The sequence below is a fragment of the Oryctolagus cuniculus genome, chromosome 15, assembly GCF_051225735.1.
Source record: "Oryctolagus cuniculus isolate XC-2025 breed Fujian yellow rabbit chromosome 15, ASM5122573v1, whole genome shotgun sequence".
NCBI lineage: Eukaryota > Metazoa > Chordata > Mammalia > Lagomorpha > Leporidae > Oryctolagus > Oryctolagus cuniculus.
In genome coordinates, this window is record NC_142881.1 from 74,663,219 (window position 1) to 74,807,397 (window position 144,179).

General features: G+C 42.7%; 1 long non-coding RNA gene and 1 pseudogene across 4 annotated transcripts; one reads left to right on the plus strand and one right to left on the minus strand.

The window, feature by feature from the left end:
* Positions 1 to 775: 775 nt before the first annotated feature.
* Positions 776 to 93,003, plus strand: LOC127487441 (uncharacterized). 4 transcript variants are annotated; one of them, XR_016221721.1, is made up of 6 exons: positions 776 to 1,249; positions 5,748 to 5,844; positions 6,766 to 6,830; positions 24,734 to 24,861; positions 53,288 to 53,389; positions 92,836 to 93,003. It is a non-coding gene; the product is annotated as an uncharacterized LOC127487441 (long non-coding RNA). The 4 variants fall into 4 exon arrangements; XR_016221719.1 differs by lacking the exon at positions 24,734 to 24,861 and having other exon boundaries at positions 785 to 1,249; positions 92,836 to 92,999; XR_016221722.1 differs by lacking the exons at positions 24,734 to 24,861; positions 53,288 to 53,389; positions 92,836 to 93,003 and adding an exon at positions 8,495 to 8,704 and having other exon boundaries at positions 789 to 1,249.
* Positions 21,766 to 23,526, minus strand: LOC103352284 (putative E3 ubiquitin-protein ligase DTX2 pseudogene; annotated as a pseudogene).
* Positions 93,004 to 144,179: the final 51,176 nt, after the last annotated feature.

Genomic DNA, 144,179 nt, shown 5'->3' on the forward strand with positions numbered 1-144,179 from the left:
CAGCCTCTCGGAGGTCACCAGACCGTTTTTCTGGCTGAGAAGAGTGGACTCCTGCCTTAGGTAGCACCTCTGCTTGCCTTGGGAAATATCTGAGGTGCCGGTGGGGGTCTCCCCAAGGGTGACCAAGGCATCCGTTTCTGTCTGCAACAATTGGGTCTGCCAGAGGCAGGAGCTGAGGCGGCTCAGTCCGTCTTTGCCATTGTCTAACCGGAAGGAAAGTTTCTTTCCCTCCCCACTGCACTCTGAGCACTCTGCAAGGGCCCGAAGAGCTTCCTTTAACAACTCACACTGAAAGGCAGTCCTGAGCTGGAATTTCACTGAGGGCAGCCCTGGGGGTGGGAGTGGGAGCCAAGAGGTCAGGCTTCCTGACAGGCAGGCGGGCACACCTCGGCCAGTCAGCCCAGTGGTCCCTGGTTCCGGCCCAGTTTCAGCCTGGGGGAGAGCAGCCCTCCAGGTTTTCCCTGAGAGCAGCCTTCCACGTCCACCGGGAGTCCTGGAGGCCTTGGGATGGGCAGGGCAGCCACTGCCTTTGTGCCTGGGCCTGGTGACTGTCCCTTCCGTGCTGCAGCTTGCCCATGCCTCACCCTGACCTGGCCATTCTCTGCAGGACTCTGGTCTCTCGGCACCTGCACTCCACTGTGTCAAATTCTGCAACCCACCATTTTCCCACCTAAGCCAAGGCCCGGGCAGGTGCTGAGGCCGGCAGTCTATGGGGCTCCATTTTGCTTCTCCTTTGGGCTGAAGACTTTTTTTCTTCATCATTTCTTCCCCCAGCCATGGACAGGGTCTCTGGGTCCAGGGACAACAACCACAAGAGAACTCTGGGGCAGCTGTGTCGGTTGCAGCATTCAAGTCGCAAGTACTTGATCCGGCACCTGCAACCTCCCTGGATCCCAAGGGCCGAGCAGCCGGAAGCGCACCTGCACACAGATGTGGGAGGCGGGCAGTGCCCTGCAAGACAATGGCTGCTCCTGGACGCCCACCCCATGGGCAGCGCTCCCCGGCAAGACGCTATGACCCGGAAGTGCTGCTGGCGCGTGACCTCCTGCTCCACCGCGCGCATCGCCTGGGTTCCAGCCTGAGCGTTGAAGATACTGCCAGGAGCCGCCAGGAGCTGGTGTCCGAGGCTGGGAAAGACCCCGCCCAGCCAAGGGTCAGGCCCGTGGCGGCCACGCCGTTTTCGGGGACGTGCTGGTACTCTCTTCATGATTTTCTGCGGGGGCCCTAGCGGTTCTCCACGGCGGCTTCCGTAAGTTTTCACCTCAGGACTTTTAGTTTTGTTCCTGAGAAACGAGTATTTTCCCCCTCCTACAGGGAAGGTTGATGGAGGAAGGAAGGTGTGGACGAGAGGGAAAGAGAGTAGGAGACGGGAGAAGAGAGAGGAAGGAGGAAGGGAGGGAGAGTGAGAAAGAACTTTCCCCGCGGACCCTGTGAACATTTTGTGGCATTTCCTCTTCCCCGAGCCAAAAGTACCCGTGGCGCCTCAGTGAGAAGAGGCCATCACCTTCTCTCTTTTCTGAATCGTACTGAAGTGTGACGTGTGCTGCAGTGTGCTTGCGGAATTCATAGGTGTACAAGCTGATGGACTGTTACAGACCCAGCACACGTGGCACGAGTGTTACGATGAAAGTAAAAACAGAACCGTACTGAAACCCAGGACTCCCTCTTGGGCTGTGTTCCACCACCGCTCTGGTCTACTGATGCTAAGTTTTATTTTTCCCAGATATGTGTGCCTTGCTTTTGTAGGGCAGTGTTATCTTTGTGAGGGTCGTCTGCATTCTTCCGGTGGGTCATGGAAGGCTCGTTCCCGCGGCTCTAGCGTTCCTGCGTCCATGGCCATTGGAGTAGTTCTATCCGCGTTCTATGCAGACCCTCTGTGAATGTCTGCAGCAGATCGCTGATGGCAGCACCGTGTGTCCGCGCAGGCACACGTGTTCCTGTAGGAACTGGAGGGGCTGTGTCACTGAGTGCGCGTGTTCAGCCTTGAGCCTGCTGTCTCAGGTGTGGATGCACCTTCCCGCCAGCAGTGTGTGAGTCCTGATTGCTTCCTGTCCACAACACCTGGCATTTGGCATGTCTTTGCCTTTCAGCCGTTACAGGGAGTTATGATAGGGCCCTGTAGGTATGGTGTGTGTGTGTGTGTGTATGTGTGTGTGTGTGTGTGTGTTTCTTTTTCAAATCTTGTAGTGTCGGCCGGTGCTGTGGCTCACTAGGGTAATCCTCTGCCTGCAGCGCTGACACCACACGTTCTAGTCCCGGTTGGGGTGCCGGATTCTGTTCCGGTTGCCCCTCTTCCAGTCCAGCTCTCTGCTATGGCTGGGGAAGGCAGTGGAGGATGGCCCAAGTGCTTGGGCCCTTCACCTGCATGGGAGACCAGGAGGAAGCTCCTCACTCCTGGCTTCAGATCGGCGCAGTGCGCTGGCTGTAGCAGCCATTTGGGGGATGAAGGAAGACCTTTCTCTTTGTCACTCTCTCTCTAATTGTCTAACTCCGCCTGTCAAAAAAAGTTTCTAGGAAAACTGGAATTGAAATGTAATCTTACTTTGATGCAAAACAGTTTTGAAATCCATGCATCATTTCTTCCTTCTAAATGCTTTACCTGATCTTTTAGAAGCCTCCTTGTACACATGGCTTTCAAAAAGTCTTGCACCAACATAAATTGAGCTTTTATCCCAGTTTCCTGCCAATTTTTGCAGCCCCCTCAGACTTTCTTGCTACTCCTGATGTCTTTCACCAGCCGTGGGTTTTGTCTGTTCTGGAGCATCCTGTTAATGGAACAATACGTCATGTTGCTTCCAGAGCCTGTGGCTCAGCCATGCTTGCTGCTGCACAGAACCCTCGTGTGTTCCCTGTGATGGCTGAGCACCCTGCAGGACGTGAGCAGACCTGTGTTGGCAGCTGACAACCCCTTGCTACTCTGATGGCCATTTGCTTGGTTTCCCGTGTTTGGCTGTGATGAGCAAAGGTGCTGTTATATGTGTTCTTGTCCCAGTCTGCCTGTGAATGCACATTTTCATTGTTCTGGGGGAAATGCACCTACCAGTAAAATAGCTGGGTTCTAGAGTAGGTGTAAGGTTTTTGAAGAACTTGCTAAACTGGTTTACAATGTGGTTGTACCATTTTATACTCTCTAAGATGATGTTTTGGAATTCTGTTTTCTCTCCATCCTTGCCCACATTCAGGGCCATCAGTTGTTTTACAATAGCCATTGTATTGTGTAAGAGTACCCCATGTGGTCTTTTTTTAAAAATTAATTTATTTATTTGAAAGAGTTTACAGAGAGAGGAGAGGTAGAGGTAGAGGTAGAGAGAGAGAGAGAGGTCTTCCATCTGATGGTTCACTCCCCAGTTGGCTGCAATGGACGGAGCTGCACCGATCCAAAGCCAGGAGCCAGGAGCCAGGAGCTTCTTCCTGGTCTCCCACACTGGTGCAGGGGCCCAAGGACTTGGGCCATCCTCCACTGCTTTCCCAGGCCATAACAGAGAGCTGGATTGGAAGTGGAGCTGCTGGGTCTCAAACCGGCTCCCATGTGGGATGCCGGTGCTTCAGGCCAGGGCCTTAACCCACTGTGTCACAGGGTCCCCCTCCATGTGGTCTTAATGTGCATTTCTCTAATGACTAATGATGCCCAGCACTTTTATTGTGGCCTGCAAGGAGGGGCTTCTTGTCTATTTGCAGCATTCCATCACGAAGTGTCCAAGACTTCTGCTCATATTTTATTTTTAAAATGTTGATTTTAATGGACATACAATATTTATCTTTAATTGTGGGATACAGTATTCTAATTCAATACTTGTATACAGTATGTAATGACCAAATTGGAGTAACAAGCATTTCCACATCCTTATATTTTTTGTTTAGAGCCTAGAGCTCCTGTCTTCTGGTTCTTTTCAGAACAGGGGGTTACTCTGAATTGTACCTTCTTTGTTGTGGTGTAGAACACTGGAACTTATTCTAACTGTATTCTGATACCTGTTACTCAATCTATCCCTGCCCTCCTCCTCCCTGCTCTTCCTAGCCTCTAATATTCACTATTTTCCTATTGAAGAACTTTGGACATTTCCTGGCTTGTATGAATATGAATATAGCCACTGTAAACACTTAATACTAGTTTTCTGCAAATATATATTTTCATTTCTCTTGAGTAAATATCTAGAGATGAATTTCTAGGTTGTATACTAAATGTATGTTTCACTTGGAAAGAAATGGTTAAACCACTTTCCTAGAATGGCTGCTTGGAGTGGGCATTTGGCTTAGTAGGTAAAATACTATGTGGGACACCCATGTCCCTAATCGGAGTACCTGGGATTGAGTCCCAGCTCCATTTCTAATTCCAACTTGCTGCTAATGCACACCTTTAGAGGCAGCAAGCTAATGGCTCAGGTAGTTGAATTTCCGTCACCTGGGTGGGAGATTCAGCTTTAGTTCCCAGTTTAGACTTCAACCTGGCCCTGCATCTGCTGTTGGGTAATGAACCAGCAGATAGGAGGTCTGTTTCTTTGTCTTTCAAATAAATAAATAATAAACATAAAGTCACTGTTGCATTTTGGGTTTGTGGGTGTTTTAGTTGCTTTATATTCTCCCCAAGAATCTTATTTTTTTCCTGGTAAATGTTTACTATAATGGTTAGTTGTTATTGCTTAGTTTGACCAAGGTCTAGTGTTGCTGAGAAGCATCTCAAAATGGAGCCTAGCATTAAGACATTAACTGTGGAGGTGATAATTGAATTCTGCATGTTGCGATTTGGTCTTTGGGCCTATCTGACCTATGCTTGTCTTCCTTAATTTAAGGAGTTGATTTTTAATGAAGAATTGACTCATAATCATTATAGTGAATACAGAGGGACTATAATCTAAGGGAGTGAGACCAAGGCCTGATAAAGTCTACAACAGAGGCATTAGGGAATTGGAACTCAGTTTCAGTTCTGTTTCTAATTTTCCTCCATTCCCTAGTGTCTGCATTGTTTTGTGTTACTTGAGCATTTTTTGGTGTCCTATTTGACTTACTGACTGAGTTTTTGATTTGCAAAGTTTTTTAGTGACTTCTCTCTGTAATTACTTAACTTTACCAAGTCTAATTAGAATTGATATTTTATCAATTTCAAATGGAATATAGAAATCTGACCACTATGTTGTCTCTTTGCTCTCCTCCCTGAAGTTATAATTGCCATACTTGATTACAGTATGCATTGAAAATTCTGTAACACAATGTTTTTTTTTTTGACAGATAGAGTTATACAGTGAGAGAGAGTGACAGAGAGAAAGGTCTTCCTTCTGTTGGTTCACCCCCAACATGGCTGCCAGAGTCGGTGCACTGTGCCGATCCAAAGCCAGGAGCCAGAGGCTTTCTCCTGGTCTCCCCTGCGGGTGCAGGGCCCAAGCACTTGGGCCATCCTCCACTGCCCTCCTGGCCACAGCAGAGAGCTGTAGTGGAAGAGGAGCAACTGGTGCCCATATGGGATGTCAGTGCTGTAGGTGGAGGATTAACCAAGTGAGCCATGGTGCCAGCCCCTAATGCAATGTTGTAATTATAATTTTCAACCATGAAACACATTCTAAGGATCTTGAGAGTAAATGGTCTCTGTGATATTTGCCTTAAAAACCTGGGACACTTCCTCAAAACCAGTGTCCTGTTTGGGCACTCAGCCTGGTCTCCTCTCAAACCAGACACTTTTTCTGTCACTTGCCAATCAAATAAAAGTTTTTCTGTCTAATAAAATTTTCTGCCTCTTTGCAAATTGTTTCCAGGATTTTCATTTCTATACTAAGCTGAGGAAAAGAACTCAGGAAACTTGTTCCAGCAAGTTCTACCCTTCCCTCTGCAACCAGTAACAATAGTTACCAGGTATTTACCATTTTGTTTTCTTCCTTCATTCTTTATGTTCTAAGTTTCTTCTGTTTTACTCTCTTCTGAAGAATTTGTTAACCATCTCTCTCTCTCTCTCTCTTTTTTTTTTTTTTTTGACAGGCAGAGTGGACAGTGAGAGAGAGAGACAGAGAGAAAGGTCTTCCTTTGCCATTGGTTCACCCTCCAATGGCCGCCACGGCCAGCGCACTGCACCGAAGGTAGGAGCCAGGTGCTTCTCCTGGTCTCCCAGGGGATGCAGGGCCCAAGCACTTGGGCCATCCTCCACTGCACTCCCGGGCCACAGCAGAGAGCTGGCCTGGAAGAGGGGCAACTGGGACAGAATCTGGCACCCCGACCAGGACTAGAACCTGGTGTGCTGGCGCAGCAGGTGGAGGATTAGCCTATTGAGCCGTGGTGCTGGCCATTAACCATCTCTTAAAAAGCAGGTCTGTTGCAGGGCGGTGCTGTGGCGCAGAGGGTTAATGCCCTGACCTGAAGTGCTGGCATCCCATATGGGCGTTAGTTTGAGACCCAGCTGCTCCACTTCTGAGCCAGCTCTCTGCTATGGCCTGGGAAAGCAGTAGAAGATGGCCTGAGTCCTTGGACCCCTGTATCTGCATGGGAGACCTGGAAGAAGCTGCTGGCTCCTGGCTTCGGATTGATGCAGCTCCAGCTGTTGCAGCCATTTGTGGGAGTGTACCATCAGATGGAAGACCTCTTTCTCTCTCTGTCTCTCCTCTCTCTGTGTAACTCTGACTTTCAAATAAATAAATCTTAAAAAAAAAAGAAAAGCAAGTCTGTTGGCAAAGGATTCTCCTAGGTTTCCTTTAATTTAAAAGCAGTTTAAATTTCATGGTTCTTTCTGAAGTATATTTCCAATGTTTGTAGAGTTCTAAATTGATTCTCTTCTCCTTCTAGTGCCTGAAGAATGAATGCCATCTAATGAGGAGTTCCACAGTCATTTGGATCATTGTGCCCTACAGGTAACATGTTGCTTATCTCTGTTCAATTCATTGCCTTTACTCCTTTGCAGTTTCAGTTACGCATTTGAAAACATGAATCCTCTCTGAGTTTTGTTAAAGTTTTGAATCTGTAAGTTGTGTCTTTACCTAAACAGGAAATTTCAGACATTATTATTTTTCCATGTTTATATTCTTTCTTCTCTGGACTTTGTTGACATTGTGTTAAACTTTTTGTGATTATCCAACATGTTCCTAAGATCTTATTTTTTTTTTTCAGTCTCTTTTCTCCCTATTCAGAAAGTATATATATTTTTAATTGGGTTATCTTTTCTCTGCCATCTCCATTCTGGTATAATTTTTTTCTTTTGTAGTCATTGTATTTTTGTTTTAATGTTCCATTCAATCTTTATATTTTCTGTTATTGGTGTGACTTTCTGTTCATTTGTTTCTGAGTTATTTCACAATTACATTCTGGAACATTTTAATGTCAACTGTTCTAAGTTCTTTGTTAGATAATTTTAAGAGTTTGTATCTTGGCATTAGCATCTGTTGCTTTTTTTCTCCCATGTGAATTGATATGTTTCTGGCTCTTCATATATTAATTTTGGATTGCACCCTGGGTATTTTGAATATTGTGTTATAAAATTCTGAGTTTTAAAGCAAATCTTATGGAGAAGGCAGTTTTTGTTTTGTTAGGTAATCAGTCCTGGTTTAGGGCACATGTTCCAATCTATCTTCTTGGGACTGTGGGTTCAAAGTTAACCCAGTTTTCAAGGCTTTTGTAGTGCTCTTTGGAGCCTGTGTGTGTGTGTGTGTGTGTGTATAAATGAAATCGGGGTAATGACATATTGTTTAGTTTATTATCAAATTTATTATGTTTACTTGATCAGATCTACTTGTGTCCAGCTGTGGGTAAGCCCAGCTTTTAATTCTTGGGGCTTTAGTTGCTCCTCTCCCCAATGTGATTCTTTTATTTATTTATTTGACAGGTAGAGTTATAGACTGAGAGAGAGAGACAGAGAGAAAGGTCTTCCTTCCATTGGTTCACTCCCCAAATTGCCACTATGGCTGGCGCTGTGCCGATTTGAAGCCAGGAGCCAGGTGCTTCTTCCCAGTCTCCCATGTGGGTGTAGGGGCCCAAGCACTTGGGCCATCCTCCACAGAGAGCTGGACTGGAAGAGGAACAACTGGGACTAGAACCCGGCACCCATATGGGATGCAGGTGCTGCAGGCAGAGGATTAACCAAGTGAGCCACGGCACTGACCTCCCCCCACAATGTGATTCTGTGACTGCTTCTGCATCCAGAGACTAGTAGCACCAAGACAGAGGGTGCAAAACACCAATAAAGGTTTGAATTGCACTTAGGGCCCAAGGCTCTGGGCGCTGTGGAGGAGGGCTCCCTTGCCCCAGGGTCTGGGTTCTTCTGTCCTGGAGTCTGGGATTCAAAAAGATGGAGAAAGAAAGAAAACCAAGATTTCTGTTTTCTCTCTAAGCCCTAGAAACTCCTTTTTCTGTTTATTGTGCCAAAGCCCTTGGGCTCTTTATGTACCCTGGTGCCTGGCTATGGGTTTCAGCTGGCTTTGCAGGCTGACAGATACTACCAGAGAAACTGGTAGACTTCCATCCATTAGTGATATTTTGATTCTGTTCTTCCTCCCTAATCTGCCTCTTATTTACTTTTCAGGTCCCTGAAATTACTGCTCGATGCATTTTGTCCAGGTCTTACAGTTACATTTAGTATTAGAAAAAGGGTGGATTGTATTTAGCCTATTGTATCCAAAATTGCAACTCCTTTATTGATCTCTATTACAGCGATTTCGTATTTTGTGGTTTCAAGATGTCATTTTCTCAGATGTTTCCTTTTCTTTCTTCTTTAATAGTTTCATAATATTAATAAAACATGCAACCAGGATATGAAGAGAGATGCTTTTTATTAAAAAATGATTTTTCCAAATGATTTTCTTTTTTTCTTCATTAGATTTGCTGTTGTCCCTTTTATTTGTGTTTTAGTGTTTCCTGTGTCTTTGTTTTCCAGTAGTTCACTAATCACCTCCGCTCCTAATGGCACTGAAGTACTCTTTGAAATGGTGAAAATGTTGAAAGCACATGTCTTTCTCTTTTTGTATAGCTGTGCTTATCCCATGCATTGTGATATAGGTTCTCCCTAAAATAGGAGATGAATGTTCTTATTTCCAGATTTTTTGATGTACTAATTGTGTGCTCTGAGAATAAAGCCTGCACATTTCCTTCTTTTTAAAATATAGAATATTCTTAATGTGTCCTTTTTTTTTCTTTCTTTTTGTATACTATCTGCGGATACTACAAAAGAAATTGTATTTTTGTGATTCTGGGGTAGTGTGTTATCATTTAATGACATCTATATTATTATTTGTCTGTTCTTCTTTCCTTACTGAGCTATGACCACCCTGGGGGCAGGTGTAAATGTTTTTTTTCATATTTGTGTTCCCAGCAGCCAAGACAGCCAGGCAGAATGTGGATGCTGGAAACATTTATTCATATTCTTTCTGACTGTGTAAATTTCTTTGACATTCTGTATGTTTCTGAAGCCCATTTTCTCTTTTACTAATTGATTTTTCTACAGCATCAATTGCATTGACCACTTCCAATCCTCATTTAAATTGTTCTATAGTGTGATTTAAGTGTATTGTCTTCCTTTTTCAAAGATGTCAAAGGAATAAGTTCTTGTGGTCTGAAGTTTTTTTCATGTTTGCTCAGATTTTGTTTCCTGGGAGTCTGTCTTGAAGTTTTATTTTTGTTGCTCATCCTTGTCCAAGCCTTGGATTTGGGGTTAGAGCATTCTTGATCCTTAGGTCCAACTAATTCCGGAATATGGAGTGCCATATGATATCACCATGTGCTTATTAATAAATTCCCAATACTAATAAGCCTGTGTGGCTTCTTGCCTAATATTCAGATAAGAATTCTGAACACCGCCATAAATGAACGAGGCAGCATGATAAGTTTTTAAGCTTTTTATTCAGTGGGAGAAATGCATAGGAGAGTGTGGACCCTATGTAAAAGAGAAAGAAATCTGGATTCATACCAAGTACCAGGAGCCAGCCATGTGGAGGAGCATGGAGGCCAGGAAGCATGGGGCAGGTGGCCCTGGATGTGCAGGGGCAGCAAGCTTCCCCCCACCACTGGAAAAAGAGGCAAACAGCCAAAAAACGGGCAGACCCACAGTGTCCCAGGCCTTTAATCCACTTCCAGAGGGGAGTGGTTAGTTAATCTGATTGACTGGTAGGCCCACAGGTGTGTCTAGGTAGGGGGGTGAGGTCACACAGGGGCATGGTAAAGGCATGTCCTTCCAGCTCACAAACCTGATCAATTTTATCCTCTATGCCTGCCTACAACACAACCAGAGCTGTTGGCTTCTGTGTTTTTCAGATTTCTAGCTTCAGTTTTCCCCTTATTCAGAATGAAAGGATCATCAATATTGCTTCTAAAATTGGGATTTGTTGTCTGTGCTAAATTTAAGTAGTTTTATTGTTCTATCATTCCACTTTTGAGAATATCAGATGTTTCCAAAGATGGAATAAAACTCATGAGGGAGGTTCCTTTCCATTTGCAGCAAGGGTCAAGCATCTGTCTTCTTGTAGTCATATTGTCAGTACTACTTCAGCATCAGGGTGTGGCTGGGGCTTGGGCGATTGCTGCATACACCTCTTGGATGAGAGGAATGGCACTCACTGAATCTGGGGCTCAAGTCTGAACTTAGCACTGTGAGGTCCCTCATGCCTAGCCTAGTTGTGCATCTACGGGTGCAGTGTCAGCACTTAGCTGGCCACCAGTGTTTGGGCCATGCTGCTCTCTCTCTTGACTCGATGTCCCCTGGGAGGCAGAGTTCTGGGACTGGGTTGGCAGCTGGTACCAACTTGTAATTTTCTCTAACTTTTTAAGACAGAGTATACATTTGCTGCAGAATATGAAATATGCTCAACATTCTTGTCAAACACTTTGGGTGTTAATGTGAATTTTTTTTACCCTTTGACAGAAAATGTCATGGATATTTTAAGAGGAAAAAGGGAGAAGGGGTATGAATTCCCTCGTGGTGCCATCCTTCTGGAATGACAATATATTCTCATCTTAACTTCCTTACCTGTAACTTTTATCTGAGAATCTTTCCTGTGTCATGTCTGGTAGCTTCTTAGTTTCCAGTAGCATATATTTTAGATGAGATTTTCATCTTCTTGATGACACTGACTGTCATATATTCAGTCTTGACTTTGACTTTGCTTGTCCTAATAAAATCTCCTCTGTCTGTTGCCATGGCTCGGCCATCTCTTAAAGTCATGAGTCGGGAAGCTGAGTCTTGCATTGGCTTCTGCTTTGTTGATAGTTCATACCCATTTCTCTTCCAAAGATGTGATCTTTGGGTGAAAGAAAAATTAAAATATAACCACAATCTCTATCTATGTTCTTCAGTTTTCCTCTAGGTATCTGAAATCTTTATATGTGCAAATCATTTGCTTTTTATTTTATTTGCTTTGAGTAATAGGGGAGAGATTAATGATCTGTGAGCTGCTTGCATCTCATAAGACTCCTATGGTGTATCAGGTTCATGTTTCAATGGAGCATACGTCTATCACAGCAATGCTTGGTCACCTAAGCCTGTCACGTTGGTTACTATTTCCTCAAACACAATCTATCACATTAAAGCATCGAAGGTAAAGTTTTATAAGGATTGGTGAGAAGGTCACAGGAACAATTTATTAGTCTGCTTTTGGTTCCTTTAACTAAAATACCTTCAATTAAAATGTCCTTCTTGGAAAGGCTTGATTTCAGTGTATAATTTGGAGGTCACAATTAGGTGGCCCCGTAGTCTAGGATCTGATGGAGGCTGGTCATGGTGGGTATGGAGGAATAATTATGTGGTGAGCCAGGCAGGTAAAAGAAGAGCTGGCTAGAACTTTAATAATTATTTCTTTGAGAACCACCTCCAAGTGCACACTTCCATGGCCTAAAACCTCCCACCTGACACACCTCCCAGGTGCCATAATTAGATCAAGTCTGTGTCTTTAATCCATCGACCTTCAATGTTAAGATAGTAGAGTTTATTTTATTTTATTTTTTAAGATTTATTTATTTATTTGAAAGTCAGAGTTATACAGAGAGAGAAGGAGAGTCAGAGAGAGAGAGAGACAGAGAGAGAGAGAGAGAGAGAGAGAGAGGTCTTCCATCTGCTGGTTCACTCCCCAATTGGCCACAACATCTGGTGCTGAGCTGATCCAAAGCCAGGAGGAGCCAGGAGCTCCCTCCAGGTCTCCCATGTGGGTGCAGAGGCCCAAGGACTTGGGCCATCTTCTGCTTTCCCAGGCCATAGCAGAAAGCTATGTAGCTGAGACTAGAACTGGCACCCATATGGGATGCTAGCCCTGCAGGAGGCAACTTTACCCACTACACCACATCACTGGCCCTGGTAGTAGAGTTTAGTGCTGTGGTGTAATGGGTAAAGCAGATGCCTGTGGCACCAGTGTCCCACATGGGTGCAGGTTCAAGTACCTGCTGCTCCTCTTCAGATCCAGTTCTCTGTTATGCCCTGAGAAAGCAGTGGAAGATGGCCCAAATCCTTTGGCCCCTGAACCCACATGGGGGACCCAGAGGAAGCTCCTGGCTTTGGATCAGCCCAGCTCTGGATGTTGCAGCCATCTGGGGAGTGAACCGGTGGATGGAAGACCTCTCATGCACTTTCCCACTCTCACTCACTTACTCTCTGTCTGTCTCTCTCTCTTTCCCTCTGCCTCTCTGTAATTCTACTTTTCAAATAAAATAAATTAAAAAAAAAAAAAAACCAGTAGAAGCCGGCGCCGCAGCTCACTAGGCTAATCCTCCACCTTGCGGCGCCGGCATACCGGGTTCAAGTCCTGGTCGGGGCACCGGATTCTGTCCCGGTTGCCCCTCTTCCAGGCCAGCTCTCTGCTGTGGCCAGGGAGTGCAGTGGAGGATGGCCCAAGTGCTTGGGCCCTGCACCCCATGGGAGACCAGGATAAGTACCTGGCTCCTGCCATCAGATCAGCGTGGTGCGCCGGCCACAGCGCGCTGGCCGCGGTGGCCATTAGAGGGTGAACCAACGGCAAAGGAAGACCTTTCTCTCTGTCTCTCTCTCTCACTGTCCACTCTGCCTTAAAAACAAAAAACAAAAAACAAAAAACAAAAACAGTAGAGTTTAACCATCTTGTATGAGTTTGCGGAAGACAGGTCTTACTCAACCCATGACAAACATTCAGGAGCCAGTAATTACCTATCTAACTATGTATCTATGTATCTGCTTGAATCAATCAATCTTTCTATCAATTGTCTGTGTATCTATCTCCTTAGGAGACTAGAGTCAAACCCTGAAAGAACATCTGGGGCCAGGGTGAATTTCTCTGCTCATTCAGGGCTTTCTGGTCACACCTCCATGCTTCTCTGTCCTTCATATGTTGTTCTTCCCCTTTGTGTGCATATGGTTAAGATCAAAATGGGCCTTCAGCTGTTCCTCAGCACTTTCTAGTCCAAGTGCACAACAGAGATAATTGACATCTTCACATCTCGGACTCCTGGGAGAGAAGATTCCTTGATCCAGATTGGGTCCACTCAGCTGCATCAAGCAGGAGTGAAAATGTGTACCTCTGAGTAGGTCAGTAGTTCTCAGCAAAAGGAGCGTGTTGGCTGGAAAGAAACCACAAAACAGTTCTGCCACAGCATCCCCTCCACACAGCATCGCTGGCTGCTGAGCTCTCATGGACATGGCAGGTGTTGTTTTCTCTCCAGTTTGTTCAGATTCCTCCGTAGAGTCTGGGATGTTTCTATTTATCCAGAATGCCTGGTGCTCATGCTCCACAGGCAGAATTGAGAACATACAATTTTAGCTCTGAAACAGGCCAGAGATTCTTCCTACTTTAAACCTTCTGTTTGTATGCCTGTTCTCTCATCTGAAAAGTGGACATAAATGAATCCAATAGGATCATGTATGGAGCGGTACCCAGGATAGATAGTATGTGGCATGTGGCATGCGCACAAATGACTTTGAGCCATAGTCTGTCACATTCTTGCACTGGACACTGATTTATCCTTTCACTTCGAGAATCCTTTTCTTTCTGGCTTCCTTCTCTCTTGCTTTATGACAGCTCTCTGTCTTTGCGAAGCCCCAGGCTGTGGTTTATAGAATTCTCCTTGGAAACCACAATAGCATTTGCCCATTTCCATCCTATCACAAACTTTCCATTTTTGCATTAGTTTCACAAAGAGCACTGACAGAAGCTTGTGAATTCCATTTGAAAATTCTCTTTTAACTAGGAGTAGAGCTCAAGTTATACAGACTTGAAAGCACTAAGAGACTGTGGGTGCTCTTAAGTTTTCTGAATGAATTTAAGGCTCTAATTGCTTCATTGTTGTCCAGTCATTTTATTCTCAGTCTGTATACCAGGTTCTTGAAGGAGTGGTTAAAACATCCATAGCCCCTATCTCAATACTTGTATTTGATCTCCAGCTCTTACTGCTGGCTCCAGTTTCCTGCCGATGTAGACCTGGGAGGCAGTGGTCTCTCTGTTGGGTTTGGGCCCCATTTTCATTCTTTTTCTCTTTTTTTAAAGATTTATTTATGTGAAAGGCAGAGTTAGGGAGAGAGAGAAATATTCTGTTGGTTCATGGCCCAATAGCTGGGGCTGGGCTAGGGTGGACTGGGCTGAAACCAGGAGCTTCATCTGGTTCTCCCACATAGGTGGCAGGGGTTCAAGCACTTGGACCATCTTCCACTGATTTCCCAGGGGCATTAGCAGGGAATTGGATTGGAAGTAGAACAGCTGGGATTTGAACTGGTGCCCATCCATATGGGATGCTGACATCACAGACAGTGGCTTAACCTACTGTACCACACCAGCCCTTGAGTGATTCTTTCACACTTTGAATTCATTACTGTATGATTATTTTACAATCTGAATTCTCAATAGGCAGATCCAGTGTTTTCTGTAGATAACAGTTTTATTAGCTGAGACAACATGAGTAACTTATTCCACATCTGATTCGCAAGAAGGTTTGGGGTAGCTGTAACTATATCCTAATCACTTCTCATTGTATTTTAGTTATTTACAATAGCGGGCAATTGCTTGAGGGCAGGGATCAAGCTTCATCCTTAAATTTTCTTTGCCTAGAATGCAGCCTCATAATAAAGATAACAATAGCCACTATCTGTTGAGCTTCTATTAGGAGCCGACTGCATTATCTTATTTAATCACCACAGCAACTACTGGGATACATGCAGTTACATCTCTTTCTTTATGGATCAGACAATGGCATTGTAGAGAGGTTAGTTAATAGGCTCACATTTCCTACTGTAAAGTGGTAAGGCTGTGGTTCAAATGCCATAGGTCAAACTCCAGGGCCAGGCTCTGAGATGCTGCACTGTTTTATTTTGTGTTTGGGGGCATCAAGCACAACTGAACTGAATGCCTGACTTCTTTCTCACCAGAGTGCTTAGGTAAGATGGGATCAGATGTTTTTTAGAATTATCTTCCTTCTCAAAGCCTACTCTTTCTCTTAAATTTCTGAAATCCAACTTCTAACATCCAATATTTATTTTAAGCTTTACCCAACTGTTTCATCTTTTACTACCATGGATTGATATGGCAGCAGAATGAACCAGTGGATGGAAGACCTCTTTCTCTCTCTGCCCCTCTTTCTCTATGTAACTCTGACTTTCAAATAAATAAATAAATATTTTAAAAAGATTTATTTAAAAAAGAAAAGTCTAGGGTGACATTTGGGTTACTTTCTTCACTGTCTGCCATCCTTCTGTCCAGTTCTTGTTTTGAATAGGTCATATTCTCTCAATCTCTCTCTCTCTCTCTCTTTTTTTTTTTTTTTTTTTTGGACAGGCAGAGTTAGACAGTGAGAGAGAGAGACAGAGAAAAAGGTCTTCCTTTTCTGTTGGTTCACCCCCAAAATGGCCACTATGGCTGGCTTGCTGCGCTGATCCGAAGCCAGGAGCCAGTTTCTTCCTCCTGGTCTTCCATGTGGGTGCAGGGCCCAAGCACTTGGGCCATCCTCCACTGCCTTTCCAGGCCACAGCAGAGAGCTGGACTGGAAGAGGAGCAACCAGGACAGAACCAGCACCCCAACTGTTAGGTAGGAAGTTAGATATGAGCTTACATGTGTATGACAGGCCTAAAGAGGAGACATCTATATCCAGCATATGCATCTACATCTCAAAGTCATCCCAATAATGTTTCAGGGGCAGCCCAGTATTTGCATCCTGCCCTGCCCCCTTCTACCTGATAACCTGCCAGGTGGAGGTCCCCGCCCCTTCTGCCTGACAATCTTCCACAATCTCCCAGATGCAGCCCAGTATCTGCATTTCAAAACCCTGCCCCACATCCCAATTCTCTAGGGGTCCTGCTCACCCTTCCTCTGAACCCAGGATGGCACCAGCTAGGCTTCCTCCTGTCTGATACCTTCAAGGGAAAACTCAGATAGGAGCTTCTTAATATTTACAGCCAAAAATCCTTTGTTTCAGGAGGAAATGTGTGAAGACAGAGACCCATCTCCTTAAAAACCCCTGGCCTCAACCGGAATGCGCGCTCAGCCCTCTGCCTCTCTGCTGAGCCACCCGCCTTCCTGGCCAGGTGTGATGTCTCCACTCAACCATGTAACCTCGTTCCTTTCCCCCACCCCAGTCAGAGCAATGACACTCTCCCCCAGGTCCTGTCTAGAGAGGTGCCCATCCGTTTGTACAGATGTCCCTTCCCTAATAAACTTTGCTACTTTTACTTTCCACTACTCTGTCTCTCACCTGAATTCTTTCTTGTGCGAAGACAAGAACTCTACATTCTCCGGTAACACAACCAGGACTAGAACCCGGGGTGCCAGCACCACAGGCAGAGGATTAGCCAAGTGATCTGAGGCACTGGCCACCAGCCCTTCTTTTTAAGGCAGGCATTAATGAGATTGTTTGGTAAGGTGCAGGCTGAAGTCCTACACACTTCTAGGAATGAAACATATTTTAATTATGTTTTCTACAATGCTTGAAGGCAGTTGTACTTTGGAAAGAGACGGTCTCCCCCGAACACCTGCAGGGTACAGCTATGGGATTCAGAAGACAGGGGAGACCAGGATCACTGCCTCCCATCCATGTCCCTAAAGATGCAGTGTTTATGGAAAGGAGCTGGTTTAAAGGGGGATGCTGAAGTGAAAAATTGAGAAAATAGGCTGTTTTCAGCTTTGCTGTGCTTGTAAAGCTTGGAAAATCAAGAGCCACATGGAGGATTAACCCAGTCTGTTTCCTGCTGTGCTTCTGCAAGGACAGACTCCCTGTAGGCCTTTCTGCCAGACTTTCATTAACAGAGTCCCCATCATTGGTTCAAATCAGGCCCTGACTCTGGTTGGATTGCTTTGCAGGGATTTGTTCTGAGCGGGTTGGTGGCAAACACTTCACTTTAGACACGGCAAAGAAGGAGAATGTGGTTTTGTTTGGGGATAAAATGCAATTGCAGCTATTGGGGAAAAAATAGGAAAGTAGAGAGTTTCTGATGTGTGTTTTTAGCATGGTGTTAGGACCTGTGGAGCTATAGCCTAGAAGTGACTAATTGGTTCCAGTGTAGAAGTCAGGACATGCCTGTGTTAAGCTCTAAATAATGTGTAGGGAGAAATGACTTAGTTTGGCAGCCCACAGCAGACTCACTGCAATTTGCCCATAGGGAAGTAATTCAAAATTTATTAGTTTCCTATTCAGGTTCTTGATCAGGTAATTATGTTATGTTAGTTACCTTCAGAAAAACTCCTTTGAAAATAACTTTTTTCTTTTAATCACTCCAATTTTATAAATTAAGACACAGAAGCTCAGAAAGACTTAGCACTAGGTCACACATTTGGTCATGACGGGATCCAGATCTGATATCAGTGCCCATGATTTAGAAGTGTCAGATCAGTGTTTTTTATATGTGGCTTTATCTCAATATGGGATCTACTTTGTTATAAACACACACACACACACACACTCACGTACACGTGTACATGCACACAGTGAAAGAAATCAATGGCTCACAAGCATCTATGGAGGAAGTGTGATTATAAGGAAGACATCCTTGAGTTTACTGGGAATAAACCTTTCCTGATCAACCTTCATTGATAGTTACTGGATATAAAAAGTTGTGAGGAAAGACCTTAATAATGATCTTCTTGAGGGGTCGGCACTGTGGCATAGTGGGTAAGGCTGCCTACTTGTGACGCTAACATCCCATATGGGCACTGGTTCAGGTCCTGGCTGCCCTCCATGGGCAGCTCCCTGTTAATGGCCTGGGAAAGTAATGGAAGATGGCCCAAGTGTTTGGGATCCTGTTACCCATGTGGGAGACCTGGGTGAAGCTCCTGGCTTTAGTATGGTCCAGTGCTGGCCATTGTGGCCATCTAGGGAGTGAACCAGCAGATGGACAATCTTTCTGTCTTTCCCTCCCTGTAACTCTTTAAATAAAAAGTCCTAAAACATGACTGGACTAGTAGTTGTGACAGTGGGCCATTTCTCTTGTACTCTTGCCAGCTATGACCCCTTCCCTTTGCAGGCATTTCTTTCCTTCCTCCTGTGACCCTGCTTAGATGTACACACTGGGACTCCATGTAAAGCTCCTGGCTCTGGGAGCACTCCTGAAGGCTGACTGTGTCACAGCTTGTTTCTGTGTTCATGCTACTGACAGAGCCCTTTACATTTTGGAGATCTCTCTCTTCTAGCCACTGGAAGGCTGACGATGGCACCAGTTTTAAGTCCTGATACAACCCTGACAGGTGCCTTGAATCTTTGTGGAGGGTCAAGTGTGGGCTTCTGAGAAGGGTGGGGAGCTAGTGGTGGGTGTGAAGCAGTGCAGGGCAGAAGTGGAGATGAGCAGGTGGCCAAGCTAACTTTAGGCACTGAAGTCCAAATAACAATGACCTGGGGTAAGATGAGAAGACCCAAACATTCCTTGACTTGGTTGGAAGAGAGTGACCATCTCATCCAAGTGACAAGGAGACTAGGCCAACAGCTGTTTTTGTTTCCATCCATTGTGGATCAGAGCAGCCCACCTCAGTGGTTCAAAACAATAAGGATTCAGTTAGCTTGAGAATCTTCAGTAGCTGCTGGGTATAGCTGGGAGTGCAGCTGGGCTGAGGGTGGACACCTTGGTTCCTTTCTACATAGGCCTCTCTACATGCACACCCCACTCCGCAACAGCTGTGTGGGGTTCCCTCACAGCCTGCTGGTGGGGCTCTCAGAGTGAGCATTCCAGAGAACCAGGCAGGGCTGCAGGCCTTTGATGGTCTCCCCTTATACAGCATCATTTTGTACATTCTATTTGTGGAGTCAGCGCAAAGGGCTGTCCCCATTCAAGGGGAGGGAACATGAGCCTTGGTTCAGAATCACATGGTAAGGGAGCAGGTGAGATGAAAGAGGCTCCTGTGGTCATTTTGGGAAAGTCACCGAGGCTAACAGGAAGGCTGCAAAGAAGAGAAAGGGAACAAAATGTGTTGTGGGCTTTCGTTTAAGGATTTGTGGTCTCACTCTCCCAATGGCTTTTTAATTCCATCCACAAGTGATGGATGGGCGCTGAGGAAGTTCACAGAGAGTGTTTTGTTCTGAGAATATTGAAACTTTTTCTGATAGAAGTAGCTCCATTGTTGTCTTATTTTACCCTGGTTACAGCTTTGGTGCAATGAGTGGAATTTATATTCTGTTACAGACTAGGGAAGTGGAGGTCTCTTCTAGTTGGAGAGACAGCAGAGGAAGGCCTGAAGAATTTGTTCAGAACATTGTGTGTGTGTATGTGTGTGTGCACCTGTACCTTTCAGAAGGTATGTAGTTACACAAATGAACTGCAGTGCAAAAAGGGTGATGCACTGTAAACTAGCCCTGGAGGCCAACTCAACAAAGTGAGAGGCTTTTTGACTTTTTCTAGTCTCTGGGATGGAGATACAGGCCCTGGAGCCCACAAGACAAGAAGAGTGTTTTAGGTAAAGCAGTCCAAGGCTTCACCCATGCTTTTGACCCTGATGGGCAGAAGAGGCATCAGGTAACAATTGCTTCCCCTGTGTCATGGGAGCTGTGGCTCCAGTGGAGACAGGGTGAGGCTAAGACTTTTTAAAATTGCTAACTGGTATTTGGTTTTTTAGAAAAATATTTTTGCTGGTGCTGTGGCTCACTAGGCTAATCCTCCACCTGCGGCACCAGCACCCAGGGTTCTAGTCCCGGTTGGGGCACCGGATTCTTTCCCAGTTGCTCCTTTTCCAGTCCAGCTCTCTGCTGTAGCCCAGGAGGTCAGTGGAGGATGGCCCAGGTCCTTGGGCCCTGCACCCACAAGGGAGACCAAAAGGAAGCACCTGGCTCCTGGCTTCAGATTGGTGCAGTGCACCAGCCGCAGCATGCTGGCTGTAGCAGCCACTTGGGGGGTGAACCAATGGAAAAAGGAAGACCTTTCACTCTGTCTCTCTCTCACTGTCTAACTCTGCCTGTCAAAAAAATATTTTTAACTTTGAAGATGGATGTGTGTGTACAAACACACAACAAGAGCCCCCAAATGCTGAATGACTCCCCAAATGCCAGCAACAGTTAGAGCTGGGCCAGGCTGAAGCCAGGAGCTAGGAACTCATGCTGGGTCTCCCAGGTGGGTTCAGGGACCCAAATACTTAAACCATCACCTTCTGCCTACCAGGTTCACATTAGCAGGAATCTTGAATCAGTAGTGGACCTGGGACTTGAACCCCGGTACTCGGATACGGGATGTGAATGTCCTAAGTGGCTTAACTGCTAGGCCATATGTCAGCCCTTTAGCTGTCATCTCTATAATGTCACTTCTGTTTTTCCTGTTAGATGCAGGAGATAAAGATGATATAGAAAGGAATCTTTCTAGAGAACCCACTGCCATGGGGATGATAAGCATTCATTGGATGAGTGGTCATCCAGCCTACTTTAGGGACCAGTACATTTTCAACAGATGCCATGGTGCAGTGCGCAATGTGAGCTTTCATGGCTGCTGAATGTATCTGAATAGGGAAGGCTGGCACTTGGTCGGGATGAACATGTATGTGTTTGGGGGTAAATCTCACTTTTTAAGATGTAACTTTCTTTCTGGATCATAACTACCTGAGAAAGTAGGGTTCTGTGCTTCTCCAAGGATGCAATATTTCTGTCAATGGCCCAACATTACAAAATCCAAGTATCATTTGAATATAAAATAGTGTTCTAAATTGTAACTGCCTTAGGAGTAGGTGCTAATTTATGGACTTTGTTTTATTTAGTTACATTTGTCAGTCAATCAGACAACTGTTTTATATTAAAAGTGTTTCTGGTACTGGTGGTGGAAGAATGACCAAGTTTTTGCTCGCAAGTAATGAGTTTAATTTGGTGAGAAAATATTTATCAAAATAAATGAAAGCATTTATATGCAGATAATTTGAAGAATTGATAAGTGCTGTGAGGGAAACAAAGATTAGTAAAATAATAGAAAGTAATCTATGTGGTCATCTGGTCATCAGGAGGGTCTTTCTGAAGGGAAGCATTTGAAAAGGAAATAGCCATCAGAAGATCATCAGAGCGATACAAGAGTGAAAGGACATAGCAACTGAGCTATATATATATATATATATCTCATACACACACACTCTATATATTTATATACAGTAAGGAGTTTGGTTTCACTGTAAGGAACAATGAGGAGTTACTGGAGGGTTTCCACATGCAGGTAGTGGGATGTGGTTTAGCGTTTAGGAATATCACTCTAGCAGTGTGAAGAATGGACTGTAGAAGAACAAGATGGAGGCAGTAGGCTGCCCCGGTGGCTTAGTTTAGGATGTAGCAGTGGAGATGGTGAAAGTGATTGGATGTCTGCTGTGTTGTGAAAGCTGAACCAGTGAGATTCATGTGTGGTTTGGGTGTGAACTGGAACTAAATGAGGAAAATTGTTAGCTTTTTGGCCCAAGGAGTTGAATGAATCATCAGACCATTTTCTGAAAATGGAGAAGGTGAAGTTAATGCTTGATTAGGCCAAGTTCAGAATGGTAAATAGATGTCTTAAGTGAAGGTGTTGATTTGACTGCTAGATGTCTAGTTCAAGGTGGAAATCAAGCCTTGAGTTATAGATTTGGGACTTAGCAGCCTAGAGATGGCATTTAAATTATGAGAATGGATAGGATCACCCAGAGGGAGAGGCGAGAGGAATGAAAAAATGGGAAGGCTACACAAGCTCTGTGGTTTGCTGACATTTAGAGATCTAGCAACTGCAGAAAGGTTGTGATGATTGGAGGAAATCCAGGCAGATGTGGAGTTCCGGGAATGAGGAGAAGCAAGTCCTTCAAGAAGGACTTCCTGATCAGCCCCCTCCAGTGCTGCTGGTAAGACTTGCAGAGTGGGAACTGAGCACAAACTCTGGGCTTAGAGGATCCTGATAAAAGCCATCTCAGTGGAGTGATGGGGACAGAATGAGATATAGAAAGTAGGTAACATTGGGTGTGGAAATTTTATAGGAAAGTAAACAAAAGAAATAGAGAAGAGCTGGAGGGGGATGCATGATCAAATGAAGCTTTCCTTTTTTTTTTCTAAACAGGAAATATTAATACATGACTTTCCAAGGGGGGACCAGAAAGGAGAGAGGGAAAGAGGGCATTTATTGCCTCCATTGGCTATCGGGCTATATGCATTATTGGCTATCTGGCATTTATTGCAAACAAAATCTGAGGTAAAAGAAACTGACCTGGAACCCACACCCATCCCCAGCTGGGCTGGGTGGTCTCTCTCCCCAACCACGGCACCAGGCCCCAGACCCCATGGGCCCAGCACAGCCTCCGGAGGACAGAAGGACCCAGTGCATTGAGGTGGCTGTGGCGTAAGCCCCACCAGCACAGCCTTGGGGCTGCCTGCTCCCCACATAGACCCCCACCCAGAGGGGAGTGAAGATGAGGCACCTCTTCCAGGTCACTTTCAGGAGCTCCAGGACCTTGCGGCCCTGGGTGTTTTCTGGAAGGTAGCACTGGCGGGGGAAGCCTCTGGTAGTGAATGGCTTTCCAGGGTTGGGATGCTCAGTGCCCTGGATGCTGTGAGCAATGCTGTAGACAATGAGTATTGTCCCACAGTCCTTGTGGCCTGGGAGTGACATCTAGAACTTGAACACCTCCATCTTCCCCTGGGACTGGGTCCCGGTCTTCTCTCCATAGATAGCCTTGCAGGAGGGGCACTGCAAGCTCCCATCCTTGTTCCCATTGCAGTACATGGCCAGCAGGCACAGCAGGTGGAAGGCATGGCTGCACTTGGCGAGGCGGCCAACGGCCACGGGCCCCATGGTCTTGCTGTTGGTCACATCACTGTACCCAGATGCCATGGACAGCTTCTCCATGCAGATGATGCAGTCTTCATTGGGGGTGACTTCAGCTCCTTGGTGTACTTTCTGATCACCTGCTCTGGCTCTGGCTTCAGAGTCCCCCTGCAATTGCTTGCTGGACCTGGCTGGGCTTCGGCATCTGCACGGACACAACGGCAGGGACGCTCCCAGGGTTGTTCAAGGGGCCACTGGGGAGGGGGGCACTGGCTACTCTGGATGTGGAGGCTCCTGGGGGCAGCAGCTGTGGTTCCAGGTGGGCAAGGCTGGAGCAGAAGAAGAGGGACTGGCTCCCCACGGCAGGAGCTGCTCCAGCCCAGGGGTTGTTGGTGTTCAGCCTGGGCGCAGACCTGCTGCTCCAGGTAGTCACAGACACTGGCCTCATAGGCAATCCAGGAGCTGTCATCACTCAGCCACTCCCAGAGAACACCTTGGCCAGGGACTGAGTGCTGGGGAAACAGGTGCCTCCTGACAAAGGCACATAGCCAAGGCAGTGTATTAGATGATATAAGATGAAATTATCTTATTTTTATTTATTTGAATTTTATTTATATATATTCTTACTCTTTTTGGAAATGAGGTTGTTAGTTAAGAGTGGGAAGGAATCTATTTTACTAAGGTCGGTAGTAGTCATGATTGTTAAAGTTGGATGTTGACGTGAGTGTTGAGGACATAAAACAAAATTAAGACCGGTTAGCATGATTATGGATTTTCTTATGGAATGATTTAGCTCTTAAGGTTAGGCAAATGTATCTTTAAAGTGACAGATAAGCTATTTTTGTCTTTGTGGGCCATAGCCTCTGTCTCAATATTTGACTCTGCCATTATTGCATAGAAGTAGCCATGGATAATGTAGAAGTGAATGAATGCAGTTGTATTACAATGAAAGTTACTCAAAAACTGGCAATCCATTTGGTGTGAGATGATTAATTTCTTCTGATTTATCTGATTGAGTGTGCAGGTAAAGGCAGAAGATATAGGGGTGTCAGTAGTCTCTTCTGCCAACAAGTATGATGGAATAAGAAAAGGTGCTAGAAGATCAAGCGTGTCTTCAAGAGTTCTAGGTAAATGTGTTGTGCCATGGACTGTGAGTGGATTAAGAGAGAAATGAGGATATGGGGGCAATGATGGAAAATGCAAAGAGGCCAGATCAAGAATTCCAGGTCTCTGTAAGATCAGAGAATGGCAGAGATTGAAGTTCTAGGCTCAGTTTGCTGAAAGTTGGAAGGTGGGGGATGGATAAAGGGAAGTATATGTAATAGAGACTGCTCAGAAGTAGAGTAGTTACTGGTGGTCTGGAAGGCAGGGGAATGGAATGGAACAGGAGGAAAGATTAATGAAATGAAGAAGAGAAGTTGTTGAGTTGAATCAGTAGTGTATTTTCCAAGAATGGTGATGTATGAGGATACTTCAAAAAGTTTGTGGAAAATGGAATTAAAAGATAAATTTATCTTGGTGCCAAAATTTTTAAAATTGGAAAAATGAGGTATCTTCACAAACTTTGTAGAAAATGTGTATTGTGAAAAACACTAGGTATAGACTGCAATTTTTTTCCCTCCAAAATAGATGTCTTCTGGTATCATCTTCCACAGACTTTTTGAAGTGCCCTTGTGAGTGTTGCTGAAAAGGAAGACAGTGACCTGGACTCTACTGTATTCAGTGAGTGAGGAAGAGTGACTGTGTGGTTGGCAGGTGATCACAACAATGAAGGCAACAAGGGGTAAATTTGCATTTAGACTTCAAAAGTACAGGGCTTTATGAGGGAGGGATAGGGGTGCTTCACTGGGGAAAATGAGGCTCCTGAGCCCAGCTGCAGGCACGGTGGACAAGGCCACCACGGGGAGGGCTGCAGGATGTTTGCTGTGCACAGTGATAAGCTGGTGTCCTCTCAAGAAAAGGAAAAGGAAATTCAGTTCAAGATCACACCCTAGGAGAATTTACTGACAGTCGAGTATGAGTTTCAGTGATGGTACAGGCTGTCCTGTCAGCTGGAGAGGAGGTGGCCCCCGAGTGTACGTGACAGACAGCTTGGGATGGTGGCTCTTTCTTGGAGGGCCCGGGAATGGGTGGGTAGTGTGGTAGTTGGGAGAACAGGGCAATGAAACCTCTGGTCAACTGCCTTCCCCTCCCCCCCCCTTTTTGTTTTGAAGTGCTTTTAAAGTTCATTTTAAATAGACTTTTTAATTCACAAATAGTTGCACATATATATATATATATATGGTGAACAATAGAATGTTTTAAAAATCAAGCTAATGCATATTAATTAATCTGCATATGCTAATGCATATATCCATAATTTCACTGATGTATTCTCTTTCTGTGGTGAGAATGATAATCCACTGTTTCAGAAATTTTTAATCGCACAGTGTATTATTATGAACTGTGGTCATTGTGCAGGGCAGATGCTCACTGAAGCTGATTCCACAGTCTCACTGAAACTTTGAACCCTGCCATCAGTATCGCCTTTTGCCTCATACCCCTTCCCTCCCACCTCTGAGAACCACCTTCTTGCTCTGTTTCTATGAGATCAGCTTTTTAAGATTTCACATATGAGGATACTATAAAAAGATCATGGGAAAAGCTTGTTATGAAAAAACCATACATGGATTTCAAAATTATTTTGTCTAAAAATAGACTTACCTTTTAATTCTGTTTTTCTGTGAGCTCTTTGAAGTATACCCTCTCATGAGTGAGATCATACAGTATCTGTCCTTTTGTGCTTGGCTTATTTCACTGGGCATGATGTCTGATTCCTTTTATTATGTGAAATACAATGACCAAATTAAGCTTGTTCAGAAATTTAAATTGGGGTGACTGGAACCATGTTTGAATAATTATAAAGAAATTTTTTAGGAGTTATGGTTAATTAAAATTAGCTTATGTCTTACTGAAATTCAGGAAAATTGTGTCCTCACTGCATTTTGTGATGGGGTTGAAAGTTTTCCAACCTGCAGTGGATTCCTCAGCTTTGGTGTGCGGTAAGTCACACGAGATGTGCTGTGACAGTGCCACCTGACCAAAGGGAGAAAAGTTTGTGGAGTTGCTCCTAACTGTGGCTCCTTGGAACTCCTCTGGGGGAAACCAAACTATGTAGTAGAACATATTCTAGAAATGTCTTCGCACTAAGGTTGAGAGACACGGGTTGGGACCTGGCCTCCTGAGGCTCTTTTCTCTTAGAAGAAGAAGCGTCTGATAAATGCAGCAGGGAAAGACCCCACATGGGGAGGGGTGTCCAGTGACAGGCTGTGGCTGACGGCAGTGAAAAGTGAAGGCTGTGTTTTGTGTCCCTGTGCTAGTGGGTATATTTTAACTTGATGTTTCCTTTGCCAGCAATATGGAAAAGAAAATAATATCATATGATAATGTGATATAGGACAATTGGGTAAATTAGGCCACACAAATAAAATTTTAATTGTATAATTACATTGATAAGTTGGATGATTGCCTTACTTGCTCTTAATCTGCACAGGAAAATATTTTTAAAAAAAATTGTGGCCGGCGTTGCGGCTCAATAGGCTAATCCTCCGCCTTGCGGCGCTGGCACCCCTCTTCCAGTCCAGCTCTCTGTTGTGGCCCGGGAGTGCAGTGGAGGATGGCCCAAGTGCTTGGGCCCTGCACCCCATGGGAGACCAGGATAAGCACCTGGCTCCTGCCATCAGATCAGCATAGTGCGCCGGCCATGGCGGCCATTGGAGGGTGAAACAATGGCAAAAGGAAGACCTTTCTCTCTGTCTCTCTCACTGTCCACTCTGCCTGTCCAAAAAAAAAAAAAAATTGTTTACTTGAAAGGCAGAAACAGAGAAGGAGACAGAGGGAGGGAGAGGGGAGAGGGAAAGATCTTCAGTCCACTGATTCAATGATCAGTGGCTGTAATGATCAGGGCTGGGCCAGGCAGGAGCCAGGAGCTTCTTCCAGGTCTCCCACATGGGTGCAGGGGCCCAAGTACTTGGGCCATCTTCTGCTGCTTTCTCAAGTGTATCTTCAGGGAGCTGGAACAGAAGTGGAGCAGCTGGGATTCAAACCAGCACCCATATGGGATGCTGACACAGTGTGCAAAGGCTTAACATTCTATGCCACAGTGCTGAGTCAGGCAAACTTTTATGAGCCATTTTTGTGAACTTTTATATACTCTTTGTGGGATGTGGCTGAGACACAGTGGAACTTAAAACTGGATGGAAAGCCACATGTTCCACTCAGACACCTGCTACTAGACTCTGATAGAATTTACTGAGAGGTACTAAATCACTTTGACTTTGTAGTTCTCTCTCTCTCTTTCTCTCCCTCTCTGTGTGTGTGTGTGTGTGTGTATCATTGTTGTATGAGGAAAAGATTTCAGAATACTGCCCAAAATAACTTGGAACAGATTTAAGTCTCTTGGGGGATTCCTGAAGGCAGTAGAATGTGAGGATGATTCTGGAATTGGGGAGGGTAGCAGGCTCTTCTGTTAGGACTAGAACTGGTGCCCACATGGGATGGCAGCACCACAGGTGGAGGCTTAATCTACTATGCTACAGTGCCAGCCCTAGCCCTTCCTTGATTTCTATAATGATCTACTTTCAATTTACTTTATACTCGTAAGATTAACCCTACACCCTACACTAAGTAAAGAGTTCAACAAATAGAAGAAGGCAATGTTCCTCAATGGTAGCGAAAAGGGCTATAAACAGTCATTGAATCTCAAAATGTCAGTTTCACTGCTATACATTACATTTTTGGTACTGTGTTACCACAGATCATGGAAAACAGGATGTTTGTCTTTTTTGGGACTGGCTTGTTTCAATAAGTATAATGGTTTCCAGTTGCATCCATTTTGTTGAAGACAGGATCTCATTCTTTTTTTGTAGTTGAGTAGTATTCCATACTACTTTTATATCTAGATCTATCTATACCACAATTTCTTTATCCAGTCATCAGTTGATGGACATCTGGGTTCCATATCTTAGCTATTGTGAACTGAGCTGCAATAAACATGGGGGTACAGATAATTCAAATGCTGATTTCATTTCCTTTGGGTAAATTCCCAGAAGTGAGATGGCTGGATCATATGGTAGGCCTATATTCAGATTTTTGAGGTCTATCTCCATACTGTCTTCCATTGTGGCTGCACCAGTTTATGTTCTTGCCAACAGTGGATTAAGGTACCTTTTCCCACACATCCTCACAAGCATTTATTGCTTGTTGATTTCTGTATGAGAGCCATTCTAACTGGGGTGAAGTAAAAACTAACTGTGGTTTTGATTTGTGTTTCCCTGATGGCTAGTGATCCTAAGCATTTTTTCATGTGTCATTTGAATTTCATGCCATTTGAATTTCCTCTTTTGAAAAATGTCTGTTCAAGTCTTTTGCCCATTTCTTAACTGGATTGTTTAGTTGTTGTTGAGTTTCTTGAGCCCTTTATAGATTCTGGATCTTAACCCTTTATCAGTTTCATAGTTCACAAATATTTTCTCACATTCTGTTGGTTGTCTCTTCACTTTGCTCAGTATTTCCTTTGCAGTGAAGAAACTTCTTAGCTTGATATAATCCCATTTGTCTATTTGCCTTTGATTGCCTGTGCTTCTGTGGTCATTTCCAAGAAGTCTTTGCCTATACCAATATCTTACAGAGTTTTCCCAATGTTCTTCTCTAGTAATTTGATGGTATCAGGTTGTAGATTTAGATCCTTGCTCCATTTTGAGTTGATGACAATCAATCAACCATAAATGTATGTATTTATTATGGACACTAAATTCCATTTCATATATATATATGGTATATATATGAAATATATATATATATATTCATGTCCTTATGGTAGTACCAGTGTTTTGATGTTAGAAAATGTGTCTTTCAACATTATTCTTCACTTTCTTTTTTTTTTTTAAGATTTATTTATTTATTTGGAAGTCAGAGTTACACAGAGAGAGAAGAAGAGGCAGAGAGAGGTCTTCCATCCTCTGGTTCACTCCCCAACTGGCTGCAATGGCCAGAGCTGCACTGATCCAAAGCCAGGAGCCAGGAGCTTCTTCCTCTGGGTCTTCCCACATGGGTGCAGGAGCCCAAGGACTTGTGCCATCCTCCACTGCTTTCCTAGGCCATAGCAGAGAGCTGATTATCCTTCATTTTCAAAAATTTTTTTTCTATACTGGGTCCCTTACATTCCCTCATGAATTTTACAGTCACTATGTCAACTTCTGAAGAAGAGGCAGCAAGAATTTTTATAGCACTTAAAATGTTAATCTTTCTAAAAATTTGGGGAGCATTATATTAACCATATTAAGTTTTCCAACCCAGGAACACAATGTGTTTCTCCATTTATGTAGATATTTAATTTTTTACAATTATGTTTTGCAGATTTTAGGTTTCTATGTGGAAATCCTTTTGAAAATTTTACTCTTATATTTTGATAGTAATTATAAATGGAATTGTTTTCTTCATTATTTGTTCACTGATAACATATAGAAATATAGTTTATTTTGGTCTATTGATATTTTATCTTGCAGCCTTGTTGAACATGTTTATTAGCTTCTTGTGGATTGCCTAAGATTTTTCTCTACTTAAGATCATGCTATGTGAGAATACAGATAATTTTACTTCTTTTCCAAAGAAGTAGCCTTTTATTTCCTTCATATTGTGTTTTCAATTACCCTGTCTAAAGCCTACAATATAATGTTGAATAGAAGTGGTGAGAGCAAAAATATTTGTATGTTTCCTGGTCTTGGAAGGAAAGCTTTCAGTTTTTACTACTTTTATATCATGTTAACTGTGGGTTTTTCATATTTATCCATTGTCAAACTTGAGTTTATCTTCCATTCCTAGTTTGTTGAATTTTTTTTAATCACAAAGGGCATTAAGTGTTCTCAAATACTTTTTTCTTTCTATAAAGATGATCTGTGGATTTTTTTCTTATTTTATTAACATGATTTACTACATTAATCAATTTTTTCATGCTAACCACCCTTTCATTCCTGATCTGTTGCTCATGGCACATAATCCTTTTATTATGCTTCTATATTCTGTCTGGTAGTGTTTTTTGAGGATTTTTACATTCTCTATATATTTTTAAAGACTTATTTATTTAAGAGGTAGGCTTATAGACAGAGAGGAAAAGACAGAGAGAAAGATCTTCCATCTGCTGATTCACTCCCCAAATGGCTGCAACATCTGGTGCTGGACCAATCCAAAGCCAGGAGTCAGGGGCTTCTTCTAAGCTTCCCACATGAGTGCAGGAGTCCAAGCACCTGGGCCATCTTCCACTGCCTTCCCAGACCATAGAAGAGAGCTGGGTTAGAAGAGGAGCAGCTGGGACTTGAACTGGCACCCACATGGGACGCTGACACCATAGGCAGTGGCTCTACCCACTGTGCCACAGTGCCAGCCCCTTTTACATATATATTTATGGGTGATATTCATTTGTAGTTTTATTTGTGATATATTTTATTTTGGCATCAGTGTAATACTGGTATCCTGGAATAAGATGGAATATTTTCCCTTCATCTACATTTTGCAGGGGTTAGTGAATTAATTATCCTATAAATGTTTGGGGGCATTTACCAATAAAGACATCTAGTCCTGGACTTTTCTTCATGGTACTTTTAATTTGATTATTAATATAGTTTTTGTTATAGGTATATTAAGATTTTATGTTTCTATTTGAATAAGTTTTTAGTAGTTGTATATTTCTATGAATTTATCCACTTTATCTAAGTTGTCTAACTTATTGGCATGTGATATTTCCATAGTGTTCTGTAATGTTTTGAATTTTTGTAAGGGTGGTAATGTCCCTTTCATTTCTGATCTTTACTAATTTAAGTTTTTTTCTGTTTTCTTTTTATAATTAAGTTTATATGGTTCACTGATTTCTTTTAAGTAATCAACTTTTGATTTCCTTGGATATCTGAATTTTTTCTATTCTGTTTATTTCAGTTTTAATTTTTATTTTTCCTCCTTTTGCTTTAGATTTAATTTGCTCTCCTAGTTTTTTAAGGTGAAAGTTTAGTTTTATTGATATGATATCTTTATGCTTTAATATAAACATTTACAGCTATAAAATTTCCTGTGGAAAACAGTAGAGATGTGGAGTTGGCATTGTGATATAGTGGGTAGAGCCAATGCCTGTGATGCCAGCATCCTATATGGGTGCCGGTTCATGTCCCAGCTGTCCCACTGCTGATCTAGTCCCTGGTAATGGCAACAGAACATGGCCTGAGTACTTGGGCCTGTCACCCATGGGGGAGACCCAGAAACTCTTTGCTTTGGCCTGGCTCTGCCCTGGTTGTTGCAGATACCTGGGAGGTGGACCAGTGGATGGAAGATCTTTCTCTCTCTGTTTCTCCCTCTCTAACTCTTTCAACTAAATAAGTAAATCTTAGAAAAACAAAAACAAAAACAGTATAGATGTTCCTCGGCAAACTGAATGTATAACCACCAAATATTCCAGCAAGAAACAACATTATATCAACATTCTATCAAAGGAGATGGGGTGATTATATATCAGAGATAACCAAAGCCCTGTGTTTATTGAAGCACTGTTTACAATAACCAAGATGCCCATTGATGGTTGAATGAATAAAAACACATGGTACATAAACACAATGGAATCTTGTTTAGCCAGAAAAAAAGATTTAAGTTGTGTCACGTGAGGCAACAGATAGGCCTGTGTTAAGTGAAATAAACCAGACAGAGAAAGACAAATACCATGTGCCCTTCACTCACTGAGGGAAGTTGGTCACATACATGTGAAGAGTAGAGTAGGAGTCGTTAGAGTTTAGAAAGAGTAGGGGAAGGCAAGGACAGAAAGAAGGTGGATAAGAGGTACCACAATACAGCTCGGGTGGTAGGAAAGTAGTTCTCACATTCAGTAGCACAATAGGATAATCATAGTCTATGACAATTAATTTTACATTTCAAAATAGGGGTTGAAAGATCCCCAGCACATAGAAATCATAGTATTTGAGGAGATGGAGATGATACTTACCTTAATTTTATTATCATTCCATATTATATACATTGTACCTGTGTCAAAATATAACACTGTGCTCCATAAGTGCAAATATTATGTGTGTTACAGATAATAAATAAAATGTCTTCAGAGCACTTGTTTTGCTTTTGCTGAATCCTCTAAATTTTAGTATATTGTTTCTTCATTTCCATCCATCTCACAACATTTTCTAATTTCCCTACTGACTTTCTCCTTTGATCCATTGATTTTTTAAGAGTGTTTGCTTTAATGTCTATATATTTACAAATATCCTACATTTCCCTATGTATTGATTCCTCACTTCATCCCGTTCTTAACTCATTCCATTCCATTCTGTATGATTACCATCCTTCTACATTTACTAAGACTTGTCTTATTGCCTGACATACACTGTATCCTTGAGACTGTTTCATGTTCACTCAGGAAGTACATGCACTCTAAGATTGATGTAGGTCTCTAAGAGGTCTGTTAAGTCTACCTGGTGGACAGCATTGTTCAAGTCTTCTACATGCTTATTAATTTTCTTCTAATTCTATTCAGTATTGAAAGTGGAGGTCTTTGTCTTCATCCATCATTGTTGATATTTATTATTACTTAGAATTGCCTAGGAATCTATAATTATCTCAAAATAAAAGTTTAATTTATTCATTTTTAAAATACTTTATTTATTTGAGAGGCAGATTTACAGAGAGAGAGGGAGAGAGAAGTCTTCAATCACTGATTCACTCGCCAAGTGGCCACAATGACTGGAGCTGGGCCTATCCAAAATCAGGAACCAGGAGCTTCTTCCAGGTCTCCCAGGTGGGTGCAGGGACCCAAGCACTCGGGCTGTCTTCTACTGCATTCCCAGGGCATAGCAGAGAGCTGGATCAGAAGAAGATCAGCTGGACCAGGAACTGGTGCCCATAATGGATGCTGGCACCACAGGCAGAGGCTTAGCCCACTGTGCTACAGCCCTGACCCCTAAATTTTAAACCATCTGTACAGGGACTGGTGCTGTGGCACAGCAGGTTAAAGCCCTGGCCCGCAGCACCAGCATCCCATATGGGCACAGTTTTGAGTCCCTGCTGCCCCACTTCCAATCCAGCTCCCTGCACCTGAGAAAGCAGTGGAGGATGGCCCAAGAACCTGGGTCCCTGCACCCATGAGGAGACCCAGAAGAAGCTTCTGGCTTCAGATTGACTCAGCTCCAGCCGTTCTGGCCATTTGGGGAGTGAACTAATGGATGGAAGACCTCTCTATCTCTGTCTCTACCTCTCTCTATAATCCTGTCTTTCATTTAAATAAAATAAATCTTTAAGTAATAAAACATCTGTACAAACTTCTAAGTGTAATGGAGCTCTGTTATTGGTCCCTTGTTTGGCTTTAGTTATTGGAGACCTCTCCCCACTTCATTCCTCTCAAATCGAAAGCCTTAGCTTTGCTGGTAAATCTAAAAAAAAGTTGGATTTAACATCCTGTTCTTGAAGTGTCAAGATGAATCAGAATATAGCAGTACACAGCAGGTGGCAGAGCCTGAGCCCTGGGCATGACCGAGTTGATTTGGAGGGATTGTCCAAAGGTAGGGATGCTTAAGTCTCTGTCCGCAGAGTGGAGTTTCAATTATAAGTCAGTAATAAAGTTAGAAAGCAAACCGGTTGAAGTCAATGTGGTTAATGTAGCACGGGTGCAGTTGAAAGTCAAAAGCTAAGAGGGGGCAAACAATGAATGAGAGTCACTGTGTCAGAGAGAGAGCAAGCAGGTGCCAAGGTACAGATCAGGGATCCCACCAAGTCAAAGCAAACGTTCTCTCTGGGAACGTCTGCCAGGCCTGGTGGGGTTCTTCTCCACACCTTATTTCTGGCTGCTTTTATTCGTGCTCCTCTAGAGGATTTTCCTACCTCTTTAAAGGTGCCCAGGACTTCTGGTGGTCAGTGGACTCCTTATGTGCCTCCAGTAAGAGGACTCCTGCATTTGGTCACACAGGTGTTGGGTCTACGATAGGTTGAGTATTGCACCATGGGGAGTGTCTGGTGCAGCCTCTGGCCCATAGCAGAGACTCAACAGATGTGATTTTCTGTTTGCTGCTCTTAAGTTGTGCTGTGTCTTGTATGCCATTGAAATTGCACTGAAATTGCTTACTTATGCACTTATTTATGTGTTTATTGACTGGCTCTGGCAATCCTTGAGATTCCCTTGGGGAAAAAACATGGTGTAATGAAAAGAAGCTACCACTGTGCTCTGAAAACTACAATGATTGAGTCAAGTTATGGAACATCTTTGTGTACATACGGTACACACACATAGCCATGCAAACATGTGCACCTGCACATAGATGCATACACTGGCACTGCACACACCAGAGCATGGCTATTGTAATTATTAAGTTTGACATTTGTAAAGCACCAGCACTGGGCCTGGTGATCAAAGAGTGGAAGTTCCTTAATATTTTCTCGCATTTCTCCTTCCATTCCTCTGCCTCAGCTTTTGCACCCTCCCCTCTGTGTGTGTGTGTGTGTGTGTGTGTGTGTGTGAGAGAGAGAGAGAGAGAGAGAGAGAGACACTGAGACTGGCTTTTACTCATTTGGAAAAATAAGCTCAAACATTCTGGAATCCGTTGTCCAGAATGAGATTCTGGCTTTAAGCAAGTTAGCCACCAGATTTGATAATTTTGTTCTTGAAGCTAACCATTTCTTGTAGCTAAATTCACCAGATGGAGCAGAGGTATAAGGATAGGTACAAGAGTGCTCCTGCTGGCAAGAGGCTTATTTTGCTCCTTAAGTACGCGTGAGTGTTCCTGGTCTCTGCTGCACAGGAGTCTCAGGCTCCTGTGACCCTGTCATTCCTTCTGCTTTCCCTCCATCCTCATAGAGATATGGTGGTTGTGCTGCTGCACCTGGATTTTGTTACCGTGGTTACAGCTACAGTCACTGATGGAGAAGGGGCAGGGAGCTGTATATTTATCAGGGCAAATTATACTGACATTTAAATTGGAAGCATCATCATGGAGTACAGCTGCTGAGGAGTGGGAGTGCATGTGCCCCCTTTGCAACTGGGATGTGAGGAAGACTCTTGTCTCCTTCCGTGTGTGTGTGTGTGTGTGTGTGTGTGTATGTTCATGTGCATGAATTCCTTAGCCTGTAACATGTTTGGAGGTCTGAGATTCTGATTGGGAATAGGAAAGAGCCTTTTTATTGTTTATTTTTAAATTTATTTTCATCTACTTGAAAGGCAGAATGACAGGGAGATGGCGAGAGAAAAATCATTCATTCTCTGGTTCACTCTCTAAATGCCTGTAACAGCCAAGGGTGACCACTGCTGAATCCAGGAGCCTGGAACTCCATCAGATTTGCTGTGTGGGGGCCAGGGCCCAAATATTTGGGCCCTCATCTTCTACCTCCCAGATTTGCATTAGCAGGAAGCTGGATGGGAAGCCAAGCAGCAGGGCTTGAACCTGCACTTCAGTATGGGATGCAAGTGTTCCATGCCATGGCTTAGCCTGCTGTGCTCACATGCCTGCTTGAAAGCCTTTTCAATGAGTTGAGGGGTCAGTGCTGAATCAGAAGTTTCTCTTCAGATGCTATAAATGATGACAAGCCAGTCAGATGTGAGCAGAGAGTGATACCTCTGAAGCTTCAAGGAGTTGAGATGGAGAGTCAGATGGAAGAGCTTGGGAGGGAGGCAGCAGTCTGAGGAGGGGGGAGATGGGACAGAGCCTTGGCTAGGTGGGTGCTGGTATCTACAGTCTGCTGCTGGGCCCTGGGGCCTGGCAGGCTCATGGGAGTTAGCAGGTGGACTAGCTCAAGGATGCCCATGCTGTCTGGAAAGTGGCAGAACCAACTATACTACTGAGTTGTGTCTTCCCCTCCTTTGGGAAGAAGATGAGTTTAAGGACAGACTGGTTGCAAATGTTGTCTTTGTGCAGTAGCAGGCTTGAAATATATAAAACATATCCACACAGAAGTGAATTTGCCACTGGAGTTCTTCCTTGTTAGTCAATTAACAAATATCTACTGAGTTCCTACTCCATGCCAGGGCTGAAGGAGCCTCAGGCCTGCAGTGCTCTTCTTTGTTCTTAACCTCAGTGTCCTCACCTTAATTCAGCACCTGCACTCAGATCAAGTGCACCCTCCTGAGACAGGCATTAGGACATTGGAGAGGCTAAGAAGCTCTAGGCAGAGCTCTAGGAAAAACCTCTAACTGGCTGTAGATTTAGACTCTACTTTCCAGTAGGTAGATGGAAAAAAGCTCCTTGAAACCTCTGAGCCAGTTCCTAGCTTAGTGCCAAGAGTCCAGGATGGTGCTGATGGAGGGATGCCTTGCCCACTTTACCTCATTTTTCTGGTATTGAGTAATCTAAATGGAACCACTTCCATGAATACTTTGGGAGATGAAGAGCTTAAACATTCTGTGTTCTCATTGGTTAGTCTGGAGAGGATGTGTATGTGGCCAGCCATGTATACATAAAACTCCATCCATTTGTGCTTTTAATTCTGTGTACATCCAAGTGGGTGCCTACATGTGTTCAGGTATGCAAATGTGGGTGTGTGTGTTTGTGTGTGCATTACATACAAGGGGACTTCAAATAAGTCCATGGAAAGTGTGTATTATGAAAAAAAACTATGAATTTTAGCAGTTTTTTTGCACCAAAATAAACTTATCTTTTAATTCTCTTCTTTTCAAGAACTTTCTGAAGTCTCCTCATATGTAAAAGACCTCTCAGTGTAGGCATTTGGAAATCAGAACTTGATTTGAGGGTTGCTGCTGCTTCTCCTAAGCTCTGTGATCTTGAGCAGGCAACAGTAGCTCCTTGAGCCACATTTTTTCATATGGAAAAATTTCATATGGAAAAATTCATATGGAAATAATTAATCCTATATCACAGGCATCTTTGGGAGGATTATGTGCAATAATTAATATAAAGCATCTGTCAGGTGCCTGGTACCAAAGGGGTGATTAACAAATATTTCAGCTCTCTTTCCTGCCTTCCCATCTCCCAACTGTGGAAAGGCATGCCTCAGATTTTGTTGTTATTCTCAGCTGGAACAAACAGCTCTAACTTAGGCATATCAGTAGCTTGAATCATAGGCAATTTATAGAGTTTTGTAAAAGCATATTCACCTATTTGTTCTCATATCCATTGGCCACAGCAAAGCAGTCAAAATCATTCTTAAAGAAATTTTTTTTAAAGATTTGTTTATGTATTTGAAAGGCAGAGTTACAGAGCGAAAGGGAGACACAGAAATCTTCCATCCCCTGGTTCACTCCCCAGCTGGCCACAAAAAGCCAGGGCTGGGCCAGGCTGAAGTCAGGAGCTAGGATCTTCTTTCAGGTCTCCAACATGGGTGGCAGGGATCAATGTACTTGGACCATCTTCTGCTTTTCCAGAAGCATTAGCAGCTGGATTGGAAGTAGAGAAGCTGGGGTTCAAACTGGTGCCCGTATGGGATGCCATCTTGGCAGGTGAAGGCTTAACTTCCCAAAATCATTTTAGTTGGTGACATGTGGAAGAAAGAACGAGAAGGCCCAATCAGAGTAGTTGTTATCTATGATAGCAATGCCTAGGCTCCAGCTCCCAAGCTCTTGACTTGAACAGAGGAGAATAGGACTGCTCCATATAGAATGACATTCAGATGCAGATAAAGTACCCTCCTTATCATTTCTTCTTTGTGTTTGGCCACAATTGGTCCCCAAGTCTTGGAATGCCATCCCAAAGAGGAGTAGGGAAATTGCCTCCAGATTTAACAGTCCTTGTTTGTGGTTTCATATTTGAAAGGTCAGGGGCTTTGTGTCAGGTGTGAGAGGCTCTGGGGATACCTTCCTGCTTGGTCTAGAAGAGAGGATAAGACCTTTTATTACAGCCCTGCCACTGGCAGGTGATGGCTCCACTTGGGCAGGAACCTTGAGCTGGTTCCCTCTGAGAAGTGGCTGACACTACTCTTGCGTTGGTGGCTCCCTGTGTTTGGGACTCCCAGTCCACCTAGGATAGGTGTTCATGGCCTGTGTATTTGTCTTCATCCATGTTGAGCAAGAGCCATGCTGGGATCTGTAGCCATTCTGACTAGGTTCAAGAATGGTTTAGTTGAATCTAGGGGACAGGGTTAAAGAGAAGAGCTGCAGTTAGACTGTGGAGGGTAGGATTTAGGGGAGACCAAGACTAATGTGCAGTCTCTGGGATTTCTTATAGCTGTGCAGCTTGGCCAGTGTTAAGGTGGGCCAGGGAAGAATGTAGAAGAAGTAATGACCTTGAACATCGATATTACTGAACTGCTGAGATATTTACTGCAAAGGAGCTATATTCATTCCTTATTTATCTGTTGCCACAGGATCACATTGATTCATAAATGCAAGAAGCCAAAGGCTTTTATTTATTCCCACTTTACCCAACTGAAACAGGCAGCAGCAACCCTGCCCCTACTCCATCCTTAATGTCCTCCAGGCATGGGCTGTAGAGAAGTTTCTGTGTCTGTCTGTGGGTGTGCAATCCTTAGTCAAACTCAAGTGTCACCTTTTAAAAATTTTTCTTTCCACTTAATGTATGCTAAACTGATCTTCTGCATATAAAGAGAATTGAAAATGAATCTTGATATGAATGGAAGGGGAGAGGGAGTGGATAAGGGGAGGGTTGCGGGTTGGAGGGACGTTATGGGGGGGAAGCCATTGTAATCAATATTCTGTACTTTGGAAATTTATATTCATTAAATAAAAGTTAAAAAAAAATTTTTTTCTTTCCAAGATCAGTTCTTTAAAATCACTTACAGTTCTTTTTTCTGTGGGCCAGCTTGGTTTCCCAGAGGGCTAAGCTGGCATCCCATATTTGGAGTGCTGATTTGAGTCTTGGCTGTTCCACTTCTGATCCAGCTCTCTGTTAATGTGCCTGGGAAAGCATTCAGAAGATGGCCCAAGGAACTGAGTCCTTGCACCAATGTGGGAAACCTGGAGGGAGTCCCAGGCTTCTGGCATTGGCCTGGCACAGTCCCTGCTGGTGTCAAAGTCTGAGTGTTGAAGTCCAGTCAACTGCACTTGAGTTCCATCAGTAAGAACACTAACCAAATCTTTCTCTTCATTGAATGCAACTTAGTATCTGTCATTGTGGGTAATGATTTTTTTAAGGTTTATTTTTATTTGAAAGAATTTCAGAGAGAGATCATTAGATCTTCCATCCACTAGTTCATTCCCCAGTTGGTTGCAACCCTATGGGTTATGATTTTTTTCTCTAGTTTGTTGAGAAGCTGAAATGAAAATTTATTAAAAAGCTTCTATCTGCTGGCTCATTCACAAATGGCTGTAATAGCCAGGGCAGGGCCTGACTGACCAGAGCTAAGAATCCATCTGATTTTTCCAATGAAGCTCTCAGGGACCACAGTACTTAAGCTACCTTTCAGTGTCTTCCCAAGCGCATTAGCAGAGAGCTAGATCAGAAGCACAGCAGCTGGAACTCGAACTTGTCCTCTCATATGGGATGATGGTATTTCAAGCAATGGTTTAACCCACTGTGCCATAATATCAGCCCCTAACTGAAAATTTAAATATTTTCTGCTCAACTTCTTACATACACATGCACACACACACACACACACACAAAGACACTTGAAAATGTGGACAACAGAATTAAAAGGTAAGTGTATTTTGATGTAAAAACATCTTAAATCTATGTATAGGTGTGGAGGACATGTAAATCTATATGTGGTTGTGCATACACACATGTGCTTGTACAAAGTTTGTGATACACAAGAGCTTAACTGTGCAATTTCTTCTCTGTTGTCTTCTTTCTCTATACTTCCTATATTAGGCAGGAATATAGTTTAGGTTAAAACAAATTGGGATGGGATTTAGTGGTTTCTGTAAGGTGGAATTCAAGGAATAGAATTGACTCAGAAATAGATTCAAAAGATCAAAATATTATCAGTAAATAACTCAAAGCTCAAAAACATCATGAGGACACTGACATTTCTTTTCATACCTCTCTGCTGTGTTGCCTCTGGGTTTTTTTATTGAGAAGACTTTTTCCCACTGTGACACAGATGTCCCTCAGGCACTAACTGGCCTGACCCACAGGCAGCAGAAGTTCTGTCCCAAAAACTCCAACAGGAGTTCTGAAGCTTGATCTAGAAAGCTGATTCCCTGACCAGCCCTGACCTCCAACTCTGGTTATCAGGCCTGATTCAGGGTCTGCATTCCCATGGTTCCCCTCCAAATCCCTATAATAACCTGGCTTGGACCAAGGTGAAGCCAGGAGCCAGGAACTGCATCCAGGTCTCTTTCAGGGTTGGCAGGACCCCATCATGTGAGCTATTCCCCAAGATCTGCTGTGGCAGGAAGCTGGAGTTGGGAGCCGAAGCTGAGAACTGAACCTAGGCACATGGATGTTTCTTAACCATTAGGCTAAACAGCTGTCCCCAAACAAGGCTCTTTAGACTAAGAGAGAAGGAACTTAGTGCTTGGCAGACAACACAGTCCATGTGATGATTCTGTCTGGTTTTGGCTACAGTAGTCTGCATTACTTTCAGCTTCGCTGTTTGTGCTTTCCATTACTTAGGGCAACTATGATCTGAAAATATTACTGAAGTGCAATGCAGAATTAAAGCATTTTGAGAGAGAGAATATGCACATAACTTTTATTGCAGTTTATTGTGATAATTATTATATTTTCTTACTAGCCATTATTAATCTCTTAATTGTGCATAAATTATCAATTTAACTTTATTAGAGGCATATATATATATATGTGAAAAAACCAGTCTTGCATATGTAAGTTTGGTATTATCCATGCTTTCAGGTATCCATTGGGGGTCTTGGGCATTTCCCCTGTAGATCAAGGGAGGCTAACTGTAATCTGTCATTGTCTGCAACATTTGGGCTCTGGACAATGCCTCACGTCTTTGTTTTCTGTCCTGTCATTCCTTAGCCCTTTCTTTCCAGACTGGAAGCTTTAGTAGGAATGTGCTTCCTCTGGAAGAATACAATGCATCCAGAATGAACAATGCTTGTTTGAAACCAAACATGTGGGTTTAAGTGTTCCTGCTGCAACCCCACCATCACTACCACCACCATCATCAAGAATATCCATTTTTTTAATATTCAACATGTGCCAGACCCTGGCTAAATGCCTTGAAACAGAATCTCATTGTATCTTTACAATAAAGTATTATCACCCTTAGTCTTCACAATGGGACAGATGTCTTTGTTTGCTCTATTTTACAATAAAAAAAAGCTAAGGCTGAAGTCACAGTACACAGAGCCAAGATTTGAATTGGATTTTCTGGACTCCAGGTCCTAGGCTTTTAACTAAGCTCTATGCCATTCCCCCAAAGCATTGTAATACTAATGATTTACCTAATGTTAACATAATTTTTCTGCTTTCTGAGCACTGTTTCTCAACATACAGCCCATGGACCACTTACATCAAAATCACTTGGGATTGCATGCTAAAAATTCAGATTCCTGGGCCTTATCCAGAAATCCTGTCAGAATCTGTGGGTAGAGTGTAATGATGATACCTCTCATGTGATTGTTTCCAAAGTGTGAGAGCAGTTGTTGAGGGAATTGTAGGATGACCCCTCTTCATGCTTATTTCAATCATTTGGTTACTTCCTCATGACTGTTCTCTCAGCAGCAATAACTTTTGAATTCACTGAGAATGGGGAACCAGGAGCAGCAGTTGGCCAAGGTCAGGATTCTCAATCTGACCTTAAGGTTCAAAGTTTTGTTTATAGGGAATGAGAAATTTTAGCTTAGCTAGAATAGTTCCAAGTCAGAGCTACTAGCATGATTCGCTCATTCCCATCCTCCAGTTCAGATGAATTTCTCCTGTTGTATTTATCAGCCTTCTTAATTTCTTCATGTTATTTACCCACATCTGTAATTATTATTTACTGTAGTCCCTCCTTACCTGTGGTTTAGCTTTCTGAGGTTTCAGTTACTTATACTCAACAGCAGTCCAAAAATATTAAAGGAAGAATTGTGCAAAGAACCAATTTGTAAGTTTTAAATTGTACACTGCCATGAGTAGTACAATAGGATCTCACACCATCATCCTCTGTCTTGCCTAGGAAGTGAATCATCCCTTTGTCTAGTATATCCACATTGTATAAACTACCCTCCTGTTAGTCACTGCATAGCCATATTAGTCTCAGTTATGAAAACCTATACAGGTTATTAAACTATCTGAAGTTTCAGGCATCCACTGGGGAAGTCTTGGAACATATCCCCTGGGGATAATTGTGTTAATCCTCTCCTTATCTGATTGGAATGCAGCTTCCCTGAGGGCATGGGCTTTGACTTTGCTGAGGAGAGTCACCACAGAATCCAGAGACTAGCACACGCCTGACACCTTCTGGATGCAGGGATACTTAGAAGAATGCATCAGTGATTTAGTGGAAGAAGCATGGCAGTGGCAGTCTCTTGGTAGTGACCTAAAGGCTGGCACCAGTGTTGTGGACTGAAATGCTTTCTATCATTTGAAGTCAAGCCTCAGCAGCTTCTTGGGAGCATGAGAGCAGGTGCCAGTATCAGTTAGAATAAGCAAGTGCATAGGATCCCCAGCAGCACTCTGATCCAAGCAGCTGTTTGAAACAAGTCAGAGGCCACATGGAAGACATGTATTGGAGATTATGGGAAAAATACACCTGACTGGCCTGTGGCAGGCCAGACCCTGGATTTGGGCAGGATTTCCTGGTGCCCATGAGTAGTGTAGGCTATTGATTCTGTTTGGCTATTCGTATTCTGTTTAGCTGGGTTAGGCCCAATGGGAGGAGTGGGCAGAGATGAGCCTGAGATGTACGGTTGTCATAGGGCACAGGCAATAGTAATATCTTTTGTTCTTGATGACACAGGCTCTTTGCTCTCTTCCTTTGGAGGTTTCCGTGCCTGTGGTTCCTGTTCTCTGTGAGGTGGTGGAAAAGAATTACCTTGGCCCAGATCCTGAACCGTCTCCCTCAAATGCTGAAATGCCACATGAGGTGTTTCAGTGTCTTCGTGTCTCAGCAACAAAATGTTGAGAGGTTTGAATTCTGCCTCTAATTTCTGACTATTCTCTGCTTCTAGAAATTTATTGGTGGAGACTCCAGTATAAAATGAATACATGCTCATTAAAATATTTAGAAAATATAGTAAATTAGAGAGACAAAAATAGAATTAGTAACACTACATCCCCAAAGAACTGCTGCTAATATTTTAGCTTATTACTATCCTACAAACTTATTTTGAATAGCTTTTAAAAGTTTGCATTTGCTTTACATAGTAGTAATAATGCTGTATACATAATTTCGTATCCCCAAGTATAAAATTATAATGGTAACATAGCAGCTTTTCCTTGTTATTATAAGCTATTCATAAATATCAATTGTGTATACACAGTTGCTTTAATCATTTCCTTACTCTTGGACATTTAGGTTGTTTGCAATTATTGAATAATGCTGTGATGAACATCTTTGCATATAAAACATTTCCCACATCAGGAAATTTTTTTTCTTAGTGTGAATTTCATGGAAATGGAGCCACAGTGTTCATGTTTGTAAATTACCCTTACCAGCAGCTGAAAAGTAACTTGTGCAAATTATAATAAGGTGCCATTTCCACCAGGAACTTGACTGCCATCTACAGGAAAATTGTCTCAATAACTACATCTATAATTCTTGCAAGGAGAGTAGCACCCCTTGGAGATGTTCAAAACTCAGCCTGTACAACCATAAGTGGCAGACCTGATGTAAATATTTATAAGATTCCAAACTCCTTTCCATATTTTCTTTATATATTTGACAGGCAGAGAGCTCCCATCTGCTGGTTCACTACCTAAATGTCTACAACAGCTGAGGTTGGGCCAGGGCTGAAGCCAGGGGCTAAGACACAACCCAGGTCTTCCACATGAGTGCCAGGAATGCAGTTACTTGAGCCATCGCTGCTGCCTCCCAAAGTGCACATTAGCAGAAAGATGGAATCAAGAGCCAGAACGGGGAATAGAACTCAGGTATCCCTATGTGAAATACAGGCATCTTTTCCCCACCAAAGGTTTATTTTATTTTTTGAAAGGAAGAGTTAGAGGAACACACACACACAAACACACACACACAAAGAGAGGGAGGGAGGAGGGGGGAGGAGAGAGAGAGAGAGAATGAGAGAGATCTTCCATCTGCTGGTTCACTCCCCAGATGGTTGCAGCTGCCAGAGCTGGATCAGACTGAAGCCAGGAGCTTCTTCCTGGTCTCCCATTGGGTGCAGGGGCCCAAGCACTTTGGCCATCCTCAGCTGCTTTCCCCAGGCCATTAGCAGGAAGCTGAATCAGAAGTAGAGGAACTGGAGCATGAACTGGTGCCCATATGAGATGCTGGCATCACAGATGGTGGTTTTACTTGGTACCCCATGATGCTGGCTCTGGATGCAGGAATCTTAACTTCCAGGCAAAACACTCTCCCCAGTTCTCTTAATGGTAGTGTATAAGTATGGCATTTAACCATGCTTTAGTATGGAAACTTATTTTAATTGTTCTAATTTTTGAGGGACATGGTACTTTATTGATTTAGATTACTAATGAGGTTTAAAAATCATGATTTTCAGTTTTCTCTAAGGAACAAAAACTCTTTTATCAAAGATAGATTTTTCTTTCTTTTCCATCAAAGAAATGTTAAGAGGAAGTTGATAACTGAGGCTAGGTCTGGCGCCCAACTAGACAGAAGGTGTCTGCGGCATATGCCCAAGTCTAGGTCTCTGGCTGGGAACACAGAGTTGGCTCTCAGAGTTTCCAATTCTGCCTTCTAAGAGGATTCCTCCTGCTCTTCCCTGTCACTCTGGATTTATCCAGGGATCTCTTGGCTGTCCTGTGAGGGGTACGGAGTGGGAGTGTGCTCTGCATGAACCCACTGGGTGGTGGCTTCTCGGCTTGCTCAGCTGTGTCCCAGAAGCCTGAGTCATGGCGGCGGCACACCAGCACCAAAGTGAGTTCTGTGCTCAGGAGCTCTCCCCTGAGTGGTGGGCTGCCTGCTGAGCTGGCCGGCCACAGCATGCTCGGGAGGCCTTCCTAAGGCCCTCACCCACACTTCTCTACACACTGTGAGGTCTTCTCAGCTAGAGCCCGTGCTTAGGCCTCATCCATCCAAGAAAAGTGTATGAGCTCCACCGTTTCTAAGCAACAGCTCCAGTCCCTGTGCACAGTGGCCAACAAGGACAACCTTCCTGTCCTTGTAGAGTTCTTTGCGGCTGGCAAGGCAAAGAACAGATGAGTGGTCAGATAGATGAGTAAGGCAGCGATGTGCTCCTGAGTGAGGAGGTTGGTGGCTGGGGACACAGGAGGCTCTTTTGAGGAGATGGCAGTTGAGCTGAGACCTGAATGACCTTGTAAGTGAAGAAAGAGGCAGCTCATATCTATTGAGACATTACCAGGTGTTTTTGGAGGGTATAATTTTTTTTTAATTTTTTATTTTATTTTTATTTTTTGACAGGCAGTTAGTGAGAGAGACAGAGAAAAAGGTCTTCCTTTTCCATTGGTTCACCCCCCCAAGATGGCCACCATGGCTGGTATGCTGTGGCTGGTGTGTTGCGCCGATCCAAAGCCAGGAGCCAGTGCTTCCTCCTGGTCTCCCATGTGGGTGCAGGGCCCAAGCACTTGGGCCATCCTCCACTGCAGTCCTGGGCCACAGCAGAGAGCTGGACTGGAAGAGGAGCCACTGGGACAGAATCTGGCACCCCAACCGAAACTAAAACCCGGGGTGCCAGCGCCACAAGCAGAGGATTAGCCAAGTGAGCCATGGTCTGGCCTGGAGGGTATAATTTGATTAGTGCATGCTTCAAGGTGTAGGATTGCATCCAATGGTCATAGAGATGAAGGTCCTGCAGCTCATAAGCTTTAGAGCCAAATTTGTGGTCTGTGTGTATGAGTGAAACCCTTGTGCCCTTTGCACCAAACCAGATCTGTATAAAAGGGGGCTGATAGGCCCTGGGGCTGAGTAGTCGCAGTCCCTGGGTAGTTTGGGCAGTGATGAGAACAAGGGTGAGACCAAGAAAAAGAATTATTCTCTTCCCCTGATTTCCCCCACCGGTTTTGTTTTGTTTTGTTTTGTTTGCATCTGAAGTTCTCTGTGATTATAATTGGAATGTTCCTTGGTGGGCAAGACTAGCAGAATAGATAGAAAAACAAAATATGCTGCCTCAGAAAATCTCACATATACCCTTCTCTATCTCCAGAGAAGCCAGCCTCTACTGAGGAGATACAAGTATGTATTTTTTTAACATTTCTTTTTTTTAACTTTTATTTAATAAATATAAATTTCAAAAGTAAAACTTCTGGATTATAGTGGCTTCTCCTCCCATAACCTCCCTCCCCACCCACAAACCATCCCATCTCCCACTCCCTCTCCCATCCCATTCTTCATCAAGATTAATTTTTAATTATCTTTATATACAGAAGATCAACTTAGTATGTACTAAGCAAAGATTTCAACAGTTTGCACCCACACAGATACACAAAGTATAAAGTACTGTTTGAGTACTTGTTTTACCATTAATTCTCATAGTACAACACATTAAGGACCGAGATCCTACATGGGGAGCAAGTGCACAGTGACTCCCATTGTTGATTTAACAATTGACACTCTTATTTATGATGTCAGTGATCACCTGAAGCTCTTGTCTTGAGCTGCCAAGGCTATGGAAGCCTCTTGAGTTCACAAACTCAGACCTTATTTAGACAAGCCATAATCAAAGTGGAAGTTCTCTCTTCCCTTCAGAGAAAGGTACCTCCTTCTTTGATGGCCCATTCTTTTCGCTGGGATCTCACTCACAGAGATCTTTCATTTAGGTCATTTTTTTTTTTTTTTTGCCACAGGTAACACATTTCTTTTTATCATTTTTAAAATTCTTTTTATTTTAACTTTAGTTTTTTTTTTAAGTGAGTTGTACCATGCTTATCATCTTGCCTATCAATAGACAAATGGCTCTTTCCCAGATGAACCCAAATTGGAGCAAGTGTGGGCCCTTTGGAAGCCCTGATCAGTTCTAGCTGTGTTGAATCTTCTGGGAGCTGTTTTAGCTACAGCCTGACTCTAGGCTGTGTTGGGTTAGAACTCTTCTGGATGGGGCCTATGCTGTAGTGTAGCAAGTAAAGCTGCTGCCTGCAGTGCCAGCATCCCATATGGACACTGGTTCAAGTCCTGGCTGCCCACTTCCATTCCAGCTTTCTGCTATGGCCTGTGAAAGCAGTGGAAAATGGCCCAAGTCCTTGGGTCCCTGCACCACATGGGAGATCCAGAAGAAGCTCCTGGCTTTGGATCAGTGCAGCTCTGGCCATTGTTGCAGCCATTTGGGGAGTAAACCAGTGGATGGAAGACTTCTTTGTCTTTCTCTGACTCTGTCTCCCTATAACTCTGCCTTTCAAATAAATAAATAAATAAATCTTTTAAAAAAAAAGACAAAAAACTTCTGGAGAGGATCAAGGATGAAGTCATCAGCTCAGAGCTGTCAATGGGACTGTCAGCTTGTTTTTTTTTTTTTTTCCTAGTGATCTGTGACATTATTGACATTTTCCAACAGTAAATGTAAGAAGGAACTAGGCCCCTTTGGACAGGCATTGTGGCCCACACAGGAGACAGACAACCCTGAGATTTAGTGTGTGCAGGCCCAGTGGGAACTTTGACATCTTAATCATGTTCTTACTCAGTCATCCACAGCTAATATATCTTCCTGGCAAAACAGGTGTCTTCCATAAGGAACACAACGGGGGCAGATTGTTATCATAAGAGGCTGCCAAAGTCTGCTCTAAATTGTCCCTGAACCACTGATAATAAACCAAATTGCTACAAATAGACATCAGTTTGCAGAAATGTTAGCTGTCCAAGGGATGCCTTTGGCTTGGGGAGCAGAGGCAAATGTGTTACAAGTATCAGGTGTGTAGGAAGGGAACTTGAAGTTACCTTTGAGGACAGCTATTGGGTCAATTGTGATAGTGAGTTGTGCTGTTCTTTGAGTGTTCCCAAGAGTTTGTCCTCAGCCTCCTCAAATCACAGTTGGTATTTTCAACAGTATGCTCCATTGGTCTGGACAGGTTTACTGCTTTGGAATCCTAGGCCATTTGTGAGACTGTTTGAGTTCTTGTATGAAAAAGACTGATGAGTGAGAAATTTTCATCCTTTTTTGCATCAGGGTTATACAGTTGTGACTGAAGGAATAGAGTGGAATTGGGCCAGTATCATTTGGTTTTACTCTGTTTAGTCCAGGGTTCCTTGAGTGTTTGGAGAGCTAGGGCTAGAAAAGAGTAGAACCCTTTCCCAACTGTCCAGATGCAAGAGTGTAGTGAGCTAGATGTGGAGCACTGGGCCTCAGGGGCAGCAACACACACTCGCTTTCCCCAGGAGGAAGTTTCGGTGGGGACTTTGAAGGGTCAAGACGGAGAGGAGAAAGTACATACTCTGCCCTTTCTCTTTTCTCCTCGACTGCCTGCACTTTGATCTCTTTCCTTTTTAAAGCACAGGCTACTGTTTCAGAGAAGTCTTTATTTTATAAAATTTGGAATGTAAACAGAAAGGGAAGAACCAAAGTGTTATTCATAGCCTCACCACCCAAAGATGAGCAGTAACACACATTTAAGACCATTTTCTTTCTTTCACTCGGCCTTGTTACTTTTACCTAATTATGACTTTTTTACTCACATTTTATTTCACTTTATGTGTTATTACTGATTCTTTATAAACCACTTTAATGGCTACATAATATTCTAACAGGTGGGAATAGTATAAATTACTTAGCAGTTGTTGAATGTTCAGATTTTTTTCAGTGCTCATTTTTATAAATGAGAGTACACTAAATATCTCTGAAAATAACTCTTTCTCTGAATTTAAAAATATTTCCTGAGGATGGAGTGCTAGAAGCACAATTACTATGTTAAAGTAGGTAAGTATACCCAATACTTTTTTATGTGTTTTCTTTCCCTCCCTCCCTCCTTCTCTCTTTCTCTCTCTCTCTCCCCCTTTCATCATGCTATATGTTAGGTCTCTAAACTTACTGATCTTACATAGCTGCAACTTTGTACACTGTCAACTAATGTTCTCAGTATAATGCATGGGGTATGTATGGGTGTGTGTGTAACCAAGTTTGTTTCCTGAAAGTCATACAAATTGACAAACCCAGTCCCATTTTCCTAAATTTTGTGTTCCATTAAATGACACTCACCACTGTAACCACAATAACAAGGCTTACTAAATTATAATAAATATGATTGTTATGTTGGAAGATAACTGAAATATTTTTCAAGTGCATTTGAGATCAAAATATACCTAGAAGGGAGTGGGCATTTAGCTTAACACTTAAGTTCAATTCCTGGGCCCAACTCCAGATTCCAGCTTCCCACCAGTGTAGACCTTGGGAGGCTATGCTGGTGGCTCAAGGAATCAGGTTTCTATCAACCACATAGGAAATGTGCATTGAGTTCCTGCTCCTGGCATGGCCCTGCCCCAGCACCAGCCATTGTGGGCATTTAGGGAGTGAATCAGAGGTGGGAATTCTCTCCACCTCTGTCTCTAAACTAAAAAGGAAAAGTCACATGGGAGCTGGATGTGGAGTCCCTGCTTGCAGAAACAGGCCTGTTGCCCACAGATGTCTGGGACCTGATGATCAGAGACAGAGCAATGCTTTAGATGGGACACCAGGTGAGGTGAACAGACCCCATCCATGTGAGTTCTCAGCCTCACAGAAGTTTACATGAAACGTCAGTTTAAAGAAAACAGAAATTACCCCTCGTTCCATCCTCAGATAATTACATGAATCTAAAGCTTATAAATAAGGTGCCAAAGTAGCAATTTTGGCAACCTTAAATTCCAGGACACTAGAACTTAGGGAGGCTGTGCTAGAAAAAGACAAATAAGTGCTGTATTTATTTATATGACATTTATATCTCATTAGCACTTTGCTAACATATTTAGTTGCATTAAAATTAGAAGTGTATATATACTCATGTTAGAGACTTTTTATATATTATAAATTATTCATTAATTATGTTGTAATTAAAGTTATATTTTTATGTTTTATAAATACACCATTTACACACATATATAAGGAGAGAGCACACATGCATGCACGCTCACTGAGATCATGAGAGAGCTGTCCTTTCCTTTCCCTCCAGGCTCACTTAAGGCTTTCCATTTTCTATTGCATTCTGCTTGTGTCTTGGGACTGTTACAAATGCTTGGTATCTGAGAGTGCACTAAAGAGGGTCTAAGTACCTCACTGAGTCTAATCATGGCCTCTACACTAACAAGAACATTGACAGCTGAATGTCTTGCTTAGGCTGTTCCAGCAGCTGTGCTGAGCATCTCCATGGATTCTCCGATTTTATCAGCACAGCAATTCCGGGGTTTGGTGTCGTACCCATTTTATAGGCAGGCTGACTGAGATCTTGAGGGCTTAAATGACTTACCCAAGCTCATTCATCTAATTGTCAGTGCTCAGGGGTGGGTGTGGCCCATGGCTGAGGTATGCAGAAAAGAATAACTTGTTTCACATTAAGAAATGAAATACTCATTTGTTTCACAATAGAAATGAAATACTCATTTGCATGGATTTCAAAACATTTCTGTGCTCCAGTGAATTGATCTTCTGCTTCCATTTCCATGAACTTTTGAAGTACCCATGTGTGACATTCTTGTATTTGTTAACGATTTATTTATTTATTTATTTATTTGACAGGTAGAGTTACAGACAGTGAGAGAGACAGACAGAGAGAAAGGTCTTTCATCCATTGGTTCACTCCCCAAATGGCTGCTACAGCCTGAGCTATGCTGATCCGAAGCCAGGAGCCAGGTGCTTCCTCCTGGTCTCCCATGCAGGTGCAGGTGCTGAAGCACTTGGGCCATCTTCTACTGCCTTCCCAGGCCACAGAAGAGAGCTGGACTGGAAGAGGAGCAACTGGGACTAGAACCCGGTGCCCATATGGGATGCTGGCACTGCAGGTGGATGATTAACCCAGTGCACCACGGCACTGGCCCTGCATTCTTGTATTTTAAAAGGGAAAGGATAGAGTAGGAAAACTGTAAGTTTAGGATGCTCTTTAGTTGTAGTGAGAGTGGACTGTCATAGCTAGTGACAAGTTGTGTTCTCTGCAAATACTAACAGATGCACCATAATGAGTTGGAGAGGTCCCTTCAGCACCAGAGTTGGGGTCACATCCAGCGCAGGGAAGCTCTGGACAGAGGCTCTGAGCCTGGTTTCTGTGTGGCTGAGGAAAGGGCCATGGAAGAGGCTGCCACCTTGAATGGCCAGCCTTACCCCTGGCATTCCAGGACACAGACCCAGAGCCTGTGCTTTCAAATGTTGCACAGCTCATTTTTTAAATAAGGCTTTTATTTAATAAGTATAAATTTCATAGAAACAGCTTTTTGGATTATAGCGGTTCTTACCCCCATAGCTGCCCTCCCACTCCCACTCATGTACCACCTCCTACTCCCTGTCCCATCCCATTCTTCACTAAGATTCATTTTTTTAATTATCTTTATATACATAAGATCAACTCTAAGTTAAGATTTCAACAGATTGCACCCAAACAGACACAAAAAGTATAAAGTACTGTTTGAAGACTAGTTTTAACATTAATTCTCATAGTACAACTCATTAAGGACAGAGGTCCTACATGGGGAGCAGGTGCACAGTGACTCTGGCACAGTTCATTTTTTAAAACTGAATTTTGAGGCTTTAGATTTCATAAGGCTGACATTTTTTGGCTTGGAAAGCCAATACTTTCTAATGCATTATTGTTGAGGAATGTGGATGTTTTGTTCAAATCCTAAGCAAAAGGCAATTACAGAGTAAAAGGGAAGATAAATTATATACAGTTACAAGCCAGAACGTAATGACAGTCATATCACGTGATGGCAGACCTGTAACACTGCTAAGGCTGCATGTTGAGGACATTCTCTAGCCTCAAACACCTACATTTTTTTAAAAAAGTAAGCTGAGGGACCTGGTGCTGTGGCGTAGTAGGCTTATCCTCCACCTGTGGTGCTGGCATCCCATATGGGTGCCAGTTTTTGTCCTGGCTGCTCCTCTTTCAATCCAACTCTCTGCTGATGGCCTGGGAAAGCAATGGAGATGGCCCAGGGGCATGAGCCCCTACACCCACATGGAAGACCTTAAAGAAGCTCCTGGCTTCCGATCAGCTCAGCTCCAGCCATTGCTGCCATTTGGGGAGTGAACCAGCAGATGGAAGATCTTTTCTCTGTCTCTCCCTCTCTAAATCTACCTCTCAAATAAATTTAAAACATTTTTTTAAAAAATGGGAAGCTGAAAATAACTTATGCATCTTAAAAATTCAGAGAAGAGTAGAGTGAATCAAATGGGGGGAGCAATAGATGTCAGAGGAAATGAAGGTGATAAAAAGTAAAGAGGAACTGTTCACAGCACAGCCTGAGGAGGGATGGAGTCTGTGTTGCACTGGGGTTTTGCACTTGCATTATTGGGCTACTGGTGCTCCAGCTCTGCTAAAAGCTCAGGTGCAGGCCCTGAGGGGCACAAATGCTTTGCTCTGGTCAGAGTTTGGTTGCCATGGTAACAGTTCTCTGTGATGGTGGTGGGGCTTTAATCCGTGATTGCACCAGAAGGGCTCTGTCCTCCTGAAGGGGCTGATCCCAGTATCACAGGAGTGGCTCAGTCCTTGAAAGAGTGCATTCTTGACAAAAGAGTGACTTTGCCTGACTCTTCCTCACAGGCCCTCTACCCTGTGTAACACCCTGCCAGAGATGGCCCTTCACTGGGAATTCCAGCCTACAGAACCCAAATGAGTGCCTGTTGTTGATAAACTGCACAGTCTGTGGTGGTCTGTTACAGCAGCAGAACATGCGCTGGGACATGGGCTTCTGCCAGTGTCTGATCCTGCTATCTGTTGAGCTTGGTAGCAGTCCTAACAGTAATTGCTGTGTTTACTGAGCACTTACTCCATGCCCATGGCCTTGCTGCATTAGCTTATTAATCCTTACAGCTTCCTACAAGGTAGATACATTTTCCACACCTCCAACGCTAGGGAATGAGCCCTAGTTTAGAGGTTTCATTTATCCAGTGGTGATTTCCTGAGTGTTTACTTTGTGCTAGGCAGCCTTCTCAGTGAAGGTGCAGTGCTGAACAAAACGTGCCAGTATGGATTTCTATCCTAGTACCAACTGCCCGAAGTTACAAGAGGGGAGTTGTGAAGCTGGCTCATGTCATTAGTCACTTCCTATCTGCTTTCCTTTTTCAGCACCACACCCTGACCACATGGCTGCTGACCACTGCACCTGCTTCACAGGGGGCTGGCACCTCAGCATGGAGATGAGCAATGGCGAACACACAGAAGGGCCTGGTGAGTGCCAGCCAGTGTGGCTCACATTCACTTTGTTCTCACATGGCCCTGACCTCTTTCAGCTCTCATACACATGTCCCGAGCAGAAAGTCCAGTGCCTTTGTGTGCTCAAGGATTTAACTTTACCCAGAAGGAAGTCTTTCCTGTGTCCTTGGCTTCTGGGAGGTTATCTCTGCGTCCTTGGAGCATGACTCATGACAGGATGGTCTTTGTCCACCTAGGAGCACTAGGTCCTGCCACAGAGTCTACAATACAATTTGGGGATGGGGCTAGCAGTGTGAGACAGTCTCTCAGTGGGCAATGGCCATGCTAGAATGAACAGTGATGTGAATGGCGGCTGTCTATCACATAGTGTCCGGTGACCCCAGAGGCACTGAAGACTGAGATCGAGCACATAGATAGTTAGTCATGCCTGTGGGTGGAGCCCTGGTGAAATCCCTGAACACCAGAGGCCAAGTGAGCTTCCCTGGTTGATAGTACTCTGCATCGTCACACACAATCACCAGGAGAGTGACAGTGTCCTGGCTCCACAGGGGGCAGACAACAGGAAGCTGTGTCCTGGGTGCTTCATCCATTGGCTGAGCCAGTCTCTATCCTTTCCCTGCATTAAACCCTAACTGTGAGTCTTACTCTGAGTCCTTCTGATTCATTATCAAAACTGAGTGGTTTGGGGGAGCCCTTGAGCTTGCAGTAGGGGTCAAACTTCACACCAAACTTCAAACTTCATGCAGTACACTTCCCAGGTCTCTTTTGGGGATATGTTAGATTGAGAAAAAGTGAAACCAGTCTGCATAATAGCAGAATGCCCCAGCTTCATGCTGGATTCATTGCTCCAGCAGTGGCCAAGGCAGCCTGTGCCCTGAGAACAGCAATAGCAGGGCAGGGACAAGTTCTGAAACCAGGCCCCAGGGCTTGGGGATCTGCCTCCATCAAGGGTGAACGTGCACCTTAGGGTGTGCAGCTCACACCTCGGGTGATAGCTACTTCTTCCATGGCCTCAGAACATTTTCCCTCCTTTATGTGATTACTTATTTACATCCTCTGTCATCCTAAAGGGATTGGAAGTAACTTGAATAGATATATATGTGCTCCAGTGAACTCACTTTCCAAAAAAAAAAAAAAAAAAAAAGGAGGGAAGTGGCAGAAGAAGGAGGAGGGGAGCAAATGGGAAAGGAGTGAGAAGAAGGAGTCGACTTGAAATTAACATCCAAAGTGCACACCATAAACATCACTTGCATCTATTCATTATGTTGTTTAAAGCCTCCATGTCCTTATTTATGTGTGTGTTTGTTTATTTACTTCCTTATTTATTTATTTCTGGCCTAGTTACTCTGTCTCTGACATTTCATTGCACTAAGAGCCTTCTACTGTAATAGCTGCTTGTCAGTTTTCTCCTGCATTCCTAATGGTTTTTGCCTTATGCTATGATGCTGTGTGATTCATTTCCAGTGGTTCATGATTGTTAGGTCTTCATTATGGGCTACACTTTCTAGCTAGTAAAGTAAACCATTTCTCTACTTAATGCATTTTGCCATGGATTCTATCTTGATACTAAAATGAGTACTCCTAAGCTATTATTTGTGAACAGCCACTATACCCTTGAGTAACTTTTTAATTGCAAGGCTTCAGTGTCATTTGGTTTTGTTTGTTTCTGATAAAAGCAGTATATATTTGTATTTGTTTTCAACGCAGTCCTGCACACAAATCTTGAGTTTGACAGAAGAGTTTAAAGTGATTACATATTATCAGAGTTGATGTTTGGTATTTCTCATTCCCACACTAACAGGTCTATCTTGAAGTTCCAGATTTCTATCATCCATCTCCCCAAGTCTCCACCATCCCCCTCAAATTAACACTCACCTCATCTTCCTTACTTCCATAAATTGTATCACCAGACACCCAAATTATTGCACAGTTATGAGTAAAACAGGGGTCTGTGTTTCCAATGAGCTTCTCCTCAAGGAGGCACTCATGGTGGCTTGGGTGCAGATGGGAGAAGCATTTTAGGTCAGTTACACTGTTGGTTTATGGGGATGGAGCAGGCTGGCAGACTGGGGACCCCCATCACCACCAAAATGATATAAAGAGCTTTGCTTGGGACACAGAGTTTCTTCCATGTGGCTGTTCCAATCCATTTTGTTTCACTATTGCCCTTCTAGTTGCCTACTAGGGAGCTCTGGAGTTGCTTTGTTCTGCTCATCTTCTCTTTCCAAGGTCAGCACACTTGTCTGGGACATGTCCACTTGCACATTGATTTTTAGAACGTGCCTTACTTCTTTGGTGTTGGACTGAGGTTAAAGGCCTCTGCTTCTAGAAGCTGTGGTTCATTTTGGTGGGGTGTTGGGAGAGAATTATTATCTCCATAGCTGTGTGAGACCCAGGTTTTAAATCAGTTACTTTCAAGATGTCCTGGCCTACTCAGGCTTATGTGTTTTTTGTTTGTTTGTTTAATCTTCAGCTTAGAGCTTCCCCTGGGTTATCTTAGAACATATTTTGTTTATCCCTGTTGTTTTGGGCAGTTTATTATCACTCTTACTATTCTGACTTCTGTTTCAATCCAATTTTATCTCATTTCCATATTCTTGACAATTCAAAAATAATTTTTGGGCCATTGAAAACAATTTCTTATTTCCAAGGCTGCTTCTGGTTTTATTACACTAATGAATCTCTTGGGAAAAAGGTAAATTTATGTTTCTCTTTATGGATGCTTCTTATTTCTTTGATATCAGTCTATTTCTTTCTTATCAGATTGTATTTTTTGATTCTGCTGATAACATAAAAGAGATAGTTTAATTCTGTTTTCCCCCATAGAGTATGATTTTAGAGAGTTGCTTTATCTCTTTTTCTCTTAATGATTCACAAAGTCTGCAGGGGCCTCTGTATCCCTCCCTGCCCCCTAGTTTTTCCTTTTTCTATTTACTCATTCTTCACTGCAGAGCCATTTATCCAGGCACAGTATTTTGCCAAGAAAACTTTCAATTCACTTCTGACCAGGTACAGGTTATAAAAAGAACATCCCTTGCCAAGAAAGGTTGCACATTGAATTTCCTGAATCAGTCACTTTCATTGGCATTTTTTATTCATCCTGTGCTGCCAGAGACCACCAAGTGCCTTTTCAAAGTATTCCAGGAGTGGTGGTCTTCAAATGGTAGCTCTTGAGTCTACAGGAAATGGAAATATAACTACTAAATCATTTTTCTGTACTATTGACAAATGAATAAATGATGTAAGTAATGAGCAAAATGTAATTTTGCTCCTAAGTTGTCTCTTTCTCATGCTGTTTATGGGATGAATTGGAAGAGGGTCAATTCTACAAGGTCATGGGGTTTAGTTAAACATATTACTAGGGAGGGTTATAAAGTGAAAATCAGCAAGGCAGAGTTCTGGGTTTCTGATCTCCAGGCATCCTTCCGGGATACCCCTGCACCAGAGCCTTTGGGATTTGTTTTGTCTGTTCTCTGTAGGAGGGGCTTCAGCAGAGTCAGCACCTCCCTTGCTAACCCTTTTAATCTATGCTGCCTTGGTGGTGACAGAAGAGGTCAGATGCAGTTTGTTTAGGGAGGTGTTGGAATATGTATCAGGAGATGCTGGGAGGCTCTGAGAAACTGTAGATCTTCTACTACTAGGATGGGGGCAGAGCTCCCCATGGATGACTGGGCTCAGGCCAGTCACCTACCACTGGGTGTTGGAGTAGTCCTTGGTCTTGGTCTCAACCACAATGCAAACTACTTTCCAGAGAAGTATCTAGGGATCATTTTTCTGATGACCCCACCCAGTTTTCCACAGATTATAATTCATAAAGATGTCTATAATTTGGTCAATAAAAAGAATATCTTTAATTTCCCATTCAATCTTGAGAGTCTATGAATCTGTGGGATTTTTTAAATTTATTTATTTGAAAGGCAGAATGACAGAGAGTTGGAGAGAGAGAGAGAGAAATGTTTGGTTGATTGATTTATTTCATCTGCTAATTTTCTCTCCAAACTGCCTGCAACAGCTAGGGCTGGGCCCGGCTGGGGCTGTGAACTAGGAGCTCCATCTGGGTTTCCCATGTGGATGTTACAGGCACAAGTATGTGAATCATCATCTGTTGCCTCTGCAGTGTTCTTGAGCAGGAAGATGGATTGGAGGTAGAGGCAAGACTTGACCTCAGGCACTCTGATGCGGGATATGTGTCCTAGGCAGCAGCCTACCCTCTATCACAACACTCATCCCACAAATCTGTGATTGTAATGCAATCTGTTTTTAAAGTTGTCACATACATATTTATCTTTTTACTATTTTACTTTGAAATAATTTCATATTTCTGGAAAAGTTGCAAAGATAACAGAATTCCTGTTTAGCTGTGAAAGAAGAAGGACCTCATCTAATATGTCCATATCCATATGTCCATATCCTAACCTCTAGAACCTGTCACTGTGTCACCTTAAAAGGCAAAAGGGACTTTGTTTCTGTGATTTGATTATGGTTCTAGAGAAGGGGATGCTACTGTGGTTGAATTTGATGACCCACAGTAAGCAAAGGGGTCCTGATAAGGGAAAGGGGAGGCTGGGGAGTGCAGGAGGGATTTGGAGATGCTGTGCTGCTGTCTTTGAAGAGGGGACAGGGATATGAGCCAAGCTGGAAGCTGGAGAGGCAAGGAAACAACTTGCTGAATAGGCTGAGAGTTTTACTCTGGGAACAGGAGAGTGTTCTGGAGACAGATGGTGAGTGGTGATAATTGCACAGTAATGTAAACGTGCTGAATGCCACTGGTAAATTTTATGTTATGCACATTTCACCAGTTTTCTAAAAAGGAAAGGAAGGGGCCAGTGCTGTGGTGTAGTGAGGAAAGCCACTGCCTGCAGTGCCAGCATCCCATATGGGTGCTGGTTCGAGTCCTGACTGCTCCACTTCCAATCCAGCTCTCTGCTGTGGCCTGGGAAAGCAGTGGAAGATGGCCCAAGACATTGGGCCCCTGCATCCATGTGGGAAACCAGGAAGAAGTTCTGGCTCCTGGCTTCGGATCAGCCCAGTTTTTTCTGTTTTGGCCATTTGGGGAGTGAGCCAGCTGATGGGAGACTGACTCTCTCTCTCTCTTTGTACCTCTGCCTTTCTGTAACTCTGCCTTTCAAATAAAGTAATAAGTCTTAAAAAAAAAAAAAACTGGGGGGGGGAGGAGGAAACAGATTCTGCCCTAGAGCCTCCAGAGGGAAGATCTTGATTTTAGCCTAGTGATGCTTCTGCCCTGTAGAATGATAATGTGCTTGTGCTATTTAGGTCAAAAAGTTGTGGTTCTTTGTTATAGCACCAATAGCAAACCAGGCCAGTTCCCTTCACTTAGTTTTCCTTAGTGTTAAATCTTTTGTAAACATGGTCTGTGAATTAAAACTAGGAAATTAACATTGGAACAATCTTGTTAACTAAACTTCAGTTTTATCCAGTTTCCCCAGATTTTCCACTGGTGTTCTTTTCCTGACCCCTCACCCAATCCAGGATGCTGCCTTGCATCTAGCTTCCATTTACTTTCATTAGTCTGGTCTAAACTGTGACAGTTTCTCCATCTTTTGGTTTTATGAGCTTGGAACTTTTGAAGAGTCCTGGTCTGATGCTTGTGGCATATAAATCAATCTAAGTTTTATTATTTTCCTCACAATTAGAGTGAAGTGTGGGTTTGGATGAGAAAACCACAGAAGTGATATGCTCTTCTCATCATATCACACCAGAGGGTGTCATGTGATATCAATACATTCTATTATCAGTGGTGACAGTGGCTGAGAGAGTGATGGCACATTTCTCCACCATGAAGTTCCTGTTCTCCATTTCCAGACTTCTCTTCATAAAGTCGCTGCAGTTTTATTTCAGTCTCTATTGGTAAAGGTATACAAGATCTTTCAGAGTCACCCAAATTGGGTGTGAATGCCAGATGTGCCACTTCACAGTTTTACAAAGTTGGAAAATCAATCTCATGTCCGCGAGCCTCATGCCTTTTTTCTGTAAAACTGAAAGAGTGAAAGCTATGGCTGTTGTGAGGATGACATGAGATGGCACAGCTAGTTACTGAGGAAATACTCCTTCATCCTCTACAACTTGGCAAGAGTCAGGTTGAGGGGAAAGGGTGCCAGTGGTGGGTATCAGTGATGGACAAGTGATGATAAGGACTATGTCTGCTGAGAGCTCACCATGTGACAGGAAGGGTGGCCATGTGCATATCACAGCTCGGGCCTGCACAGCACTGTGAGAGTGCACAGTGTGAGCCTCTTCCCAGGATGTCAGGAAGGTCGCTGGGAACAGTGCTCAGGAGGTATGCAGAACTCTCTGCTCTTGAGGCACAGAAGTGTGCTCTCCTTGCTCCACCTTGGAGCACTTCCTAGTCTCCCACACTAGATCACAAAAAGATGTTTTTCATTTTGAGCCCCATGGATTCAGCAGAGCCTTTGAAATGCCAGTGTAGGTGATGATGCTCCGAGTGGGAGCCGTGTGTGCAGTGGTTTCCTCGTGTCGCTGACCATAGTCTCTTGCCTGGCCTGTGTCACTAGCCCAGTGTTGGGCAGACATGCTCCATGGAAACCTCACGTTTGTGCATGGGGTCCTTCAGCACATGCTAATTGCCTGGGATGAAATCTATCTTGAAAACTTCCATGCATTCAGCCTGTTTAACTTTGCACAAGCATTTCACAATGGTATTCTGCTTACATGCATTCCTGATCTCTTCAGTTCTAAAGGAGAGATGAACCTTCCCAAGCCTTGTTGCATACACAGGCAGTCACTGAAAGAAAACTTGTATATTTAAAAAGTGAAAAGTAAATGAACTCCTGCATACCCATTACTGAAGTCCAACAATTAACAAGATTTGGGCACCTCTGCTTACTGTGTCCTCCCTCCTGGTTAAGAGCTTTCTGGCTGATATATTTAAGTAAATGCCAGATATCCTGTCACTTTATACCTATTTTCTCTGGTGTATATCTTTAAAAATATACAGCTTTTCAAGCAGAATGACAAATGGGTATCAAGCCTACTAAAAACAAATAGTGAACAGGATGAGTGTGTGGTGTAGTGGTTAAACTGCTCTTTAGAATGCCCACCTCTCATATTAGACAGCCTGGGTTTGAGTCCAGGCTCTGCTCTCCATAGCAGCTACCTGTTAATGCATATCTGAGGGGGCAGCAGGTGATGGCTCAAGTACTTGAGTCCCTGCTACCCACATGGGAGACCTGAATGGACTTCTAGGCTCCTAGATTTGACCTGGCTCAGCAGCTCAGCTGTTGCAGGAGTTTGGGGAGTGAAGCAGCAGGTGAGAGATCTCTGTCTCTGCTTTTCAAATAAGAAAGCCAGTTAACAAAGCAACAGTAACTTGTTCTCTACTAAGAATGAAGGGTTTGGGAAGGCCCAGTGATTGCTGTTTTAGAATAGGCCTGAGTAGGGATTTGAATTGTAACTTTATCACTTATCTTCTGCCCATGGAAAATCACTCTTCAAATCCTGAAGATGTCTCAGTATCCCCTGCATTCATCACAGCTTTGGCAAGAGGAGGTATTCTAGCCAACAATTGTGAGGCAAACTCAGGCAGTTTGGGGAGGTATATTCTTAGTCCACAGGAAGATAGGTTCCAGATTGTGAGAGGCCATTCTATAATCTGAATCACAGGAGGCTCTGAGGAGGACAAGGTGCTGGTCTCACTACTCCAGTCTACTGTTCTTCAGGGACTGACCCATCAAGTCATTGATCTAAACAAGCACAGTGCAGTTGAGCAATACAAGGTTAGGCTGATTACATCACAATGAACAGAAACCAGCTAGTAACATTGCTTTCTGAAATTCCATGTGTGTTCCAGATATGATGCTAGTGAAATAAAATGGCCAACAAATTTTTTGGTGGGCTGCATAGTATCGCTAGTTTTTGACCTCTGTATAAAGTTTGGAAAAGCTTAAACTATGCTCCTCTCTTCTTATCCAGACAATTGGACAGACAAATGGAGTCCTCAAACAGGTTGTGGGGTCTACTCAATGATGCAGTGAAGAGAGCTGTTGCCTGCCCGGGTACCTCAACCTGCACAATCTGTCTCTTCACATTTCACTGTTGGCTTTGTGATTCTGTGATACCTTGTGATCCATGGCTCAAAAGAGGCTGGGGAACCACTGATCTGGTGCGTGGTCACTGGGCATCTAGGAGGAGAGGGCTGTGCCAGGCAGTTCTTCTGTTGTTTCCTCCATGCAACAGCTGAGGGATGAGGACAGAGGTCCTTTCCTTTTCTGTGAATCTGGGTAGTCTCGATGTGTGGTAGCGCTGTGACCATCTGAGCAGTGTCCTACTGCATAGCTTCATCACCAGAGGAACAAATGGCTATGTTCCTGACTTGAAATTTATGTACCAAGAATCCCAGCTCATGTCTCAGCAGCAGGTGAGTATATGATTGGATGTTGCCCAGCTGTGGGCTTCTCATCAGAGCAGGACAGCTAAATGGGCCTACCAGACAATGCCAAGAGTGCTGGCTGTCTGGGGCAAACAAGGAAATCATGGCTTTTGTACACATACACTGATAGTTTCTTTCCTGTACCTTAACAAAGCAACTCAACCCAATTAGTGCAAACTACCAAAGGCTTTTGGTTATATTTAGCTAATGGATTCCATTTAAGGAGTAGGTAGATAATGATGTGAAGCACAGGCTGTAAGCCAGAAATCCCGAGGAGCTGCACTGCACATTTGCCTGGTGGGGGAGTGAGTGCACCTGGAAAGGCACCAGTGTACTAGAGCCGTGGTGTCCTCCCTAGTGTTACACAGAGATGCCCTGGAACTAGGAGGACCAGAACTTTGTCCCTTTCATGTTTTAAGCCATTCTTCTCTTCTTATTCTTTTTTTTTTTTCATTGTCACTTCCAATTGTAACTCACTGGCTGGTGTGGTCCCAGCCCCATTGTCTTTGGAGCCCACCACAGCTGTGAGCCAAGGAGAACCCTTGTAGCAATATCCTGAGTGATCCCTTAATGACAAGTTAGTGATTCCTTTGGGTGCCTCATTCCTCAATTGCCCATTTGCTGCTGTCTCTTTAGCTCTGTTATGCTTATAGCTTGCTCATAGAATGTTTATTGCCCAGAGAAAAATCCGTGCAAAAATTCCCTCAGCAACCTTTCAGTCTGTGGGTAGCCAGTCATTCCCTCTATGGAAGAGGTGTGCCATGCTTGCTTGTCTGTTGAAAGAGGGCCTAATGTGAAATAAGAATTCAATGTGCAAAATAGAGGACACCAGGCAGGCCTTTCTCTGAGCAATGCCTTCAGACCTTTTTCCATTTAGCTATCATGTGTAACCTATTGAGATTTCCACTTTGTCAATTTTTGTACGTTATGGTCTTTGGGAAAATCATTGTTTCCTTTGAGATTTTCCATAGCATAATTTTATAAGTATACAGGGTACTCACTTATAATTTAAAATAATATCTATGTATAACTGGCTGTATCTCCCTTCTTTGTAATTTTGTTGACTTATGACTTTTGTCTTGATTAGTTTCAGCTTGACTTTGTCTCTTTTAATAGTATTTCCAGAGAACCAGGCTTTAGCTGTTCTAATTTTACTATTTTTCCATTTGTGTCAACTTTTGTTTACATTATTATTCTCTATTATTTCCCATGTTTTCCTAGGATTTTTAAGGGGGATGCTTAACAACACTTTCTCTTTGTATTTTTGTGTTGTGGAACTATATAATGTTTCAACAAATGAGATCTGTTATGCCCAGATTCCATAAATTTTACTATTTTAAAAAATATTTTAATTATCTGACAACAACATTATAGTCACTGTTTTCTGTTCTTTTCTTCACCTACTTCATACATTACAACAGGAAAGTCAAAAGTATGGCTTTATCTTAAGATTGGCTGGGTTAGAATCCCAGTTACTATACTGACCAACATGTTGTCTTCCTTGGAGATGGATGGTGAGGACTGGGTGGATAATCCATGGGATTAGTTTTGTGTAAACTATGCTACTATGCTATGCTCAAGATTCTCTGGGTGTTTGGGGCTAGGGTTGAGGGAATTGCCTCCAAGTGCGAGAATCTCAACAGGGGTTTTATAGCTGTAGCCATTATTTAGTTACTGCCAGACTTCCATAGTTATTGCTTTTGTTCTTTTTTTTTTTCTTATTAAGATTTAGTTATTTATTTGAAAGGCAAAGTGACAGGGACACACACATACACATCTTCTATTTATAGCTGATTCGCTTCTCAAATGGTCATAACAACCAGGGCTGTGCCAAGCCAAAACTAGGAGCCAGGAACTCCATTCTGGGTCTCATGTGAGTGGCAGGGGCCTCCATACTTGGACCATCTACCAGAACTTTCCCTGGTGCATTAGCATGGAGCTGGATTGGAAGTGGAGCAGATGGGACTTGAACCTGTGCTCTGATGTAAGATGGCAGCATGACAAAGCAATGGTTTTAGTTGCTTTACCACAATGCCAGTCCTCTGTTCTTGTTTTTGCTTTTCATTGTGTATTTGATCAGATGCCTGCCTTTATGGAACACAACGTTTCTCCACATATGCACATCATTCTTTCTACACATGCTATAAATTATTTATCCCATAGACCACTTCACATTTTATGTTTTTTCTTTTAGTCTGTGTTTTTTGCATGAAATGTGTGTGTGTTTGTGTGTGTGTGTGTGTGTGTGTGTGTGTCTGTGTTATCAAATGGTTTAGAATTGGAAGCTTGGTCCCCAGTGTTAAGAGGTGGTAGGACCTTAGGGTAATTTACTACCTTAGTCCAAGGAAATAGATTATTGGGGGTATTTCCCTTGGAAGAGATTAATCCACTTCTCATGGGACCCCATTTGGTTCCTCTAATACAGCAAGCCTGGCCCTCTCCAATGTGTGGCTTCTGGTCCCACCCATGTAGTCAGTCAGTCTCTCCCTCTAGCTCACTCTCTCTGAAACACACACTGTCCCTTCATGATGCTGTCTACCATGAGGTGAGGCAGCCAGGGCCCTTGCCAGAGATGGTGCCATGTTGTTTGGATTTTCAGCCTCCAAAATTGTGAGCCAAATAAGTTCCCTTTTTTTTATAAGCTACACAACCTCTGGTACTTTGATAAGCATAGCAGAAAATGGCTGAAGACAGAGTGAAACATAAGTATTTTTGATTATCCACAGGTGGTGAAATGCAATAATTTTAAATTCCCCTTTATTGCATATGAGAAGTTCTTGGATTTTAGTTTATTTTGGTAGCCTCTTTTCCCCCCCTTTTTTATGGAACCTATGATTTAGATTGTTGATTTTTTCTTTGCATTATACTTTTTATTTCAAAATTAATATCATTATTATATCAAAAACCATGCTTACTGACTGTGTTCACTTTTTCCCTGTGGTATGGCTTCCTTACCTGCTTATCAAAATACTTCCAAGACAGCATGTCTTTGGTGTAGCCCTTTGCCTTCTGGATAACTGGATGACTGTCTTCACACAGTCGTCCCTCAGGACCTGTAGGGCATCAATTCCAGGACACCCCCACACCCCTGCGGATCCTGAAATTCATGAGCCTAGGTCCCTTAGATATAACTACCTAATATTTGCATATCACCTACACAGAGCCTTCTGCATACTCTATATCATCTCTAGATTACCTAGAACACCTAATACAATGCAAATACTATGTAAATTGTTGTCATACTGTGTTATTTAGTTTATCAGGACAAGAAAGTAAGTCTGTACATGTTCAGTAAAGATGTAGGCTTTTCCTCTGAATATTGTTGATCCGTGATTGGTTCGATCTGCGGATGCAGAACCTGTGAACACCAGGTGCTGACTACACCTTCTCTGGAGAACCCTGGCTAGTACACTGCCCCATATGTATTAATTTACATAAACCTGAATTCCTGTCACTGGGAACCTCTCAGGAAAATACCTTTATGTAGCCTAAGACCCTTGGCATCCCTAGATAGGATACTTTTTCACAAGAAGGGATGGGAATATTGTGCTGTTGCTGTTGGTACTCACCGTTTCTTTGAAGTTCTTGTAATTGTAACTTGGGAGGAAAGCTTGTGTGATCTGCTGTAAGCTCTGCTTAAAAGTCAAGTTTGCTTGAATTTTATTTTTCTATCACACACTAAGGAGATACTTAAAAGTACTTTCATGATGGCAGCATACCTGTGGCCCATTTACTTTTATTTATTTATTTTTTGACCCTAAGAAGTATTTGAAAGCTTTGGAACATACACTGCCCAGCCCTCCTCACTGAGTTTAATCCCTGTGTCCCTGAGTCACTCTCACCTGCTGTCACAAAGGAGATCAATAGTTTGGGTGCCTTGGCTTTTGCCAATAACTGATGAACCCTGCCTCAGCCAGAGGACAATACACTATATGTAATACCTGGGCATTAATGGACACTGATTTTGAATGAGAACCGAAGGAGAATGGTGCCCTTTGGTCTTTCCCAGGGAAGGGAGGCCATCCTAGTATTGGCACACCTTGAAGACTCCCAAGCCAGTGGTTCTCTGTGGTGGGAGTCAACATCACCTGGGAAACTCAGTAACCACCCATAGGCTCAGGGCCCAAACCCCATTATGTAACTGGGCCTCTGCATTGGTTGTTGTCCCCGGTGGCTGTCATAGGCCATGTAGCCTCGGGTCTGAGAACCACAGCCCTAAATCCTACACATGCTCCATTCTTTTCTTATCAGCTCTCTGGTGAATTTTGCCTTCCCTGTAAGCTTTCCTGAGAACCTTCAAAGAGATTCTAATCCTCTTTCTTTTTCTCACCCCAAACATACTAAGAAGTTTGTTTGAACCTCTGATTCATCTGCTTCAAAGAACTTCCTTGTTTCTGGGTTTTTCCCATGTGAGTGGCTGAGCCCTGTTCTTATGCCCTCTTTGTCTCCATCCACTCTCCTTTTCCAGCTTCTTAGGCCACTAGCAGGGGCTCCCAGTGATACCTGACATTCTATGGTGACTTTGCTGCCCTTATTGAAAATTTATTTTCTTTTTGCAATTTTTGTTTTTCTCTAAGCTCTGTATGAATGATATCATTATTTGTAACCTTTCACCTGTAGCTCCCACCCCCGCAGTCTAATCTCAAACCAGCAGCTAGAAAGATCTTCTGAAAATACACTCATCCCTGGGTATCCCTGAGGGGTTGGTTTCAGAATCTCCCACAGATACCAAAATGCACAGATGCTCAAGTCCCTCATATGAAGTAGCACAGTATTTGCATGTAACCTATGCACATCTTCCCCCTTACTTTAAACCATTTCTAGATTACATAGAATGCCCAATACAAGGTGAAGGCCATGTACATGGTTGTCTTACCATATTGTGTAGGGAATAATGCCAAAAAAAATACATCTGTGTATGTTGAGTCCAGGTGCAATATTTTTCCTGAATAGTTTGCTCATGGTTGCTTTGACCTGTGGATGCAGACCCAGTGAAGGTGGTTACCCATGAGAAGTCCAGATCCCATCCCTGTCGTGAGTTCATCTGATGTCCAGTGTATTTCTTTCCCCATCCTGCAGTACTTTCCCACCTGTGCAGTGGATTCTGTGATGTGTTGCTCCAGTCCCTCCTCAGGACTAGAATGTGTTTCTTCCAGCTGTCAGGCTCCTGTAGGAAAATATTCTACAGAGAAAGCAACTGCTCCCAAGCCCGTGCCCCTTCTTGGGCAGCCAGTATCTGACAACTGGTGGATGAGTGGGCCTAGAGTCCCAACCCCCCACTTCAGTGGGGGTGATGAGGATGGGACATCCCTGGGAGCTCCCCAGCAAGCTAGCTGACTCCTCTGTGGAGACCAGATCAGGGTCTCCTCCTTTGGTTCAACCCTGTGTCTTCTCTCTTTTCATTTATATATGTTGATCCCTAGAGTACTCCTCATAGAAAGCTCCTGCAGAATCCTCTCGTTCTCAGAGTCTGCCTCATAGGGACCTGCATCACTTGGTCACTTCCTCAAGTCCCTGTCCACCTTGTGTGGCTGGAGCAGTGCTCAGCATGATAGCACCTGTAGTCTTTATGGGGGTTCTTTCCTTCTTCCACCTTGTTCTTCCTTCTGCATATCACGATGGCTGCTTCCTTGCTTTGTGTCTGTGGTCAAAAGCCCCCTCATCATGGCTTCCTTACATAAAATGAAAACCTTGTGCTCATGACCTTATTTTATTTCCCACAATTCCCAAAACCATATGACATAAATACTTTCTGGTATATTATGTCTTTGCCTACAAATATGTAAGTTCCATGGGAATATTTTATTACTTTCCCTAGTGTCTGGTACAGAGTAGAAACCAAATAAATATTTGTTGAAGGACTGGATAATGAATAAATTCTATTTGATTTTGATTCCCTGTTCTAAGTCTGCAATGACTGTCTCCTCTTATGCTTTCTCTTGTTTGGTTGCAGCCAGATGGCTGGGATTTCCAATGAGTGGGAACACACTCAATAGTACCACAGGTCTTCACAAAGTTCTTGAAAAATGGATTTTTTTTTTGACAGGCAGAGTTAGTGAGAGAGAGAGAAAAAGAGAAAGGTCTTCCTTCCATTGGTTCACCCCCCCCCCCAATGGCCACTACAGCTGGTGCACTGTGCCTATCCAAAGCCAGCAACCAGGTGCTTCCTCCTGGTATCCCATGTGGGTTCAGGGCACAAGTACTTGGGCCATCCTCCACTGTCTTCCTGGGCCACAGCAGAAAGCTGGACTGGAAGAGGAGCAACCAGGACAGAATCTGGCACCCCAACCAGGACTAGAACCTGGGGTACTGGCACCGTAGTTGGAGGATTAGCCTAGTGAGCCACAGCACCAGCCAGAAAAAAATGGAATGTAAAGATGAATTTGTTTTGGTATGAAAAAAATTGAAACCATGCATGGATTTCTTTTTTTTTGGGGGGGGGGTGAAAAATAAACCTGCCTTTTAATTCCATTTTCTGTGAACTTTAAAAATTATTTGAGAAGCAGAGAGACAGCCTCTCTCTTTCCCTCCCTCCTCAGTACATGGGGTTAGGAGGGTCCTACTTACTGCTTTACTCTTCAAATGCCTGCAACAGTTGTGGCTGGGCTTAGGCAGAAACTGGGACCTAAGAATTTTTTTTTAAAGATTTTATTTATTTTTTTGAGAGATAGAGTTACAGACAGTGAAAGGGAGAGACAGAGAAAAAAGTCTTCTCTCTGCTGGTTCACTCCCCAGCTGGCCGCAACGGCCGGAGCTGTACCACTCTGAAGCCAGGAGCCAGGTGCTTTCTCCTGGTCTCCCACATGGGTGCAGGGGCCCAAAGACTTGGGCCATCCTCCACTGCTTTCCCAGGCCACAGCAAAGAGCTGGATTTCAAGAGGAACAGCTGGGACTAGAACCTGTTCCCTATGGGATGCTGCACTGCAGCTGGAGGATTAACCTGTGTGCCATGGTGCCAGCCCTGGGAACCTAAGACGTTAATCCAGGTCTCTTATGTTAATGGCATGTTCCTGATTATTTAGGCTGTTAGCTACTGTCTCCCAGGGTTTGTATTATCAGGAAGCTGGAAGACAAGAGCCAGAGATCAGTATAGAACCTGAGTGTTATGATATGGGACGTGGGCGTCTTAATCCTTAGCCCAAACACTCACCCCCCCATGCACGTTTTGAGGTACCTTCGTATATTCCTAACTAGCTGATGTAGCAGTTGGTGGTACATGAAAAGGAGATAGGAGATTGAAAGAATGCCTAGAAAATGCCCATTTTCCCACAAGGGAGTTGGAAATAATCTGACTTCTTTTCTTGATTCTTCTGTGCTCTATTTGAACTGTCATATTTCAAAGCACTGGAGACTGACCTGTGTGTCTGTGACCACTTTGTCTTGAACCTTGTCACTATCATGTGTGAATCACAAGGGGAGGTACTGTGTGGTCTTCTATGGTGATCAATAGCCCTTTGCTTGGTCATAGCATTAGAAACTCTCACTTCAGGGGACTAGTTAGTTTACTTGATCATGGATTCATGCAAACATACTGTTCTGTTCTGTAAAGTTTTAAAATCCCCATTCCTTAAAAACAAATGAATGCAAAGCCCTTATTTCAATTAAGAGAAATGAAAATGAGTAAGTCTTGAATTTGGACTTACCTTGTTATTAAGGTTTTCTTTTTTAAATTTTTTTCCCATATAGGAATATGAGGTGTGGGCATATTTTTCTGTTGAGATGAATTCAAAAGAAGTCATTCAGCCTGATATTGGGAAGTTATTAATTGTGAAGGGCTCTTTGTAGACTCTACTGGATAACCCAGGTGAACAGGCAGGGACTGATAGAATTAACTGATAAGAATCTATAAGCAAAGGGGACCAGCATTTTGGCACAGTGGGTTAATCTGCCTCCTGCAATGGCAGTATCCCCTGGCTGTTCTTCTGATCAAGCTCCCTGCTAATGCACCTGGGAAAGCAGCAGAGGACAGCTGAAGTACTTGGATCCTGCCACCCATATGGGAGACCTGGAAGAAGGTCCAGGCTCCTGGCTTCAGCCTGGCCCATCCCTGGCCGTTGAGACCATTTGGGGAGTGAATTAGCAGATGGAAGATCTCTCTTTCTGTCTCTCCCTCTCTCTCTGTAACTCTGCCTTTCAAATAAATAAATAAATCTTAAAAAAAAAAATTATCAGCACATATCCAAGAACACGTGGCATTATGTATAAATATCCACCAGAGTAGCTGTTACTTCTTATTGGAGAAAAATGAGAATCCTGTGTGCCATAGTCCAGAAGGGGGCAACAAACACATTTAAGGGACGATTGATTCTTAAATGTCAAAGGGCCCTATGCAGGTAGCAGTTTGTGAGAAAATCCTCTAATTGGATGGTTTAAGAGCAGAGCCCAGCCTTTCTGTGTCCAGCAGGCCAACCCCTTTGAGAAGGTCAGGGCATTCACAGCCTGCATATTTTTCTCCCCTGTCCAGAGTGGCAGGAAGAACTTGGGCATGGGAGTCCGGCATGACTGCCTTTGAGATCTTGGCTTTGCTGTTTATGAGCTGTGTGGCCCTGAGCATGGTATTTAACCTTGGTTTTGCTCAATATAATTTAAGATTAGCAAGCCTTCTGTCATCAGGCTTTGTGGATGAACTGAAATAACATTCAGTAAGTGTGTTCCCTGTTGTCAGGTCTGCATAGCTCCTGTTTGTAATGAAGAAGGGGGCTGTTCTGGGTGATGCCGGCCCCTGGCTTGGCAGGGCAAGGGATGAATGGGCCAAGTACTGATGTGGCAGCCCTGCCTCTGCCCTCTTCACCGACCTTACCTGGGGACCTGTGAGCTAGAGTTTGTTGGTCATTCAGATACCACAGCTTGGCAAGCCATTACTTCCCAGGAGATGGGGATAGGCTTGTGTGCAATGTTATTTGTTTGGAAGGAGGAGAAAAGGAGATACCAAGGTAGGCTAAGGTTAATGCTCTTAAAATGGACAATAAATGTGCTACAGAGCCAGATTAGGAGGAAAAATGCATGCAAAATGAGCTAAGAATTCTTAGAGGTCTGAAGTGGAAGCTTAGTCTCCCAAATAGGACATTTTACCGCCTTGGGAAATTGGATTTGTTACCCTTTGGGACAGTGAAATTCCTGGATACCTTAGCAGGGTGTCTAGAATGTGGGCTTCCTTGAATGATGCTTTCGAGCAGCAGGGCTCTTGCAGTGGGGCCATGTTGCCATGGAAACCCAGAAGCTGGAAGTTCCTCCATGCCTCCCAGAGGATGTCAGTTACATCCAGAAACTTGGGGAGCATAATGAACACAGACACTTGTCATTTTTCTAGGCACCATCTAACATTCTATGTATTTAAAATATGCCTGTGGAAAGAAAAGCCTGCTGTTTATTTCAAGAGAATTCCCTTGTGTGGCTTTGACAGGGCAGATTTCTTTGCATTAAAGGAGAAAGTGAAGCCTTCCAGTGGTGAGTGGAAATGCAGTTAGGAGATTCACTTATGGGGGTCCATTCAGGCTGTTACATCACTGCAGGGCTTTGTGGTCCTCCTGGTCCCCTCACATCACAATTCTCAGTCCGGGTCCTGGAAAGCTATGGAACTGTGCACCCACCCTGGTTGGCTGATCAGCACGTTTGTCTTAATTGAGCAGCGCAGGAAAGAAACCTTCATTAAACAGCACTCTCTTCAAATGTCAGTTGTTGAGAAGTAAGAATCATACTTTTCTGCTTAGATCAATTTGCTATCTGAGGCCAGCTGTTAGGATCTGACTCTGAGAACACAAATCGAAAGTCTGCATAGAAAGCAGTCACGAGGAAGCTGGTTCAAGATCAGTTATTGCTGTTCATTTTCAGTTGAATGTATGTGTGATGGTTAATTTTAGGTGTTAACTTGGCTGGTTTAAGGAATACATAGAAACCTGGAGAAGTGTTGTTTTAGCATGTGAGTCTGAGTGGAGTAGGCAGGAAGACCCAGCCTCCATGCAGGTGGGCATGGGGGTCTGAAGAGACTAAATGGGTAGGCGATCTGGTCTCTCTCAGAAACAGCTGGGGCAAGCTCAGCTCCCACTTTGAAGGGCAGCTGCTAGTCTCTGGACTGCAGGACTTATGCCTCTATTCCCTTGGTGGTATTCAGGCTCTCAGCCTTGAACTGAGACTCACACGTGGGGCTTCCCCTTGTACTGAGGCCTTTGGACTTGGAATGAGCCATGCAACTGGCATCCCAGGGTCTCCAGGCTGCAGGTGACCTGTCATGGGACTTCTTGGTCGCTATAACCATGTGAACCTAACAAACATCTTTCATATACCCACATACCTATGCTATTCATTCTGTATTTCTAGACACTACAGACTAATACAATGGAGTAGGTATATGTGTATGGATTTGTTTGTTTTTACCCAAACATGCCATTTTTGAGTTAGAATTTGCAGAAGAAGCACTTGGACCTCTTACCATGGACACAACTGACCATAACTGAAGGCTTTTTCAGATGAGGCTGGGGATTGATAAGGTCAGGCATGTGCCAAGAGGTGAAAGTGCATATTTCATCAAGTTTGTCTTTGTCTAACCCTTTACACAGCCACATGACAACTGAAAATCCAGCTTCCCTAGCTGAGAACCAAAGACCATGTCTCTGACTTCTTAGTTCAGGGCAACCTATTCTTTTTACTTTGCTTTTAAATGTCAAAATCCTAAGTAGGTCAACAGAAACTAGCATGTTGTTAGTTCTGTTAAGATTGGTTCATGAAAGTACAGCAAACCGCTACATTTGCTTTTCAGGAATATTTGAAAATTGCATTTTATGGAGTGGATCTGGTTGCATCTAGTAATTATCATATCTCTGCTTGCGGCAGAGAAGCTAACAGTATTGATATAGAAAGGCACAGATATTACTTGGCTTCCCTGATTGAATTGGGGGCAGTAATTACACAGATCCCCAAGTATGTATAACATGTGGCCCTGGACAAAGATTATTTTAGGAAACATCTTCTTGGTATACTTACTGGGATTGTGGTAATTAGCACAATAAAAACAGGAAAGAGCAAGCTGAGTCTGAGATCTGTCCCTACACAGCTCTTTCCTCCAATATCATATACACTGCAGATGGGGGGCTGGCAGAATCATTACACACATCAAGTGTATTAAAGCAAGAAGTGTGGCACAGTGGTCAGAATTTAAGACTTCACATGGGCTTTGCACTAATTGCTAGTCTGTTCCTGGCAAAAATCACTTAAGCAGTTTTCCCACCTCATATGTTATAAGAAAGCCAAACTGAATGAACACAAGGTTTCCTTTTGTTTCTACAGGAACATAGTCTGCTATGTGGCCTGCAGGGGCTGTGCAAATATCTCTCTCCTTGATGGGCAGGAAAGGCACAATTCCCTGGTCAGCAAGAATTGTGTTACAACTTCCCAGCCCTCAACTCCCAGCCCAATGCTGAGGGCTCCAGAAGACTAGAACAGTTGCCCTACTTTTGCAGTGTCAGCAAGAGTCTAAACATCTAAAACAGCCTTTGAGATGCTGTGTCCCACATCAAAGTACCTGGGTTCAACTACTGGGTCTAATTCCTGCCTCCAGCTTTCTTGCTAACATGCACTCTGGGAGAAAGTGGTGATGGTTTAAGTGACGGGGCTCCTGCCGCCATGTGGGAGACCTGGATTGAGCTACCAACTCTGGGCCTTGGCTCTGGCCCAGAGTAACCAAAAATGTTGCAGGACACAGGCAAGAGGGGTGCACAGAAACAGGGGCAGAGAATCTGAAGCAGTTTGCAAGTGCCTGGTCTCCTGAGCCTGCTTCTCAGAGGATGTTCCAGAAAAGCTTCTTTTGTCACATTTTCTCATGGGGGCCAGACCTCCACAGACAAGGAAGCTTCAAGAAACCAGCGTGAGTCAGGTTGTTTAAAAAATTATTTTTTATTCATTCATTTATTCAAAAGGGGAGAGAGAGAGAGACAGACACTGATCATCTACTAATGTATTGCCCAAATGTCTGCTACAGCCAAGGGCTGGGAAAGGTTGAAACCAAGAGCCCAGCACTCAATCCAGGTCTCCCACGGGGGTGGCAGTGATCCAGCTACTTGAGCCCCAACCTGCTGCCTCCCAGGGCGTGCATTAGCAGGGATCTGGAATTGGAAGCAGAGCCAGCACAGGCACCCAGGCACTCCAGGAGTCAGAGGTTTGAATGCAGTGTATGAAAATGGGAGTTGTTTGAGCAGGAGTAGCTCTCTGGCTCCCCTTTTTCTACATTCTGGACACTCCTTTCATCCTTGCTATAAAAGTCCTGGCAAACTGCTTCTTGGGAAGGCACCTTCTTTTCTGTAGAGAGCTACACTTTCTCACTGTCTCCTTGTCACAAGTAAGTAAAGCTTTCCACTGAGCAACTCCCACTTGAGGCTGATTATTTGGTGACACTCCAAGTGAATTGACCTCTTGTGTCCACTAACACCAGTCCTATTTATTGTGGGCATCTGGGTAGTGAACCAGTGGACAGCATCCATCCCTCTCTCTCTCTAATAAATATATGAAAACTACTTAAAGGTAAGCATCTCTCTCTAGAACCAACAGCAAGGGTTGCCCGGGGAGTGCACTTCACCGGCATGCTCCCCTACACTTTCCTGCATGAGAAGTAGAGATGACGATGACCCGATGGTGGTCTCAGTGGTGTTTATAGGATTATAAAGTTGTAAATCTGGCAAATGGGAATAGCTTACAGTCTCTTAAATTTTTTAATATACTACTTTATACAAAATTAGAACTTTGAAAAGAACACAACCTTGGTCGCCTTCCCTGTGAGCACTATTAATGATCATAATTTTGTAGAGAAATTGCTCTTCTCTGGGTGGTGCCTCATCTGACTTGAGGCCCTCTGCAGCAGAGGGTAAAATTACCACAATGACAAGCCTCCTCATGGCTCTAACCCCCGAATGGACCCTTTGAAGGATCCTGGATTGTCTGAGTCTGTTATCTCTGCAGGGAGACCAGCTGTCTTCAGAATTGCTTTTGGGGCCCCATCATGTCATTGCAAAATTGCTGTTAGTAATCTTGCCAGCATTTCCCAGATTTGTTTCAGATAAGCTTGGGCACGTGCAACTCCCTGGCTTCCAGTGTTATTCAGAGACTTGGTGGAGGACTTAAAGCACTTACTTTCTTCAACTCATTTCTCATCATAATCCATCAATATCACAGTGTTTTTATTCTCCATTTCACTTTTATATGATCCTATTACTTGAGAGAAACCCAAGTGATATTTTTCTTTACTGTGGCCTTGTCTCCTCCTTGCCTTTATTAGAACTCAGGGATTATATACCTGTCACTAAATCAGAATTCAGCCATTCGCTTAAACAATTTTCAGTGGATTTCACTAGGGTTGGAGTAAAGGTACCTCCTTCTTCTCCATATAAATGATATTTACAACCTGTCTCTCTGTTTCTTCGGAGACCAGTGATGCTCCTCCTTGGTTATTGAGGCTGGTAGCTTGGTTATCAGGGAACTGTCCATGCAGTACTCCTGCTGTTTTGGGCTGTGTTTATCAAAGTTAAAGTGAGACTTTGGATGGAGTGGAGAATGAGTCAGGCTTTAAGCCTGAAGCAGCATGGCCCTGTCATGACTCCTGCATGCTGACTCAGCAGAAGCTTGGTTCAGGTGTGTGGATGTCATCATTCCCAGGTTTGGGGCTGCATGTCATTAGATTATCAGGTGAAACCAACACTCCATGCTACCGTGGAACGGGTGATGCTGAAGGAACTCTTGGAGAAGTGGCTGCTTCAGGAGCATTGCTGCCCTACATTGCTTGTTTCTGTGGGGCCCCTCAGTAATGATATCCAGTCTAGCAAAGTGTACTTTATCCATTCATGGTTATTTAAGTAATGCAGATTCCCCTCCCCCAATGCACTCATATAATCAAAGTCCCCATTCATCTGTTTAATTTGACAAAGCACTCACTGACAGTTTGTAGCACTAGGAATGGTGAGAGGAATAGAGGTGAGACAGTTCCTGTGCATGTGGTGGCTGAGTTGAGTGGATTTGGAGAGAGACATGCTGTGACATAGTGACAGGGTCAAGGGGGAGGGAGGGAGTCAGGGCTGAGACTGGAGAAATGACCAGCTGGGGGATTTTCCTCTCTAAGCAGGTGACTTCTACTGCACAAAAGCTGCTCCAGTACAATTCCTTTATAAAAGGGAACTTCAGAAAGTTTGTGGAAAGAGCATTTAGCCTAGCAGTTACAGATACCCATGGCTCTCTTCTGGAGGTCTGGGCTCAAGTCCTGCCTGTGGATCCTGACTCCAGTTAGTGCACGTGATGGTTCAAGTCAGGTCCCTGTCAACCACATGGGAGACCTAACTTGAGTTCTAGCTCCTGGTTTTGACCTGGCAAGTCCAGCCCTGGCCATTGCAAGCAGTTATGGAGTGAACCAGCAGATGGGAGCTCTTCTTTCTCTCAAATAAAATGAGATACCCTTGGAGCCATGTTGCTTCCTGTCTTTCCTTCACACAAGGTATCCTTTCTGTCAGGGAATGATGCTGTTTCTGGCTTCCAAACATACCAAGTTAATGCTTCTACCACCTCCCTGATATCACTCTAGGATGCGCCATCACCATCTCTAGCTTGGACTACACCAGTACTCAAGGTTACTTCCTAACTGCTTCTTTCCCTGCTTCTGTTTAATTTGTGATGCTATAATCAAAATAATTTATGTAATACATAAGCCAGATCATGCCACTGTTTAAAAGCCATGAAATGACACAATTTTATTTACAGCAAAGGCCTCAAGTAATGAGCACCTACATAGTCCAGCCGTGGTGACCTCTCAGACCTGACGTCATCGTGCCCAGAGGCAGGAAATAAGTTGAGTAAAGTGTAGAGGTGGGAGAGGTAGGAATTGTAGTGGGCTGAGGATGCTGAGGAATTCGTGATTCAGGCCCAAGTCTGGCAGCATCTCTTCAGTTCCTGTGGCCACCATCTTTGAATATGGGCATTCTGTATCATGTGGTCTTTTTTTTTTTTTAATTTTTAAAGACCCATTTATTTACTTGAGAGATAGAGTTACAGACAGAGACAGGGAGACACAGAGAGCTCTTCCTCCTACTGATTCAGTCCCCAGATGGCTGTAAGGACCAGAACTGGGCTAAGCCAGGAGTCAGGCACTTCCTCCAGGTCTCCCATGAGGGTGCAGGGGCCAAACACTTGGACCATCCAACTTCTACTGCTTTCTCAGGCCATCAGCAGGGAGCTGGATTGGAAGTGGAGCAGCTGGGACTGGAACTGTCACCCCACATGGGACACTGGCACCGAAGGGGGATGCTTAACATACTATACCATAGCACCGGTCCTCTTCTTTTTGGTTATGTTAAATCTCTTGAATATTAAATGTTGGTAATAACTTTCCCTGATGGTTTTCCTGCTTCCAGTTATCTGTACACTCTGTGTCCTTGCTTCCTGCTAGTGCTCACTCAGTGGCTGCCTCCATAATGTGGCCTGCTAAAACCACTGTACTTTAAATTTCATCTGCACCCTTCCCCACCCTCCTTCTGCAAGCATTCCTGGTTCCCTCCTACCTTGCTCAACATTTTCTTCCTAAGCACAGAAAATGCCCCTTTCCAGTGGCTATTTTTTCACTTACTTACTAGAATTACGGTAGTAAATAAACTCTCCCCTAGTGGCCAACTAGAAGGTAAGGTCCATGTGATTAGGAATTTTATTATATTTGTTCCCTGTTGTATCCCAAACACACTGAGCGGGGTGTAGAAGATGGGGTGCCCTCAGTACATTTGTTGAATGAATGAACCCAGCAGTTCTACGCCTTCTCTCTGTGTATTGGTCCCAGGTACTGGGAGATTTTGACTCTTTAATCTGAGAAGGAGTAGCCAATGGAGTCATAAACCACTTGCTGGTTTTGCCAGAAAACTCTGGGGTGTGTTTTGTTATATTCTGTAGAATTTAGATAAGATTGAAAAAAATGACTCTGCTGGTCCCCCACATCCTCCCCCACACCATAGAAGAAAAGAGGTGCTTCCGAATTTGGGGATAGCCAGATTCTTGACCGATAACTTGCACCATACTCTGGCCCTCTTAGAAATTCCTGGGTGTCTCATTCTCCACATGAAACAGAAGCAGTGGCAGCCTGATGTACAGGTTCAGTCTGTTCGAGATAGCTGACTCTGTCACTGAGATATGTCAGCTGAGTGCCACCTGATGCCACAGCAGTCATCTCCCTGGCATTATCAGTACCACGAGAAAGCTGCTTTCTTGTCGGAGACTTGTGTGAGCATCCTTCTTCTGGGAACGCGAAATCGTACATCTTGTCCATTTCTTCCTGGAGAGTAATAAAAAGGTGTGCACTGGGCAGGGGTGAGTTGGGGGAGGCCAAAATGATCAGATCTCTGTTTTCTTCAACAGTGAGTCAAGATCAAGAGATAACATGAACCCCACCCTTCTTCTCTCTGAGCCTAAAACAAAGTGAATAAATTCTTGCATGTTGCAGCACACTTAGAGGGCACTCCATGGAGGGTACTTTCAAACAGGAAATGCTTTCAGATTCATTCATGTTTTGGCACTGTCCAGATGCCTTTAATTATTTTGAACTCTTTGGCAACAGGAGGACAATTGGTTTTGATAGCTATCCTCTAAACCCGATTGGCTTAACTCTTTGTATCTTCTGGGAGTAATAAAAGACAGAAAAATGCATTGCTGATGGCTTTGCAATGTAAATAAAAGGAGGAGAATAAAAGAACAGCCCTTCCTGTACTCTCACTCTGGTTTTCCCATAAAAACGTTTTTGTGGTTCCTAGCAATCCTCTCAAGACAGGGAGACAAAGATTGTATTGTAGATGGAACAGTCTTAATTAGTGAAATTGACAAGAAAATACTTATCTCTTCATACTGAATGGCAGCAAAACACAACTTAGGGAATTTGTCATTTATGCAAGACTAAAAAGTGATTCTGTTGTATCATGTTTTCTCAACCTGATGAGTTTATGGACAGGTTTTTGTGCAGCTTCCTGGATCATGAATATTCTGAATTCTCAGCTTTTCTTATCAGCAAAGAAAAAGCAATTTACTCCATAGGGCCTGAGCAAACAAAGTACTTCAGACTCTTTATATTTCTCCTTTTATAGAAGCTAATTCTCTGCTTGAAAGGGAAGTTGACTATTTTTTCCTCATATATTTCTTGATCAAAGAGAGGCAATTTTATTATTATATATTGTAATTTTCTTAAGAAAAAAAAGCCATGTACTTTTGAGCTCCAAGGTGCTAAATCCTAGACACCTTTTCTATCCATATTGTGTCTCATGAAAGAATCATTTGCTAAAACAACTGTCTCTTCTAGTAGAACACAAATATTTGTCAAGCATTTTTCCATTAGAAATAGTGCACAGCTGTCTCAAGAACCAGTTCATCCTCTGTGAGTTAGCAGATTCTTCCAACAGAGTGAGAGGCATTGCTGCTGTCCCACAAGCCAGGGATATTGTGGGGAGTTATTTGCTGTGCAAAATTTGCCAAAATCCTGTTCTGATTATCTCTAAGCATATTTATCATTGAATTCTGTGTTAATTTCAAGAGTAGTATCAATAAACAATATTGTTTATATGAGGGTACTTTAAAAAGTTTGTGGAAAACAAAAGGTAAGTTTAGTTTGGTGCAAAAAATTTTGAAATCCATGAATATAAGGGATTTTCAAAAAGTTTATCGAAAGTTCATATTGTAAAAAAAACACAAGGATTTAAAAAATGTTTTTGCACCAAGATATTTTTTTTCTAATTTTTACTAGCCTTTTGAAGTATGTTAGTGAATCATCTTTTCCCTCATATTGCACACACTTTTGAAAATGCCTCTTTTTTTTTTTTTTTTACAGGCTATGGATTAATTTTGGAAGACTAGAATTATTATTTTTCCAGAGAAGACATTATGGCTTCTCTGAAAAAGAACCCAACCCCCTAGCACTGATGACTGTGCTGCTAAGCCATGAGGTTTCCTTACAGCCCAGGATGGCTACTCTGGGTTCCTGAGAATCCTGGAAGTGGGGTGAGGGCTGGAGAGGAAGGCCAGTGCTGGGGGCCTTTCACTCCTTTCACTGCCTGTTGATGAGGTTGAGCCTTGGACATCCAAAGCCTTGCGTAATTGGGTTCAGGTGCAAGGAACATTTTTTCACTGTGTGTTTGCACAGATTGGCAATATCAATACGTCAGCCAAAAAGTGGTAATAACCAGAATTGGCTTCCTTATACTTTGGCTGGTTGGGAAGGTTGGGCCCCAAGAACAAGGGAAGAGCCCATGGGGAAAGGCTCTGACTGTTCTGTCTGGGGGCACTGCCATGCTGCTTTTGGGGTCTGTATCCTTTGACAACAAAATTAGGACTTTTTATAGGTGAGTGGGGGTGTGAATGTGTGATGGCTGTTCACAGTTCTGTTTCCAAAGATATAACCATACATCAAGGACTGGGAGTGGATGGAGTGCTTAGTTCAACAAGGTCAAATTTCCGATGTCCATCCTTGTGTTATCTAGTCATATTTTATTTTTTATGCTCCTGCTGACTCACTGTGGGTATAGATTCCCTGGCAGTGCTATGTCCTGTTACATCTTATTCATGTTCACAACATCATATTGAGGCATATTTCATCTTTAAGCTTATCAACTTTACTGAGGCATTCTTGATGTTCAATCAACTGCACACCTGTGAAGTGGACAAGTTAATATGTTGCATATAGGTGTCACCCAGGAAGCATTTCACAGTCAAAATCTTGTCCTTCAGTCCCAGAGGTTCCCTTGTGCTTGTTTGTAACTCTGCCTACCACATCTCTGACCCTTTAAGGATCTGCTTTTTGTTGTTGTAAATTTGTTTTCATCTTTTAGAATTTAATGTCAGCGGAATCAGGAAGTATGCACTATTTTTGGTATGGTTTCTTTTCTTTCTTTTTTTTTTAAAGATTATTTATTTATTTATTGACAGGCAGTTAGACAGTGAAAGAGAGAGAGACAGAGAGAAAGGTTCTCCCCCCAAATGGCTGCCACAGATGGTACTGCACCAATCCGAAGCCAGGAGCCAGGTGCTTCCTCCTGGTCTCCCATGCAGGTGCAGGGCCCAAGCACTTGGGCCATCCTCCACTGCCCTCCCGGGCCACAGCAGAGAGCTGGATTGGAAGAGGAACAACTGGGACAGAATCTGGGGTGCTGGCACCACAGGTGGAGGATTAGTCTAGTGAGCACAGCATCGACTATTTATTTATTTGGAAGTTAGAGTTACAGACAGTGAAAAGGAGAGACAGAAATGTCTTCTGTTTGCTGGTTCACTCTCCAAATGGCCGCAATGGCCAGAGCTGTGCCGATTTGAAGCCAGGAGCCAGGAGCTTCCTCCAGGTCTCCCACGTGGTTGCAGGGGCCCAAGCACTTGGGCCATCCTCCACTGCTTTCCCAGGTCATAGCAGAGAGCTGGATCAGAAGTGGAGCAGCAGAGACTCGAACAAGTGCCCATATGGGATGCCGGCACTACAGGCGGAAGATTAACCTACTGCACCACAGCACCGGCCCCTGATATGGTTTCTTACATTCACTCTAATCAGTATCATTTTCTCCATTTTAATTCTTGAGTACCATCCCATCATGTGGACAGATAGCAATTTCTTTATCCTATTGCATATTTGTGTTACTTCAGTTGTCGGCTACTGCAAACAAAGCTACTATTCATATTAACACACCAGTCCTTGTGTGGTCATAAGCTTTTATTTCTCTTGGGTGAATGCCTTAAAGTGGAATGGTAAGTGTGTGATTAATTTTTTATGAAACTGGCCACTTATTTTACAAAATATTTGTGCCATTGATATTTCTGGTTGTCCTGCCTCCTTGCCAACAATCTTTTACTTTTAGAGCTTCTAGTAGGCTATACAGTGGAATCTTACTGGGGTTTTGATTTTCCATTCCCTGATGACTATTGATTTGTGTTAATGGGTGATCTCTAATGGATATGCACTTACTTACAATCCATGAATCTATTTGGTAAAATACTCATTCAACTATCTGGCCTATTTACATTGTCTGTATTATTTTCTCTTAATTATTTTAGAGTTCTTTATGTGTTTTGTTTATAAGTTCTTCATCAGATATATACTTTGCAACTATTTTTTCCCCTATCTGGTTTGTCTTTTAATTATCTTAATGTCTTTGGAAAAGTAGAAATTCCTAATTTTAAAGAAACCTAATTTATCATTTTTATTTATATTTTGGATTGTAGTTTTTGTCTGTGTCTAAGAAATCTTTGCCTAACTCAAGGTGACAAACTTTTTCTGCATATTTTTGTTTAGAATTTTTGCAGTTTTGGTTCTACATTTTGGTTTGATAAATTTTGAGTTAATTTTAGTATAAGGTGGGAGGTTTGGGTTTAATCTCTTTCGCTCTCATTTTCCACACACACACATTCACATGTTCCAATTGTTCTTCATCTTTGTCAAAAATCAGTTAATTATATATGTATAGGTCTATTTCTAGACTCATTATTATGTTCAGCTGACTTATTTGTCTAATTTTGTTCTCTTATAGCTTAGTTTATTTGGGAGGGTAATCTGTGTCCTTTCTATTTCCCTATGAATTTTAGAACAGTTTGTCAATTTCTATTTTTAAATAGCTTGCTGGGATTTTGATTGGAAGTACATTGAATCTATAAATTCACTTAGCACTAATTGACATTTGAAGAATATGGAATATTCCATTCCAAGGCATAGTATTATCTCTCAGTTACTTAGATTTTAATTTTTTTTAGTTTGTAGTGCACAGATTTTATAGATATCTTGCTAAATTTCTCCAAAAATTTCATTTTTATGATATTGTATATTGTATCTTAATTTCAGTTTCCAGTTGATTGTTGCTAAGACATAATAATGCTCTTGATTTTTGTAAACTAACTTTTTATCCTGCAATGCTATTTAACTTACTTATTAGTTACAGGTGCTTCTGTGTAGATTCCGTAGAATTTCCTACATGAACCATAACATCTCTGGCTAATAAAGACAGAATCTACCTCAATATGTTAATGTCGTTTTCTTAATCTACTGAACTACCTAGAGCCTTCTGTATACCGGGAAGTGATCTGAAAATAGTTGTTCTCTTCTGCTTTGGTTGCTTTTCATTTCCTTAATTGCCTATTGCATCAGCTGGAAATCTTAGCACTATGGGGAAAGTGGACATCCTTACTTTGTTCCTGATTTTAGACACAGTTCTTTATTTTCAACGACAAGAATGATAGTACCTGCAGGTTTTTAGTATATTTCCTGCTGATTTAGAAGAGAGAAATCTTACTGTGTATTGAGAGACAAGGATGCTCTGGAACTGTGGAAGCTCATGGACTGTCCAGATGTAGAAGGGGACCAGTGGCTTATCTGGAAAAGTAGAAGACTTTTGTTTTTAAATCTTAATTTTTTAAAAGATTTTATTTATTTATTTGAGAGATAGAGATACAGACAAATGGAGAGACAGACAGAAAGATCTTCCATCTGCTGGTTCACTCCCCAAATGGCTGCAGTGGCCAAAGCTGGGCCAATCTGAAGCCAGGAGCCAGGATCTTTTTCTGGGTCTCCCACATGGGTCCTGGGACCCAAGCACATGGGCCATCTTCTACTGCTTTCCCAGGCCACACCACAGAGCTGGATCAGAAGAGGAGCAGCCAGGACACAAAACAATGCTCACATTTGTTGCCTGTGCTTCAGGTGGAGGCTTACTATGCCACAGAGCTGGCCTGGTAGGAGACATTTTTAAAATAAAATACAATGAAATGTAGAATTCACCCAAAACAAGTACAAATGGTAAATAGAAAGTGGGAATCAATGTCAGGCTAATAACATTTCTCTACAGTGAAAACCAAGAGCCATAACACAAACACTCCAGCAGGAGTCAAGTACTACTAAATAAGCACTTGCAGATACTAAAGAATATCTTGATTCAAACTTTGAGATACATCCTGGTGAAACATTTAGATGTTAAAATTAGAGAAAGATAGTGTCATCTGGGTGCACAGGCCTAGAAGACCATCCAGGCAGCAAAGAAAAGAGGGAGTCAGGTAGGCGTCTGATTGCTTTCCAGCAATCTGCAGAACAAGAACAAGGAGGAACAACATTTTCAAGAAACAAAAATAGTGGCTGAGAACTGTGTCCAGACACGCTGTCCTCAGAGTGTCAGCACAGCAAAACAATTTTAAACATGCAAAAGCTCAGGACTGCTGTCTTCAGATCTTTCCCAGAAGAATCCATGAGAGAAGAGCTTTGCCTGCATTAGGAGTGGCGAAGCAGCTTTGGCAAAGGCCTGGGAAGATGATCACCGTGAATCATGTGTGTTCTTCCCCTGTCCCAGGAAGGGCCAAGCCGAGTGCTGCCTGGCCTCCATCCCAGCCTCACTTGCAGAAACATGGCCTCAGTGGGCTGATCTAGGATCAGCCAGGTAGAAATGTTTTCTAGGTCATTCTTGGCTGCGGGTGAATGTCTCAATCCTTTTTTTACTTCATTTTATTTTATTTCATTTTATTTTTAAGATTTATTTACTTCAGAGGCAGAGTTACAGACAGAGAGGTCTTCCATCCACTGGTTCATTCCCCAAATGACCGCAATGGCTGGAGCTGAGCTCAGCTGACCCAAAGCCAGGAGCTTCTTCTGGGTTTCCTAGTCAGGTGCAGGGGCCCAAGCACTTGGGCCATCTTCCACTGCTTTCCCAGGCCATCAACAGGGAGCTGGGTCGGAAATGGGGCAGGTGGATACTTAACCTACTACACCACAGTGCTGGCCCCACTTCTCAGTCTTGATAAAAAAATGGAAAATAGACCATTTGTTTTAATAAATATTAATATTAATATAAATAATAAATATTATTTCCCCAACTGTGGTTGCCTAAGGTCAGAGACAACCCAGAGACAGCACTGTGAAGCAGCAGGGGGCTGGAGGCTGCAGCCTGCCCGTGGAAATGCATAGAGAATTGGAGTTTGAGTCATGCTGGCAGGGGCAGACTGTCTTGCACAGAGGAAACAAGCAAGGTAGAAGTTCTGATGGTCTCCAGTGGCCTTCCGTTGGGTATTTGAATCCTTGTGTTGGGTGACAAATACTGTTCAGTCCCCTTCCATTTCATGTTAAATGTGCATGTGGAGAGGGAGGGATGTTATCTTTGTTTCAAAAACTCCTAAGCCTTGGTTCCAGAAGCAGGCGATGGGCATCCTAAAGTGTTTATAAAGGTTTCCTTCTTCTGCTTACTTTCCCTGACTACACAAGATGTGTTCCTGTACTAGCAGTAGCGGCATCATTGGCAGCTTGTTAGAAAGAAGTACAAACTTGTGGCCAGTGCTGCGGTTCACTAAGCTAATCCTCTGCCTGCTCTCTGTTGTGGCCCAGGAAGGCAGTGGAGGATGGACCAAGTGCTTGGGCCCTGCACCCGTATGGGAGACCAGGAGGAAGCACCTGGCTCCTGGCTTTGGATGGGTGCAGCATGCCAGCTGTGGTGGCCATTTTGGGGGTGAACCAATGGAAAAGGAAGACCTTTCTCTCTGTCTCTCTCTAACTCTGTCAAAAAAAAAAAAAAAAAGAAAGAAAGAAAGAAAGAAAGAAATACAAACTTGTATATGTTTCTAAACTGAATCTCAAATTTGAATAAACACACACATTATGTGGGAATCTTATTAAAAACCTAGACTTAGGCCCCACCCTAGGCTTCTGAACCAGAGATTTTGCATATCTTGCAAGCTCTTGGGTGATTTCAGTGCTGCTGGGCCTCATGCCTCGCCCAGGTCACTTAGGCTCAGCTCCTCTCCTAAATACTTGTGAAGGAAATCTTTCTGATAGCCCCATTTTCCCTATAAACACAAGTGTCCCGTGTTTCCCTGTAGATATCTAATGAGAGCAATATAGCATCCTAGGTGGAGAGAATCTGCTCCTCTTTGGAGGACCCAGGCCTCGGTGTTGTCGGCTGTGGTTGTTCTTGGCTGGATTTCCTTTGGCTGACGTTATTAGGAAGCTGCACAAGGGCTCATGAATCCCAGTTGTGCACAATTGTCTTGAACTTTTTCATGATTTCTTGCCTGTTGCACAGAGGGCTGCCCCTTAATGTATTGGCAAATGTACTGTGTAACACATCAGTAGGATGAAATCCAACAAAGAGTAAACCGGTGTTATTTGATTTTGATTGATCATAATCACATGGGCCTTTTAAAGATACAAGATTCATGGGCCTTACCCCAGAGATACTGAATCAGAATGGAGGTGGGACAGGAATCTGCATTTTTTTTTACACAAAATTTATGGGTGATATACTGCTCTGTGTATTCCTACATATGACAAATAATTTCCCTAGAGTTGTGTAGCCTGGTGATAGGAGGTCAGGCAAAAAATGAGCAAAGATAGTAAGAATACAAAAGATTCCGACAATTCAATTAACCAGCTGAGTCTAATGGAACACTCCATAATTGGAAAATACACATTTTTTAGAACACATAAATAGTAATTATCAAAATTGTCCATGTAGTAAGATTTAATTAAGCTTCCAACATATAACAGAATGATTTATAAACAGATTATATTTTCTAACAATATTAGGTTTCAACAGAACACTTTTTACTTAAAATGCCCCATATGTTCAGGAATCTAAAAACTCACTACTAAATAATTTATAGGTCAAAGATGAGGCCATAATGACTATTAGAAAATGTTTAGGGAAAAATAAAAAACCACTATTGAAATTTGTGAGATGCAGAGAAGTGGTAATTCAAGGGAAGTTTAAGTGGAAAGGATAAAGAAAATGGGAAAATCTATAAACTGAGAATCTAATTTAGGAAATTTGAAAGTGAATGTCAAACTGAAGACAAAAAGAACTGCAGAAGAAATATAATGCAGAGTTGGCTTTTTGAAAATATCATTTGAAAACTATTCAGAAAGATTGAATAATGATTAGAGAAGAGATAATAAGAACAAAGAGGACATACATAAATATACAACAGAAATTAAAAACTAATACAATAATATATAAATGGTACTTGCCTATGAATTTGAAATTCAAGATTATCAAAATATATGGTTTATCAAAACTGAGCCAAAAAGAAACAAAAATCAACAAAGTTAAACCAATGGCTCTCCCGTTTACATAAAAATGAAAAAAAAAACAACATGAACAAAAAAGTCAAGATAATTTTACATTTGAATTCTATCAAAAGTTCAAGTAATAGACAATTCTCATAGGATAAACGTGTACCAATACTACCAGAAAAGAAAACTTTATTTTATAAGAATAATAACAAATCTACATGAAAACTACAAGAGCAATAAAATTACAGGCCAGTCTCACTCATGAACATACATGCAGAAATCTTAAGGTATCTGTCAAATAGGTTCGTACTCTATGAAAATGGTCATGTGTCATGACTGATAGGAGTTATCCCAGGAACACATGGGTGCATTCACAGTAGAACACCTCTTGTTAAGTATCACCATGTTTAGAGGACTTGGATGAAAACATGTCCACAGATGCAGAGTCTCTGTACAGAGTACTTACAGGTGGTCAGTAGTAAAAACTGAGAAGATTGGTACTGGCAGGAAACTTCCTGAATCTGATAAAGAGCACTAGTCAGCAAGTAACCGTGTGTGACCTGTTCAGTGGTAGAAACCTAGAACCAGTCTCTTTAGGCTCGGACACTAGGTAAGCAGCAGTGTTCTTCATGGGGAGGTCCTGTGCAGTGTAGCCAGGCAAAACAAGTAGAATTTATGGAGGCAGAAGAAAACTGTTGTTATTCACATGTGGTGTAAACACAAATATGTGGAAACTGCAAAAAGTTCATGGAAAAATGGAGTTAAAAGATAAGTTTATTTTGGTACAAAAAATTTTTGAAATCCATGTAGTTTTTTTTTTTTTTTTCATGTTTCCATGAAATCTTTGGAGACCCCTGGATATCCTGCCCTAATATTCCATAAGCAGATATTTATAAACAAGAATGAATTCAAACTCTGCTACACAAATTCTAGATCTGAAAATAAATTGTACTTTACTTTTAGTATTTAAGAGGCAGCACCATGGCTCATTTGGTTAATCTTCTGCCTGCAGCGCCGGCATCCAATATGGGTGCCGGGTTCTAGAACTGCTTGCTCCTCTTCCAGTCCAGCTCTCTGCTGTGGCCCGGGGGGGCAGTGGAGGATGGCCCAGGTGCTTGGCCCCTGCACCCACATGGGAGACCAGGAGGAAGCACCTGGCTCCTGGCTTTGGATTGGCACAGCGCTGGCTGTAGTGGCCATTTGGGGGTGAACCAAGGGAGGGAAGACTTCTCTCTCTGTCTCTCTCACTGTCTAACTCTGCCTGTCAAATAAATAATTAAAAAAAAGAGAGAAAGTGAGAGAGCTCCCCAAATGTCCCCAACAGGTGGGGCTGGGCCAGACTGAAGCTAGGAGCCAGAAACCATGTGGGTGTCGGGGACCCAGCTATTTGAACCATCACTTGCTGCTTCTCATGGTCACATTAGCAGGAAGCTGGAATCAGGAGTGGAACCAGACATAATCCCAGGGACTCTGATAAGGGACGCAGGCATCTTAACTGGTGTCTTAACCATTTAACCATTAGGCTAATGTGTGCATTAGGCCCCAGATGGTACCTCTATGCTAGCAGCAAGGAATAGAAAAATATCATTATTTAAAAAAAATGGATTTAACAAAGTGCTAACAAAAATGTAATGAATGAAGGAATACCTGTAACAAACTTAATGTCCCTATTGAAAAAATACAAAATTCTGGGGCTGGTGCTGTGGTGTAGCAGGTGAGGCCACCATCTGTTGGCTCCAGCATCCCATGTGGGTGCTGGTTCGAGTCCCAGTTGCTCCAGTTCCAGTCCAGTTTCCTGCTGTTACACCTGGGAAAGTAGCATATCATGGCCCAAGTGCTTGGGCCCCTGCATCTACATGGGAGACCCAGAGGAAGCTCCTGGCTTCAGATTAGCCTAGCTCCAGCCAGTGTGGCCATTTAGGGAGTGAACTAGTGGATGAAAGATATCCCCCTCCACTCTGCCTTTCAAATACATGATTAAGTCTTTTAATAATATGAAATTTTATGGAATAATATTAAAGAACATTTGAATTAATGGAGAAATATAACAAATTTTCATAGAGAGCTACAATACTTTTAAAATGTTAGTTCTTCCCCAAAGGACTCACAGAATTTTTGACTAGAGTAATAATCCTAGCAGTTTTTCTTGGAATCTGACAAGGGGAAGCTAAAATTTGGTGAGGACAATGTTAGATGGAGTCAAGAAGAAGGAAAAAATAGATAGAAAATGCTCAACTAGATATCATACCTTAATAAACTAATAATAAACTATATTATTATTTATGAGAGAGACAACTAAACCAATAGAATAGAACTTAGAATCCAAAAAGAAGAACTTGAGCTATGAGGGAGCCAGCAGTACAGACTTTCAGATAGGTACTTAAAACTGTTGTGTTGGGATGGTTGCTTTTACATGGAAAGTGAAGTTAGATTATTATATTTTTCAGTTCACTAAAATTAATTCTAGGTGGATTACACACTTTAACTAGAAAGGGAATCATTTTAAAATTCTAGTAAAAATGGTAAAATATTTCTGTGACTTTGAATTAGGGAAGGATTTATTAATCAAGATATAAAAAACAGACTGTGAACCTGATTAACTTGCCTGAGGTAAAATTTAGAGACCTGAACCTCAAGAGACCCTAAAGAGCCTTAGATGACAAGCTTGAAGAGAAGTTGGGAAGAATTATTTTCCATAGAGACAACTAGAAAGGTGTTAGTGTGCAGCACATACAAAGAACTCCCAATTCAAGAGAATTGGTAAAAGAAGTCTGTAGAGTAAACCAGTGAACCAAAGACATAAATAGCCATATTTCCAAAAGGAAACACACATGGCCAATAACATGAAAATACACCCAAACATGTTAATACCACAAAATACATATTAAATTACTACACAGCTGCGTTATGTGCAGTTTCAGAAAACTGCCAAGAAGTGTGAGCTGAGAGGAAGATGGAAAATAGTGTGATGACCTGACAAAGAAATACTATAATACAACACTGAGAAATGAGTGTATTGCCCCAATGAATCCCAAAGGAAGAAGGGACAAAAGGTTCAGAAGAAGTCATGTTGAACAGGGCTTTTATAAACTAAAAAATAAGAAAATATTTCACCAGTGCTTATGCATTAAAGCTATAGAGAAAAGCAAAGGAATGATAAAAAATACCAGAATGTGGGGATGTGGTTATTTGTTGGTGGGGGGCAGAAGGATGTGATTAGAGATAATAATGGGAAATATCTATTTCTTAATTGGCATAGTGAGATCCTGGGTATTTAACTGCTGTGTTTTATATCTTACATATGCTAAGTCATTTAAATATTTGAAGGTAACATACTTAAAATGGATGATTCAGTCAAATATGTTTTTCTGTATCAAAAAACAAATACAAAAAAACTACTCTGAAGCTAATGCAAAACTGTGTGCTTGCAATTCCTAAGGCAGGTAGAATGAGTCAAAGAGTAATGTTCTTGCCTTTACCTAGAAAATAAATCCATGAAATATTTAGTGTCCAGGCTTTCAGCAGTCCACATTTTAGTTAAATCCAGTCTTCTTGCTTTTTATAATTTTTTTTCTGATCTCTGAGTCAAAATTCTTTGTCCTAATCATTTTAATTTGATTTCCTGTGAGATTTTCTTTTCTTTTTTGTTTGTTTCTTGAAAAGTTTTCTTAAGTATATTTAATATAATATTTAATGAAATATCCAATGTAATTTTGAGATACGTATAGATGATAAAACAGTTACTGTGGTGGAGCAAATTAAGGAAAACATATCAGTTTGGCTTCTAAACAACACTCACATGGGTTTTCTGTTTGTTTACCATCTCAGAATGTTTTTCTGGCTTCCTTTATGAGACATGGACAACAGAAACACACCAGGTTTTTCAGTAGAGAGGACTTAATGGAACCTGTTACACAGGCATTTAAGAAAGCAAAATGAGAACACAGCAACAGAACCTGATACCAGCTAATGATGGGAAATGCATGGAAGATGACGGTGTTCAGAAGTGGAATCTTGGAGAGGATTCCTGCAGTCCAGGCTCAGTCTTGAGAAACATGGATGCTGTTTGGCAGCTCAAGGAGACCCCTGACAGAGCAGGGCCCATCTCTAGGAAGTACTGTTGGTTATCATGGTGAGGTGCCTCCTGGTGCTGCTGAGGCTGCACCTGCCAGTGGGAAGTACAAGGAGAGTGCTCCTTTCTTGCCTTCAGCTCTCCAGTTTCCTTCCAGAGCCCCCATTGATGGAACTGAAAGGAAACAGCTGGCCAAGAAAGAGAGCATTTTGTTTCCAGGATTCTAACTTCAGCATCACAAAGCCAAATAGCAGGGGGTGGGTGTGAGGCTGTAGCTTAGTAACTATCACTCTGCACCGTCTTTGGGCTTCAAGTATTGGAGTGCCTCAGGGCTTCTTCCTTAGTCTGTTCTTTTTCCTGTCTGTACTCTCTGGCATTACATCCACTCTCAAGCTTTTTGTGAGTATATCATAAAACTCCCAAATGTGTTTCCCTGGCATTCACTTGAGCTCCATGCTTGTATATCCATCGAAGTAATTTGGATGCCCCCAAAGCAATTGCAGACTCACTCCTTGCAAAATGGAGTTCTTGCAATTCAGAACTCCTTTCTCTTCTCAGTGAACCTCATCACCAGTCATGTAGTTGTGCAAGCAAAACACATGCACGTATTTCTTGGTTTCCTCCTTTATATTCACCCCACTGCTTATGTAACCATCAGCATTTTTGAGGTTTGGACGCAGTTCTCTCCTTTTCACCTATGGCCTTGGCCGTGGCCATGGCATGATTGCTTCTCACATGGGCCACAGTAATCAATCGCCTTTCAACATCTCTTCCTTCTTCTGTTACTCGTTCCTTTGACTCTTGACATAATAGCCTAAATGATCTTTAAAAAAATACAAATTATATCATGTTAATCTTCCATCCTTCAAAAATTTCCATTCATGGAGCAAAAAAGACCTCTGTGACCACCTGACCTGGACTGCGCCTCTTCCCCACACCTGACACCGTTCTTCCTGAGCACTGCTCTCTGGCCAGGGCACCGCTCTCTGGCCAGGGCACCAGGCATGGTTGGCTCCTGTCATCTTTCACATCTGAGATTGAATGTGACTTCTTTGCAGTGGTCTTTCCTTGTTGTCTGTGTATAGTAGCCTGCTTGTTTTGCTGCTGCACTCTGTAATTTCTTACTATTTATTTTCATATTAATACTTGCATTGTTTTTTTTTTTCACTTGTTTAATAGGTGGGCTCTAACATTTGTGTTTTAAGACCTTATCTTTAAGCCACTGTGTCTCCAGGAGCTACCACAGTGTCTGCCACACAGAGGCTTTCAGAAAATGTGTGTTGAATTATTGAGGGCTGTGAGAGCATCTAAATTCCAGTTATTTCCATGTGTATTAATCTGGGTGAATTCAAATAAAAAGCAAACTAGCATGCAAGAGTAAGCTCTCTTATGTCTAGAAAGTAGCCTAGAAATGTTTGTTTTAAAGGTAGTGCATCCAAGAGTGACACCAGCAGTCTCCACCTACCCAACCATTTACAGCTTCAAGTTCCTGCTGGGCCCTTCTGCAGCTAGAATTGCTGATGGTGACCAGCTCGCTGGCCCAGGTTGCCTCCCTGCATCTGAGCAGAGTGCTTAGTGTCCATTTGATTAAAAGGGGCCACACATCTTACCCCATGGCCAATTTTGACATTATTTTTAAATATTTATTTATTTACTTGACAAAGTAAAAGAGAGGGAGAGATAGATACAGGGATACTTCCATCCAAAATGCCCACAACAGTCAGGGTTAGGCCAGGTTGAAATCATGAGCCATGAACTTTCCTTGGGTCTCTTGTGTATTTGGGGCTTCATCCACTGCCTCCCAGATACACTAGCAGGGAGCTGGATTGGAAGCACAGAGTAGCCAGGACTCAAGCCTGGGAGTCTTTTTCCTGATATGGGATGAGAGCATCCCAAGCAGCAGGTTAACCCGTTACACTAAAAAATACCATACCTGCCATGACATGAATTTTTATCTTCTTTTCCAGCTGGCAGCTTAGAACATGGTGCAGAGGAGAGATCTTGGAATCCAAGAGATTCAAGTTAGATCTGTTTTTCACACTACTCACTTTATTGACATCTCTGACTTTTAGTTTCCTCATTGTAATGTGTTATATGTAATATTTGTATCATAGGATGTCTGTGAGGATTAACATAAATAAAATGTATAAAGTATCTTAAAGTGTGTGGTACAAATTTCCAGGAATTCTGTGAAGCTGACCTTGTGGTGTTCAGAATTTAGGAGAAAGCTGTCAGCACAAGCTCATTTCCTCTGCTTCCCTCTGTATCTGTATTTGCTGGATAGGAGTCATCCTCCAGCTCTGGGCTGCCTTTCCTTTCCTTCCCAGGATCCTTTCTCTGCTCTTGTCCATTTTGCTCTTGGCCAGAAGGTCCACCTCTGATTGGGGCCCATGAGAAGCACTGGTGGAGTTAGCAGGAGCCTGTATTCCTGGCTGCCTCCCTGAGGGGCTGCCAGGAGGGCCTGTGTTCCTCAGCCGGTGGTCTGAGCTCTGACAGAGACCCTGTGAAGGGCATCCTCTCTGCCTCTGGGCTGCTGTAACTGATCTTTGCTCTCACTCCTTTGAGGAAGGTGATGACTCTCTGCTTTACTCAAGGTACCGGGCTTCCTGCTGTGGGCCCCTGGTATCCTACTCACCCTGTTGTCAGTGGTCCCTTTGTTAAGCTGTCTTTGAACTGTTCTAATTTGGGTGTGTCATCTATTTCTGCCTGAATTGGCCTGATCTAAGTAGCTAGTAGTGTACTCTCAGTCCTGATCCACACTTTGTCCAGCTTGAATACACACACACACACACACACACAGATGTGAGTCATATGCTTGCTTCTACCATTTCCCCTTGTGGGAACCAGGGAGCACTGCCTCACTACTGTTTCACTCTAGATGAACCTGTCTGGCCTGTGGCAGCCATCAGCCATCCCAATGGGCCCCGGCATCTCTCTGCCAATACACTCCCTGCAGGATTGTGACTGCTCTCTAGTGATTGCTCCTGTTGGCCATCCCATCAATGTCCTAATCTGAGTAGGTGCTTTCAGCTTCCCTGGTCTGGGAACAGCGCCAGCACTGTGCGTCTCTGACACTTGTAGAAGTGGCTGTCAGCTGTTGTCTCAGCTGAAACACTCCCACAAGATCTGCTCCCTTTCTCTGTTCACCTCTGCCAGGATGGGGAGCAAAGTGTTTCCTCATGTTCTGGCTGCTTGCACAGCCACCAGGTGTGTGGAAGCATCAGGACTGCCAGGCAATGGAGTGAGTGGCAAAGAGGCTAGCATGGTGGAACTGTGGTCCAGCTCTCTGGACTACATTTAGGCCAGTATTTTTGGTAAGGGCCCTGGGATGCTATTGTTTTACAAATCAAGAATCCAGCTGGAGACAGCTCTGATGCTGTGGCTCCATGCTTTGTTCATACTTCCTTACAGATCTCAAGTTGCTGATTGGTATGATGTTTGAAAAAGATGTTAAACTTACAAACTTACTTGTTACTACCAAGGCACACTTCTAGCCTCTAAAACACAGGGTGAAAGGATAAAATCTGCCTTTCCTGGTGTGACTCACTATCTTGCTTCCTTAACTTGAGTCAGAACTTTATACACTTGCCCTAAAGTCTGTCAGTCAAAGCCACACACAACTGCTGACCCTCTCCAGGCTTACCCACAATGCCCTGGGCATGGAAGGAGTGCTATGAGTTATTAAATATTTTAAGATTTATTTTATTTATTTGAAAGGCAGATTTACAGGGAGAGGTGGAGAAAGAGAACTTACATCCATTGATTCACTCCACAAATGACCCCAAGAGCTGGGGGTGGGCCAGGCACATACAGGAACCTGGAACTATATCCTTGTCTCCACATGGGTGACTGGGGCCCAGCTACTTGGGCCATCTCCTACTGCCTTCCCAGGCCCATTAGCAGAGAGCTGGATGAGAAGCAATGCAGGGCTCCAACCAGTGCTCTGATAGAGGATGCTGGTGTTGCAGGTGGTGACTTAACCTGCTGTACCACAAAGCCAGTCCCTACTTTTATCTTTAAAGCTCTGTCTTTGAAAGGACTGGTGAAGAAGAGAAGCATAATGGACAATTGTGACCATTTGAGATGGTCCTTCTTGACAATATGGATAAATAGGAGTGGGTTCAGACTGAAATTAGTGGCATCGTAACTGGTGACCTATGCTAGCAAAGGCTGTTTATTAATAACATGTCCATGTGGAGAGAGGCTTCTGAGAAGCTGCTCATATGTAATACTCCCTCATGTCCTGCTCAAGACCCTCTCACAAAATTCAGTAAAGATCTAAAAAGACTACTTATCGATATTACTTATGACATAAAACTAGGCCATATAGAAGGCATTTGGGTGGCAAAAATAGGATTCCGATGCTCTCAGTTGTTAGGAAAAATGGGCTAAAATTTGCAAGGAAAAATCAGAAAAACTCAGAGCTACACAGACACACACACACATGCAAAGACAGCAGCTTCTAATAGCAGGTACTATCTGATGGGAATTTCCACCAAACACAAAGCAAAGCAAACTGTTTTTGAAAAGCTCCTACCCAAGTTCAGCCTCAGGATGCAACCACGTGAAAACAGCCGGGAATACCATTTATCCTGCCTCTGCCATCTACTTCCTCACTCTTATCCTGGGTTTGGCCAAAGCTGAAAACATAGCATCATTCACCGGCAGTCCCTGTAAGGAGGCTGATTCCAGGTGGTCCAAGAGCCTGACAGGACTGCCTCAACCTTGCATTTTTCTATCAGGGGCCCCTCACTGGAATAGCTCCAGGGTCTAGCAGGAAGTCGGTTGAATGAAGTGTGGGGGTGGGAGAGGTGGGACTGTAGTGAGCCCAGGATGCTGAGGGAATCCTGATGTACACCCACATCTGGCAGCCTCACTCAGTTCCAGCTGCTGCCAGCTTTGACGGGAGCACTCTGTCACCCTCTGGCCTCTGCTTTCAGCTTCTGTTAAATCTCTGAGTTAGTTAACATTGGCACTGATTTTTCTTTTTTCTTTTTTTGTGGTATACCATGTGCAGCATAAAGTTTACCGTTGTAACCATTTTCAAGCACATAGTGCAGTGGCATTAACTACATTCACAGTGTTAAGCAACCATTATCCCATCCATCTCTGAAGCGTTTTCATGTTCTCCAACAGAAGGCCTGTCCCTGTTAACAATAACTCCCTGTGCCCCACTCCCTTTCAGCCCCTGGCAAATTGCATTCTAGTTTGTCTTTATGAACTTGAGTAACCCAGGTACCTCATCTTAGTGGAATCATAACAATAGTTGTTCTTTTGTGTCTGGCTTACTTACTTAGCATAATGTCTTCAGGATTCAGCATTGTTGCCACGTATGTCAGATTTTCACTCTTTTTAAAAAATTAAAAAAAATTTTTTAAAGATTTTATTTATTTGTTTAACAGGTAGAGTTACATTCAGTGAGAGAGAGACAGGTCTTCCTTCCATTGGTTCACTCCCCAAATGGCCACAATGGCTGGAGCTGTGCTGATTTGAAGCCAGGAGCCAGGACCCTCCTCCCGGTCTTCCATGTGGGTGCAGGGGCCCAAGCACCCAGGCCATCCTCCACTACTTTCCCAGGCCATAGCAGAGAGCTGGACTGGAAGAGGAGCAACCAGGACTAGAACCAGTGCACATATGGGATGCTGGTGCCGCAGGTGGAAGATTAACCTAGTGTGCCACGGTGCCAACCCCTTTAAAATTTTTATTTTTCATTATGGTAAACATAAAATTTGCCATCCTAACAATTTTAAGATTTATTTGTAATTATTTGAAAGGTAGAGTTAAAGAATCGATCTTCTATCCACTGGTTTACTCCCTGATGAATGGCTGTAGCTGGGCTGATCTGAAACCAGGAGCTTCTTCCGGGTTTCCCACATGGGTTCAGGTGCCCAGGCACTCAGGCCATCTTCTGCTGCTTTCCCAGGCCACAGCAGGGAGCTGAGTTGGAAGTGGAGCAGCCAGGACTAGAACCAGCTCCCATATGGGATGCTGGTACAGCAGACAGCAGCTTAACCAACTGTGCTACATCTTAACAGTTTTTTTTTTTTTTTTTTGGACAGGCAGAGTGGATAGTGAGAGAGAGAGACAGAGAGAAAGGTCTTCCTTTTGCCATTGGTTCACCCTCCAATGGCCGCCACGGCTGGTGCACTGCAACCTGCACACCGCGCTGATCCGAAGGCAGGAGCCAGGTGCTTCTCCTGGTCTCCCATGGGGTGCAGGGCCCAAGCACTTGGGCCATCCTCCACTGCCTTCCCTGGCCACAGCAGAGAGCTGGCCTGGAAGAGGGGCAACCGGGAAAGAATCCAGCGCCCCGACCGGGACTAGAACCCGGTGTGCCGGCACCGCTAGGTGGAGGATTAGCCTATTGAGCTGGGGCGCTGGCAACATCTTAACAGTTTTTAAAATTACAGTTCAATTGTGCTAAGTGTGTATTCACATGGTTGTACTTTTTTTTTTCCTTCGAGACAGAATTACAAAGAGGGAGACACTTTTTAAGGCTAGATCAGATTTCCATGTGTATATCACATGGGTCTCCATCTGTTGTAGGCCCTTAGGATGCTGCCACCTTTTGGTAACTGTGGGTAATGCTGTGACTAACATCAAGGGGTACATGCTTGTTTCAGCCCTGTGTTTGTCCAGAACTGGAATTAATGGGTTGTCTGGCAATTCTGTGTTTAGTTTTTTGAGGATGTACTGTTTTATTCAACATTTTACATTCCCACTGGGAATGCACAGGTTTCCAATTTCTCCACATCCTCACCAACCACTTGTTACTTTCTGTTTTGTTTGTTCACGTGCTTTTATAATAGCCATCCAAATGGGTTGAAGTGGTATCTAATTATGGTTTGATTAGTTTTCCTGTAATGATCAGGGTGTTGATTAGTTTAGTTATGTGTTTATGCTGCCTGTATATCTTCTTTGAAGAAACATCTGTTTAAATATTTTGCAAATTTTTCAACTGGGCTTTTCATTTTTAAACTATTGAGGCATAGTTCTTTGTACATTCTGGATATCAATCACAGAGCATAAGATTTTCAGCTATTTCGATCATTCTGTGTCGTCTCACATTGTTGATAATGCTGTATAATTCCTAAAAGCTTTTAGTTTTGATGAAATCCAACTAGTTTATTTTTCTTTTGTTGCATGTGCTTTTGGTGGGTATCATATCCAAGAAATCATTGCCAAATCCTAAGTAATGAAGCTTTCTCCCTGTGTTTTCTTTTAAAAAATTTTTTAAATAAAGTTAGCTCTTATATTTAGATCTTTGATGAATTTTCAATTTTCTTTTCTTTTCTTTCTTTCTTTCTTTCTTTCTTTCTTTTTTTTTTTTCTTTTGACAGGCAGAGTTAGACAATGAGAGAGACAGAGAGGAAGGTCTGCCTTCCTTCGGTTCACCCCCCAAATGGCCACTATGACTGGTGTGCTGCACCAGTTGAAAGCCAGGAGCCAGGCACTTCCTCCTGGTCTCCCATGCGGGTGCAGGGCCAAGGACTTGGGCCATCCTCCACTGCCTTCCTGGGCCACAGCAGAGAGCTGGACTGGAAGAGGAGCCATGGGGACAGAACTGGCACCCCAACCAGGACTAGAACCCAGGGTGCCGGCACTGCAGGCGGAGGGTTAGCCTAGAGAGCCACGGCGCTGGCCTGATGAATTTTCTAAAAATAATTTTTCGTGTGTGTATTATTGGCATAAAATATGATGTGTTGGAACACATATAGATAGAAAAAGCTGCCATAGTGAAACATTAGCACCATCATCTCATATAGCTACCTTTTAAACCTTTTTATGTTATCGGCAACAGTGTATTTTCACTTATTTAAGTTTAAACATCAAAATATTTTATTAGCAATAATTGTATGTATTTATGAGGTATAAGATGGCATTTCAGCACACATATACAGTATGTATTGATCAAATCAAGATGATTGGCATTTCCCTCTCTTTGTCATTAATTCACAATTAGCGTCTTGAAGCCTCTCTCCTGTATTTGCTTAGAAACTGTATGATAGGTTGTTGTGACCTGCAGCTACCCCATTGTGCTGTGCAGCACCAGGAGCTTATTCTTTTTGTCTAATTCTGACTTAGTACTGATCTAGTTCCCTCTGTTTCCCCACCCCAGGCTCTATCTCTATGCTCAGATTGAGTTTTTCAGCTTGTGGCTATGAGGAAGAACATGTAATATTTGTCTTTATGTATCTGGCTTATTTTACTTAACATAATATCTTCCAGCTCCATTCATTTTTTTCTGCAAATGACAGGATTTCGTACTTTCTTATGGGTAAAGAATACTCCATTGTGTACATATGCCACACTTTCTCTTCCCATTCACCTATTGATGGACACCTTGGTTGATTCTGCATCTTGGCTGTTGTAAATAACACTGCAGTGAATGTGGTGGTGCAGGTCTCTGATACAGTGATGTCGTGTCTTTGGAATATTTACTCAGTAGTAGGACTGCTGGATCATTTGGCAGTTTTATTTGTGGTTTCTTAAGGAATTGCCAAAATGTTTTCTAATTTTTGTTTTTGTGGCACATGTAGCTAAAATCTTATTCATTCAGCATGAATCCTATATACAGTCAATTTGTGGCTACTCTATAAAGTATGAAGATCCAGTTAAATTCTTTCGCATGTAGGGGCTGGGGCGGTGGCACACTGGGTTAATCCTCTGCCTGTGGTGTCGGCATCCCATATGGGCACTGGGTTCTAGTCCCAGTTGCTACTTTTCCAGTCCAGTTCTCTGATGTGGCCAGGGGAGGCAGTGGAGGATTACCCAAGTGCTTGGGCCCTTGCACCCACATGGGAGACCAGGAAGAGGCACCTGGCTCCTGGCTTTGGATCAGTACAGCACTGACTGTAGTGGCCCTTTGAGGGGTGAACCAAAGAAGGAAGACCTTTCTCTTTGTCTCTCACTGTCTAACTCTCTCTGTCAAATAAATAAATAAAAATCTTAAAAAAAATTCTTTTGCATGTCGACTTCAGTATCCCTGATGCCATTTGTTGAAAGAATGCTATTTTTCCCACTGAATGGTCTTAACATTCAACCTTATATTTATAGAAGGATTTATTTATGGACTTTTTTTTCTATTTATTTCAATTTGTAGTCAGTGTATTTCCTTTTACATTGGTCAATGTGTCTGGCTTTATATTTGCACCATTAAGTTTTTTTTTTTTTTAGGATTTATTTATTTATTTGAAAGGCAGAGTTACAGAAAGGCAGAGGTAGAGAGAGAGGTCTTAAGTCCACTGGTTTACTTCCCAAATGGCTACAACTGCTGGAGCTGCTATGATCTGAAGCCAGGAACTTATTCCTTGTTTCCCACATGGGTGCAGGGGGTCAAAGGACTTGGGCCATCTTCTACTTTCCCAGGTGCATTAGCAAAGAGCTGGATTGGAAATGGAGCAGTCGGTACTCAAACTGGTAGCCATATGGGATACCAGCACTGCAGGCAGAGGCTTTACCTGTTACACCACAGTACTGGCCCCAGTAGGTCCACTTCTAAGTGAAACACACACACACATACACACACCCCTGTTAGTATCTAGACATAAAATAACAATAGATTACCACAAAGAAACAAGTCTCAGGCTACCCTGATTCTATCCACATCATTAGAATCTGAAATAACATAAGCAGCGTCTAAAGATGATTGATGAAAGAATGTATCTTTATCTAAGAACTTCAAACTGAGTAAAGTTATCTGTTGATAGCAAACAGCAGACATTTTCAGATGTGTAAGATTTCAGAAAACTTCTGTATACACAGTTGTCTCTTGTTAGCCATAGGGGATTGGTCCCAAGATCCTTGGAAGATAGCCAAATTGGCAGATACTCATATAAATCATGCACATGATCTTATACTTTAAATCTTGCTAGATTACTTATAACTGTCAGTACTGTGTAAATTCTATGTAAATAGTTGTATACTGTATTATTTAGGGACTAATGACAAGGTGAAAATTTTGTACATGTTCGGTACAGTTGTGACTATTTTTAAAGCTTAATTTTGGGGGGGGCAGAGCCAAGATGGTGGAATAGTGAGGGCACACACCGATAGTCTGGTAAAATTTAGTTTAATAAAAGTGGAGTTACGGTAGCCTCAGAAAAAGGATCAGGAAAAAAATGCAGAGGAAACTCTTCCAGATCTAGTGGCTGTGACTCGGAGGACCTACTGGGAGAACAAGGTCGCCCACCACACAGAAGCCGAGCTGCGGGAGCCACAGGGTCTGCGCACCAGTGCAGGAAGGGGAGTGGATGTCACACAGACACCAGCGGGGAGAGTTGGGACGCCCAGGGCTCAGAGTCCACACATCGGCGCTGGAAGGGGAGGTGAGCTCAGTAACCCGAGACATTGGTGGGGAAACGGTGGTCAGAATCTAGAGGGGAGCAGGAAAGTTCACCAGACTGACTACAGGAGAGAAGGAAAAAAGGTGGGGGGGTACTGGTACAGAGGAGTTTCTCTCTCTGCCAACCTTGCAAAGGTTGCAAGGATGCAAGGTTTGCAAGAGTTTGCAAGAGTTTGCAAGGTTTGCAAGAGACAAAGAGCAGGCCCCACTCTGGATTTACATAACAACAGGGAAGAGCTAAGGAACTGAGTCACTACAATTCAGTAGCCTAGGCAACCCAGTGGGAGTCCAGAGGAGAAACAGAGCCTGCACAGACTCTTTGGGTAGAAGCCAGAGACTGGAAGCTAAATACCATCAATTCTGCACAGCCGTGCGGTGCGGTATTACTTACCTCCTGAATAAATAAATAAAATAAATTAATTAATTAAAAAAAGAGAGAGATTTACCACGTATAACCTGAGGGTGTCACCTTTGCACACCCGTAACCCTGAAGAACCAAGCAGAGCTCTCAGGCCACACCCATCTCAAGCCTCCAAGGCTCCTCCAACAGCAGGCAGTCCACTTAACACAAACATAGTATAAAATAAAAAAAAAAAAAATAAAAAAAAAAAAACGCACAGTGACAAAAGAATAATTAACTATGCCAAGCAACAAACACAGAAATCGAGGGAAAAAGATCAACGATGACACTATGATGCCTCCAAATAAACAAAACGCCCCAAGCCAAGATTATGAAGATGAGGAGATAGAAGAAATGCAAGATAAGGATTTCAAAAAATTTATGATAAGAACATTTAGAAGTTTTCAAAAGCAAATCCTTGAACTACAGAAATCCTTATTGGACAGGATTGAAAATCTCTCTCATGAAAATGAAATTTTAAGGAAGAATCAAAATGAAACACAGAAACTAGTAGAAGAGGAAAGTGTGATAGTGAAGAGAAATCAAAATGAAATGAAGAGCTCAATAGATCAAATGACAAACACATTAGAGAGCCTTAAAAACAGAATGGGTGAAGCAGAAGAGAGAATATCAGACTTAGAAGACAGAGCACAGGAAAACATACAGTCAAACCAAAGAAAAGAAGAGGAAATTAGAAATCTAAAAAATATTGTTGGGGATCTACAGGATACTATTAAAAAAACCAACATTCGAGTTCTAGGAGTTCCTGAAGGCATGGAGAGAGAGAAAGGATTAGAAGGCCTTTTTAGTGAGATACTAGCAGAGAACTTTCCAGGTTTGGAGAAGGACAGAGACATCCTAGTACAGGAAGCTCATAGAACCCCCAATAAACATGACCAAAAGAGATCCTCACCACGACACGTGGTAATTAAACTCACCACAGTGAAACATAAAGAAAAGATCCTAAAATGTGCAAGAAAGAAACATCAGATTACTCTCAGAGTATCTCCAATTAGACTCAAAGCTGACTTCTCATCAGAAACACTACAGGCTAGGAGGGAATGGTGAGACATAGCACAGGTGCTAACAGAAAAAAATTGCCAGCCCAGAATATTATATCCTGCTAAGCTCTCATTTGTGAATGAAGGTGAAATAAAGACCTTTCATAGCAAACAGAAATTGAAAGACTTTGTGGCCACTCGTCCAGCCCTGCAAAAGATACTTAAAGATGTATTACACTCAGAAACACAGAAACACGGCCATCAATATGAAAGAAGGTAAAGGAAGAAAAACCACCAGTAAAAGAGCATGGGAAGCTCAAAGCATATACTAGAAAATATCTCCGGGAAAATGGCAGGGCAAAGTCACTACGTATCAATAGTAACATTATACATTAATGGTCTTAACTCTTCAGTTAAAAGACACCGATTGGCTGATTGGCTCAAGGAACACAACCCAACTATTTGTTGCCTACAAGAAACACATCTCTCTAACAAAGATGCATGCAGGCTGAAAGTGAAAGGTTGGAAAAAGATATTCCATGTCAACAGAAACCAAAAAAAAAGCAGGTGTAGCCATATTAATATCAAACAAAATAAACTTTAATACAAAAACTGTTAAGAGAGACAAAGAGGGACACTATATAATGAGTAAGGTTTCAATTCAACAGGAAGATGTAACTATTGTAAATGTATATGCACCTAATTACAGGGCACTGGTCTATTTAAAAGATATGTTAAGGGACTTAAAGGGAGATTTAGATTCCAATACAATAGTACTGGGGGACTTCAATACTCCACTCTCAGAAATAGACAGATCATCTGGACAGAAGATCAACAAGGAAACAGCAGATTTAATCAACACTATTGCCCAAATGGATCTAACAGATATCTACAGAACTTTCTTTTTTCTTTTTTTGTAATATGCATTTTTTTAACTTTTATTTAATGAATATAAATTTCCAAAGTACGGCTTATGGATTACAATGGCTTCCCCCCCATAACGTCCCTCCAACCTGCAACCCTCCCCTTTCCCACTCCCTCTCTCCTTCCATTCACATCAAGATTCTTTAAAAAAAAAAAAAAGAAATTATCAATTCCCAACTTGACTCTCACTGGGATTAAACATGACAATAGGTCTGATCTGATTTCATCATCATTTAAAAAATCATCTATTATTTTTCACTTTATGTTTCTGTGTGGGAGCAAACTGTTGAAATCTTTACTTAATGTATGCTAAACTGATCTTCTGTATATAAAGAGAATCGAAAATGAATCTTGATGTGAATGGAAGGGGAGAGAGAGTGGGAAAGGGGAGGGTTGCGGGTGGGAGGGACGTTGGGGGGGAAGCCATTGTAATCCATAAGCTGTACTTTGGAAATTTATATTCATTAAATAAAAGTTAAAAAAAAAGCTTAATTATTGAAAGGCTGAGAGACACAGAGAGATCCCATCCATTGCTGCACTCTCCAACTGCTGACAATGGCCAGGATTAGGCAGAGGCCAGGAGCCCTGAATTCAATCTTGGTCTCCACTTGGGTGGTGGAAACCCAAGCACATGAGCCATCACTGCTGCCACTCAGGGTCTGTGTTGATGGGCTGCTGGAGTCAGGAGCTGAAGTCAGGCATGGAACCCATTTGCTCTGATGGGGAGTGTGGGTGTCTTAAATGCTGTACCAAACATCTGCCCACATACGTGGTTGCTTTCTTGAATATTTTCAGCCTCTGATTGTTTAAGTCCATGGGTGTGGAACTCACAGAAATGGAGGGCTGACTTTCTGTGTCTAATTTCATGAACAATTATTTGAAGACAAAGATTAATCAAAATGAGTTTCTCCAAAAAGTGAAGAGATCATTCTAGCCGGGGTGAGGTGAAACCTCATTGTGGTTTTGATTTGCATTTCCCTGATTGCTAGTGACCTTGAACATTTTTTCATGTGCCTGTTGGCCATTTGGATGTCCTCTTTTGAAAAATGTCTATTGAGGTCCTTGGCCCATCTCTTAAGTGGGTTGTTGGTTTTGTTTTTGTGGAGTTTCTTGATCTCTTTGTAGATTCTGGTTATGAACCCTTTATCTGTTGCATAGTTTGCAAATATTTTTTCCCATTCTGTCGGTTGTCTCTTCACTCTCCTGACTGTTTCTTTTGCAGTACAGAAACTTCTCAATTTGATGCAATCCCAATAGTTGATTTTGGCTTTGACTGCCTGTGCCTCCCGGGTCTTTTCCAGAAACTCTTTGCCTGTGCCAATATCTTGAAGGGTTTCTGCAATGTTCTCTAGTAATTTGATGGTGTCAGGTCGTAGATTTAGGTCTTTAATCCATGTTGAGTGGATTTTTGTGTAAGGTGTAAGGTAGGGGTCTTGCTTCATGATTCTGCACGTGGAAATCCAATTTTCCCAGCACCATTTATTGAATAGACTGTCCTTGCTCCAGGAATTGGTTTTAGATCCTTGATCAAATATAAGTTGGCTGTAGATGTTTGGGTTGATTTCTGGTGTTTCAATTCTGTTCCATTGGTCTATCCATCTGTTTCTGTACCAGTACCATGCTGTTTTGATTACAACTACCCTGTAATATGTCCTGAAATCTGGTATTGTGATGCCTCCGGCTTTGTTTTTGTTGTACAAGGTTGCTTTAGCTATTCGAGGTCTCTTTTGCCTCCATATGAATTTCAGCATCATTTTTTCTAGATCTGAGAGAATGTCTTTAGTATCCTGATTGGAATTGCATTGAATCTATAAATTGCTTTTGGGAGAATGAACATTTTGATGATATTGATTCTTCCAATCCATGAGCATGGAAGATTTTTCCATTTCTTGGTATCCTCTTCTATTTATTTCTTTAAGGTTTTGTAATTTTCATCGTAGAGATCTTTAACGTCCTTGGTTAAGTTTATTCCAAGGTATTTGATTGTTTTTGTAGCTATTGTGAATGGAATTGACCTTAGAAGTTCTTCTTAAGCCGTGGCATTGTCTGTGTATACAAAGGCTGTTGATTTTTGTGCATTGATTTTATACCCTGCTACTTTGCCAAACTCTTCTATGAGTTCCAATAGTCTCTTAGTAGAGTTCTTTGGGTCCCCTAAATAAAGAATCATATCATCTGCAAAGAGGGATAGTTTGAGTTCTTCCTTCCCAATTTGTATCCCTTTAATTTCTTTTTCTTGCCTAATAGCTCTGACTAGAACTTCCAGAACTATATTGAATAGCAGTGGTGAGAGTGGGCATCCCTGTCTGGTACCAGATCTCAGTGGAAATGCTTCCAACATTTCCCCATTCAATAGGATGTTGGCTGTGGGTTTTTCATAGATTGCTTTGATTGTATTGAGGAATGCTCCTTCCAAACCCAGTTTGCTTAGAGTTTTCATCATGAAAGGGTGTTGTATTTTATCAAATGCTTTCTTGGCATTTATTGAGATAATCATGTGGTTTTTCTTCTGCAGTCTGTTAATGTGGTGTATCACATTGATTGTTTTGCGCACATTAAATGAGGTTTCACCTCACTCCAGTTAGAATGGCTCACATACAGAAATCTACCAACAACAGATGCTGGCGAGGATGTGGGGAAAAAGGGACACTAACCCACTGTTGGTGGGAATGCAAACTGGTCAAGCCACTATGGAATTCAGTCTGGAGATTCCTCAGAAACCTGAAGATAACCCTACCATTCGACCCAGCCATCCCACTCCTTGGAATTTACCCAAAGGAATTTAAATTGGCAAACAAAAAAGCGGTCTGCACCCTAATGTTTCTTGCAACTCAATTCACAATAGCTAAGACCTGGAACCAACCTAAATGCCCATCAACGGTAGACTGGATAAAGAAATTATGGGATATGTACTCTTTAGAATACTATACCGCAGTAAGAAACAACGAAATCCAGTCATTTGCAACAAAATGGAGGAATCTGGAACACATCATGCTGAGTGAAATAAGCCAGTCCCAAAGGGACAAATACCATATGTTCTCCCTGATCGGTGACAACTGACTGAACACCAAAAAGGAAACCTGTTGAAGTGAAATCGACACTACGAGAAATGGTCACTTGATCAGCATAGCCCTGACTGTTAATGAACAACTTAATACATTATCCCTCTTAGTATTTTTTTTTGTCTGTTCTACTTAACATGACTGGTTTAATTCTGTAATTAATACACAGTTATTCTTAAGTGTTGAAATTTAACTGAAATGTGATCCCTGTTAAACATAAGAGTGGGAATAAGAGAGGGAAGAGATGTACAATTTGGGACATGCTCAAGCTGACTTGCCCCAAATGGTAGAGTTAGAAACATACCAGGGGACTCCAATTTAATCCCATCAAGGTGGCATGTACCAATGCCATCTCACTAGTCCAAGTGATCAATTTCTGTTCACAATTGATCATAATGAAAGGACTAAGAGTCAAAGGGAGCACATAAACAAGTCTAGTACCTGCTAATACTAACCAATAGAATAAATAAAGGGGAGAGTGATCCAACATGGGAAGCGAGATACTCAGCAGACTCATAGAATGGTGGATGTCCTAAACAGCACTCTGGCCTCAGAATCAGCCCTAAAGGCATTCGGAGCTGCCTGAAAAGCCCATGAGAGTATTTCAGGCATGGAAAGCCAAGACACTCTGGCAAAACAAAAACAAAAACAACCCACCTAAATGAAAGATCTCTGTGAGTGAGATCCCAGTGGAAAGAACGGGTCTTCAAAGAAGGAGGTACCTTTCTCTGAAGGGAGGAGAGAACCTCCACTTTGACTATGACCTTGTCTAAACAAGATAAGAGTCGGAGAACTCAGAGGGATTCCATAGCCTTGGAAACTCATGACTGGTGCATAGGGAGATTACTGATGCCATAAACAGGAGTGTCAGTTTGTAAAGTCAACAACAGGAGTCACTGTGCACTTACTCCTCATGTAGGATCTCTGTCCTTAATGTGCTGTACATTGAGATTTAATGCTATAACGAGTACTCAAACAGTATATTTCACTTTGTGTTTCTATGGGGGTGCAAACTGTTGAAATCTTTACTTAATGCATACTAAACTGATCTTCTGTTTAAAAAAAGAAGAAATTATCAATTCCCAACTTGACTCTCACTGGGATTAAACATGACAATAGGTTTGATCTGATTTCATCATCATTTAAAAAATCATCTATTATTTTTCACTTTATGTTTCTGTGTGGGAGCAAACTGTTGAAATCTTTACTTAATGTATGCTAAACTGATCTTCTGTAGATAAAGAGAATCAAAAATGAATCTTTATGTGAATGGGAGGGGAGAGGGAGTGGGAGAGGGGAGGGTTGTGGGTGGGAGGGACGTTATGGGGGGGAAGCCATTGTAATCCATAAGCCGTACTTTGGAAATTTATATTCATTAAATAAAAGTTATAATTTACCTGTAAAAAAAAAGTGAAGAGAGCATAGTATGGAAGTATCAGAGGAATATCTGACTTGGAGCAAAACCAGCTGGTGTCAACAGGAATCATCACACAACCAGAGGGGCCATTGAGAAAAAATGGGCTCGGTGTCTTCTGTGGAGTGCTCCAGTGTTCTCCAGTGAAACAGAGAGACACTGCCTTACACAGCACTTTTCTGAGAAACCTGGGTCCATGTTACATGACTGCAGGCTGCGGCAGAGAGTGAGATGGTGAAAGATGGCCAGAATTGCATCTGAAATTCCTTATTTGTGCTACAAGGCTAATATTTCAAAGCAATTTTGGTGGAAAAATACAGAAAATGATAGTGCCTAGTCAAGTGCCTCTTGCATAATGTACTAAATGAGGTCAAATGTTAGTTGAACTGAAAACATTAAGTAAACATTTTTAATAAATCATGAACATTGGGCAGTTGTTCAAATACAGGATGTAAGAGAACAGACTTGTCAGCTTGTCCTAGGGAGTAACCCAAGGCTGATCGCAGCTCTTTATTTGAAAATTTGAAAAGGTTGCTTAAGAATTGATTGGATTCCAAGTAGCAAGATAAAAACAGAGGATTTATAAACAGAGAGGAGGCACCAGGGCTGTGGCACATCGGGTTAGAGCCCTGGCCTGAAGTGCTGGCATCCCATATGGGCACCGGTTCAAGTCCCGGCTGCTCCACTTCTGATCCAGCTCTCTGCTATGGCCTGGGATAACAGTGGAAAATGGCCCAAGTCCTTAGGCCCCTGCACCCATGTGGGAGACCCAGCAGAAACTCCTGGCTCCTGGCTTTGGATTGGCACAACTTTGGCCTTTGCGGTCATCTGGGGAGTGAACCAACAGATGGAAGACCGTTCTCTCTATCTCTACCCTCTCTCTGTAACTCTTTCTCAAATAAATAAAACAAGTCTTTAAAAAAAAGAAATATAGAGGAAATGGTCCAGCTTTTTTTCTTACCTGGTGAAATTCCGTCTGAACCCAGGATTCTGGACACAGAATGTGGACACAGTGTCAGGATTAAAGTTGGGCTGACAGCAGCACCACACACCTCCCTTGTACCAGGGAATTTTGGAATCTGCTGTATGGCCACATCTTCCGGTGAAGGAGAGTGAAGTAATTTCTAATATTAAGACTAGATAAGATGCAGGGATTGGGCAATAGGTGGGCCATTACAAGAAGGAGTGTTTTTAATTTTTTTAACTCATTTATCGAGAGGTGGGGGGGAGGATATGCTCTCATCTGCTGGCTGACTTCCCCAAATGTCCACAGTGACATGACTGGAGCTGGGCTGGTGCTGAAGTAGGGAGCTGGGAACACAGTTCAGGTCTCCATGTGGGTGGCAGGAACCCAATCACTTGAGCCATCAAAGTTACCTTCCAAGGTCCTCATTAGCAGATGGCTGGAGTCTGGAGCTGGGGCCAGTGACTGAGCCCACATTCTCCAATGTGGTCCCCGAGTCTTAACTGCAAGGCTAAATATCCACTCTTGGAAGTTGTGGTTTTGATTTTAAAGAAGGAATATTAAAGAGAAGGTTTAATTTTAAATTTTTATATGATCATACATTTCTGTGACATTTATTGTGAAGTTCAAAAGCACCTTCCCCAAATGAGTCTGAACACACTCCATGTCTCTGGATGTGTCTGCCAAATGCTTCACACGGATCTGGGGTTTGGGTATGTCCCAGGCCCAGGAAAATGCTGGCATGAAACTGATATAGAGAATCTCGTCATGGCTCCACAACTATCAGAACTTCTTTGGCATTTTTCCCCCTGGCAAATTAAAGAACACAATTTGATTTTGATACCAGACCTCACACTCTAACACACTGCAAGGTGAAGACATTTCTGGTTTTGTAGTGTGTTGATTAAATGTTCATTCCTTGGGTCATCTCTGACTACTCCCCTGGAAGGTTGGCCCATTCAGATTACTATAGGAGATGATGATTCATATTTGAAAATTGAGTCAAGGAGTACACATTTGGCCTAATGGTTGAGTTTCACATCACATTCCCTATTGGAATACCTGGGTTTAATGCCCAGCCCTGCCCCTATCTCCAGCTTCCTGCTAATGCAGACCCTAAGAGGCCACAGTGATGGCCTGAGTGATTATATTCCTGCCACCCATGTATAAAACCTGGATTCAGTTCCAGGTTCCTGACTTTGATTCCAGCCATATGCCATTGTGGGTATTTGGGGAGTGAACCAACAGATGGGAGCTCTATTTGTCTTTCTCACTCTCTTTACTTCTCAAATAAATAAATAAATATATAATTTATATGTATTTTATATTTAAAAAAGACATGAATCAAGGATTTCTGGAACAAGAAAAAATCCCCCCCATTCAACTTTTAAGGCACATGCAGATAATTCTTGGTGATCTGATTCTGGAGTTGTCCTTTCTCCTAAGCCTTCTTTGCATGGTCAGAATTGGGAATATCTATGAATGAGATTTAAATGTGGTTCCCACTGGGTGTACCACTTGAATGAATTGGTGTGTGTATTTGCTGAGGTAGATTCAGCAGCTTTTGTTTAGGAAGAGAAACCCAAGAGAGCAGTGTGAAAATATTTCTTGTGTCCCTATGAGACACCAAGTGCTTTCATTTATCAGTGTTTTCTCAAAGCAATCCATGGAGGCATAGAAATGTGTATAGTTATGTGGCTCAAATGTGGGTTTGAACCCTGGTCTTAGCCACTGCTTTGCCCCAGAGGTGTAGGCCGTAGAGGGAAACCAATGGTTTTGCTCTCCAGGCCCCACTGCTCCAAGGGCAAACCCTAGTCCAGAAGACTCTGCCTTCAGTAACCTTTCCATTTCCTCCTCCTGTCTCCTGGCCCAGTGCTCCTACCCCAATCCAGGAGCTTACCTAAGGGCTCTGGAGTAAGACCATGCCAAGGGGATTCAGTCATTTTGATTTTATTACTTCATTCCATTCATCTTATTCCTTCATTAGTACTCTTTTCCATTCATCAAGGTGATGATAGCCCTTCTGAATTAAACATGGTTTCTCTTAGGAGAGAGCTCAAAGGAATCATGGAAGTCAGACAAAGTGACACAGTAGCTACTGGCAGAAGGAAGCCCACTATAGGCATTGGCAGGTGATCCCAGCATCACAGCAGAGCCATGTGGAGGCAGATTGCTGTGCACAGAAGTTATGGGATCCTACTGGGCTGAAGTTCTGCCCTGGTGGCTCAGGGTGGAGGTTGGGGTGGCCCCAGTAGCATTTAAAGAGCAGACAGGACTCCTCTAGAGAGAAAGAGGCTGATGTGAAGATGGCCCCTCGACATGAGCTGGAAGGCCACAAGGTTTGAGAGATGTCATTGTATGAAGCCTTTTCCAGATGGTGTCCAATAAGATGTCTATCCTCTGATCTGGACAGAAGTCCCAAGTTTCTTGAGCTTTCCAGTTGAGTTCAACAATCTGTTACATGCAAGATTCAATGCTAGGTACCAGATGCATTGGTTTCAAGATTCCTTGGTGTTCATAGGTCAGCTTCTATATCCAGCTGCAGGATCCTCCATCTCCTTGCAGCCACTGAGAATCTGACAGGGGCGGTGTAGTGTTTGGCCACGTGGTGCTTGCACACCTAGGGCTCTATTTCTGTTGCTCCCCTGATGGTGCTCTCACCATGGTGACTCATGGTGTCTGTTCACCATAGCTGCTGGGACAGTGTATTTCTGTCTTCCTTTTAGCTTCCCAGCAGCAGCCACACTGTGACCATGGACTCCCTGAGCTATCTTTCAATTTTATTGCCTAACACATCCTGGACTTCCCTACTATTCAAACTCTCTCAAGTAGCCCTTTTTAAAAGAATTGTTTTAAATTTGATTTAAAGGAAGAAAGGGAGGGAGGAAAAGAGGAAGAGAGAGACATGTAGCTTCTCTTTACTAGTTCATACCCCAAATGCCCACAACAGCCAGGGCTGAGAGAGAGAGAGAGAGACAGAAATATTGATTCAGAGAGACAGATCTCTTCTCTGCTAGTTCATACACCAGATGCCTGCAACAGTCAGGACTGAGTCAGGCCAAAGCAGGAGCTGGGAACTCAACCTGGGTCTCCCATGTGAATAGCAGGGACCCAAATACTAGAGCCACCACCTGCTGCCTTCCAGGGTGTGCATTAGCAGGAAACTGGAATTGGGAGTGGAGCCAAGATGTGACCCCAGGCACTCTAGTACTGGATGTTGGTATCCCAAGTGTTGCCTTAACTGCTGTGTCAAATCAAATGCTCACCCATCTTAAATAACCTTCTAACAATTTCTTTCTCATCCCTTTTTCTTTGACTGCTTTATTTCTAGTTTTCATATTCTTTGAGTCATGATAAAAATGAAGTCCATCTATTACAGTTATTTCATATGTCTCTTAAATCTCTTTTAATCAATAGATTGGAAGACATTTTCTGTAAATGGCTGGATAATTAATATTTCTGTCTTTGAAGGCCAGATACTCTGTCACAACTACTCAAGTCTGACATTTTACCATGAATTGACATGGCTGTGCACCAGTGAAGCCTCATTTACAGAAATGGTATGGTGGCTGGATGTGGCCCACTGACCATGGTTTGTTGATTCCTGTTTTAATCTATACATGCTCTCTTTCTCCTGTTTCCCCTGCGATGTTTGCTTGTTGAAGACATTGTGTCATTTATTGCATGGAGTTTTCCACAGCCTGGATCCTACTGATCGCAGGACCCTCTGTGCTCTGCATTTCCTATAAGTTTTTATGGATCTACAGGAACCATCAGGCTCAGTTATGATGTTTTAACAAGAAGCCAGTTGTTTGCTCTTCTGTCACCAGTGCATACGGTGAAGTTGACTGTCCTTTTATGATGCTGGTGATGACCATTGTGTAGATCTGTTAGTCCATTAGGATGGTGTTTGTAATTATGCTCTCCCTTCTCCTTTACTAGCATGGACCTTCCTAGAAAAGAAATTTTCCCTCATCAGCTGTCTCTTACCCGGGTATGTGTTTTCTATAGGAGAGGCAGGAACAGTGTTTGATTATTTCTCATTACTTGCCAGCTTCAAAATAGTGAATTGGTTACCCAGTATCCTCCAAAGTCAACCGGTGAGTCAGCACGTGCTGCTTGTGTGTGGGGGGAACTTACTCAAGGTGTCACTGCCATCTTCAGGGAGTCCCTCAGGGGGGTGACGCATTCTTTGCGTTCAGGTAGAAAGAGCTATTTAGCACATATTGCGTAATTCCTGCTCTGCATGGTTCTTTTCAGAGGGACACAGTGTTTAGAGAATACAACCTGGAAGAGAAGGTGCTCATGGCTGCTTTGCTGAGTCTATCTTTATTTCTAGGCTTTTGCAGTAAACAGATCTAGGAAATGGTGTTTTACAGTTAAAAATCACTGTAGGTTCATATTGATGCTTCCACTCAATAAGAGTGTAGGATCCTAAAGGTTTTATTCAGCGTTGTTTATTTTGCATGCAATAGAACACTTTCTCTGCATGTGCTGCCACCATGTGGTGACACCCCCAGTTCAGCAGAGAGTTATGTTCACTGGCTTCATTTATCTTTCTAGTTTTAAAAGTTTAAAAGTTACTTTTGTTTTATAATTCTGTAAAACATTTATAGAGTTCCAAAGTAAAGTTGCAAACTTGAGAAGTATAGACTTTCTCCTTGATCTTGCCCTTCTGTTTCTTCTCACCATCTATTGAAAGCTATTTTTTCTACTTTAAATAAAAAAGCAAATACTTGTATATCTGCATAACATTCCCTTCTTAGAACACTCATAAGCTAAAAATACTTTTGATACATTGCCATTTCACTCAATAATATATCCTGGACACCATTTCATAGCAGATATAGAAATCTCCCCAAATCCTTGTATGTTTATTTTTATTAAGGCAGAGTGACACAAAGAAAGGTGGGGGTAGGAAGATCTTCCATCCTTGGTTCTCTCCTCAAATGCCCACAGTCGCTGGGGCTCAGCCATGATGGAGTTAGGAGGCAGGACCTTCATCCAGGACTTGCTTTGGCAGTGGCCCAATTACTTTGGCCATCATCCGCTGTCTCCCTGATGTATTAACAGGAAGCTGTTTCAGAAGCAAAGGAAGTACTTGATCGTAAGCACTCTTGTTTTGGGACGAAGGGACAGCTGAACAGTGTGTGTCCTAAGGGACAGCTGAACCTGCTGTGTCCCAGTTCCTGTTCCCTCCCCTCATTATTTTAGAGCTACCTGGTTCTTCATTTTGTGGGTGTGCCAAGGTTTATTCAACCACTATTTGTTGTAGGCTTTTGGCTTATTTCCAGTCTTTAATTGAGCAGGTATCTCTGCACTTAACTTATGCAATGGTTTTGTATTTTTGCTACTGTGTCATCTAGGTAGATTCCTGTAAGTTGGACTGCAAACTGAAAGGGGAGAAAAGCATGCTATTTTTCTAGATATTACCAAATTTCTCTCCATATTGGTTTTTACCACTTGGTATTTATAAAAGCAAATTTCTAAGAACATAATAGACTTTTTAAGAGTATGTTGTGAAACTTTTTGTATGTTGCCAAGTTGATAATTAAGAAATGTTACTTGGTATAGTTTTGATTTTCATGTCTTATTGTGAGTAAGACTGATGAGCCACTTAGCTGCTGAGGGGCTTGCCTTACCTCCTGGAGCACTGCTGTGTTCTCCATAAAATGGGGACAGTGCTCATTGCCACACAGGGTTGTTGTAGGGTTTCAGTGAAACCACTGGTACAGAGCACATTGTCCAGTGCTTGACCCTCAGTGAAAATTTGTGTCTTACCCTTTGCATGGTTGCGTGTGCAGATGACAGTTGCAAGCTCTTTTAAAGGCAGGATCACTCCATGCAGTCAGAAAGCAGCAACAGAGAGGGCTTTCAGGGGTGGGGTTCCTGTCCTCCAGAGACAGGTGTTGTCTCCTGGAGTTGAACAAATGGAAGCTATGGCCCTGGTGCTGGGTGATGGAAGACGGGCAGCTTGAGCTGGGCCGGAGGAGGAGACCAGTCCTCCTGGGGCTTCCATGTTTCAGCTTGTGTCCTTAGAATATTTTCAGAATCCTACAAGCAAAACTATTCCTGCGACTCACACTCACCAGACTCCTCAAAGACCAACGTGTGAACCAGAGGCCAAGTTACTTGTGTTGTGTTGGAATTCCTTCTACCTGGATCCCTCTGCCCCACCTATCAGTGAACCTGTGAGTGGCAGGACTCACCATGGTCATCCTCAGTACCATGAGGGTCCACTCTGTGTGGAGTACAAAATCTTAGGCTGGGTTCCCACAAAGCAAGCCCAGAGACCAATCTTGCATGCAGTTAGTTTATTTTGGGATGTCAGCAGGACTAGGAGGCTGGGGACAGTAAGGGCAACTAGGTCTCAAACCCACTGGAGGGCTTCTGGGTTGCAAGTGCTTCAGAGTCATCTGCCCAAAACTGAGGAGTGTTCATTCTCTGATTTCTCTCTGTCACTTGTCATACCTTATCCCAGAGGCATTAACTCCTCCCAGCTTCTGTGTCTGTGCATGTTCCAGAATGGTAGAGTAGGCTCCTCTAGGCATTCTCCAGCCAGGGCACAAGAGGTCTAGGGCAGAAGGAGGAGATGGCTATGTATAGCTCAGCTGAGGTGTTCAGAAGCCACCATCCTGGGATACCAGTTGTTATGTGAGAGGATGTGAGAGTAGGTGTGTGAGAGTCCAACACAGCCTTGACTCCATATAGCCACTTCATAAGGTAGGGAATCCTGGGATCACTTTGCCATGGAGGAGCTGAAGAGTAGAGCAAGGAGACAACTTTCTTACAGCCATGCAGCTCTAACTGGTGGGTCAGAATTTGAAAGTAGGCTTGAGTTAACCTTACAGCCTATGCTAGACTTCTGTGTTATGACATTGCACCAGAACTCTTTCCTTTGTCTTTTGAGGTCTCCCTCCAGCCCTGTCAGCCCTGGGACAATGATCCATAGGGATTTTATAGAAGTGCTCTCTCTCCCACTGGTTTCTGGTGCGGGAGAGGGAGAGGGGCTGATCAGGTGGTTATTTGTTTGGACTCCCTTCCTTCGGGTTGTGTGAGGCAGGCTCTGTTTCCAGTTGGAAGAGGGTGGCTCTTCCTGGGAGGTGCCCTTTCATGCCTCTGTTTCTGTCTTGGCCCTCATAGATACTCCCCAATTCTTGGCTCTGCAGTCCTGGGGTGGGAGGCAGTGTTACAAGTCTCATAATTTCCTTGTAACCTGCTCACTCCTTTGTAAACAGTCACTTAGGAAACATCTTCAAGTTGCCTTCATTTGAATGTTGCTTTGTCCCTGATAGATGGGGTCACCTCCCAGGTGCAGGGCCTCACGTGGGCTCTGGGTAAGTCTGTCTTATCATCATGCACCCACAACAGAGAGCAGCCTCTCCTGTGGGTGACCAAAGGCAGCTCACGGGCTCAGCCTGTCTCTCCAGCTGCAACACAATGCTGAGCGGCATCAGTACACATTGCTCACTGTCTCCCCTTATCAGTGCTCCATTTGACAGATGTCTTCCACTACACACAATTTCTCTCCAGTCTCTCCAGGATGGTAATAATTTAACAATAATAGCTTAACCGTGAGCTGTGCTTTGATTTTTTTTTTTTTAAAGGCAGAGTTTGACAGTGAGAGAGAGAGAGACAGAGAGAAAGGTTTTCCTTCCATTGGTTCACCACCCAGATGGCTGCTAAGGCCGGCGCACTGAGCTGATCCAAAGCCAGGAGCCAGGTACTTCCTCCTGGTCTCCCATGTGGGTGCAGGGCCCAAGGACTTGGGCCATCCTCCACTGCCTTCTTGGGTCACAGCAGAGAGATGGACTGGAAGAGGAGCAACCAGGACTAGAACCTGGGGTGCCGGCACCACAGGCGGAGGATTAGCCTATTGAGCTGCGGCACTGGCCTGTGCTTTGCTTTGATGTCCAGGCCCTTTTCAGCCTTCTTTGGCTGGTGTGATCCCTATTCTTTGAGGTGTTCCTGTGTGTAGCTCATCTCTTTAGTTCTGGATGGATTTTGCTCATTTTCCTCAGGGGGAGTGGACTGTTTGCAAGTACTTGGTACACAGAGAGAAGCCATGTATCAGTTCAGTTCATCAGGTGGTGATGGTGTCAGGCCGACACACTCCCTCCTTTTGCATCCCAGAGCAGCGTCCTTTCTGTCACTGGGGCTGGGCCAAGAGAAAGAGAAGAGAGAGATGCCTCAGCCTCCTCTCTGCAAATTCAGACCCTAGTTTCCTGCCTCTTGGCACCTCCTGGTTCTCAAGAGTTCCTTGCATTGATTGTGAACAAAGAAGACCAGCTCTGAATGTGAACAAACAGGTTTTTATCTAAGGTTTAAAGTCATTCTTTTGTGGCTCCCCTGCTGTGCTTCTGACTGTTTCCCTTTCTTGGGAGCATGAATGATCATTTATTAAACATAATAATAATAATAATAATCACGTAGAGGCAGGGTATCTTAGCTGCCATTAGTTCAGACTCCAATTCAGTCTTTCCACAGCTTCACTTCATTACAACTCTGTTCGGTTGCATATTCCATAACCAGCATGTGTCATGCGGAATGCAGTCAGGCTTCAGAATCACATGTCAGTAACATGATTGTTCCTGGAACACACAGGGCCTGTGGTCTATAATTAAATAAAAAAAAAAAAAACTTGGCTCAAAAAGCAACAGTAAGAAATTTGTTTCATTGCTTAGAACCCAGGAGCTTTGGAATAGCAAAGGCTGACTTCCTGTGCCAAGGGACATGCCCCTTTGAATATCAGGAGTGGGAGTGACATTCCCTGACATCCCAATGGGGTGAGCAGGGCTCATTGGGATCCCCGAAGTGCTCGGAGGGGCATGAGCCTTGATCCTTTTACTTTCAGAAACTGTCTGCTTAGGATGATGAGAGACATCCTCTTATTAGTGATCTGACCGCAGCCCCTGCAGCTCTCAAGCAGGAGTCCTGGTAGCTGTGTCTTGTAGCTGTTGTCAAGAGTACATATCACAGGGGGCCGACTCTGTGGTGCAACAGGTTAAGACACTTTGCATCCCTGACATCTCATATTGGAGTGCTGGTTTGAGTCCTGGCTGCCCAGCTTCCAGTCCAACTTCCTAATAGTGCCCCTGGGAACAGCCAAAGATGATGGCCCAAGTACTTGGACCCCTGCCACATGTGTGGGAGACCAGGATGGAGTAGCAGCCATTAGGACATGAGTTAGTGGATGGAAACTCTTTGCATCTCTGTCTGTCCTTCCCTGTATCACTCTACCTTTCATATAAATAAATCTTTAGGAAAAGTATTTCAAAACCTGGTATACCACAAGTGACATGCAGAGTGCCTAGCATATAGTTCGTACTCAAGAACTCGTGGTTCTTGGTTTCCCGCAGGCTGGGCTGATAGTAGGCATGGAACAAAGATATATTGGTTCTGCCAATGGTCTTTTTCAATAGGAACCTTTCCCCAGGTAGGCACAAGGCCTCTTGGCAAGCAAGGGGAGAGTGTGACTTTGTGTAGCTCCCAGGTTCTGACTGTGGGTGTTCATAGGCAGCTGTGATTGGATGACACATGGGATGAAGTACCCAACTCGCTTTCCTTCCATGCAAAAGTCTGTTTGAATCAGCGTTCATCCTCCTGGTCCTTCAGAAACCTCCAGGCTTCCTGTTCACAGAAGGGCCAGTGATTGGGTGACTCACTTTTCTCTCTCTGGTCCCCACCCCTGGTTCACTGTGACTACTGATCTCATACTGTGTGTGCAGTCCATCATGGCTCACCATCTCTCTTTTGTTTTGTTTTCTTTCTTCTTCCCCTCCTTTCTCTTTCCTCACACTCATTTTCTTTTTCTGTCTACCACCTCTTGTCTTCTCAGTCATATATTCTTGGGACTACTTGGGTGTAGCTTTAATTGTAGTCATCATTCAATTGATTTGAAGGCTCCTGCTGATATAAGACAACCCCCCCCCCCCAAATCCAGAAGCAGGCATTTTGGTACCAACACATTTTTCAAAACTTTTCATATGTATTTTAAATAATTGATTTTAAAAATTGCTCATGGTATCCAAAGGAAAATATTCAGTGTACTCACTCTTTGTGACATCTGATAGAAAAACTCCCTGCTTGTTAGAACAAACAAAATAAGCCTGCCAATGATTTCTAGAGAACTTTGCTATTATTTTCCTTCTACATACAATGCTATAAAACATTTTTTGGTACAGCAGCTTAAAATAAGAAAAGATGTTTGAGTGGATACAGCTATCTTATTGAATCAGAAATCATTTTTCTACTCTTCAATTATTTCCGTTCTGCTGGTCTCCTCCAGTGTTGGGAAACAGGGAGGTAAAATGCTCTTTGCTTCAACCTATTCTGATAATTTAGATAATGACAATAATTATAAGACAGGAAGAGATTTTTATAAAGTAACCCTTTCCCAACTTCTATAGAAGAGCTCAAAGAGAGCAAAAGGAAAAGAGGGCAAATTATTTCTCCAAGCTCTGTGGTGAATGTCTTACAACACCTTTTATCTAGTTGAATCCTAGAAGTTCTCTACAAAACATCCCTGCAGATGGGTTCAAGCACATAATTATCAGCACACACATTCACCTTATTGGAAGGGCTTTAAAGATGTGCCTTGGGGCCAGTGTGGTGGCACAGCCATTGTGCTGCTACCTACAATGCTGTCATCCCATACGGGGCCAGTTTGAGTTGTGGCTGCTCCACTTGCAGTTCAGCTCCCTGATAATGTGCCTGGGAATTCAGTGGATAATGACACAAGTGCCTGAGCCCCTGCCACCCATGTGGAAGACCCAGATGAAGTTCTAGGCTCCTGGCTTATGTCCAGTGCAGCCCTGGCTGCTGTGGCCATTTGGGGAGTGAATCAGCAGATAGAGATTCTCTCTGTCTCTGCCTTTCTCTCTGTAATGCTGCCTTTCAAATATATAAATGAGTAAATTTTTTTTTTGACAGGCAAATGGATAGTGAGAGAGACAGAGAGAAAGGTCTTCCTTTGCCGTTGGTTCACCCTCCAATGGCTGCCACGGCTGGTGTGCTGAGGCCAGCATACCGCGCTGATGTGAAGACAGGATCCAGGTGCTTATCCTGGTATCCCATGTGGTGTAGGGCCCAAGCACTTGGGCCATCCTCCACTGCACTCCCTAGCCACAGAGGAGAGATGGCCTGGAAGAGGGGCAACCGGGACAGAATCCAGCGCCCTGACTGGGACTAGAACCTGGTGTGCCAGTGCCGCAAGGCAGAAGATTAGCCTATTGAGCCACTGCGCCAGCTTAAATGAGTAAATTTTAACAAAATGAAGTTTCTTATGAGGCTGTAGGGGACTCCTTAAGGCAGAAGCATTTCTAGCCTGGGGTCTTGGAGGAGGCTGAGTTTTGGGTATTTGCCCAGCCTTTCCCATTGGGTTTCCACAACTGTGAATAGAGATGCTGGAAGAGATCACATCACTCCATGCTTCCCTTTGCTGTTGCTACTGATGGGGCAGAGCTGTCGTGGAGGTCAGGACTGGTGTAATGCAGGCCCTAAGTTGAGCCTGAGGTGTAAGACACAAGCCCAGGGATGGGGCAGCCTTTACCTCCAGCTCTCTGGCAGAAGGTCATTTCCTTCAGCTGCAATTCAGCAGACAGAAGAAGCAGAAGCTTGTGTTAATATCTCATGGTAGAGGGGAGGCCAGGAACGAGGCTCCAGTCTTCCTGTGTGGGTAAGCCTAGTGTGGATAATTACATGGGCCACTTGCAAGATCACAGCTCTCCTCGGAGCCCTTGGGAAATGAGACTGCAAACAGCTGTCACCTTGTTTGCAGGGAAGTAACCCATTGCCCTCTCCATAAGCTACATGAAAAATAGGGGAGGGGAGAACCTGTGACCAGATAGGTGGTAAGTGGAAGGGTGATACAAGAGGCAAGGAAGCTAGCAATGGTCAGAGCCCCATCCTGGGGACCTTCTTAGGATGGATCCATCTCAGCACAGAGAACACTTCCAGTATGCTGTGCTGTGAGCCTGGGTCCACCTGGCTCCACTCGGCCCCAGGAGCATGAACCACCACACTGAAGTGAGTGATGAGTGGAACAACCACTGCTGGAGGGGCTCTGAAGATGTGAAGCCAAGGGGCAGGAGGCAGGAGGAGAGGGGCAGCATGGGGACAGGGAGAGTGTGGAAGGGAGAGACAATGAAATGGGAGTTAAAGGGAAGAATACAAAGAAAGGGAAGTGAAAGAAAGGCAGAGAAGTAGCACAAGAATGTAGAGAGGGAGCTTGCTTTGAGAGGTCTCAGTTGCCAGTGAGGGCCATGTCTGCCCACTGGATACAACGCCTGTAACCTGGCATACACAGACCTCTTCCCTAAATCTTTCTAAGGCTGGCTTTGGTTCCTGCAGGAGCAAGAATGCATTCTCTGACTCATAGAGACTATAACTCAGAGACCAGTGACCTCGTTAAGCTCATAAGTGGCCCCAATAAGAGGCTCTGTGCACATGAGGCTGAGCCCAGGGAGCTTATAAAGTGGCACAGAAGGGGGCTGGTGTGGCCCCAGGGACAGCATGCTGCTGTAGATGTAGTTGGTGACTGGCAAGTCTTAGGGAAACAGCCAGAGCCCAACTCAGCTGACAGTGGCATCTGAGTCACTCTGGTTTCTTTGGAGAGGCAGGGGTACCAGGGCCTTAGGAGTTACAGCCCAGACATGGATCAGGGCCCAAGAAGGTGATAGGATAGTAAAGGACAGACTGTCTCCTGTCTTCTCATCTTTACTCAAGAAGGGCCACTTCCCTGCAATCCTTAATTCCCTGCCTGCTACCTCTCTTCTGAGCAATTTTTCTCCCAACCATTATGGGAAGGAACTGCTATCTGAACCCAGGGCTGTGTGAGACCAACACTCATCATCTCCTTGTTGGACAGGAGACATGTCCTTATGGTGGTGAACTCAGCATCACAAGGGGGACAGGGAGGGTAGGGGTGGGGATGCAGCACAGGGGCAACCTGTGGTTGTTCCACGTGCTGGGTGGGTAGTGCATGTGGAGAGAGGGTGCATCCTCAGCATGGAGGTGATGAGGGTGAGAGGAGGGAGCTACAGTGGAAACCAGAATCCAAGGCACCAGCAAATAGCAGTGAGAGCCCTGAAGCTCACACATCCCATTCTCAAGGGAGGAGGCACATCTCTTGTTGAATCAAATTCATCACCTCTTTAATTTAGGACTCTGCTTCAGAATCCTGAATCCACTGTGCCCCCAGGCCCGGCTCAGCTACTTGCCAGGAACCTGCCGTTCTCCTGCTACCTCTTTAGACGCTGGTGGCCTCCTCCTGCAGACCCCATCAGGACTGAAATTACCTTTTTAGATCAACAGTTATCTGTTTCTATGGAAACATGTTTGGGAGGAGGAAGACAAGGCCCAGAGAAGGGCCAGTAGGTGCTGCAGGCTTGGGGAGAAATAGTACAGTGGTTTATTCAGTTTGCTCTCTGATTCATGATACAAATGAAAAACCTAACTTGAGTCATTAAGACCACATCCAGCAGCCTGGGGCCCATTTGAGGACCAACAGTGATAAAAGCTGTCTTCCTAGGAAGAGTCTGGTCATGAGTAAGCTACACCTTACCCTTGGGTTAAGTGACACTGGGAGCTGAACACAGAGAACCCAAGAAGTGGCCTTGCTGAGGCTGTCCTGTCAGCAGGTGTGCGGGAGTGGTTTGCAGGGGGATGGCACATGCTTTAGTTTCATGAAGATCTGCTTTTTCCTCCCTCCTCAGTGTCTGAGTGCCCTCAAAAATGTCATTTACTCTCTTAGGTCTCCCTGTTCCTTATTTCTAAAGCAGTTCTATAACAACCCAATATACCACATGACACTTAGTATTGACAGTTATTATCAATCCATTTAATTCTCTGAACTTCTGCATGAGCTTATTTTTAGAGAGACATTGGATAGGCCACCATATTCATGATTTTTTTTTAATTTGAAGTGGCTGAGACCCAAGTTGACTTAGCTATCTTATTAAGGGCTCTCCAGGAAACTCTTTCGGAGTCCTGGAATCTCCCAAAAAATGTCATTTTCTAATACAACTTCTTTCTAGTGTCAGAATTTATTCCCTTTTTTAAAATAATTATTTTATTTATTTTGAAAGACAGAGGAATTAGAGAGAGAAGTAGAGCCAGAGACAGGGGGAGAGAGAGAGAGAGAAAGAGAGAGAGAGAGAGAGAGAGAGAGAGAGAGAGAGAGAGAGAGATGTCTTCCATTCTGCTGGTTCACTCCCCAAATGACCACAACAGCCGGAGCTGAGCTGATCTGAAGCCAGGAGCCAGGAGCTTCTTCGAGGTCTCCTATGTGGGTGCAGGGGCCCAAGGACTTGGGCCATCTTCTACTGCTATCCCAGGCCACAGCAGAGAGCTGGATCAAAAGAGGAACAGCTGGGAATCAAACTTGTGCCCATATGGGATGCCGGTGCCCCAGGCTGGGGCTTTAACCCACTGTGCCACAGTGTCAGCCTCAAAATTTATTCCTTAAAGTAACTGTATTCTGTATACCTGAAAGAAATTCTGAGCTGCCTGATAACCATGCTGTGAAGGCAATGTTCACATCAAAAGTGGCAAAAAATGATGACTCGGGCAAGGTCTGAAATTATAAGAACTACATTTTACATGTGCCTTAGAAAACACACATGCACAACTGAAATAAGTCTTACAAAGCAGTATTTATCTTTTCTATCTGCATTGTATCATAATATACTCATATTTTTATTTCATTTTATTTTTTCCCAAATGCTAGTCATCAGTTACTATTTTTAATGGTCTACTAGTGGGTTACTTACCACAATTTGGACAGCATTCCCAATCTAGAGCACTACTTTGACATCTACCAAACCCCAGAACTTGATCACAGTTTACATCCCAAAATTCTCAAGAAAGAAAGAGCATGTTTAGTTTTGCTTCAGTTTGGGGTCTCTTCTTGTCCTAGCCAACAATGGCTGGAGCCTACCCATGGCAGCTCTTGCCCATGTCTGTCCATCTTTGGGCATTTTTATATTTTGGAAACTGGACAGACACTTTGGATACTGTCCATGACACCTGGGTGTTGGGAATTGAGACAAAGAGCCTGAGCTAGTCAGATGGTAATGTGTACCATTTATGGTCAAGTACAGCTGGGGCCAGGGCCAAAACCACAGCCATCCATTTAGACACTTATGTGGGAGGATTTTGTGGGGAAACAGAGGTGGTAAAAGAAAAGACAATCTGACAACTACATGACTCTCCAGGCTTGCTAGAGGCTGGACTCTACTCATGGAGTTGATCTCTGAGGTTTCCCTGTTGGAGTGAGAAATTATTTTAGGTATTGGATCATCTTTTTTAATGCTTGAATGTATGCGTTGTAGAACCTGAATTATACCAATACAGGAAGCCGAGCTTAAGACCTTCAGAAATCAGGTGGGAAATCGTTTCAACTTGAACTTACATTTTACCCCCTAAAGTTGGAGAAAGGGACTCTAAAACTGTGAGAGATGAGAGTGCTCAGCTCTTTTTTTTATTAAATTTTTTTTTGACAGGCAGACTTAGACAGTGAGAGAGAGAGAGAAAGACAGACAGAGACAGAGAGGAAGGTCTTCCTTTTTCCATTGGTTCACCCCCTAAATGGCTGCTACAGCTGGCATGTTGCAGCTGGCACACTGCACTGATCCAAAGCCTGGTCTCCCATGTGGGTGCAGGGCCCAAGTACCTGGGCCACCCTGCACTGCACTCCCAGGCCACAGCAGAGAGCTGGACTGGAAGAGGAGCAACCAGGACAGAATCCAGTGTCCCGACTGGGACTAGAACCCAGGGTGCCAGTGCCACAGAGGATTAGCCTAGTGAGCCACAGCACCAGCCAACTCTCTTGTTATCTTGACCCACTGATGCTTAGGGTCACCCATCCCACAGCAACATCTGTGCCATGTAACAATGACCAAGTATATCCAAGACAAGTTATCATAGCATCAGGACCCTAGAGGAAACAGAATGAAATACCCTAAATAGCTTTAGTGGTGGTGGTGAAAGCAGAGATAGAAGACAGTATTGGTTTCAACAAAGTAGAATGAACATAAAATGGAGTACTCTCCCATGATAGAAAGGAGTGAACTGTTGAGCTACTCCAACACTTGCATGAATCTTAAGTGCATATTAATGAGTGAAAGAAGCCAATCTAAAAAGAATGCATACTATATGATTCCATTGGCGTGGCATCCTAGGAAAGGTAATACCTTAGAGAAGTCTTGGTTTAGGGAAGGGTATGATCAACGCATACATTTGTCAACTTAGAGAACTTTACAACATGAAATTATTCTTAAAATGTTACAGACATGCACAGCTTAAGACAGGAAAGGATGAGAAATAGCATAAGGATTGTGTAAGAGGTTTATGTTCATCCCAATCCTAATACAAATATTACAAGTTACATATCAATATCTCCATAGATATGAGGCTTAGAGAGGCCCAAGATGGATCTTTGAAGTAGGAGGACTTGGTCTTTGAAAAGGAAACATTCAAAGCATCTTCCCTGACTTCTTCTGTGCCAATTGTAGAAACACTGAAGTCCTGAGCAGAAGAGTGAGAAGCTCAGTGGGGCCCTGTCCTCCGAGAAAATGCTGTCATGTTGGGAAGGCAAATGCATGCCCTGATTTCCTTTACATGAGTGCAACATACTTTTGGCCTTGTTGTCAGATTTTGCAATGTTTAACCCAAAAAGAAATTATTCTCCCTGTGTGTCTCTTAGATCATGGAATCTTTATTTTCATATTGTTTTAGCTGGATTTATTCCTTCTATCAAGTACCTACTTGCTGAATATGTAACTAGCATTGTCCCTTTCTTCTTACCATTATATACTAACTTCTTTATCCTAGGTTACCATGTAAACTGCTGCTGTCATTGTTCTATGAAATCTAACTATTCCCAGTCCATATCAGCTTATGGAAACAATAGGATCACAATTATCAAGTTGTTTTAGTTATCAGTCTCAGCCTCTGAGGAGTGATTGGAAGCTTTACCCCATTCTCTCTCCCAAATCTACTCCATTAGAACAGACTATCCAGGAAGTGGCTCACATATGTTTGCAAACTTAGCATTCCTGGTTCTAGATGATACTTATGTCTTCCCTCTCTCTGTGTTTGGCCTGTGGCTCCCTTCATTTCAGGAAGATTCATTGGGTGATGTCTTTGGCTGTTCCCAGGCAAGAGTGCCTCCATTTAGTCTTGGATCATTCTCAACCATCACCTGCCATAACCAGAGTAAAATCGAGCCTTTGTGTACAATGAGCTAGGGGTGCAGTTTTTACCCAATATCTTAAAGAGATTTCAGTGGTGTTATTTTATGGTTTCTACTCATTCTAAATTTAGCCTGTTTTCAGAAAGACTAGGGTCTTAGGAGATGTGGGGTGGTAGAGAGTGGAAAAGCAGCCACTTAGTAGAACTCAGGATTTTACCTTCATTTCATCATGTGGGGACTTGGATCCTCAAATGCTTCAATGTCTTTCTACCCTTAAGCAAGCACTTCCTAGGAGGCTCTTGGCACTTTACCATTCTTCTAGGATATCCACACACAAGCACACACAAAGGCTCAAAATTATCTTTCCATTGTCCCATCTAGTTTTTTTTTTTTAAGTTGTTTACTTTTAGTCTCAAAGTATTCCAAACTCTATTGGAAACATACTAGAAAGAGACCAGTGAGGTCTCATAGCAGTAAGGGCAAGTATACACTTGTGTAAAGAGGCTGTATGTATCTTATCTTTAAGTTGACATGTAATAACCCTCTAGAATACCCTGCATGGGTCTTTATTTTCCTGCTAATTTGGAACAGTGACCATATGAAAATCAGAGGTATGCTGGACCTGCACATTTAAATTTTTATTTGAGAGGAAGAGAGAGAGAGAGCTCTAATCTGCTGGTTCATTCCCCAAATGGCTGTAGTATCTAGAGCTGGACAGAACCAAAGCTGGAGCTAGAAACTCAATCCAGGTATCCCTCATGAGTGGCAGGGACCTAACTACTTAAGATATCATCTGCTGCTCTGTGAAACTATCCTTTAAAAGTGAAGGAGAAATAAAGTATTTCCCAGATAAGCAAAAACAGAATTTAACACCAGATTGCCCTTTAAAGAAATTCTAAAGGGCATCCTGCATTAGAAGTAAATCATGAAAACACATGACACTACCAAATTTTATAACAGAACAGGTAGAATCATTATCCGGTCAACAAAATGGCAGGTCTTTGTTCTTATCTAGCAATACTAATCTTGAATGTAAATGGATTAAATTCACCAATCAAAAGACTTAGGTTGGCTGAATGGAAAAAGATACATGGCCCTCATTATATCTGCCTACAAGAAACTCAATTTGCAAACAAAGACACACACAGACTGAAAGTGAAGGATTGGAAAAAGATATATCAGTCAAATGGAAACCAAAAGCTATCAGGCATAGCTATTCTTATACCAGATAAAATAGACTTTGAATCAAAAACTGCAAAAAAAGATATAGAAGGGCATTATACTTTGATAAAAAGTTTAATCCAGCAAGAAGACATAATAATCATAAATATATATATATATATACCCAACAGAAGACCACCAGGTATATAAACAAAATACTATTAGACCTAAAGGGAGAGATAGACTTCAATACAATGATAGTGGATGTCTTCAAAACTCCACTCTTATCAATGGACAGGTCATCCAGACAAAGACATAGAAGATGCATCAGAGTTGAAACATACTATCCAGCAAATGGATCTAAGAGACATTTCCAGGACATTTCTCTAAACAGCTACAGAATACACATTCTTCTCACTAGCACATGGAACACTTGATAGGATGTACCTTATATTAGGCCATAGATCAAGGCTCAGAAAATGTAAAAATACAGAAATCATATCATGTATCTTCTTGGACCATAAAAGAATAAAACTAGAAATCAACAAGATCAATAGAACACTCTTGAAAATTAAACAGCATGCTACTGAATGATCAATGAGTCATTGAAGAAATTAAAAAGGAAATAAACTTTCTTGAAAGACACGAAAATGAAAACACAACATATCAAAACCTGTGGAATATAGCAAAAACAGTATTAAGGAAGTTTATACCATTAAGTGTTTAAAAAAAGAAAAATATCTCAAATATCTAATGATGCATCTTGAGGACTTAGAAAAGCAAGAACAAACCAAACCCAAAATCAGCAGGAGGCAAGAGATAATAAGGATCAAAGCAGAAATAAATGAAATTTAAACAAAAAAATACAAAAGATCAACAGTAAAAGTTCTAGCCAGACTAACAAAGAAGAGAAAAAACTCAAATAAGAGATGAAAAAGTAGACATGACAACTGACACCACTGAAATAAAAAGGATCATAAGAATAGTTGGAAAACCTTGAAGAAATGGATAAATTTCTGGGTTCATATAACCTCTCAAGGTTAAATCAAGAAGATATAGACAATCTAAACAGACCCATAACAAGCAATGAGATTGAAGCAGTAATCAAAAGTCTTCCATCAAGGAAAAGTCGGGGACCTGATGGCTTTACTATTGAATTCTGCATAACATTCAAAGAGGAAGTAACTCCAATACTCTTCAAACTATTCCAAAATATTAAATAGTACAAAGGGGGCCAGCGCCGTGGCACAGTAGGTTAATCTGCCACCTGCGGGGCCGACATCCAACATGGGTGCCGGTTCTAGTCCTGGCTGCTCCTCTTCCAATCTAGCTCTCTGCTGTGGCCTGGAATAGCAGTAGAAGATGGCCCAAGTCCTTGGGCCCCTTAACCCATGTGGGAGACCCAGAAGAAACTCCTGGCTCCTGGCTTCGGATCAGTGCAGCTCCAGCCGTTGCAGTCTTTTGGGGAGTAACTAATGGAACGAAGACCTTTCTCTCTGTCTCTCCCTCTCACTGTCTATAACTCTACCTCTCAAATAAAGAAATAAAACCTTTTAAAAAAATAAGCCATATGGAATTCTGCCAAACTCTTTTTCTGAGGACAACATAACTTTCATATGGAAACCAAGCAAGTAGACGGCATGAAAAGAAAACTACAGACCTATATCCTTAACAGATTCTTAATAAACAGACACAAACATTCTCAACAAAATGCCAGGCAGATCAAATGCAAATCAGAAAGATAAAAAAACCAAGTAGTATTTATCCCAGAAATGTAAGGGTATTTCAACATTTGCAGATCAAAAATGTCATATATCACATCACTAGAATTAAGAACAAAAACCATTTGGTCATCTTGGTAGATGCAGATAAAGCATTTGATAATATTCAGCACCACTTCATGATAAAAATCCTCCACGAATTAGGTATAGAATGAGCATTCCTCAAAATTACAAAGGCTGTATATTACAAACCAACAATCAGTATCATAGTGAATTGAGAAAAATTGAAAGCATTTCTCCTCAGAGCTGGAACAAGACAAGGATGCCCACTTTTATCACTGTTATTCAACATAGTACCAGAAGTTTTAGTGAGAGCAATTAGGAAGGAGAAAGAAATAAGACATAAAAATTGGAAAATAGGAAGCCAGATTATCCATATTTCCAGACGACATGATGCTGCACATGGAGAAACCTAAACACTCTACCAAAAAGCTGATAAACCAATCAGGAAAGTTGCAGGTTACAAAATAAGCATGCAAAAAACCAGCTTTTTGTATGCTAATAATGAATTCACAGAAATCAAGAAGGAAATCCCACTCACAATGGCCACAAAGAAAAATAAAATATTGAGGAATAAATTTAACCAAAGAAGTGAAAGATCTCCACAGTAAAAATTATCAAGCATTGATGAAAGAAATCATCCAGGACACAAAAAATGGAAAGATATTCCTTGGTCATGGATCAGAAGAATCAATATAATCAAAATGTCTATTACCTACAGCAATTTATAGATTCAGTGCAATCTCTATCAAAATATCAATGGCATTCTTTACAGAGTTAGAAAAAAAATCCTAAAATTCACATAGAATTGCAAAAGACCCCAAATAGCCAAAGTAATCCCAAGCAAGAAAAAACAAGGTGGAGGCATTGCAATACCTAATTTCAAAGCATACTACAAAACTATAGCAATTAAAACAACTTGGAACTGGCATAAAAACTACTACTAAGATCCAGGGAGCAGAATAGAGAGCCCAGAAATCAATCCATGCACATACAGCCAACTGATTTTTGACTGAAGTGGTCAGATGATACTGATAATCTCTTCAACAAATGGTGCTGACAAAACTGGGTATGTATGTATATATGTGTGTGTATATATATATATATATATATATATGGATGAAATTTGATCTGTACCTCACACCATGTACAAGATCAACTCAAAGTGGGTCAAAGACCTAAATTTAAGACCTGAGACTATGAAGTTGCAGGAAGAAAATGTAGGGGATGACTTCTTGGTCAAGACTCCAAAGTGTAGGTAACAAAAGTGAAACTAAAAAATAATGGGTCTATATTGTGGCCAGTACTGTGGCATAGGCAGAAAAAGCCACCGCCTGTAGCACTGGCACCCCATATGGATGCTGGTTTGAGTCCTGGCTGCTCCACTATTTTTTCTTTTTTTAAAGATTATTTATTTGAAAGGCAGAGTTACAGAGAGAGAAGGAGAGAGAGAGAGGTCTTCCATCTGCTGGTTCACTCCCCAGGTGGTCACAATGCCTGGAGCTGTACCAATCCAAAGCCAGGAGCTTCTTCTGGGTCTCCCACATGGATGGCCACTCCACTTCTGATCCAGCTCTCTGCTATGGCCTGAGAAAGCAGTAAAAGATGACCCAAGTCCTTGGGCTCCTGGATCCTGGCTTCGGATCAGTGCAGCTGCAGCCATTGCAGCCATCTAGGTAATGTACCAGAGGATGGAAGACCTCTCTCTCTCTCTGCCTCTGCCTCTCTGTAACTCTGCCTTTCAAATAAATAAATCTAAAAAATGAGACTTTATCAAACTCAGAAGCTTCTGCACAGCAAAGGAAATGATCAATAGAATGAAGAGACAACTAACAGAGTGGGAAAAAAAATATTTGCAAACCCACCTGACAAAGGATTAATATCCCAAACGTATCAGCAACTTAAACTCAACACCAACAACAGAAAACAACCAATCCAGTTGAGAACTGGGCAAAAGACTTCAATAGACAGTTCACAAAGGAAGAAATACAAATGGTCAACAACTACATGAAAAAATGATCAATATCACCAGGCTTTAGGGAAATGCAAATCAAAACCATTAAGTGAGATAATCTCACCCCTGTTAGAATGGCTAAAATCCAAAACACAAAAGGTAACAAATGTTGCTGAGGATGTGGAAAAAGGGGAACACTTATATACTCTTGGTGGGAATGTAAATTAGTGCAGCCACTGTGGAAAACAGTGTAAAGATTTCTTAAACTAGAAACAGATTTGCCATATGATCCAGCAGTCCTACTAATGGGTATATACCCAAAAGGCTTGAACAGAGCTGGTTCTGTGGCATAGTGGATTAAACTGCCATCCACAGTGCCAGCATCCTATTTGGGTGCCTGTTTGAGTCCCAGCTGCTTCACTTCTGATCCAGCTCCCATCTAATGCCCCTGGGAAGGCAGTAGAGGATGGCCTAAGTCCTTGGGCCCTCATCACCCATGTGTAAGACCTGGATAAAGCTCCAGGCTCTTGGCTTCAGCCTTTCCCAGCCCTGGCTGTTGTGGCCATTTGGAGAGTGAACCAGCATATGTAGGATCTCTCTATCTCTCCTCTCTAAGTAACTGTGATTGCAATTTTTTTTTTTAAAAAAAAGACTTGAATACAGTGTATCAAAGAGATAGCTGCACCGCCATGGCTATAGCAGCACTGTTCACAACAGCCAAAATTTGGAACCACCCAAGGTTTCCATCATCAGATGAATGGATAAAAAATGTGGTTTATATACACAATGGAATTGGAATATTATTTAGCTATAAAAAGAATGAAATTCTACCATTTGCAAAACAAGAGATGCAACTGGAGGACATACTGTTGAGTGAAGTAAGCTGGAACCAGAAAGACAAATACCACAAGTTCTCCCTATATTTGGGAGCTGTAATTTAAAAAGCAAACAGAAAAGAAAGTTTTCTGTGTATCAGTGTTGCTGCAAATATAGTTTAATAAAACATTGTTTTATCGCTTTGTTAAGGCAATGGTTAAGAAGTTATACTATGGTCCACTGCTGTGGCTCACTTGATTAATCCTCCTCCTGTGGCACTGGCATCCCATATGGGCATCGGGTTCTAGTCCCGGTTGCTCCTCTTCCAGTCCAGCTCTCTGCTGTGGCCCGGGAGGGCAGTGGATGATGACCCAAGTGCTTGGGCTCTGCACCCGCATGGGAGATCAGGAGGAAGCACCTGGCTCCTGGCTTCGGATCAGCACAGCGCTGGCTGTAGCGGCCATTTGGGGGTGAACCAACAGAAAGAAGACCTTTCTCTTTGTCTCTCTCACTGTGTAACTCTGTGAAAAAAAAAAAAAACTTTAAACAAACCAGTAAAAGAAGTTATACTAGAGTTTTATGATCTGTGATTATTGTAAAATTTATGGTATATGGGTTAAATGATCATTTTTCCATTCAATTGTTAGTTATAGCTGTGTTCTATATTCTCACTAAACTAGGGCCTTTTTACCTTTTTATTTGTTCAACTTCTTATCTGGTGAAGTATTAAGCCTTTTTACTATAATGTAATTTTAAAATATATTACCTCAAAAACTAAAAAAGGAAGGAGGGAGGGATGGAGTCAAGAAACATCTTTATCATTGTTAGAACTGTATCTACAAATCAGATTGAATGTTAAAAAACTAATTAAAACTGAAATAAATAATAAAAAGAATAGCTTGATCAAAACTATGTAATTTCTACTTCCCAATGATGGTGATTGGCAAAGATGGCTACATAAGGAGATGGAGACTTGCATTTAGGAAAGAACTCCCAATATAGTGTTCTTGGTCTGATTTTCTAATGCAGCCAGGTAATCTTGACATTTCTGATAGCTGTCATTTAAAGGCAAAGCTGTAAGCCTCTGAAACAATACACTTTCATAATTAATATTCCACTTCCAGGATTGTTTTGGCATAAAGATTGTCCCAAAGAAGAACATTTTGTTGGCTCTGAAGTAAGTAATAATTTAGTTTAATTATAGTGAGTTTTTTTTAAAGATTTTTTTTTCAGGGCTGGTGCTGTAGCAAAGCTGGTAAAGCCACTGCCTGGAGTGAGGCATCCCATATGGGCACAGGACAAATCCTGGCCACTCCACTTCCAATCCAGCTCCCTGATAATGTGCCTGGGAAAGCAGTGGAAGATGGCCCAAGTGCTTGGGCTTCTGTGAACCCATGTGGGAGACCCAGATGTGGCTTCTGACTTTGGATTGGCTCAGCTCCAACCATTGCAGCCATTTAGGGAGTGAGCCAGTGGATGGATGACCTCTCTTTCTGCCTCTGCCTCTCTGTAACTCTGCCTTTCAAATAAATAAGTAAATCTTTAAAAAATAATTTTTATGAAGTTATGCATTTTTTATAGGAACTAGAATAGAAAAATATAGGGAGAATGTCCTATAATCATATAATCAAGGGATGATATGACTGCTACTGGGGAATATTTTATTACTTCAAAGTGTTCTGACTTTGACATTGGACATCTTTGGTGGCTCTCAACAAGTTATTTAACCTTTTCTGAGACTTGTTTTCTTCATCTTAAAAATGGAAATAATAGTGAGCTAACTGAAATCATAGAGTTGTGAGCACTGAGTGAATCCATGTACGTAAAGCATAGCAATGGCCAATACTCAGCCAATTCCTCATAAGTGCTGGTTCTTAACATTACTGCCATTCTTATCATTATTATGGTCCTTATTATTTCTTCATAGTTTTATTCTTTTTTCTACATATACTTTTGTACATAGTTAAGTTCATTCTGTCTATATAATTTTGTGGCTGTTAATCACATACATTAGAAAATGAACATTGCCCAAAGTTATTCCAAACCTCTGTACACATAATTAAAAAATAGTGAAGTAATAGTTTATTTAAATGCCAAACCTTAATTTACTTAACTATTGTTGGATATTTATGTTATTCATATTTTTCAGTATTACAAATAATGAGACACAAAACATCTGTGCAGAAGCTTTTGTGCAAGTGCTTAAGCTTATTTCTTTTGAATGGAAATACCAGTTCAAAAGTAAAACTTGGAATGCATCTGGTAAAATTATTTTCTAAAAAGGTTGTGACAAATCATATTTCCAAGAGCAGTGTACAATTGGGCATATTGTGCTGAACCATTGACAGTGTATGAAATTCTTGTTAAGATTCCTTCTGCATATAGGTGAAAGGGTGTTAATTTACACAACACATTTAACTGAGCATACTATGTGTTAGACATTATGCTGGGCTCTGAGATAAAGGGGAGACATGATAGAATCACTCTCCTCCTATGGAACTCTTACCCCTTGGGCTGATACACGCAAGAAAGAAACACAATTCCTTCACTGCATTCTAAGTATGATGCATGCTGTTAGGGAGAAGTAAATGCTGTTACGAGAGGTTAAAGAGGAAAACTGTCATAGTCTGGAGTGATCAGGAAGGCTTCTCTTAAGAGGGTGAAGTTTCATCTGTTGTTTATAGAGGATAGCAGGAGTACCTGAGCAAAGGGCAGGTACCAGGAAGGGAGTCCCAGGCAGTGGGAGTGAGATGTGTGAATGTTTATTATTTTTATTTATTTATTTATTTATTTATTTATTTTTTATTTTTGACAGGCAGAGTGGACAGTGAGAGAGAGAGAGACAGAGAGAAAGGTCTTCCTTTTGCCTTTGGTTCACCCTCCAATGGCCACCGTGGCCAGCGCACTGCAGCTGGCACATCACGCTGATCCGAAGGCAGGAGCCAGGTGCTTCTCCTGGTCTCCCATGGGGTGCAGGGCCCAAGCACTTGGGCCATCCTCCACTGCACTCCTGGACCATAGCAGAGAGCTGGCCTGGAAGAGGGGCAACCGGGACAGAATCTGGCACCCCGACTGGGATTGGAACTCGGCGGAGGATTAGCCTATTGAGCCTCGGTGCTGGCCTGAGATGTGTGAATGTTTAGAGAGGACAGGAGCATGACTTTCTGGAAGAGCCATGAGATAGCCATTGTGGGAGATACAGAGGGAATCTGACAAGACTTGGCTGAGGGGTAGGGAGAATATGGGCTTTATCCTAAGAATAGGAGGAAGCAGCTGCAGGGTTTTGGGTCTGGGATTAGCATTAACAGATGACTGTTTCAGAGACAGTTGTGGCTAGGATTTGTGGTGAATGGCTTGGAGAGAACTGACAGAGTTAGCTCTTGAGCTGTATCCATGGAAGGATAGGTAAGTTGAGCTAAAGTAGTTGCAGATTCACAGAGAGGAAAAATGGAATGTTATCTTCAGGAAGTAGGATGGGCAGTTGATTGTTTCTGGAAGGTGAAGGAAGAAGGAAGCCTTTTGAACATGACTTTTAAACTATGGAAGTTTTCATAGTTTGTTAAAGGGTTTTCCAGTTTGTTAGGAGTTAGTCTCTTGGACAGCATGATTATTGTAAGTATCATTCTATACTTTGTAAGTATTGTCCCCCTTCTGAGACTCCACCTGGCTATATATTCAAAAAGCATGGCTCTTGCTCCCTTTATTTATCTGGAACAGTGGACCGTTTATCCAAAATATATTTTACAATTATGATGGACAGAATTGAGATTCTTTTGAGATACCAAAACTTGATTTTCTCCCAACTAAATTAGAAGACTGGTTCTAACACAAAATGACCTGAATAGGGGTGCAAATTTTAGTTGACATTTAGAGGTGTCCAAATAAATTCAGGTCTTGAAGATTGCTTCTCTCCAAAAACATAGTCTCTGAACTCACAGTGCCTAATAAAAAAATTAAAAGAGAAAGAAGAGTCATCAAGGCTCAGGCTTCTTTCCCCAACTCTTGTTCCCCCAACTCCTTCTCCTCTGCCTCCCTATCCCACACTTGCTGAGCTTCTCTTCTACTCTTAGAACCCTGAAGCTTATACTGATTTCTCTGTTCCTACAAAACATGTTCAGACTCACCCTTTCAAGATCCATTTGAATAACCAGGGCATTCTCTCAAACATTTCCTGTATACCCTGAACAAAGTCTGAGCAAGGGCTATAGCTGAAGAGTTCTCCAAGCTTAATGAGGATCTTTGTAAATTGACTGAAGAATTTCAAATTGTTATACAAACTTTTGAATTTGTTTGTGTGACCTTTCTCAATTAATACATATCCTCACTGACTAAGGTCAGGCACAATACTGGTTCCTCTAAGGAACCTCCAATGCAATATGTTATCCACCAGGGAAAAAAACCTAAGAAAGAGCCAAGAACCATTCTTCAGCATTCACTAAACTAGCAGGTTGTAAAAGGTTCAAGACTGCACCCTAAAAAAAGGTGGAAAAGTTTATAAGGAAAACTCTGAATGCCTCCCTCAAATGTGATAGCTGTTAAAATGTCTTTGAGTTTTGTGTTTGTAAATGGCTTAGTTAGAGATCTTGTCATTATACTTAGACAGCCTCAACTTAATTGGGAAACAGTGCTCACCTCCATTTTAGTTAACTTTATGAACCAAGTAAACTTAAAGCAAGGAAAATACAGCTTACACCACTTTCTACTCCTCCTAACAGAACATGGCAATCTGGCATCATAAAACCAGTTTTCGAGGGGTCTTCTACAACTACAGAAAGCATGGAGAGGGGGAAATTTGCATATTAAATTAAATGTGTGCCAAAATGTGCCAAACAACCCCATGAGAAACAATTTTTCATGCCCTCTATGGACTAAGGGTGCTCTAAGGAAACAGGATCATTTATGGCCATACCATCCTGAATGCACCCAATCTCGTCTGATCTTGGAAACAGAGGATCAGAATTCTGATTCAATCCCATCAAGGTGGCATGTACCAATGCCATCTCACTATTCCAAGTGATCAATTTCAGTTCAGAATTGATCATAATGATAGGATTAAGAGACAAAGGTATCACATAAACAAGATTGGTGTCTGCTAATACTAACTGATACAATTAAAAAGGAAAGAATGATCCAACATGGGAAGCAGAATACACAGCAGACTCATAGAATGGCAGATGTCCTAAACAGCACTCTGGCCTCAGAATGAGCCCTTAAGGCATTCGGATCTGGCTGAAGAGCCCATGAGAGTATTTTAGGCATGGAAATCCAAGACACTTTGGGAAAAAAAAAAACACCCTAAATGAAAGATCTCTGTGAGTGAGATCCCAGTAGAAAGAACAGGCCATCAGAGAAGGAGGTGCCTTTCTCTGAAGGGAGGAGAGAACTTCCACTTTGACTATAACCTTGTCTAAATAAGATCAGAGTTGGTGAATGCAAAAGGCTTCCATAGCCTTGGAAACTCATGACAAGAGCCTAGGGTGATTACTGACTCCATAAACAAGAGTGTCAGTTGTTAAGTCAACAACAGGAGTCACTGTGCACTCTCACCCCATGATGGATCTCTGTCCTTAATGTGTTGTACAATGTGAATTAATGCTATAACTAGTACTCAAACAGTACTTTACACTTTGTGTTTCAGTGTGGGTGCAAACTGTTGAAATCTTTACTTAGTATATGCTAAATTGATCTTCTATCTTCTGTATATAAAGATAATTTAAAATGAATCTTGATGTGAATGGAATAGGAGAGGGAGCGGGAGATGGGAAGGTTGCAGGTAGGAGGGAAATTATGGGGGGGAAGGAGCCACTATAATCCAAAAGTTGTACTTTCAAAATTTGTATTTATTAAATAAAAGTTTAAAAAAAGAATAAAAAAAAGAATTCTGATCTTACCCCTTCATCTTTTGTGCAAAACTTTCCAGTGATCAGAGAGGAGATTCTTGGCATGCTCTCTGACACCAGAGCAGCGTTCTCTGTGCTGAACCCCACACGCCTCAAGCAGTCCTTTTCTCAGAGGGCTAGGGGGAGTTTCTAATACACCTTCAGGAGTGTTTAAATCCTTACTTTTGCTTTTTCAATTAGATCCTCTCCGGGAGGACAGTCATTCCTTTTTAGTTCTTTCCTCAGTCCCAGTTCACTTACTTAGAAGAGACTTGGAAAGATAGCAGGCTATCATTTCATTTTCCTTGAAGGGGAGATAATTCTTGAAATTGACTCACCCTCCACTTTAACTGACAACACTGAACATTTTTTTTCTGCGCCGTTGGCCATTTTTATCCTTAACCTAAAGAATGAAAATGCTGAGGGTTTGGCTATTTTTCCGGAGAGGTTTTTGAGGAACTCTGGGCTCAGTCCACAATGGACACTGAACAAGTCCACTTGACTGCATTGACAAAGATTCAAATTGACACAAATGAGCCCCTTTCTTAGAGAATTCCCACTAAACCCTGAAATTCTTGCAGGAATTAAACCAATTATAGAAGATTAAGAAAAATCCAAGGATCTTACAGTGTCTTGCACCAACCCTTTAGCTCTCTTGGTCTTCCTGTAGTAAAACCTAATGGATGAGGCTGGAGATTTGTACACACCTCAAAGTCATCAATACTATTGGCAATTCTGTGACACCTCATCATTCCAAATCCCATACTTTGTATCCCATTAAATGCATTTTTCAGTGATAGACTTTGTAGTGTGTGCTGTGAAGTCCAAGAGGCAATTTTTATTTAGCTCTATGTGGGAAGAGCAACACTGTGAATACACCTGGATGGTAGTGCCTTGAGGTATACTGAAAGCCCCTCACAGAGGCTGAAGGCAGGTTGGATAGACACTTCTTTCCCTTGGGACTGACTCTCTTGTAGCACATTGGTGAGCTCTTTGTTCTTCTTCTGAAGAAGTCTGTGAACATGATAACATTCCTTCCCTTAAACTTCTCCCAGACAAAAACCACAAAGTTTTCAGCAAAAAACTGCTATATACCCCAGAATATTTAGGACACTGGATATCAAACCAAGAACTTGATTTGGATCCTCATACACTTAAAGGCATAGTAAACTATTCTCAATCTCAGACCAAGAGATGATTACAAGGGTTTTTGGGCCCTGCATGATACTGTGGAAATGGGATACCCATGTTTGCTTTGAAAGTTTATCCCTTTAACACCTCTCTGAAAGATAACAAACCAGATCCCCTGGACTGTGGAGAGAATGCCTGTATAGTCTTCTGACAGTTAAAAGGACTTTTATGTTCTGCTGTTGGACACTCCTAGTATCATTTCCTTTTCTTCCTTTTTGTGCATCAAAGAGAAAGAAATGCACTGGGGCTCCTTACTCAGAAACATGGAGATCAACACAGGCTCCCTTAGGTATTACAGTCAGCCATCAGATTCAGTAGCTGAGGGACTCCTTTACCTGCCTAAGAGCTGCATCAGCCACAGTGGCTTTAACTACATCCACAGAAAGGCATTCATGGGCTCTCACTAACTATGCACTTCCTGAAGCTGTAGGAGCTTTATTCAACTCTTGTCAAATGCAACAGCTTTCTGCAAGCAAATTCACTTCCTTTGAGATCTTGTTCACCTTCTCATGCGAGCATACTTTGAAATGCTCATGGAAGATGGAATTGAATGATAAGTTTATTTTGGTACAACAATTTTGGAATCTGTGTTTTTTTTTATATATTCATTTTACATCAACTGTTAGAAGACTTATTATTCTTTCCTGCTGTGGTAAGCTTAATCCAACAACCATCTTTCCTGTACCTGATGATAAAGTGCCTCATGATTGCCTAACTGGCTACCAAAACCTAGAGTTTATTTACATAAACCTCCTATCTCAAACACATAATGTTTGTGGTTTAATGGTGGATCATACATGGTAGATAATGAAGGAAATATTACCCTGAATGTGCTATTAGCACCTACCTTTTTGGAGTAGTTGAAGCAACCCTGCTGCCAATGGCTACTTGAGCCCAAAAAGCAGAACTCTATGCCTAACTAGAACTTGAAAGGTAAACTAAATATTGACAACATAGCAGTTATGCCCTTGGGCATGTTCATGGTGTTGACATGCTTTGGAAACAGAATTTGTGCTCTCTAGTGGAAAGTAAATTAAAAATAGTACATTTGTTGATAATTTATTAAATTCCATTCAGCTGCTCTCTGCTTTAGCCATAATCAAATTTCTGGGCACTAAAAACTGGAATCTGATGAAGCTACAGATACAAATTGGCTGATACAGCAAAAACATCTGCCTTGAGTTCCAGTATGGCTGAAATCTTGTAGGTATTATTGATCATGCCTTTCCCAATGTTTAAATGATGTTAAACATGCCCAGTCTTGATTACCACATAAAAATTTTATGGGCCAGCATTGTGGAATAGTGGATAAAGCTGCAGCAGTGTCCCATATGGGTGCCAGTACATATCCTGGCTGCTCCACTTCTGATCCAACTCCCTGCTAATGTGCCTGGGAAAAGCAGTGGAAGATGGCTGTAGTGTCTCTCCATGTGGGAGACCCAGATGAAGCTCCTGGCTTCAGCCTGCCCCCGCCTGGCCATTGAGACCATCTAATGAGTGAACCAGCAAATGGACGACCTCTCTCTCTGTGTTTCTCCCTCTGTAACTCTGACTTTCAAATAAGTAGATAAATCTTTGAAAAATGTTTTGTTTCATGTGATTGATGATTGCATTTTTGCCCGACCACAAATTTATGGTGTGGTTCCTATAATAAACCAATATTTCCAGAATCTGTGAATAAAGCCCTACCAAAAATGACACATCAGATGACTCATTGGGCAAATGATAGACTAGTAAGTTTTATGAAACAGTGTTGGAGGGGAAACATTTCAGAGGCTGTCAGAAAGGCACAGCTTTCTTGTACTACTTGTCTATAATTCAACTAGACAAGACAATCAAGACAGTTCAGGTCATTTTGACCTGCCTAATAGGCCCTTTTAGGTTTGGCAAAGGATTTCTGTCCAGCTGCCTCCCTCTTAAGGTTGTAAATATGTTCTTTTTATGTGTTATATGTTTCCCATTGGGTAGAAGCATTCCCTTCCTGGTGTGCCATTGCCTCAGCAAAACTGTCATTAGAACAGATTACTTCTACATGGAGCATTCCTTCTGAGTTACACAGTTGCTGGAGAACTCACTTCACTGGCCAGGTGATACAACAAATGTGGAGTGTTTGGTACATATTACAATGCTTACATTGCAACTATAATCCCTGTTCTTCCAGATTGGCAGAGTAAATAGCATCGTCCAAATTCAAGTGACAAAATTTATGTATGCATTAAAATTGCCCAGCCAAAAGCACTGCTTTTGGTTCGATTGAAACTAAGGATCGTACCTTTTGTAAAATATAAGTTGTCACTTTTTGACATTATAACTGGATGGCAGATACATTAACCTGCTCTGCTTTTGAGAGCCACTTGATTAAAGGAGACATTCTCTAGTATTTCCAGGGAATAAATAGGACTACAGATAAAAAGCCACTCCTTGGTAAAACAGTCTTTTCACAGTGAGCTCATGGGGAGATAAAGAAACCAAACATCCCGCCCTTCCATTTGGTGATTGTGTCTATTGGAATGAGCATTTCTAAGATTTCCACCCAGTGTGATGGAAAGTACATATCAGGCCCTCTTCACCAACCCCTGTGCTGCCAAACTAAAAGGTTTTGATTCTTGAATGAATGTTGCTCATGTATAGAAAGCTCCTAGTCCCTGCTGGAACCCAGAAACTTGAAGCCAAACTGACCGAGAAATAAAGCAGACAACTGCAAAGTGGAGACTGCTCACCTCAGACCTCCAGACCAGTGTCTGATTAATCTCCTGATGGAGTTGGCCTTTTATGTGTTGCCTTCACTACAGTCTTAGCTTTTGCCTTCTAGTCCCTCACACTACAGTTACACTGAATTATATCTTGGCAGAGTGAGCAAATATTTGCACTGTAGCCAATATCTCCTGTTACACTTGGATAAATATTTCTGACAAAGTAGACACTGAGTTGGAAAGAGTCTATGCATGTGCTAATTAGTTAAGTAGAAGCACTATTGGATGTTTGACTTTCTGAGTTCTTCAGCTAACTGCCTTCTAAAGTCAGAATGTGGCTAGCTAGCATTGAGTCTTCAACTTTTGTTACCCACTGTGTTTATTGGAATGCTTAAGCTACTCTTGTCACTCCTTACTCAAATCTGCTTAGAAATAAAAGTTTCACCAAGTTCATATAGTGGTCAGTCAAGCTTACGATTCAGAGAAGACATCAGTATGGCAACTTTTTTGGGACCTAAGCAGGCTTGAGAGCTCTCTTCTCAAAACCTCCCTGTTGGTTGACTGTGGCCCTGTCTAGCTCTTCACTTCTTCAAACCATGAGATCCTCTCTGAGGCAAGTCCACCCCTATAATGAGGACAACTCAGATGTGCTGGCTGACCAGTGATGCTTTCTAGAGAGAAATCTTGATCAAAATGGGGAAGTGTGAAAGAAAATGATGTACCCAAGACTAAAGCTTTCTAAAGCAGGGTCTGGAGATGGGGAAAGGATTGTTCTCCCCTGCTAAAGTTAAATCCATAAACATAGGCAAGCAGCTAACATCAGTATTCATCAGCCTTTAATATCTCGCAACTGGCAATGCCCTAGCATACTAACCAATCAGCATGGGTTTGTGATTTAGGATTTCTGCCGAGCCAGCAAGCTGCCTCTGAAATTGACTTTTTGTGGAAATTCCCTATAGGAAAAGTTCTGCTGTGCTGCCATCGGTCAATTCTAGCTGGTGGTCATGTCTTTGTCATGTCTTTATGCGGATGTTAACTTACCTACTCTGTGGTTTTCATTCATTTTGCTTGGCTATGTACAGGCATGGAGAAAGTGCTAGGTTCATCTGTGATTGCAGTTCTGCCAGGTGACTTGGTCAAAGGAAGGAAGAGGAAGAACATTGATTGGTTCTATGAGCTAATAGTGGGCTGTGGACTATGGTGGATGAGGAGGAAGATGGAGACAGGATCAGGAGATGGAGGAGTTGGGTTGGCTATCACGATGGAGGTAGAGGATGGGCAACATGTGGGCTGTTGAAGAACCGGTGGGAAGGAAAGCATAGACTTTCCATTAGATGCCTGTTGTTACAGGAAAATGAGGGTATATTTGAGGCCTTTCAGGATTCTGAGTGGATTGGTAGAGGGTGTTTTACAGAAATAAAGAGGATGAAGAGGTGAAAAGCCATGGCTTTCAGTAATGGAGCCCTAAGAATGAGAGTTGTTAGGAAATGAACCAGAGAAGCAAGTAAGCTGATGTCTTTGGGAAATCATGAGTGTCCGAAGATGAGAGTGAAAAGGAGGAGAGCATGGTGCATCCATGCTCTGAGCTGCATTATTCACTGTGTACACTGTCACATAGTGCACTTGAAATGTGTGACGTCCGTATATCTCAAAGGTTACCCTGGACTTAAGGGTTCCAATTTGTTTCTTGCTCTGGATTTGACTCTTGTGACTTCTCTTTTTATGACTTTCCCCATTTATCTATTAGAATTTTAGTTTTTTCTTATTTATTAGACAAGTAATATATATATTATAATATTATTTTCTTCTATCTGTTGCAAATATTTTTTAAATTTCTAACGATAGTTTAGGGGGTTATGGTAACACAGAAATTAGGACCATGTATAGAATCTGTGTATTTTTTTAGATTTGTTTATTTGAAAGGCAGAATTACAGAGAGAGAGCCAGAGCAAGGGTGAGCAAGAGAGAGAGATTTTCCATCTACTGATTAACTCACCAAATGGCTGCAATGGCTGAAGCTGGGCCAGGCTGAAGCTAGCAGCCTAGAATTTCATTGGGGTCTCCCACATTGGAAGTGGGGCAATTGGGACTTGAATCTGTATCTATATGGGATGGCAACATTGCAGGCAGTGACTTAACCCATCACTGCATCACAGTACAGGCCCCAAATATGTACATTTTTAAGTATGTTATCTATGTTTTTTCCTTTATTAATTTGAAATTTAATACATACTCTAAAACCAAATATTAAATTAAAATTGGTAATATTTTTATCATATACTTTTAAAGTTTTGACAATTGTTTATTTGTTCCTCTGAATTTTCTGAGGTAGTTTTCTAGAATTTTCTTTCCATAGAGTCACCTAGGAGGATTTCATTTCCCTTTGCTATGAGCTACCAATGTGACCTCAACCAGATTACAGAATCCCTGACATTTTAACCATATGCTCTCACAAGCTGTGTGCATGGCTCCGCCGCATCCTTGCTTCTCCTTCATGGCTCTGCTCAGAGACCTTCATCAAGAATCATCTCC